The sequence below is a fragment of the Poeciliopsis prolifica genome, unplaced genomic scaffold, assembly GCF_027474105.1.
Source record: "Poeciliopsis prolifica strain line A6 unplaced genomic scaffold, Auburn_PproV2 SCAFFOLD013, whole genome shotgun sequence".
NCBI lineage: Eukaryota > Metazoa > Chordata > Actinopteri > Cyprinodontiformes > Poeciliidae > Poeciliopsis > Poeciliopsis prolifica.
Window position 1 is genome coordinate 9,898,953 of NW_026562388.1, and position 104,061 is coordinate 10,003,013.

Consider the following 104,061-nt stretch of genomic DNA (forward strand, 5'->3'; position numbering starts at 1 on the left):
ATCAACTTAATCAACATAATTTAGGCAATAGTTTGTGGCCAATAGAAATACATGTTTTTATCTAAAGATATTGTGTTTTTGTATTTTGTGGACAATCATGAATTAGTGAAGATAAAATCTTCCGTCAAAGATATAAGCTTCTGAATCCAAATGTCTCCAGTGACATCGTAAGACAATAGATCAACTGTATTCTTTTACTCTCAATTTGCATTATTAAAACAAATTCAGCCATCAGATTCTCTGTAATACCAGCCAGTAATATGATGGTAAGGCTTTGGTGATACCATCAACCAGGAAGACAAAACACAAATGCAGAACAAAAATTAACAGTTTCTATTTCAGTGCATTCTTTATTAAAAAATCTTTATTCTGAAATGTTGCAGTAGTAATCCAACCTTCATTTCCCAGCTGTGTTTTGATTGTTACTCCAAATTTGTTAGAGATGTGTGTATGACTCACACAGATTTTTACTTCATAAGGTAAAATTCTTTGCTTTTATCTTTTAATTGCGATAAAACTTTAAAATTTCAAATTTTCACTTTTATAACTGCTCCACAATCATGGACCACTCTACATTGACCTATCACATAAAGTCCCAATTAAATGTATTGCAATTTGTTGTTTTACTGTGACAAAAAGTAAATACTTTTGCAAGTATTTACATGACAATAAATAAATGCTTCTTCCAAGAGTTGATTGCGTGAATAGTTGTGACCCATTTTCTTCCTTTAGCTACTCAAACAAATCTCACATTAGACTCTTTTGAAACATATGACTGAGTTGACGTCAGATAATTGAGTCATCTGCTTGGTTGAATAGTTTTGAGAGGCATGAGGTCATACGCTGTGCGCTCTGACTCAGATGCAGCTTCCAGCAATAACTGTAACCACAGATAAACTCCTCCATCAAAAGAAGCCATAGGACCCATTGGCTATGCATATTTTAGGACCAAACGCGTAAACAGACACCAGTCAGTCGCTCTTGTAATTATTTCCTGCTGCCTCCTCTGATGAATGAACCTCCTGTTTAGCACACAACCTTGGCTTTGATTCTGCAAATCTGTCACGCTGACACAACAAGGCCTGTCCTCACTGTTTACATCAAAGTGAGGTGGTGACTGCTCAGCAGAAATCAAATGATTTAATTTGGATCGCGGTTTGTGAATAATGGCTGTCACTGACACCACAGAAGGCGAGCCTCTCATCCAAGCGATTCCCTCTTTAAGACAGAGCGGAGTCAAAATAGCAGCAAGCAGCATTGTGTAATGTGCCTCTCTGCTCTGTACTGAGCAACAACAAGAGAACTCAAATCGATACACCTCCCTCACACTGTGCTGAGAGAGCAGAGCAGGTGTTGGTGTTGTTTCCACTTTGTAGCTCATCACGTGTTTTTTTTTTATGAAGTGGAATTGTGGCCCAGTCTGTGGGATGAAAACATGTGAACCCTACTGATCATACAGCTGCGTAAACAGTGTAGAAGAGTCTCCTTAAATTTGATTAAACACTTAATATCACAGGGCTGGCTGTAAGCTGAGGTCCCGGTGCTGGCGTTGCTCTTACTTCTGTTGTACCTACGCCTTCACAAGAAACAACACTCATTGTTATGTTTTACACTGTGAACTGAGTCACTGTTCATTTAAATTCCTCTAGCCAGGTTTGAAAGAATATGGAAGATGTGAAATTAAATAAAACTAATTTGGATTTACTTTAACTTTATTTTTTTAGATTAATTGTTGTCAAACTTTTGTGCACTTTTGTGTACAACCATGCTCTCAAGAGACTCCTCAAACATTAACTTAAATTGATGTTAAATCACACAAGGAAATCAACACATCATTACCCATTTGCATGTTTGTAGTAAAAAAAAAAAAATCAGAGCACCTGATTGAAAAAGAGGCAGAAAATCTTTACTAGAAAACTTGAGGTTTCACATCAACGCTGACTTTCAGATCCAGTAGGGCTGCCATGCATTCAAATTGCTGTGACAACTCCAGAAATACACTTTATTTATTTTTCAGGGTTTCTGCCTTATCAACTCTTCCCAGAAATTAAAAAATGTGGAATTCAAAAAGGAAAAATCAATCTACTTTAAATAAAGAAACACTGCTTTATTTATTTATCAATTTTTTCTGGTAAAAATCAACCCCTTGTCCTTCGCTATTTGCCTCATAAAGACGATCTGGGCTCTCTGCTGTTGTGACACGATTGTTTCTTGGAGATGTGGACTGTGTTGAGATTTTAAATTTTACCCGCTTGCTACTGTTTGCCCTTGATGTTTGAAATGCACCAGTTAGATGCTAAGAAGCTTACAGCAAATCACCTGTACTGTAAAAAACCATGCTCCAATGCTAAGCGAGAAGTGCCGAGCTGAACGAGGCAGCTATCAATGTTAATATATTTGGAAGTGTGACCAACACTGACTGGATGGCATTGTTCACTTCCTGCACTGCCATTGCTAAAGCTATAAGCAGAATAAAATTCAAAAACATCACAGAAAATCAACATCATTATTCACAACTTCTCCTTCTGTTCGCTGATTGACCCAGTTAAAAATCAATTGGAGACAATCCAAGTCAATTGGAGAGAGCCCAGTCTATGCTGTAAGCAATATTTTTTTTAGCAGAATTACACAGGAATACAATGGCCAGGCTAATTTCAACCATTAACCTCTTGTACTTGTGAGGAGGCAAGGGTGGGTGTCCCGAAATTATGTTGGTTAAGAAGGGCTACAGAGCAGAAAATGGCTTTGTTACCCTTAATGAGAAAAACTTTTCAGTTACACTTGGAAGCTGCAAATCCTCAGACAAACATTCAGTATATTTTAGTGCCGCAATAACTACTGCCATTGTAATGTTAAGTAAAGTTTTTTGACATATCTTTGATATATTATTATTCATACCTTTTGTCCCAACAAGCAGAGAAAGATTGCTATACTGTAAGGGTTTGACATACACAGTTATATTTTCGATCAGATTATGCCTTAAGATTTTCTTTTTGACAACTTCTCCAAGTGACCGGAAATACCCACTGGCCCCAACATCTACAGTTCCTGCAAAGGTCTTAGGATTTTCCCAGTACTCTCCTAACTAGTCTAATCATGCAGTGCAAAAAGCGAAAAACAAAAAACAAATGAGCAAATCCTACTGCTTTTCAGACACAGTAAGGTTGGATTTGACATTATTTTCTCATCAAATCTACAATTTGAGAAGAAAATGAAGCGCAGCATGACAGCCAAAGGCACCTCTTCCCAGTTCACCTTCCTCTGTTTCTACAACAGAGCTCTCAAAATACTATCCTATCTTCCATGTTTTATTTTAATATATATTTATTTGTATACATGTATTCAAAAGGGGATAACGTACATCAATAAACATATAAACTTAAATGCAAATGTACCAAAAGGCTAGTTTTCATCAGTATTCCCAGTAGATGATCTAAATAGGCTTCCAGATCAATGTGCTTGAACAGCTTTAGCAATTTGGGCTTATTAGCTCTACATTACAGCTCATTTACATTACATTTACCTTGTAAATATTTGATACCATATGTTCCTCTGAGTACTACTACAGACACAAGTACCACCAGTAGTACCTGTGCCACAGTTCGAGAAACATGCTCTAAATAAACAAAGATATCATCGACGAACAGAATAATGACAGATAATTGATAGAAAACCATTGAAATTAATCATTTCCTACAGATGTTTATTTGTATGGTGGAATATAGTTATGCCTATTGTATATACTGTTACTTTCAATCAAAATCTGCTATATTTCCACGAAAAGTTCAAAGCCAAAATATGTATGCCTGTCTTATATGTACAGAATCAAATACACATAACATTTACATAGTTATATGCACATACTGTACCTGAGCATAACTTAATAATGCAGGCTCTTCTAATGGGATAGAATCCAGAGTTTAATTTATCAAAGAAAGCACAGTTTATAGGCTATATGTAAAAAAAAAATTAAAGTACCCAGCCAAGATGTGTGTAATGGCTCCATATAAATTTTGTTCAGCATGGCTGGATACTAATTTGGTTTAGCCCAACCAAATTATGCAGTACAGTTACAACCCATACGCTTCCCAATTTTTTCCTAATTTTACAATTCATAGACACAGGCTGGTTACTTGTGTGTAGGTACGAAACATAAAATAGTTATGGCTTGAAAAGCACAAAAATGGATAGTATTAATATATTTAAATGATTTTTTTATGACATCTGAAATAGTTTCCAGAATGACCAGTGTGTTCTCAGGCTGTGTACAGTGCAAAAAGAAAATGTGATCCAACTTTAAAAAAATAATAAGAATTTGTTACAAGTAGTCAAATTAGGCTTATCCAAGTAAATATACGTTTATTAAGATGTCATGTTAAACAAATATATATAAAGCAAGTTTGACAGACTTAATTTGATTACATGTAACAGATTAAATTTTATTATTTTTTTTACCTCTGATGGTCCTACCCCAAGTCTTGCAGTGCAGTGCTGATTCAGCTGGCTCAACGATGGCTGCTACATTCTCCCATGGTTACAAGAAAGACAAATTTAACTGTTCAGAATATTTCCAGACGCAATAGACATGGCGGGTCATGGTGTGGAAACTGAACTACAGGCGCACCACTTGTCACTGTTTTAAAATGACACCTAACATCCTATGACCTGAATGTCTGTAAAGCACCTGAGTGCAGGCAGGCTACTCGAGCAGCTGTATCTTGACTAATTAACCAGCTAATACCAGCTTGTTATTTTACAATATAAATGGAAGAACATCAAAAAGCATATATTCATATAAGCTCTTGAAATATACAAATTAAATTAACAAGCGTTCAATATCTATATGTATTAAATTTAAAGTAATAAATTAAATTCAGGATGTACATAGACATCATTCAGACATGAGTGAAATTGTGTGCGCTGATTTGCACATACGGATTTTGCTTTAATTTTTTTATACCTGGCATTCTTGGTCTAAACTTTGACCAAGAATTAAAAATTGGTAGAAAGAAACACCCAGGGAGAAAAAACAAAGAATTTCATCACTGCAATACTGAATTATTCAAGATTATGTCAACTGGACTGATGTAAATGTAAATACAGTAAAACTGTAGCATTTACCAGAATCTAACACCAGCCTATGTCTATGGTGAAATCTTCAGACAATCCCATTTGTGGCCCCTTTTGTAACACAAATGGGTCCCACACAAGTAAATGTTGGCCAAGTAATATTGATTTAAATTGATAAATTACACCTCAGTATGACAGAGTGTCCTACAAAACCGAAAACAAAATGCTGGCCATCGTTCTATATAATTTGGAAACACTTTTACCAGTTTTGTCCACACTTTCGGGCAGGTAATTGGCTTCAAAAGTGGATTTAAGGCATAGAGATGTCTCTAAAATAAAAAGTAAAGCATAGTACAGGGGAAAGTGATCTTTGAGGAAAATAGCGGTCCTCTGTTCTCAGGCATGAAATCAAGGTTACTGGTATGTGCAGTTCAGCATCCATACGGAGGCTCTGCAAAGTGAGCTCTCCAGCAAGAAGACCTTTGTGTTAATCCGACCTGCGGCTTTGAGAATGTAAAACTTTACGTTTTTTAAATAAGAGAGGAGGGTACAGTGGTGGGTTATGAGGGGCGGCCCGGTCAGTCTCCTCTCAGCTCCGGGTCTAAGTCGGAGGGACAGTGGCTCCGTCCGCGGCCGCCTGCTCGGGGCCGCTGTTCTCGGTCGCCGCGTCGCTCTCCTCCTCCGGGGTGAGAGGGACGCTCGTGTGCGTGTCACCGCGGGAAGACGCGTTCAGTTTTTCCGCGTGCGCACTTTCTGCTCCCTCTGCGCCGCGCACGTAGACGAACCCCCTTTCCGCATAAGTGCGCGGGGTCGTGGCCAGCCCGGTTCGGTTCACAGCCATGTCGGTCACCACCACTGTCTGTGTAGAGTTCCACTCTGAGACGCTGCTGTTCGGAGAAACTGCTGAGATGTTCGCGGTGGGGGAGACCCCTTCAGGCACCACAGGCTTCCCAGATGAGGAGGATGCGCTGGTTGGCTTCCAGATCAGACTGTAGTAAATAGCCAGGATAATGGCTGCTAAGGACACCGACAACACATATGCAAAAACAGTGGCAAGTCTCACCCACTTCTTGTTAGTCTTAGCAGCCATTTTAGCCTTTTTGTCCCCCGTGTAAGTGGCAGGTTTGCCTCTCTCCATGTTGGGCATGAAGTCCCGCTCTCTCATGTTGCCCCTGTTTTTCCCTCGATGCTCCACAACCCCCTCCGTCTTGAAGGTTTTCTCCTGATCCCCTCGTCCAAGGAAAAGAGGAACCAGCGGGCCGAGGAGCAGGGTTCTGCGCTGCAGGGAATATCTGGATTGTAGATGAATAGATTTCCCCTTCAATTTGTCTGATCTCGCTTCATTTCAGGTATCCGGTGCGGCGTTGCGTTTCATAACGCACATCGCGCGTCCACGGGGTGACTGCGCGTTTCAGCATCTGGAAAAAGAGATACTCCAAGGGAACATCTGGCTGCATGGGCCCACTGCGAATCCACAGGATGCGAACTGATGTCATGCATTAAAAACGATGAAGCCCATTCCAGTCCACGCTCAGAGATGTGCCTGTCTTATCCAGCAAATGAAGAAGCTGGCTCAGCTAAAAATATAGGCGAGGGGGCGGGCGGTGTCTCTTAAAGAAGTAGCAGCTGTGCGGCACCCCCAAGAGGAAGAGGGGGAAAAAAAAACCCATCATCTAGCATCACCTTTACATCAGGACGATGCATGGAGACCAGGATGTTGCGGAGGAGTCTTTCAAGAGTTTTAGATGCGCGCACCCAAGTGGATAGGATGCCTACAGTGTCAATAATAATAAGAAAAAAACAAAACATAAAAACAATTTATTCAGTTTAGTGAAGGAGTTATGTAATGTAGGTTTAAATATTACACTACAGCCAGAGGGCCCGTGTGTCACACGGTTATTTATTTTAACCTCACGTGAATATGTCCGTCCTTTTCCCCTCACTGCTCAAATATTTAAAGATTTATGCCTTCTGAAATATTTTCAAAAGATTCCTTTTTTCTTTTTTCTACAGCTTTACTGTAATTTGTAGGGGTTGAATGTGTCAGAGCCCACTGGCCCAAAGTTGGGGTCTTAAGCAGAATTTGATTTGAGGCCCTGCGCCTCCTTCTGTGTTCATGAAGATATTTGATGGAATCTGGGAAACAGAGGCCAGGTTTAATCAACCCCCTTTGTCTATCTCAGAATGAGACATAAATTGCTCAGATCCATTTGTAAACAAAGCAAAGTGAAACACGCACAAAGAAAATACTAAATAGCATCAGACAGTATGTCTGTCAGCACATATATCATACAAAGATTATTTGCAGTTTTACGAAGTAAACTTATCAATTTCTTGAGATCTCGACTGCAATTTCTTTAGAATAAATAATTATCTTTATTAATAATACACGAACAAATGTAAAATTTCAGCTCTCTGGTTTGTGTTAGAAAGTAAACATTCATGGTAGACTGTCATGGTTTACATTGACTTCGTTTGCTGTTGCCCTGGTTTGGCTGTAGTGTCAGATAAAGTAGTGCATCTTTGTGAAACAAATGAAATTACCACAGCCATATTGGTCCCTAGCTTTATTCCTGATGTAGATCCTGGTTTTATTTATCTTGTTTACTTTGGCGAACGTCTTTCCCTTTTGCAACAGTTTAGCAGCAAATATATCTTGTTCTCTAGTGCATCCTTTCACAAGACAGAAAATGCAAAGTGATTTCTCTACGTTTCAGCTGTGCAATTATCCACATGAGCCAACATTCAGGTTAAAGATGCAACACTTTGGAAGAGGTGATAGTTCTCACTACCTTGTTTCGTTAATGGTATCAGGAGGGACGAGGGGGCATGTACATTTTGGTCTCGTTAGGATAAACTGACCTTGCGGTGGTCCCTTCTGTGGTCCCTGTTCTGACGCACTGTTTGCACTAGCTATTGCACAGCCAGGAGCTTCATTTGAATGGTATCCAAATACCTGGGGATCCTTTGTCAAAACAGAAACCAGCATCCAACCTGCAGTAATAAATCAGGGAAATGATTCTAAATGGTTGTGGAGGGAAATTTTACAAAAAAAAAAAAAAAAATCTGATAAATGTTATTGAAATTAAGTTTGAAGCAAAACAACAATCAAAGTAGGTGAAGAGTTAAAAAGAATAATGTCACCAATGCAAATCTTCAAAAGATATAAAGTGAATAAAGAAATGTGAAGAAAACATGTTTTCATGTGTAAAAGTGTCTCTTCGGATTATTTATTTAGGGGTCAGTTGTCTCAAACTACATGAAAACCATTTTTCCACTTATTTCAGCTGCTGTCGCAAAAGTTGTTTAGAGTTTCACTCAAATAAAATAGTTTCAAACATGGTCTCTCTCACTGGTGAGGTGGCAGATGACAGCATCAGCACTTTTTCCATAGAGTTGTAGAATGGCAATACATTTTATTAATGTTCATGGACAAATTAGTGTTTTCATTTACATAAAAAAGACATATTGCTCTATAAAATTAAACTAAACTTTATACTTGAACTAAAGATTATTTAAAAGAGAACTATGAACTTAAATTCAGTGGTGATCTATCCATTAATAATTTTAGTCTTGTGTGTAATTCAAATACACACATTTAAATACATCTGTCTGAGGTTAAAGCTGGTCTACAAATTACTGGAAAAAGGAAAAATATTTTTTGGTAAAGAACTAAATGTTCAAAATGGTAATTAAAATAATACAATTTAACATTTGTCAACAGTTTGTCAGTCATAAGAAGCCTACAAAATAAAATGATCAATGTCGGTGTTGTTGCATTAGAAACATATTTTCTGATGAAACAATAAAATATTGTTTCAAAAATATTATGTTCAATCACTTGTTAACCACACCTTTTTGTTGGACTGTAAGTCACTAAATCACAGGATGTTTGGCTTCACCTTTCGCTTTGCTATGTGTCTTCCCTGACTAAATTTGCAATGCATATTGACTTAGGGTGTGTCCCGACTCTAGTCAGGTGGGATGAACTCCAGCAGTGCATCTTTTGGATGCAGATGGAGTGGTAAGATAGTTAGTGGGTATAAGTATGGTGGATATTCAGTTTTTATTTAAGCTTTAGTTTTGGGCTCGAGGGACAGAATGAATAAGAAAAGATACTTCCTTGACCATCCAGAGGTCAAAGACTATCTGGTGAAAGGAGAACGGTTTACCAAGTGGTCGGAGGTGAGTGAACATTTTAGTAAGGAAGGAAACTGGCTTACATCTGAAAATTAGTTCATCGCTTAACTCAAAGTCTGGTACAGGTGAATGTGCACTGCAACAAGTGGATTGTTTAAAATCGATACACATTTAATTTGTGTGAAAGCCAATTCCCCTGTCTCTTCCAAGGACACAACAAAGACTGTTCCCGTCACCATGAAGATGGATCCGAAAGGTTTTTATGTCTACTGGACAAACCAAAGCAAGGTAATCAATTTTTTAGTGACTGAAATGGCAAGCAAGATTCAGTCATTAAGCCTTTGAGATTAGTGTTATAGAAAAGGCTATTAATGCAATCCAAATGGCCGCATCTTAAAAAACCTTTCAGCTTAATTACACAGTATTTATTTACTCTTTTTGTATCCAAGCTTTAAAGTTGGCAAGCTGCGATTGCAAGCAGCTCACAGCTGGATCGCAGTGTTCAGAAAGCTGAGAATTATTTTAAAATGTGACCTTCATGTAGGTGGATTTTGTTGTAGAGCTGATGCATTGAATTGTATTAGACAGAGTATCTGCTCACATTTGAAAGGCAGGTGAGTGCATCCCAGATTCAGACGGTGAGTAAAATGTAAGTGATTCTGATCTGTGAAGGCTGTGAGATAACTCACAGCTCCTTTGGCCTCCTTCCCTCCTAGGCAGCTATTGATTAGTGCTGACGTGTGGCTGGACTGTGATCCCTTTGTTTTTTTTGTTGTTGTTTTTTTTACATCGTCAGTTTTTCTCATTAAGGTCAAAACATTAAGAAAAAAAACATGTGAGGCTTTAATATATGGCTCGACAGAATAACAACATGTTGTTTCATGTTACTTTAAGAAAGCACAAATAGATAATCTTCCCATAGACGAAGTAAATCCCATTGATTTTGTTGTAGTATCTAAATCTGTGTTTGGCCCAGTGCTGATATGAAGAGATCACAGCAAGATATGATTCTGACTCTTGTTTCTAGGAGACAACGTTCCTGGATGTAGCCACAATCAGGGACACAAGGACAGGAAAATATGCAAAACTTCCCAAGGTAAGTATTACTTAATTACTTTATTAAATTATTTAATAATCTGCAGTTTCTTTGGAATTTAGTCAAATAAAAGTTGTTTCTTGTATAGGAATCTCTGCATGCATGCAAATATGGTGTTAAGCCCTTAGTTTGCCCATTAATTTGAGAATCATATTTGCATTGCAAAAAACACCAGGGGACAAGCACACGAGGCTTTCTGCCCAACTCCAGACGAAACACACAGAGGCACCGGTGCACAAAGAGACGGAAGTACAATCTGACTAACTCATGATCTGTGTCCTCTGGGATTGGGCTTGTTTTTTTCTTTTCCTTTTTTTGAGCCGAAAGCTGCCAGTTAGTTGCAGTTCATTTCTAGTTCTCGAAGGCCCCCACTGAGTTGCAACATGCAGCCGTCCATCGTCATGCCTCACTGAGAGGGAAATGTGTTTCCCCTGAGAGCTGAGAGAGCTGCATAATTTCAGTCAGGGTGCAGACGGATGTACATCTTCCTATTTGGCCCCCAAGGAGCATTTGGGAAGCTGCTCCAAGGCTGACGTCATTTCTGCATCAGCAGGGAGAGGAACCAAAATGATTGATTGTGGAGAGGCCTTGGAAGGTCCCACCTAAAACATGGAATAGCTTTTTCCAGTGTGTTGTGACGTGTTGTGTGTGAGCCCCTATTTGAGATTGAGTCTCTGTCTGTGTGTGTGTGCTTGTAAGGATTTCAAAGTGCCTGTACATGTGTTTGCATATTCTGCTTACCACATTTGTTTGCAAAGGTGAGTCTTCCAGATATCCACTGTGTGCTGTTTCAAAATTGTCTTCATTTAAATGGGTAAAAAAAATAAATAAAAAATCTAATTTGAAATTCAAGCTCAACAGCTAACAACTAAATAAATGACATTAAGACCAATCAAATTTCGATGGCACTTTTGTCTTATTACAGCATCCAAAAGTGCGCAATGTCTTCAACCTGGACTTCCCCGACAGCAACCACCTTGCCAAAACACTGACAATCGTCTCAGGCCCAGACATGGTGAATCTGACCTACCATAACTTCTTTGCCTCAAAAGAAAAAGTGACTCAGGTAAAAATAAACCCCAGCATGAGTCTTTCTGTCGCTTGTTCCCTGAAATGACTTAAACACAGACGGAAGCCGTCTGCCATTATGCAATAATCCGCTGCTTTCCCTTTAATAAGGCACTCACAGCTTCCTTTTTAGCTTTATTAGACTTTGTGGCGCCATCATTTATATTTAATCAGCTAAAATAAAATTACAAATGTTCTTCATTCAAATACAACATTTACCATAATGTCCTGAACTGCTGCCATATTCACGCCATCTAGTGGTGAAAGTGTGTATTTTTATAATCCTGCCTACACTAATGGCAAAGCCTTGCTAAAGTACTCACAATTTTGCAAGGCAAAACATTTTCACATGTCACAAACATAAACTTCAATGTATTTCATTGGTTCTGTCTGGCATCCCAACACAAGATTGCAAGTGCTTTACTAGGAAGTAGAAACCAAATGATCCATGGTTTCCATTTAATATTTTTTTCTCTCCAAATGTTTGGTATGCATATTCTCAATGAAATACATGCAAGTTTTTTGTTCTTAGCATGATAAAATGTAAAAAAAAAAAACCAAACATCAATAAGCACTGTAACTCTCCTGTCTCAATTACTTTTAATATTATTCAATACTCTCTGTATTTTTCTGTTCAAAGAACTGGGCAGATGACATTCTTGCAATAGCATACAATGCAGCAAGAACTAATGCATGCAGACAAGTTTTCCTGGAGAAAATGTAAGTGAACTTAACGTGACAATGGTTAGATGTAAATAAAAATAGCTACTGCATAAGACTGAGCTTTATCTTTACTTGCACTGGGCATTCTAATCAAAATTTCATTAAATCAATTTCAGATACATCCGCATTTCTCTTCAGACCAACAAGGATGGCAAAATCCCAGTGAAGAAGTAGGTTATGGTATAACTATCTCACAGTTTGCACTGTGTGTGCATGTCTATAATATTGCCTAATATATTGGTTGTGCTTCCCAAAGCATCTACAAAATGTTCCCTGCTGATAAGAAGAGAGTTGAGAGTGCTTTAGCTTCAGCTCACCTCCCCAAAGGAAAGGTCAGAAATCAAAAAATACCTTGTTTAATCCATCCAAGTTTCAGTCTATGTCCAACTCTTTTTCTTTTTAAACAAAATGTGACATGAAAATCTAATTTGTTTCAGTATGACACCATCAAACCTGATGTATTTACCGAAGCTGCCTTCAAGACCTTCCTGACAAATCTCTGTCCCAGACCAGAAATCTTTGAGATCTTCACTTCATAGTAGGTCATGTCATTGATTTTTGAAGAAAAAAGATAAAATTATTCTGGTCTGGCTTTTGGCTTTTCTCAGTACTGTCCAGCCTAACAACTGGGGGATAGTGGACTGTGAAAAGGTTGAGCACCATGAGGTTCATTGTTTCACTCTGCACTCCAGCTCCACCAAACCTACCATGACAAAGGAAAATTTCACCAAGTTCCTGAATGAAAAGCAGCGGGACTCTCGGTTTAATGAGGAACTGTTTCCACGTCTACGGCAAGACCAGATCAAGGCCTTGATTGACAAGTATGAACCCCTCACCACCAACTCCAACAGAGGTAAAAGCTCACAGAGGATCAACTTCTTGCTTCATCGATACAATTGAATTTTTGCTGTAATTGTTTTTCTATCAATCCGCAGGTCTGATCTCTCCAGAAGGTTTTCTGTTCTTCCTGATGGGCCCAGAGACATCAGTAGTCATGCAGGACAAGCTGGCAAAGTGTCAGGACATGACCCAACCGATACCCCACTACTTCATCAAGTCCTCCCACAACACATACCTAACAGGTAAAACACTGACCTGACTTCAGCCCTAAAATCAATGGAGCAAATCTTTAATTCTACTACTTGGTCCTCACATTTTTTTCATTAATAGATTTCCTTCCCTATGTTCCATTTAAACTCTAAATAAGTGAATGCATTTGCAAACTTTAACATATGATTTTTTTCCCTCTTTCTGCTTAGCTGGTCAGTTCTCTGGCGTATCGTCTCCAGAGATGTACCGTCAGTGTCTGCTGTCTGGATGCAGATGTCTGGAGCTGGACTGCTGGAAAGGAAAGCCTCCTGATGAAGAGCCCATCATCACCCATGGCTTCACCATGTGCACCGAGATCCTTTTCAAGGTAATTTCAGATGTTGCTGGCATCATTTGGGCGATGGACGGTCTTTGCACTAAACGTGAATTCTCAAAAATGTGCAACAAAAACAATATTCTCTTAAAACACATAAGAAATGTGGTCTTTAATTCATGCTGACTCGCTTCTTTAAAATGAGCTAAATGGCAGAAACCCTTTCAGAGTTCACAGTAAAAGACAAACACATAAAGGAAGGCAGGCGATATCCTCTTAACTCAACACTTCCTTTTAAGGACAGCTGCAGAGACTGAGGGGCCCAAGTGTGGCTTGGTTTAGTTTATTTAAGTTTAAGAGTGGTGCTCAGCATTGAAACAACTTCAGCATTCATTGTGTTTTTGAAGACTTTGAGACCGTTGTTCGACAAACCGAGATTCATACTATTTGGAAATAACATGAGGCTTCTAACACTGAATTTATGCTTTTACATAAATCAAGAACAATACATAATACAACCTCTTAAATCAGGTAACTTCCATTTTTCTGAATTAACCCATAAATTCCAAGAAGGTTACATGGAAATTTTGGGTAGAAATGAGAAAAGGCTTACTTTTCCTCATTTCTATAAAATGAGAAAAAAGGAATATAAATTAGACATTCTGGAAATCACCAGAAAGTAGCCAATAAATTCTGTGTAGGTTCGAGGAAAGTAGAGTTATTTCAAGATAATTACAGATGTCGTGTCGAGCAAGAAGACTTCTGATAAATACATACATAGATCAATACTTATTTATACTTTGTGTCATCCACAGGATGTGATAGAGGCCATTGCTGAGAGTGCATTCAAAACCTCAAAATATCCTGTCGTTCTCTCATTTGAGAACCATGTTGACTCGTAAGCTTTCTTTTAAGATCTTTTTTATTGTTAATAATTTGCCTTTCTTATTTTATTTTTTATTTTTTTAAGAAAAAAAGGCAAATTATGGAACATAATAGCAGCATATTTGGACCTTTATATCCAGATTTGTGTGTTTTTCTGGTTTGTTTTTAGGGTTAAACAGCAAGAGAAAATGGCGAACTACTGCAAAACCCTGTTTGGTGATGCTCTGCTGTCAGAGCCTCTGGAAAAATACCCTGTAAGCTTTATGTCAAATAGTAGATTAAGTTGTGATTTATTCTATAAGACATTTTTAAACAAACCCTCTTTGATATATTAGATGCAAAAATGTGTTATCATACAGAAACTCTGTGTAATTAAAAGAAGAAATATCCGTATAATTATGTAATTATCTTGAAAAAGACAAATATTTTAATATTTCAACTTGAAAAGTTTTCTTGAAGTTGTTTGCTCCCTATGTCTTGTATCAAGCTGAAGCCAGGCCAGCAGATCCCCAGCCCATCTGAACTCATGGGCAAGATCCTCATCAAGAACAAGAAGGGCAGCCACGAAAAACCAGCCCAGACCAAGAAAACCAGTGCAGTCGCCGCAGACCAGACTGCTGCTGTCGTCACCGAAGAGACTGCTGCAGCCGAACCCACCCAGGATCCAAACCCCTCCTCCCAGGACGCAAGCAACCCAGCAGCTCCCACCCAGGAAAACCAAGGTCCACTCTAAAAATCCAGTGTAACAAAATACTGAATACAGTCCAGGTTCAGATGTTCACAATGTATTGATATTATAATTGTGTATTTGAAGCTGAAGGAGAGGTTGCTACAGAAGACAACGAGGAGCAAGAAGATACTGAAGAACAGGATGAGGAGAAAATGAAGACATCAGATGAGGTGAAGTACTAAATTTCTCCTTGTAGAATCCAGACATCAGTTAACTTCCTGTCAACTCCCCAACAGGGCACGGCTGGACAGGAAGTGACTGCATATGAGGCGATGTCATCCATAGTCAACTACATCCAGCCCAACAAATTCATCTCTTTTGAAAATGCCAAAAGTATTACATCAGCTCATCATATGACACAAATGCATTTTTGTCGGTTCTTTCAAAGTCAGATTTTTTTTTCTCCTGCTATTTTCTTTTTTCTTCAGAGAAAAACAAGAGCTATGCCATCTCATCTTTTGTGGAAACCAAAGGCGAGGCAATGATTTCCAAGTCTGCTGTTGAATTTGTTGAGTATCCTTTAAAAAGAACTCCTGCACTTAAAAAATAATAATCTGGGAAAAAAAACAGGTTTATTACAAAAAGAACGAATTAAGAAACTTGAACATGTACTTCCTAAACCTTATTTCGTAGATACAACAAGAGACAGATGAGCAGAATTTACCCCAAAGGAACAAGAATGGATTCTTCCAACTACAGCCCTCAGCCTTTTTGGAATGTAGGCTGTCAAATGGTGGCCCTCAACTATCAAACAATGGGTAGATTTACATAGTTTTTTACGTTACCGATAAACTCACAGATTTTCATTTATTCACCACTGGAGGTCAGTGTTGTACCTCTTTTGAGCTATACTGACCTCTGCTGTTATCTGCATCCCCAGTGCGGCTCACTGTTGCTCCTGAAGCTGAAGCGAGGTGGCGTAATTGGGTCTTGCTTCTGTGTATTTTCAGATTTCCCCATGCAGCTGAACATGGCCTTGTTTGAATTCAATGGCAGAACGGGTTACCTCCTCAAACACGATGTAATGCGCCGCAGTGACAAAAAGTTTGACCCTTTCTGTGACAGGATTGACACAGTAGTGGCAAGCACATTAACCATAAAGGCAGGTTCAAAACTTCTTAAATTTCTCTTTATGCCTGGCTTAAAGAGAAAAACAAACAATGGTTGTTTTTGTGTACTCTGATTTGAGCACCAAATTAGCCTCTGTAGTTCTGGGAAGAGTGCTCATGTTTTGTTTGGTTTCAGAGGACAATATCTGCTTCCAGCTGATATTGTTTTCCTGGTATTTTATCAGACCCTGCATGACAGAAAGCCTCACCTGGTTTTATATCCACTCGCTCATCAGCATGCATGGGCACAGCATCAATCATCAATCCCATAATTCAGATTGTACCTGTGTTTTATTGGATCTCATGCACCTGTCCCAACAGATCTATTCAGGACAGTTTCTTTCTGAAAAGAGTGTGAAAACCGGGGTTGAAGTGGAAGTGATTGGGTTGCCAGGAGATCCCAAGAAGAAATATCGCACCAAGTGGTCCACCACGCCCAACGCCATTAACCCGGTGTGGAATGAGGAGCCTTTTGTTTTTGAGAAGGTAGGAACAGCAAGATGGCTCCAAAGAGTAAAACGTGCAGCTCAGCTCTCAGACTGAATGTGTGTTATTTATAGATCTTGCTTCCAGAAATGGCTTCTTTAAGAATCGTTGTTCATGAAGAGAATGGGAAATTTGTGGGACACAGAATAATCCCCATCGATGCCATCCAGTCAGGTCAGTGAACATGAGCTGCTGAGGCTGCTCTTAGTTCAAAAGGGGTTGCTGTGTTTTTTTTTTTAAATCACAATTTTTATTTGTGCCCTGCAGGCTTCCATCACATCTGTCTGCGCAGTGAGAGCAACATGCCTCTCACTCTGCCTGCTCTCTTTGTATACATAGAGGTCAAGGACTACATCCCCGCTGCCTTTGCAGGTACTTGGCTTTTTGTTCTGTTTCCAAATTAGAATGTTAAAATCTGACATCAATGTAACTGCGAACAACGAGAAACACAATAGAGAATACTGCATGTCAATAAACTGTCATATCATGGAAAATGTTTTTATAAAATAATTCATTAGGCCTGTATATTTTTCATATTCAAAGTAATACATCTGAAGCTTACATTTTGTAGTAATTTTGATTATCAGCTTCTAAAAAAATTTAACACGTTTTTCTAAAAAATTATAAGTACAGAATTATGCTGTTATAGGAATGTTGTGGTCCATACAATTATAGGAAATATAACTAGCAGACAATCTCTAAAACTCAGGTCATTGTTAAAGGTGAAAAGAAATTTTGCATTTTATTTGTAAATTAGGATCCTAGAGTCTAGAGGAAGTGCTGAGGTTCAGTGCAAAGTTTGCATCATCAGTGACGACATGGGCAGTCATGTTAGAAACTTGAAAAGCTTTGAAAATGCTGATTTTATTTTCCAGTAGAACTTGGAGCTGGCAAACGCATGCTAAAAATACCAACACCCACTTTAATCACAATAATTCATTGCCATTCCTAGAATCACAGAGAATCAAAAGGGTTAAATGGACAGTGGGATACTTCCTTCGCCCCTCCACAAAGACACAGGCTGATCATTTCCATGGCAGCTTGTGATGATGGAGGAACTTTTGCATAATTATTTCTAACAAAGAATGTAGTGCATATAACAATAAGCTAACAATTCTATATCAAAGCCTCTTTTTTTTATCTGTATAATGTTTCACTTTTTAAACTTTTCGATTATATTCTCATTCACTGGGGCATAGCATATCCCAGTGAATAAGAACATTGGTGTTTCATTCCTTCCTCAGATTTCACAGAAGACTTATTTAACCCAACAAAGGGAGCAGACAAGACCTCAAAGACCCCTAAAACGGTAAGATTATCTTATTTGATTTACTATGAAAACATCCAACAGCAGAGATTCTGTTCCTCTGCTGGTTTGTTCACGTTCTGTTTTCTAACCCCTGCAGTCATCATCTGACTACATCTCCCCCTATGAGTTGCCTCTTGCGGCTCAACCCCCTGCAGAAAAGGCAAAGGAAAATGAGGCCCCTGCTGAAGGTAATAGCCTCTGATTTTGATCATTCTATGACCACTTTCTGATTTATGATTCTTTCACTTTTTCAGAAAAGGCTGCATCCAATGAAAGTACCAGTCAATCTCCTTCTGAAACCGGTGGAGAAGAAACTAAAGCACAGCCTGAGCAGTCTCAAACCCCTGATGCCACTCCTGCTAAAGATGATGAGCCAGATGCAGGAAATCCTGAATCTCAATCTCCTCCTGGAGCTCCTGCAACCACTGAGGAGGTTAAAGCTGAGAAAGAAGTGGACCCAAAGTCAGAGGCAGCATGTGATGCAAACCCTAAGAATGACGATAAAGAAGATTCATCTGCATCGGCTCCTGGAGAAGATGCTCCTGCAGAGGACACATCTGTGTCCCTGTCCAGCTTGCCGTCAGAATCGGCAGGATCAAGTGACTCATCTCAGTCGCCCTCTAGTAGTGAAGGTAACAAAGTTTCATGTGCTGCATCAATCACATGTTCCCTCCTCTTACCACGCTGTTAATAAAGCTTTCGGAAACACAAAACATAAATGTTGAATACATTTTATTATGCTCTGAAAAGATTCCTGCGCCTTTTTGCTCTCTCGTTCTGCTGCAGAGCCTTGCACTGTGACTGTTGAGCAACTCACACAGCACAAGAACTATTTGAAGGTCATCAAGCGTCAGGAAAAAGAGATGAAAGACGCTGAAAAGAAATATCAGAAAAAAGCAGAAGATCTGATCCAGAAATACTCCGACTCATTCAAGGCTATCAAGAAGAAGGGTTCACTGAAGAAGAAAGAGTATGTGGATATTTTATTTTATTTTTTTCAAATGAAAAACAACAGAATGTTTGAGAAAAGCAAATGTTGATGATGCCTATGTGTTCAGGGATCGATTGGTTCACTAATTTGTGTTGTCCAAGCACCAAAACTGTTCCCCTTCCTGAATATTGAATCATATTTGCACTGACCTACTAAGGAAGGTGTTGCTGTTGTTTTTTTGTCAAGGTCATTAGCAAGATTATTTTTGGATGGGTGCATAATGTTCTGCAACTAACATCGCTTCCGAGCTGAATATTAAATGATGCATAATGTCACCAAATGAGTTTTGCCTGCAGTACTTTTTACGCCCAAAGAATCAGCCTTGGCAAGCTGTGCTCTTATTAACTCCTTCTTCACAAATATGCTTTGCTTTGTTGTGTTCCACCAGGGGAGGAGACAACTCTTCTGACAACAGTGTGAAGAAAGAACGAGTTCAGGAGCAGAAGGACAAAATGCAAACTGAGCTACAAGCTCTGTGGACGGAACAATGTGATCAGACGAAGAAAAAGAAAGAGCAGTGTGCTACTGAGGCGAGTCAGAGTTTATACCATCCTCTGCAAAAGCGGTCATGTGTTTTATAATTATTATTTATTTGGAATGGAAAATAACAAAGCAATGTATAATTATGAGGTGGAAAAAGATGCATAGTTTTATAAATCATTTTTCTCAATAAGACACAATTGAAATAAAATACATTGAGATTTGTGATTGTAATGTGAAAAATTCTGAAACACTTCAAGGGTGTGAAAACTTTACTAAGGGACTGCAGTTTGAGAATTACATTTAAAATGAAGCAAACAGTGTCTCAGTCTTAGTGCTTGCAGCCTGCGGCACGTGAAAGCTTTGAAAGATTTTTTTTTATTATCGTTTTTATCTTCTGCTTGTACAAGAGCATGCGCATGCAGCGGAGGGATTTCTGTTAGCCAAGATGGACACCAAGCTTTTTATTTATATGGCATCAGAAAGGCTTTGGAAGTGCTTTTAAGGTGACTCACCCTGTACCAAACCGAGCACTCTGAGACAGTGGTTTTAAAAACAGAAGCACACGTGACAAACATGAGAACTCACGAGATGTAAGTTCAGAGTGGAATAAAAAAGACGTTAGCACGAGAAGAACAAAGAAAATCTCAATTCAGGCTCAACAGTTAGTAGACAAAGATAGCTACTCCACTGTGTACACATCAAAAGTTTCCAAAGTTGTCATGAATAAATAATTTGTAAAAAAAAAAAAAAAAAAAAAAAGGATAATGATATATAAGGAAACTTACGTCAAATTTCCATGTTAGAAAAAAAATATGCTAAAATGGCAGCAGCTGTTAAATTTATTAATAATAATATGTCACTGCCCAACAATTTGATGCCCTCTTTATTGATTTCTTGAAGTACTGGACTCATGAACCATATATTGCTAATATATAGCTTAGTATTTGATTGACAGAACCCAACTTCTAAATACCTCAAGGTTCAGTACCAGCATCACTTCATTTTATTCTATTTTTTAAATTAATACTGTCCAAAGTTTTATCTTTATGCTGATGACACCTAGAAGTATTGCAATCCCCACCCCATGACAGGAACTCACTCAATTATGGTTTTAACACAGTTTATCAAAGTCATGATGTAAAGCTTTAAATAAATACAATCTGTTTTTCAAACTCTATAATGCAATTCTCCATCAATTGTTGTTTAAAAAGATTCTATATAGATTTTGTGTCATACTACAGACACAATATTTTAGCTGATGTTTCTCTCTCTTTTACCTCACATGCTTATCATCTGGTCAAAAGGCCAAAATGAAAGCAAGGTTTTCATTTCAGGGTAAAACTGGTCTTTTATTCAAATTCAAAAAGACTGATTGCTACAACCTTTCGATGAGCCATGGACATTTTGGATCTGGATGCTTCATTTCAGTGCCTGTGTGCTCTTAGCTCTGTATCACGCTCATTTGAGGCTCATTACTAATTTTACCTCATTAACCCTTCCTTGTTCATTACATCAGTGGATGGTGATTGAAAGGAAAAATGAGCAATCTCCTTTTAAAGACGTATTTACATATCAACCTGAAATGAATTATTAAATGGAAGATATTCTAAGCATGATTGCATTTAAACTGAAGACAGCCTGATATAGCCATGCAAAGTAATATTACTTTATTGTTCAACTTTGTGCTTCTTTATTTGTCCCAAAAAGCACAAAGCTGTCCATTAGCCATTTTAGACCATAGACATAAGGGGGTTATTTTTGCTCTATTAGATTATATCAAGACATTTGAACCAATTATTCTGTTATTCAATTATTATAGGGAGGCTCTTAAAATTAGACTCTGAATAAGTTTCTATTAAAGCTCCTCTCATATCTAACAACCTCTCACTCATTTCCTCGCCCTGAACAGCTAATTTTACCTCTCTTTGTTGTTTCTGGGATCATGAGAAAAGGTATTAAAAAGGACTTTTGTTATGTATCAGGCTAAGGTTCTCTTTCCAAATCGTCAGTCTATCTAAGGGCACAGTGGCTCAGTCAGACAATATTATGACTCTGTTAAAGCTCATTTTTCATAAGTAACCAGTTTAAACATCAGAACTTTGTTATTTAAAGCCACTTATGTCTCATTTAGGCCTACATACTGACAAAGACTGTACCACTTCTTTGTTCTGCTGCAACAGAGACTTGCTAAGCTTTTGGAGATGGCCATGGAGAGACACACCGTTGAGCTGAAGACCCTGGAGAGGTACGGTCACACATGCAAAACTGCTGTGACATGATGCACACATCAAGAAGGCTTTGCTGAGTCTCTTTGAGTCTAATCCTTATCCTGAGGCTTCAGTGTGACTGTCTGCGTGTGCATGTGTCATCTGAGGTGAAAAACTTGACATTTGGCAAAGAGAATATGTTGAATGCTGAATGAATCACCTCAGCAGGCGGGTCTTCCAATGTCCTTGGCTGGCTTATGGTGTTAGGTGTGTGTTGTCCAAAGTCCCCAATGGGCAGATGGTTAGTTCAGGACAGTTACAATCCAACAGGTATTTAAACAACAGCAGGGACGCAAAAGCAACTCTGATAAGGTCACACCAGAAACACTCAGACCTGCAACTCTTGTTTAAAGATTGCTTAGAAAGTTACTTTTTCACATTCCTTCTTTTTATTTTTGTCCATAGTGAAGCCAAAGAAAAGAAGAAAGCTCAAAAATGTTCCTCCACAGAAAAGTCAAAGTAAGTTCATGGTCTTAATTGCTTTTTCTTTTTCTTCATAGTGTATTAGTTTTGGCATGTAAAAATGAAAAGAAATGAGAACTTAAGCAATAACAAACAACTCATTCCTAGAAACTGGATTATATAAAGTGCAGTTTCTTTTTGATTGCAGAGGTAATCTCTTTTATTTTATCCTCATTTAGGCTGAAAAGGGCCATGAGCACTGAGATGCTGGATGAGACCAGCCAGTCTGATGCTGCTGTAAGTAATCAGCTATGTAACAGTTTTACTGTAAATGCATTGTAATATGTATACTAATCTGCAAATTTATTAGGTACATCATGCTAGTACTGCATTTGACACCTTTTTACCTTGAGAAATGACCTCATTTTGTTGTGGAATATATTCAACCAGGTGTTAAATATACCATGTTAAATATATACGTATATTGACATGATGATTTTACGTAGTTGATGCAGATTTTCTTGACTGCACATCCATGATGTAAATCCCAAAGATGCTCCGTTCTGAGGCAGTGGCGGCTACAGATGCTTAATCTGCACTAAATGCCCAAAGAGGGCAAAGAAAACAAACCTCACAGCATTACACCACCATCGCTGTACTTTTTCTAATTTGTCCAATTTGGGACAAACCTTTTGGTTTACTAGACCTTCGATAAGGTTGAAGCACTTCAGTCTAAGACCTCATTTGATGTCTGGACTATTAAACATTTAAAATAACTATTTTCTGCTCATCTATATTGGTGCATTGAACAGATTATTATTTTCCAATTTGTGACTATGAAGTGCTTGCATATTTGAATCAAACATGGAAGAAATTTTACCCGAGGCATGTTGAAGCAAACATGTTCACATTCCATACTCCCACATGTTGCTTTCAGGAACACATGCACACATTTCTGCGTAAATACTCCCACGCATGAAAGAATCTGTGTATCTTGTCAATCCACAGTAAGATCTTATTCTCCAGCAGACTCTTTTCACCTTTTGAATAAAGTGCAGCAGACCCCAACCATAGGCCAGGCTTGGCCATTACTCAGAAGCTGCTCACAGGGAATGAGTTAATGCATGTGTGGTCAATGAGTCACACAGCTCTGCTCTTGTTCCTCTATCAGCTCACCAGGATTTAGATCTGATGCATCTAGGTTAATGACCAGGTCCTTTTACTGGGCGCTCCAACAATTGACTCAATTGAAAACCCTCGCTCAACCTCCCACACCTTCTGGTCACATTGCAGTTGAAGCTGATCAACGTAATCAGGATTTATCCGTTAATTACCACGACTATTTACATCACTATCGCTTGTCTAATCAGCAGTGGCACAGTATTGAGTGCTGGAGTGCAAGGGCTGAGCAATCTTACTGAGCAGTACCAAACCGGCGACTTAACTGTATCGATCCTCTCTCTCAGGTTACATCCCGTGGGGATGTGCACATACACTCTCAGGAAGAAACATGAGCAGATAAACTACTTGCAGACAAAACAACTATTCTGTATATCCCTCACACTACATACACAAACATACTCAAACCTGTCCATGCAGTGTGAAAACCACAAATCAATGGAAGACGTTTTGTGCTTTGCTGTTTTACAGTCTCCAGACTTCAGTCCACAACAAGAGGCTCTGATGAAGAAACAAGCTGCTACCCTGGAGGAAGTCAAGGGAATGACTAATCAGGTACACACACTGACATCAAGAGGCTCAGGATTTTCCACAGAACAATGGAACTGAACTAGGGATGACTACTTCCTTTCAGAAAAGTATCCATGCCTTATCAAGTTTTTTTCACATTTTATCATGCTGCAAGCACAAGCTTCTATTTTATTAGAATTTTATGTTCTAGAACAATGCCTATAATATGAATTGGAAAGAAGAGACTAAAGGAAGAAACAGAAGAACAGACTGAAATTTTTGCCCATTATCACTGAGCAAATACTCCAAACATTAGATAGGTGCTGTCAGTGGACATCAATTGACTATTCATGTGACAGATTTCATGTTGCGTTTAGGTTTGGACTGACAGGGTATTATAAATGTACTGTGATATAATCTCTGGTTGTATGTTTTGGGATGCTAACCTGGGAAAGGAACCTTCACTCCAGTCTTAAATCTGTTTAATATAAACACTTAAGTTAGGTACTTTATGAAGTTTTTAATGGTGAACTTATAGTTGTAAATTGTCCTGACTATTTCTAAACTTGTTAGCACGGATTGAACTCAGGTTGTGTCTTGGCATTATTTAGTTTTCATTTCGAACTTGACATGTTTTACAGTGTTGTAGCCTGGGGTTTTAAAAAAACTTGTATTACCTCTGATTTTATGGCAAATACCTCTGATTTTAATTTTATTTTATCTAGACCTCACAATAATTTCGTATTTTGTTTTGATAAAAATCCTCATACAATGGAGTGGTGTCTGTGGTTGCTATGGTAGCACATAGAAATACTCAAGAGATATGAATACTTTTCAATAACTTTAGGTGACTTCTGAAGGAAATTGTCTGCAATTTTTATTTAGGGGTATAGGGACCAACATGGACCACTACTTAGATATCTATTTCTTAAAAAAAAAACAAATAATCCATGTTGCTCACTGTATTTTATTATTTCCTAAAGTTCAGCCACAGTTAAACACCTACCATAAATTGTGTGCTTTTACCTACAGATCCTAATGGTTCCTTAAAAAAATCCATAAAATATGCTATTACTAATCTGTACTTAGTGCTTCTAGTGAATGTGTCAGTTTGACACATCCAGAATAAGTGACAAAATAAAAACAGCTGAGCAAACTCCCACAGCTGCAAATGATGTCAAACCTCTTCTTGTTGCAATGGTTCCCTTTGAATGGGAGGAATTTTGGCAGCCAATGTTGAGAAAAGAGGTGCGAGATTTTAGACATTGACGTATAAAGGCCAGATGGATGGTGGGTCTCAACAATAGTATTAGCCTACAAATGTAAATTCTGATGTTATGAGAAGCGGTGGGTGGAAGTGAAAGTGCAAATAAACAAAGGGAGGATTAGAGTGCGCTCCATGAGAGTTTATCCTTTTATTACAGCTGTGTTATTTTTCATTTTAATGGAGTCAAAATTCTTTTTATAATCAGTTCTTGACACATTTTTATTACCATTATCAATGCAAAAAAAAAATCGAATAGGAAGAGTAAAAACAAAAATCCCTCCCCAAAATTCTGTAAGATGTAATTTTCAGTGCGTATAAAATGACCAAACCTAATTTATTTGTACTCGGAGTGGGCATGAGTCGGCATGTCAAATCAGGTTCACAGGATTACAAAATATTGTCAAAAACTGATCAAGACTCACAGAAAAAAAGGCCTGTAGCAACTTGAGTCCGACATGGGATCTAAAAATGTCTCAGAAGAATTTGAGACATTCCACTGGAGAGAATAGCCCTCATCTCACAACGCAAACAAATAAGATTATGCTACAAGAAGTCTCCAATAACTCTGAAAGGTCATTACGGAACCTACAGCAAACCTTTGCTTGTGTTTATATGGAAATGCATCCTTCTAAAAATAAGTAATGAATGAATCTTAAATTTCATGGGTAATATGCAAAGAGCAAAAACAAGCAGGCAAAAATAAAGTTTGTTAAAGGCAAAGACTTTTTAACTGGACATCATAACATTGACAGAGCATTAGGCCAACTGTGAAGCACAGAGTTGGAAGTGTCATGTATGATTTTCTGCAGCAGGGTCAGGTCAGCTCACCCACATACAATTCCCATGTTTCAGAGGCTGCTTGAAGAAAATGGGATAAAACCTGTCAAAAAAAAGTAAATAAAGCTTATCTGCTAAATAAAGAACAGCCTGGTTGATTTTGTTTCTTAAAATAATTGATTTAAAACATCCACGTTGGTTCCTCTCGGGCTATCTTTAGTGCCCCATTTTAAATTTACACTAACTGAAGATAATTTGTTTCTGCAGAAACTTTTAGCACAACCCCATGTCAAGGTCCTGAACTATTCTTTCAATGCAATTTAATAATCACCGTTTGAATGTGTTTGCAGCTAATCCAGGAGGCTCTGAAAGAGCATGCTCAAAAAACTAGGTCCCTGTCTGCAGAGGTGAGGAATGCTGTCAATGTCTGCATTGGGGCACACTTCCCAGAATACGTTGACGAAGGAGGAGACAAAAAGCCTCCATGTGAGAGCTTCTATGGAAATGTCTTTGTAGGATAGATGTACTTTGTGACTATTCATCTCTCTGCTTTTTGCCACTTCTGTTATCAGTCTGTTATATAACCTAAAACTGGAACATTGCTATAAAGCAGACAATGATTTTTAGCCAAGCTCAGAGTGAATTTAAAATATTAGATGTGATATTTGTAGCAAAAGTATCTTTTTGGAAGTGAAGAGTCAGTAATGTCCTTTTGTCTGTATTTTATGCCAGAGGTGGATGGTTTTGTTATTTTTCTTCTTTCTTGTAACTTTAGAGATTACAGTGAAAGATCTGCTTCAATAAAAAACAAAAGGGCTGCAGTTTCAGTCTCCTTTTGATAAGGAAATGTAGCCTTTAAAGTAGTTTAGAGCTGTCTTCAGGTTGAGTGCCTCCCTTTGTCATTGTTGATTTTACATGTGTGATTTCACTTACTGCTGGAACATTATAGACAGTTTTTAAGAGCTTTGTTATAATGTATGGTTACTAATTAGAAAAAGGTTCTTATCCATTTTAAATGAAAATATTTCAATATTTATGTTGAAAAACTAGGAGTTTTTTCAATTTATTTGTTTGAGGATTTAAGTATTTGAAGAACTTATAAATAAGATGAAATATTTGGCACCTGACTATAAAAAAAAGTAATTTATTGGTTAAACCATCTTCTAATTGATGTACAATGATGTAAATCCCTTTATTTTATTTGATCTAAGGTGGCATGTGCTTACTTGCCAAAGTTTAACAGAAATTAATTCATAATTCTAAAAGTAACATTTGCATCAATGGCAAAAATCAGATCAATTTCAGTTTTCTGAACGTCTTCTGATTTACTTTGCAATGACTCTGGCTGATTGTATAATTGCAATGAATTTTACTTTTTCTGCTCTCTGAATTAATAAACATACATTTTCACTTAATGCAGTTTTTTGTTTTATTTACATATATTAATTTCTGAAAAAATATATACACAGTGTACTAATTATCAAAACTAGCGGGTTCGAATCTGGTTTGAATACAACCGGAATGAAATTTTAGATAGATCAGACGACAGTAATGATGTACTGCCAGACACATCCAGAATACAGATCACTGATAAAATCCTTACATCAGTGTTGCATGCTACATAATAATGTCCAAATCTAGTTCAAAATGGGGGAATATTTTTTTTAACCATACCAGAAAAAACAACCTATTACAACGCAAAATGTTTAGCTTTTCAGATTTCACTTTTTATAGGTTTATCTTTGAGTAAAATGAAATTTTTATCCCTCAGTACTAAGGTATTATGGTTTGTGTATGACAGAATGAAGTGGCATTTTCCTGGAAATCTCAGGTGTCCTTCAGAGTCAGCTTTGTCACTCTGTGCATAAGCATTCACACTTTTTCTTTTTTTTTTTCTTTTCCTTCTCCGAAGAGTTTTTGCGGCGCTAGTGGCTCAGACAGGAAAGAGGGTGAGAAGAGGGGTAAAGGTCGCCGGGAATCGAACCCGCGTCGAGGACTAAGGCCTCCAAACGTGGGGCGTGCTGTGGTGGCGCAGGGGGTTTGCACGCCCCATGCACATGCATACTTAATGCAGATTTCAAACACTCTGTCCACAACCATGTTCCTCACCAACCAACAAACAAAAATCAAGATAAATTCTAAACTATTTCATATATTCAGGAAAAAAAGAAAAAGAAATCACAATAATCAATTAGGTTTATCTACAATAAAGGCCTTTCCGGCTCCTGCATGTCTAACACAGATTGTGACGGCTTGGGAGGAAGACCAATTCATTAATATGTAATTATGAGTCATATTTATACAAATTAGCCTTTTATTTAGACCTCATGGGAAACAACACGCACTTGCAATGATGACTGTTCTGCGTGGTTTGAGTGATTCCCTCTGGTTTGAAAGTTTTATAGATGAGTAAAACTCAGAAAAAGAAAAGCTAAGATTACATTTGGAATTACTTGTTATTGTGCCCTTATGTGGTCCTAAAATGGTAGATGTAGTACGCAATCAGGTGTGCATCTTCCAGTTACACACATTTACACTCTGAACAACAGATAACTGCTGTACTTATGAGGTCGGTTCAATCAGAAGTAGAAATCTGTGGATTGTGGTCCATTAAGTCCGTTCACTTAAGGCTGAAGACTCCAGGTTTTGTGTCTTTTTCCCAGCCCTTCATACCTCTAAGTTTGTAGGCGCATTTGGAACATTATGGCACGACTGAATCGGAGTAACACATAATTATGATGTTTTTTCTCTCCAACAAATGCAAGATGATCAATGAACCAGTGGATCAAGTGCCGCAATAAAAGGCATGAGGATTACAGCGAATGCAGGTAAAAACCTCTCAAACACAGAAACATGTTCCAGTTTAATGTCAGCTCCAGTAAAAGTGCATGTCTCTTAGTGAGAGGCACTTGTTTCCACTCACATGCATGCATTCATTACTGAGCCGAGACTTTTTCAACTATGTACAACAATCTTTCCATTTAATTTCTTTCAGTTTTTTCTATCCTCTGTCTCTCCTTTCTTCTAAATTAAGTGACATGAATGACTTTTTACTTTTTTTTTCTTAAGAGGAGGAATGGGACAAATCACCAGGGAAAACATCTTGTGCTTGAGAGTCCTGCCTCCTCATGCGCTGCACAGATGAACAGTTTGGAGTGTGAATCCAGTCAGCCCTGAATCACTCTGGCTGATCTTATATAAGGCAAACGCACGTCGGGTGACTGTCTCCCTCAAGCTGGAGAGGAACGGCCTGTGATCTTTATCCATCTTGATTGGAAGGAAGTCCAAAGAAAATGAGGAAAACACCTCAACACAAACAGTGTTACTCGGTGGAGTGTTCTACACAGATTCTAGCAGATGTCAAAAATTATAGTTACTTGCATTATTAATTATCCTGTAGCATTACAACTAGAAACATACAAACACATGAACTGAGAAACCTTGTGAAATATGGGGGAGCTGCAGAGAATGTACATTTCTTTTTTTTCATCAAACATGTGGCTTGATTAAATAAAAAGATTACTTTAGCACAACTTCCAATTTAAGTTGTTTGACCTTAAGTAATGTAACAAAAAATGTCAGACTTTTCATGTGAAAAGTCTCATAACAATTTGTAGTTGTATCATTAAATCTCATCAAATCCAGATAAGAAACAGATTGTAGTTTTAACTTGACAAAATGTGGATAATCTTGAAAGGGTATAAATATTTTTGTGCATCACAGAATGAGTGAGAAAAGCAAAAGCTTTAGTTTTTTTGTTCTCATGGTTCAACAGAGATCAAAAATATGCAACCAAAACTTGTGAATAAAAGATTTAGAATACTCAGTTGCTGTGAACATGCAAATTGTAAATCTAAAACAAGGCTTCTATTATAAGCTTTGAGTTGCGAAATAATTTGATGCATGGATAAACTATATATCTCAGACTGATGTTTCCTGTCTGAGGAAGCTGACGCAAAACACAGTCATGATCCAGAATCATGGTTTGAAGTGGATGCCATCCTGAATGAATACTAAGTACCCACACCACCCACATAAACACCACCTGCTGGGGCTTCGCTGTCACAGGCTACATCAATCTGTTGATAATTTTTTGTCCCTCAGAAGACAACAAGAAATGTCAGTCGGACTTTCAGACATGATTGGAATTTCATTTAAGAAGCTTCTTCTTTCTGGGCTGCTCTGTAATCCTGTTAAAAATTATAATCATGCTGTAGACGCGTGCTCCCTGCACTTTCCATCTTTTCTGTGACATGAGAGGCTGTGAGAGGTGCCTTCACCTTCTCATGGATGCAAATCTTCCCATTTATGGTGGTTACACTTAAAAACACAGGCATGGCTCCCACACACTTCACAGTAATGATAGAAAAGCTCAGTAATGACATCAGGATCAATTTTCAAACTTCTTTGGACTTTTTATAAAAGTTGGTGTGTGTGTATGTGTGTGTTGTCTGGTTGTTGTTATAATTAGACTATTTTGTTGCATAATAATGTCTTCATGGTTTTTATCTCTCTTGAGTTAGAAGCATCTGTGTAACCATTAGTTTAAATGACAGAGACACGAGAGAGGCATCAAGAGACTGCCAGCTGCCTTCACAGTTATATAATCGTGAAGATGCTTGATTGAGGTGCAGTTATAGTGCATTCAGTCAATTTCTGCAGTGTCGTTTACAGTTTGTGGTGTAGGTTCCTTAAAGGTGTCAAATGACACAGTCTAAACTTGAATAATTAAGATTATTCAAAATATAAGTACAAAATGTTTGTACTTGTTAAAAATCATTTCTTGGAATCAAACATCGAGGAATACACTGATGATGTATTTTAGAGAGAATACTTACTAACTCATTTGGTATGTAAATTCAACTCATATTAATTTCACATCTGTGTCAACGTAACATGCTTAAGAACCATGAAAACAATACATTTAAAAACGTCTCAATTTCTACAGTCAGTCTATTGAAATAAAGAAAACAAAAACAAAATGTGTAGAAAAACAAATATAAAAATATTTTTGTTTTATCTTCTAATTTTAAATTAAACGTTTGGTGCAGTCTGTTCAAACAATTCCACAAACTTTGGATTTAAGGAGAAAGGTGTTCATTATTTGTGAGGTTTTGGGTTTTCGGTGTGTTTATTTAGGGTTCTGTGTTCAGTTGATTGAGGCCTGCTGTTTCCTTGATTACTCCCTTGTGTATTTAATCCCACCTGTGTGCGTTTCCTACTGTGTTCTGTTGAAAGTTGAGTCATTTGTCTTCTCTGATGCCAGTTGTTAGCAGTGTGATAGTTGTTGACGTTGCTCGCCTGTGCTGCCCAGTTTGTGTATATTTGTATTTCATCATTAAAAACATCATCATCTGCTCAACAAACCTGGGTCCACCGCGTCTCCCTCACCAACAACTACTGCAAACATTGTAAGCAAATTTTGTTGAAATGAAAAACCTGCAAGTTGGTAAATGGTAACTATTAATTTGGTTCTATTTGATAAAATGTCCAGTGTTTCCTTGTAAATCTATATAATTTCTTCTGATAATTACATTGTTTTTAAAGGCTCTGAATTCAAATATCTTTATTCTTAAGATATTTTTTATGGTAATGGTGTCATCATATGATCAGGTGCACTGAAAGGTTGCCACAGAGATTCGAGGATTTCTCATGAAAGCAATGTATTATAATACGATATAAAGATAAAAGCTAAATTCACATAATACCCCACTTTAAGAAACTCTGTGATACATCAGCAAATAGAAATTTGGACTTATACAAGACAGGAATGTAACTTAAAGATAATTTTGCTGCTTTCTTGTCTTTTTATGCTTTATTTTTCTTCAATAGTTACTTATTTATGTGTCATTCTACCTTATTTTGCGGTATTCAAATTATGGATCAATTTGTTATGAATGTTTTGAATGTGTGGAGTATTTTGCTTGCTACAAACATCTGGAATGAATTTGTTGTGAGTGAAATATTCACAGAGAAAAACATAGACATATTTGGTGCTTATTTTCCTTGCTGTAAGTGGAGCAGATGACTCAGTAAGGTCTAGTTGAATCCTGCAACCTCTAAAAGTACAAGGACTCTCTATTTGACAATGAACAATGATAAAAGACAAGCACATGTGCAAAAGCTCTCTGTTCATATTAAAAATGAAATTACTTCAACAGAAATAGACAAACTATTTTTTAAAAAGCCAGCTGCTTTATTCTTATACTGACATGTCACTGATGTCAGTCCACACACGTGCCTCTTGGCAAGGACATGAAAAGGCATGTCTGCAAAAAAAAAGATATTTCTGTTAAAGTGTGAAAAAGCAAAGGTACTTCTAAATAATATTTTGAGATATGTCAGATGTATTGAATTTCGGACAAAATTAATAAAAAGTAAAAATAAAAAACATAATGTAAATAAAACAAACAATTTTCAAGATAATCACAAAATAAAAAGCCTTTGTGGACACAGAAAAACAAACTTTGAAATGACAGTAGCACTGTATGGACACATTCGATGTAAAGTTTTATGCTTCATAGCTCAGCAGCCGGAGTTTTACACCCACCATGTGAAGACGACGCGCATTTCATATGAAGCACTTAAGGCCGCTGAGTCATCAAGTGGCTCCTTAAAAAAAAAAAAAAAGCAGGCATATTGAGAGTTTATTAGAAAAATACACTTTTTTGCTGCTCCTCTGCTCACTGAGCAATGTGAGTGGCTGAGCATGTGGGAGCGAGAACAGAAATGGCCTCGAGGCCGTTAGGTCATCTAAGAAGAAATGAAGTTCCTCCAGGGAGCTGCAGTGGGCTGCCATTTACAAAACATTTGTGTCTTGAAGAGTTTTTGATATTGTCTTACTTCACTGTTCATGTGGCTGTGTAGTTATGTGTTCATAGTCATTATGAGGTGGAAGAAAGTGGAAAAAATGTGAAATCATTACATATGTATCATCTCAAGTTTTTTTGACTTGAGATGATAAAATGATACACTACAATGTTGGTATTTGAGCTTCCATTTTAAATGAAACATGGCATCTAATATCGTCTTAAAGCCTGCATGCACTTGTTCCTCAGTTTATTTTCTCCACTTTGAAATAGCCAAAGCTGTCATTTGCTGTTACCACTGTGACAGTGCAGCACACATTTACTCCAGGTGCGTCTTGAGTGTTGCCCATCTCTGCTCGCTGTTGACATGAAACAAATACATTGGTTGTCCATTTGTTCAATTTATTGAGCTGTCAGACTGCAAGCGGGCCTGCGAGACCACAAATAGCTCCTGTCAGGCGGGAGATGGAGAAGGAGCTCCGCTGCGCTTCATCTCTTCCTCATCACTGCAGGGAAGGAGTTTCCATCAGACCTGAGAGATTAAAGGGAGCTACAAGTGGCTCTTTGGAAAGAGGGCTGAGGAAAAATGTGTAAAAAAAAAAAAAAAAAAAGTGTTGCGGATAAGGATTGACTTTTATTACTTGACACCTTGCCACTGCAGGACCTTAGATCATTAGTCAAGGTAAGATGCAGAAGGTTTTCACGATAGCTTGAAGGTTTCTAGCGGACAGTGGATAATTATTTCTCTCATTGGACCTGGAGTGAACGACATCATTTATCAAAGTCTGGATGCATTTTAGCTGTAAACCTAAAAGAAAAGGGAAAATAACAGAAATGCAACAAGTATATAAACTATTAATATTTCTGATTCAAAACTGGGGAACGGTCTGGGATTCAGATTATTTGTGTTTGATCAGAGTTGGAGTTCCTGACTGCATTTTCCCAATATTTATCCTGCCACTATTATGATTCTCTTATGGATGTTTAGGTCTTTGAGATTTTTAAATGCAAAGTGTATTAAAAACAAAAAAAATATTCTTATTAGGATTAATCAGCAAGATTGCCTTACAACTTCTTACCAGTTGGCGGTATATTTTCTGTTTTAGCACCCCTATCTGTGCTAAAACAGAACAGAAAGGTCTATGTTAGTGTTAATTTACAGTTGTCCACCATGTCTGCTTGGGGGTTGATATTAAAGACCTCTAAGCTGAAAGGCTGAGAGAACAGCCTGCTGTTTACCATCTGGTTGAGGCAGCCAGACAAGCACGATTCAAGGCAATAATTGCTGAGAGCGGAGGCAGCAGAGATAGTCCGGGGTTGGCCTCATAGCCAATAACATATCAGTGGCCTTGCTGATTGTTCCCTGTCACTTGCTTTTTTTATTTGCAGCCCTGTTACATCTCTATAATTGTCTTCCTCCGTCCTTGTCTGTTCGGTTGTTTTTCATCTTGTCGCACAAATAAAAAAAGTCAAACAAATCCCTCGTCGTTATTTATCATTCCATGTAATCTGTAATTACATTTGAAGAGCTTTTATTCAGATTTGAAATTTATTTTGGAGCTTTTGTTTTTATAAAATGTGACAAGTGCGTTTGTGATGTGAAACAGCAGTGACCTCACGTCAACTGTAGAGGTGATGCTCGCACCATGGTTACACAGTGACAGCAGGCCAGCTGCTGCTTCTTTCCAGGAACAGGAAGCGTGTGAAATCTCAATTCTTCCAAGACTGCTGTGTCCTTGTATCAAATCAAAGGGGCATTAGAGGTACTGGGCAGACACACAGACACATTATTTTCCTGGTTGAATGCGAATTCATAATTTCTGTGCTTTTGTCCCTGCGGGAGATTTTATCCTCGACTGATCAAACAACAGAGTTACCTGAGGTACACAACTGTGAGGACACAAAGGTCTGTCTGCATTTTGTTTTGAATTTGAAGTGTTCAATGATAACATATTCTGAGAAGATAACTACGTTTAGCTGAAAAAAAATATCCTCATAGCAAATTGGTTCAGGGAATGGAAACAGAAATGTTGCATCCTGTTTGTGACTGTCCAACCCAGGTGATAGTCTTGCCAACATCATTATAAGTTGGGCTCAATTAGCATGCAGAGGATAAGGATGGCCCTGGAGACTGTGGGCATGTTGAGTCATTGGTAAGAAAACATTTTCAGCAACTAAACTTGATTGTTATTGACTTTGTTTTCAAGTGAACTCAGTTCCCTTCCTTGTGCCCCACATTAATTTAATCCCAAACGCTACTTTCATAGTTGCATCAGCAAATGTAGAGTTTCCATTTCGACATATTTTGTGATTAACTTATTGTTGCTCGCGCAGTTATGAGACAGCAATCTCCCTGGTGGCTTATCAAGACATTTGGAGTTGAGGATAACACCTTAATTGACTCAGACTTTAATTTCAAATCACAGATTCAGAGTGGCTTCGGCGCCGGCTGGCCTGGCAGTGAATGGGAGATCAGGTATTTACCACGATATCTCTGTTTTATTGCATGCATTTGTCCAATTATGAAGTCTCATAGCAGAGACTCATTACCATTTTGAATATTTCATTCACATTTCATTCTTTTCAGTCTTTGTTTTTATTCTTATTTAACACACGGAGTGGTAAAACGTCATATGTGGAGGAGAGAATGACTTGCTTGTTACACCCATAAGGTGAGAGCTAAAATCTGAAAGAAGCTGAACACCATTATATTAGTGTAGCTTAGCTAATAATGTATTTTTAATGGCATCTTTCTGTCCTTTACCTTCTTTCAGCAACACTCTCTGGCTTATTCTTGGAGATCCCCAGGGCTTCCCCGGGTGGAAACGTTATATAACTCAGACAAGTTCAGGGTTCCCCTTTGGGCCATCTCCCAATTTAACATTCAAAGAAAATCTCCAAAGAGAAGCCCCCAGGGGGCTTCCTTCTCAGATGCCCTCAATCAGCCCTTTCTATGGAGCAACAGCTCAACACCTTATATCTAAGCCAGAGCCCAGTCACCCTGTAAACTCTAATTATATTTAAAATATTTTGGCAGCTCAAAGTTTGCTCACAAATGTTTCCCAGGGAAAAACATTAAAAGCTAATTGGTTGGGGTTACAAAGCCACCATAACTTTCTTTTAATATATAATTATATTTCCAGCAATTTCAACTTTTCTCTCACTCCATCTCCATTTCTCACATCGGTGTTGCAGGCACACTCTAAAAAAACCTTCAACAAATTCTGCTTTTAAAGTTACATTAAAAGTAAAAGACATGCATAAATTACGTTCATATGTACAAATATATACGTTTCCTTCGCAATCCACATTTTGCTGGCAGGCTGCACACAATCACATTTGATTTAACAGGGACACTGAACCATGAGGATGATTTTTAACAACTGTCTACAGATTGTGAAGTTCTTTCACTGGAACTACTAGACCCTAACAGAAAATGGCACTTCACACACAGATAATAGGAAGGAGCCAAAACTCTTCCAGCTTGCACAATAACTCAAGCACAGCTTGAAGCCTGCCTGAAGATGCCCTCAGTCAGAGCAGATCACTTCTATTTCTGCCTTTAAAAAAGCTGCCAAATGCTGAGTGTGAACGGCTGATAAGAAGTCTCTGTTTTTCTTCGTCTTGCTCTGGGCATCATTAAATGTAAGCTCAGATTTACACCATGACTCCTGTTTGTAATGGTGATACTGCAGCTTTTGATTTGTAATTCTCCTGGAACAGCCTTGGAGGGCATTAATGGTGCCATCAGAATAATGTGGGGAAATGAGCAACATGTTCCAATGAGACCCCCTCTGTAGGAGGCAGAGAGAAGGTTTTGTCATCATCACCATCTCACTGGAATATAAATTTGCCTGTCTGTTCATATATTGACACATTTGTCAGATGTGATTTCCAGAGTCTTCAACATTTTAACTCTTGGGTTAAGGTGATAATCTGCGACTGGCTGAACTTTAAGAAATCAACAAAAGAAAAAAAGCCTTAAAAATAGTTTACTAACTGGAAAGTCCTTAGTGCATGAAGAGAGACAGTTGAAAAAATAAATGCATATCATTCGTGAGCTTTTTCTGACAGTGATGTCGTGACGCACGCTCATTAATGCAAGTTCACCTCGGGGACTATGAGTTCACTTAAACAAGTTGTCGTTTCTTTACCAGCTTTGCAGATATATTTTTGCTCATTGTTCTTTGCAAAATAACTCTAGTTCAAATTAGATAAAGAGCATCTGTGAACCTCAAGTTTCAAATCTAATGTCAAAAACTTAGAGCAGATGCTTTGACTTGGCCGACCTGACCCTCAATCTAAAGCCTTTGATCTAATCACACAGTTCCTATGGAGAAAGTCTCAGAGTGACCAGTTTTCTCTGACCGTATAAGAGCACGAAGAACTGCAGTGCTGCTTTTCCTCCCCCACCTGTTGCTGTGCACTGCCAAACTTAGCAATAGCTCCTGTAGTGCAATTTGCTGTTAAGACTTTTTGTACATTTTAACCGCTACTGCTTGCGGTTGTGACTGACTCTATACAGAGACATCAAAGATTAAAGAAGCATTAAGACGATTGTTTCAAGATAAACACAAAACTAAAATATTTCACAAATGCTTCCAATGTTTTAGTAGATATCAAAAATCCTCACACAAAGGCGACATTGAAGAGAAAGAACCTTTTTATCCCCATTTTCGATTCTTGCTTGCCTGAAAAGTTTTCATTGCCTTTTTTATTGTTGCTTCATTGCTGCATCTCTGTACCATGACAAAATGAATGGAAAGAAAAAAACATCCTTCAGGCAATGTTTCCATTATGGAACCTTGAAAAACTCAGAGCGCAAGAGAAGAGCATAATTTGATTTGCAGCTGAAGTGAACTACAGACACAAACACAAGGCTGTTTCTTCTTTCTTATCACTTTTAATCTTTGAAATTTATTTATTTTAAATGAACACAAAAAGCAGGTTTTTGGAAGGTTATTTGCTCCAAACAAAAATAAAAAAGATAAACTTTTCATTTTACAAACTTGACATGAAAAACACTGGGCATGTTTTTCTCCTGGAGTAATTATTCTGTTCAAATAGCATATATTTCTCTCCAGGCAGAGAGTGCCCGGGCTGAATGGATGCTGCCACTGCATAATGGTCCTCAGACGTTTGTTGCCAAGGAAACGTTGGGAGGGCATGTGGAGAGGGAGGTATAAAAACACAGGCAGCTCCACTCTGACTCTTACTCTGTGGTGAATGCACGCTGTCATCACAGAGTGGTGTTGGACAAGTCGCCACACTTTCCTTTTCTTCGTTCGTCGACTCATCTCCACAAGTACGTGAAAGATGATGAGGCCAAAAGATCTACGCCAGGGCTCTGGCACCAAAACCTTTCTGGATGCAATGCACAGCGGCAAAATCCACCTCGCACGTTTCATCCTGGACGCCTTGGACGGGCGCATAATTAACTCTAAGACCGAGAACAGTCGCACGCCACTCATGTACGCTGTGTGTCTGCAAGACCCCGGGACCAGAACCAAGTTCACACGGCTGCTGTTGGAGAAAGGGGCAAATGTCAACTGTCAGGATGAGGACGGCCGCACAGCTCTGAGCCACGCCTGTGAGATGGGCCACTTGGACGTTGTCAAACTTCTGGTGCAGTTCAATGCCGACCCGGAGGTCTCTGATGCCTGGGGAAACAGTGCCCTCATGTACGCTGCCTTTTCTGGGCACAGCCAGGTCCTGGACTTCCTGGTGAGAGCTTTTAAAAGACTGGGACTGAGGTTAGACCGAACCAACAATGCTGGTCACTCAGCTAAAGAGATTGCCAATTTTTTTGGGCACAACCAGTGCGCCCAGATTTTAAATTTTCCTTGCAGAAAGAGTGCTTGCAAAGCCGATCCACTTGTTGATGTGATGACGGCTGTTGAAGTAGAACGTCGGCTGCCCAACAAGCTCCCCAGGCATATTCTTGAGAAGTTTTCCAAGCAATCAGCGGATGAAGAGCAACTGCCAGATGTGTTTCAGAGACAGACGAAAATAGGAGAAAGCAGCGGACCATGGAACCGTTTCAGGTGTCCCAGGAGTCAGTCTCAAGAGGACAATCATCAAAGCAGCTGGGCTCTGCCTTCTCAGATGGAGAAAAGCCAGGCTGAGGAGGATCACAGCATTCTCTTCACAGCCAAACAGCTGCAAAACTGCCAGCTTAGAGAGCTGAAGGGGTCAAAAATGAACTCTGTTGGTGAGCCGAGCCAGAAAGACATCAGCCGAGACATTGGATTTCCAGAGCAAAAACAGGACAGTTTTCCGCTCTGGGGAAAGGCAAAGTCATTTAACCTGGACCTTCTGAGTAGCAGAAAGCAGTCCTATCAGGGTGATATGCATGACATGAGGCTGTCAGCCAGCAAATTAAAGAGAGCCTCACTACAGGATGACCGATGCTTAATAGACAAGACCGAATGTCAAGGGAAACCCAGGGCAGTGACAAATGATGGCAGCCAAATCACTTCATTTCCAAAACCTCTTTTTAAAAGCAAGACCCAGTCTGGAAAAGCACTCCAGGAGAAAGTCAAGTCACACACCGAGGAAGCGAGCGACATGGCCCCGTTCAGCCGAAGAGGGCAACAGAAGAGGGGAAGCCTCGGCTCAGTTTCCAGACACAACAAACTCCATTTCCCAAGAGAGGAAATGGAGACGGAGAGGATCCCGGGTCGCACCCCGGGGTTCGTGGGCCTGGGAACCAGACTGCTGCGTCGCTTCACCGCTCCAGAGTTCATGAGGATGGTGATCGACTGTTCGTCCGGCTCCTCGAACGGAAGAGGTCGGATGTCCCGCTCCGAAACCTACCCTCTGTCACACACACACCAGCAGGTCAACAGCCAGCCGAGCGTTGACAGCATTAGTGCTGTAAAGTGTGAGTTTGAAAGCTACTCGTCTCAGTCTACCCTTGATTAGATAGAGGACAATTTCCAACAAACAGAAAAGCCTTGTTGTGCTGTTTTTTTAATTGCACTTTAAATCTGAGTCTCAATTCTTTGATAGCTTGTTTTTTCTTAAGAAAAATATGTGCGTTTTTGTTGCCAGTTGTTTTTGCAAGATTTCTATTGGAGTATAAAGAAGTTTAATGCTGATTACTTATTTCCAACACATTTTATGCTACAAAATATTAAAAGTTAATTATTTATTTATAGATTTTATGCTGTGATTTTTTTTCTTTTTGGATTCATATCACACGGACCTAAATACATAAAAAAATTGCTTTTGTGTTTAAAAAAATTATTTTGCTTTAGATTTTGTGACTGTGAAAATGCTTGAATGGCTAATGCCTAATAAAACTGTAAACTCTTGTACTTTTGTCCCATTCACTTGCATTTTTCTTTTTGTGTACAAAAGAGTAAACCGAGTTGCATTTATGGTTCAGTACGCATCATTTATTGATTTATACAAAATTAAAATGCATTGCTCTCTTTGCCACACTGGAGTAGAAATACATGAAACTAGTGTATCCGTGTGGAATTACAAAGACTATGTGCAAAGTGTTTTCTGGGCAGGAGGGTGTCCTGCAGCACTACATGCCAGGCCTGTGTGCTTTGTCTAGGCAAACAAATGCAAAAACAGTCCCTCATATTCACACACACGTGCGCACAGTCACACACACACGCCAACACGCACACGCACACACTTCGTATTCTGGATCAGCACACATCTTGTGGTTTTTCTTTTTTGTCACATCTGTCACAGTACAAAGAGGGTTGTATCAACAATGACATTGCGTAACACACACCTGCTCTTCACACATACGTACCCTACACTCACATTTTATGAAATAAAAGTAAGATTCAAACTTATCAGTGGTAAGGACCCTAATATTCAGGATTTCTATTTACATTGTTAATGTGTCTGAGTATGTTTTGAGTCCATATTTATTAATTATATAACCACATTTGCAATTTCACATCATACAAACAACAAACACCTTTTTTTTTTTTTTTTAGAAATAAATAAATATGTAAAAGTGGAGTAAAAGAGGAGAGAGGCGCTGGCTTTTTTCCCCCAGTGGTCCAATCATAGCAGCTGGGCTTTTATTTACCCATTTATTATGCTAATGTAGGAGAATTGTCTTTCTCATCCCCAGTACGTATTCAAGCATTCACATCAGGCCAGGTGTGCCTCCATTTGGCCATGCAAAGAGTGCATCGTTGTCCAATTTCCTCAACAGAATGGATGTGCAGAGGTACCTTTATACTGTCACAATGAGCTACTGTGGTTTGAGCCTAATGAGTTTGCACAGCTTGCATTAATACCCACTAAAAACACCACAAAGGGTTTTTAGAGTACCACTTATTTGGAACCTGTGTGAAAGACAGATTTCTGCTGTCAGTGCATCAGGCTGCATATTGTGTCGATCCACACTGAAATTTGCAGGAAGCCAATTGAGTTGAGAGGTGAGGACTTGCATGCTGCCTTTAGCTCACTCCTTCAGTGTTTCTCACATGCCCAAGACCAGGTCGCGTTTGACAAACTATGTAGCCACCATGACGGCGGCAGCAGAATGCTCCCTGGGTCTGCTTCTGGGACAACGTCGGCCCCGTAAGGAGAGCTGGGTCCTGGCGCTAGTCCTCTTCTGGAGGCGTACAGTACAGGGAGGCTGAAGTTGGCCCATTTGGGGACTTTGAGCTGAAATGGGTCAGCAGCGAGACATGCGTTTCCGATACTGTTCCACCAGTGGGACCAGGCACTGAGGTGAACCGCTCTGCAGCAGGAAGGGGTGCTCCAGCAAGTCGGTAGCGCTAGCCCGCTCCAGAGGGTCACGGGTCAGCATGCGATCCAAGAAGTCTTTGAGAACTGGAGAGATCTGGATTGGATAGAAAGATGAAGAATAATAAAGAAAATGACTCTGTCAGAATGCAATAGCTTGCTGTTACTGGAGATATGACATATAAAATATGCAGCACATTAGCCCTGGGAGACTGGAGTTTTATCTCCAGATGCATATTAAGGATTATTGACCTGCTAAATGGGGATCTTTAATCCAAGTCTCAGGTTTTTTACAAGATCTAGCAGGTTTTCTTCCAACAATGCTTTAAATTTAGTCTATTTTATTATTTGTTCAACTCTGAAATATTTGTTTCCTGTCCTTGCTGAGGAAACGCATCCTGCAGCACAATGCTGCCACCACCATGGCTCATTAAAGAATATGTGCAGATCATTGCCCACCAAATATTGTGCTTTGCATTTAGGCCAATGACCAGAGAACATCTCTTCCCCATATTCCCATTGAGGTTTAACATTTTCACAATGAATGAAAGTTCAGAAAGCCTGAAAAAAATCTGATCAAAATTCATTAAAAAGAAGAGAAGAAAAGCATGAAGAAAGTAGGACTGGTTTTAAATGTATCAACTGTACCTGTATATGAAGTATTAATCTTTAAGTAAATAGCAACCTCCATGTAAGTGTTTGTCTCTTCTAATACCTGGCTGACATTTCGAACGGTTGGAGCCGGCTCATCTCTAAGCCTCTTCATTGCTGCTACGGGCGTTTCACTGAAGTATGGGGGCTCTCCGTCAACCATCTCCACTACCATGATACCCATTGACCACACATCAACCTGGTGGACACAAAAATGTATAGTGTAACAGCTCTGACAGCACAGGTTCGTCGTCAGTGGTTTTCTCCTCACCTCTGTGCCATATGGTGATTTGGATATGACCTCAGGAGCCATCCAATAAGGCGTTCCTACAAGAGACTTTCTCTTAGGGATGTCCTTACTGATCTGGGCACAGAAACCGAAGTCTGACAGCTTCACCTGGGGAGAGTCCAACAAAATGACACATTCACAAAACTGAGAAATCAAAAGGAAGGGGACAGGCGGGAGGTGGGGATGAGTATGTGTCATACCCGTCCATCTAATGTGAGTAGGATCGAGTCACTCTTGATGTCTCTGTGAATGACGCCCTGTGAATGGAGATAAGCCAGGGCTTGCAGAACAGCTTCACACACTGTGGCAATCTGCTCCTCATTCAGTCTGCAGGATGACAAGTTTTACACACATCGAGTCTGACTTTACATAGGCATTTCACACGTTCCCATTACCGGCTACAACAACCCGAAAGAGCTAAAAATTTATGAATCACCGTGCGTTAAAAGCAATGATAAAAGGTGCAAGGTTCAGAAAAACAACTCCCACACAAGCAGAGTGACGAATGAACATGCTTCCTCCTCATCGGATATAGTCTGGCTTGGATATTTCACAAGGGCAACTTAAACATGTTCAGAGTCTGCAATAGTAACTGTGCGCCAGGAAGTTTTGCACATTTGATCCAAAAATGTATGTATTTTGCTGGAATTTGGGGTGATTGTTCAACACACATAAAGTCACATAAAGTCAAACAGGAATAAAATATGGCTTTAAATATTTTTTTTTTTAGAAACAAAAGGCCCTATAGTATTTATAATTTTATTTTACTATGTCAGCCCTGAATAAATGGGGCACAGCAAATTCTAATGCACCTTCTGAGGCCTTCCTGTGAAGGCACTGGGGAACAAACAAGTTCATGAAGACTAAGAGACACATCAGACTTGTCAGGGATAAAGTTGTGGCGGAAAATAAAGCAGATTATAAAACAATTTCCCAAGCTTTAAAATTTGCAGAGTTCTGCACAATTGTCTGAAAAATTTAACAGATAAGGGAGGTGAAACACTAATAGTGGAATTCACCCTGAAGATACCAGCTTCTTATCTAACGACAACAAAGTATTATACTTCATTCTACTAATGTGTAGTAACTTTTCTTTTTGATTGCTCTGCCAATACACCTACTCAACCTGGCGTCAGTTTTAATGTCATGTGACCTGAGACAACCACCCCTACCAAAAATAAACAAAAAACGCATATCTTTATTAAACTGAACTAATCTAGGGTTCATCACCTGAAATGAAAAAAAGAAAGACTACTGCTCAAAACACATTTTCACAATTTAATTTCCTGGTGTGTGGGTGTTATAAAATAAAAGGAGTAACAGATGTCTCAAATGTCTTCCTAGAACAGACTGAAGACAGTATTCAAAAATTAAAAAAATACTTTACTATCTTTTTTTTTCTCTGGAGGGAGCAAAGAGCAGACTAAATGCTGTTTGGATGAACACTGGTCACTCTCCAGTTGATACTACACCACCCCCTTGTGGCTGTTCATGTCATTGACTATGGGTTGTGAAGCGGAACCCAAAGGTTTGCTGATATTTTTTTGTACCTAGTTTCAGATACGATGTTGGTGAGGGCTCCTCCTTGCAGGTACTCCATGATGACCCACAGCTCCTCCTCCACGAGGGCAGACTTGAACATCTCCACCACATTCTTGTGCTGATAGTCCCTCATGATCACAACCTGCAGCAAAAATATGTGTACAATTGTCATAAAGCTACAACAACATAATGTCCCCTTATATTTTATTAGCATAAAGACCTTAGTGCCCAGCAATTCTGAGTTAGTCCAATAAATGCTTTGGCGTACTTGAACGAAATAGGTCAATGAAAGTGGTCAACATGAAAAATACTGCAGGTCTCATTTCCCTATCTCTCAAATGAGAAATGTTTTACTATTACTATTATTATTATTATTATTATTATTGTTTCTTGTCCTCCACTTACTGACTTTCCCTATTTGAGTAAATCTACATACTTAACAGAAGTGAAATAACAGGAAGAAGTTCAGAGAAAAACTTTGTGCAGTGGTAAGTCAAAAGAACCATTGATCAAAATAATTTTTAAACATAACAAAAATGATGGTGCTTTAGAGAAATGTGATTTCCTGTCAGTATAAAATAGTGTCATTTGTCTTAGTATTTTGAACTTTGTCACAGTTTGTCAGGTTGCAAATCAAACCTCAGAATATTTTATAATAATTTTATGATAGACCAACACAAAACAGGTCTAAAATAGAAAGCTGAACTACAATGATTCATGCATTTTATATTGTCGAGCTCCTGTTTTCCTAAAACCACCTTTCACTGCCATGTATTGTCTTTTTGAGGTTGTTTCTCCTAAATTTGAACCCTTAGTCTAAATAGAGCTCAGCCAGACTGAATGAAGATGATCAGTGAACATGAATTGATTAAAACCAGTCAGTTGTAGCTCTGGGTGCATGGTTTCTTCTTCTCATAGCTCAAGACATTTGAAACTCCTAATAGATTTTCTTCTGAAATTATCCTGTCTTTAGATCTGTCATCAGTTTATTAACTTTGACAAGCTTCCCAGTTCCTGCTGCAGAAAAATGATTGTGACAACTTGCTGCTGCATGGTGCATGGTTCATGGTGCAGCCTTAGTTTTCCTCCACATATTACACCCTGCATGGCTGTCGGCATAAAAGTTTGATCAAGGTCTCAGTTGACCCTCCAGGGTTCATGTGGCCCTGCTGGCTGCTTTTGCGGTTAATGCTTTCCTTGCTTAGTCCCTAAGATTAGGTAAAAAAACCTTGTCTCATAGGTTTGCACTTATGCCACACTTCTATTTTCAGATTAAGGACAGTGCTCTATTTGATGTTTGGCATGTTATCTATACCCCCTCCTAGAATTTTTCCTAAATTTTATCCCTGACACCCATGGTGTGCTTTGTGATACATACAAATGGACTCTAAGTAGTAATTCTTAAGGTAATTGCTTACATTGGCCTTTATATATGGGTTTTCAGACTAGGTCTATTTTACCAATAGACTTTTACAGGTCAAATATTTTGAAATTCCACCCTTCCCCTTTCTCTTTAAAATTATGCACCAATTTGGGTCTGTCATGTAAGAAAAACTTGTTGGAATTGTTGAAATTTGGTTTGTAACATGACAAAATGTGAAAAGGTTTAAGGTATCAATACCTGCACATGTAGATCCCCTTGTGAGATCTATCTTGATCTCTGTACCTCATTAAAGAGCAGCTCCCTCCTCTGCTGCCGCCGCAGGTCCATCATCTTCACAGCAACTTGTCTTCCAGTGTGCTTTTCTGTAGCAATACACACCACCCCTGTGGAGCCCTCCCCGATCTTCACAAAGTTCTCCAGATAAGTCCGTGGGTCGCCCTTATCCACCACCATCTGCAGGGCTGCTTTGAATTGTTCATGCGTCACCTTAGGAGGGTCAGGGGGCGGTCGAGGTGCAGGATGCTGAGGTGGTCTGAAAGCAGGGGAGCAGGTTCCTGGAGGGCTGGTGGCTAAAGAGCCTGTGGGTGAAGGTCGAGGTTGAGATGGGCTGTCCTGCCGGGGGTAAGGGGAATTCGGGCATCCAGAGTGCCTGAGGAAGGGGTCTGGTACACCAGGCCGCAGTCCCATATTAGGAGACAAGCCTAGTGTGTAGCTTGCAGAGGAGCGCACCATACGCTGAGGTCTAATGCCTCCAACAAGAGGACTGCTGGTGCCGGTCGGCAGGAAACCGGAGTGGTATCTCACCGATGACTCTGCCTGCATGACAAGAGAAGAGAGGCAGCTGAAAGGGTGTTGGCTGCCTGCCGGGGAATCACTGTCCACTTTAAACCTGGATGTAAATCAGGTCCGCCATTTTCACTCTGCATCCACTGCACCGATATTAATCATGTTAAGATGCTACAATATGGCTTTAAGAGTCTCAAGGAAGCATTTACAACCTCACAAGCACTTAAGCCCACATTTAATTTCTTAACACTGGACTCAATAAAATACCCAAAGTCACAATCATATTTAGTAAAAGGGACTAAGTCGCAGGTGTTTTTGACATGGATCTCAACCTCTTCATCTTCTGTATGGAAATGCCAATACATGAAAAAAGCGATAGAGTTTCAAAATTTGTAATTATTCCTGAGTAAGTATCTTTTTAGTTAGGAAATAATGACTTAAGTGACTTTATGAGGCATTTAGAAAAAAAGAAAAACACAAGATATTGTTCTTTTGCTGTTTTTTTTTTTTTAACAACCAATAAAAATATCTTTACAAAATATGAATGTGGTTATTATTTGATATACAGGCTGAATAAGCTAGCTGGTTAAAGTTCTACAAATTAACCAGTAAAATGGCTCTTATTTAATTCAAGAAATATCTCTTAATACATTCAAGCCACATGCATAATATTTTGATATATACTCACTATCTAAAATATGCATAAATTATGTGATCCATGAATAATTTATAGTCTTTGCAAAGATGTGCTTACTTTTAGGTCATAGGAGGAGAATGGCCTCCCAGGGCTGTTCTGTGCGTGCATGTACATGGGTAGATTAGGTCGGAGCTCCGGTCCGATGTTCCCTTGATCTCCGTGGAGCTGCTGGACAGCCACAGCAGGGCTGTAAAAACATGCTACAGGTCTCAGATTTGGTGGCATTCCTCTGGGAAGCTGGAAATCTCTTTTCCATATCAGCCTTTCCTGCGGACTTCCCAGCTCTCCACTCAGATATGGTCCATGACTTGGAGCTGGGATGTTCTGAGGTGGAGGAGGCTGTGAGGGCCCCTCCACTGAGTTGACACCGACCTCATAGGTCGACTTGGCTTTTGGCAAGATTCCATTGGGCTGCAGAGTGATGCTCTTCTTCATCCCTAGGTAGGGGGTGTTGGTTTCACTGTGAATGTTCCTGCCCTTGTCTCTCCAGTGATCCTGACCCTCATCCATGTCGTCCTCGTCGTCCTGGGTCAAGCCCTCATATTGGTAACCATCCCCTTCGTTTACCTCTCCCAGCCTTCCCAGGGACTGGGCCCTCTTCCTGGCTGAGGGGCTGCTTTTCCGCAAAGAGTTGGAGCTGGTCACAGACAGGCGGCTCATGTCGTTGATCATGGCAGAGATGTATTCTCCGTGACCGACCATGCTCCCGCGCACAATGGTCTGGAAGGGAAAAGGTAGTTATCTTCATCACAATCTGCGTGACATGATTGCATTACCAAGAGATTTCAGAGCAAAAGGGATGATAAAAGTGGCATAATAATTGCTCTGAGGCAAGTTAAATTTAGACATGGGAATGTGTAAAGGACATCTCTGTCATTTTTCAAAGACAGTGACTTCAGTTCCTTTCCCTGGTGGTTTATTCTGACAGTCTGCTGACAAATATAACAAGCAGAGAAACAGATTTTACGGCTGCTCCTCCTGTATATTGAAAACACATTCATACCTATTTTACGTTTTCGCATATTGTCTTATTGATAAATACAGACAGAAATTGATTTCAGGAAGAGACCAGTATAAAGTAGTGCATAATTATGAAGTGTAAGAAAAATTATTCACAGTTTTCCATATTTTGAATAAGTAAAAATTAAGTTCCACACTTAAAATCAGCACCCTGAGGCATGCACTTTTCATTTTCAAATCATCGATTTCCCAGAGAGGCGTTCACATCTTTTGATATTGTTACAACCTTCCCTACCTTTAAACTTCTCCACAAGAGCTGGAAAGTGGATTTTCCTGCAATTTAAATACACTGAGAAGTATTTACTGATTAGGAGATTTTGAAAAGAAACCGAAAGCACTGAATTTTATTCAGGGGTATGAGCGTTGTAAAGAAAATATGGGAAACATACGTAATTTTCATCCTCACTCCACAGTTATAAACAGCTATAATAGAGTCCCCCTAAAATACATGGAAGCTTTTGGCCATGTTACAAAATCTGAGCCACTTTAAGATGTAAGAATACATTATGTTCAATACATTCAATAAAGTCAAACTAGAGTCATTGTGAATTGCACTGTGTTTTGATAAATGAGAGATTCCTGCTCTAATTCTTAAAGAGGTATGAATAATTGGTAGGCTTGCAAAAGGGCCAAATTGCCTCCACATAAAATCATCAGGTAAACCTCAGCTGATTTGCCAGAAACATGCATTCAGTGTGCATGGTGGCTTGTCAGCCATAGTAGAGTCATGTTCAGTCTACAGTCAGTCAACAACCTCTTCTGTTTCTCTGGCTAAAAGCTATTATATTCACACAAATGGAGTAGAGGTTAGTCCTCATCTCACCTTTTGTCTCTATCATAGGCTGGGGATAATTGCCTGATGAGATATTATAATTTTTCATATCTATTTACTATTAAAACATGGGGAAAAACATGAACAGTATTATGCAATATTTTGTTTATCACAGTGGATTTGCAGAAAATATTATCACATTTTGTCACATTATTAACCCAAACTTCAAAGTGTTTCATTTTGTTCTAGATCAAAATAAAGTAGCACATAATTGGGATGTTGAAGGGGAACAACGCATAATTACCTTCAGTCATGTTGAATAAATGAGAATATTATCAAAATGTAATTTCTTAATTCACTAGATAAAACATTAACTAGTTTAAGTACACACAAACCGGAGTTTTCAAGCTGTTGTGCTGTTATTTATGATAATTATTTACTTAAATCTAATAAAGACACACCTTTTACAATTAGAAAATCACATATTTAGTGTTTTCATAACAGATATTATTTTTCAAAAGATACTTTTAATCTGAGAACAAAGCTCATCGGAACAAAGATTCTAATTTTATGAACATGGCTGTATCTCCTTATACCAGTAAAAATCAGAAAGTGTGGTTTGCATAATTTCAGTATCCACCTTCCTCTAGTGTTCTACCCCTAAATTAAATCTACTGCAAAAGCTGACTTCATGAGTTACCTAATCAGTAAACAGATTTCACCTGTGCATAGTTGAATATCGGTATAAATCCAGTTGTTCTGTCAGAGGTGAGAACAATAGAGAATAGTTTATGAAATATTGTGCAAAATTATTTAAGAGATTATGATTCTTTACCTTCACCTTCGGTTCTACTGTGTGGTGAACTCAAATGAAGCTACTTTAATTTGTGGTTTGTGTTGTTTACAGGTTTCCTCATTCGAAGGAGTCTTGCACTGATATCGGTGAGGAAGGTATAAAAAAAAAAATCTACGTTTCCGACCCAAATGCTGACACAGTGGCTCTCATGTTGCACAGCACTAATCGTCACCACATCGCAGTGCTTTTTACTTTTTAGGAGGCCCATAAAACTATCAACCCGAACACTTTGTGAAGCACAGAAATCCTGAGAGTTGCAGACTGGATCACTCACAGGCATTTCCTTTGCAGTACCTGCACTTTTTATTCCTTCTTTATTTGATGACGTTTGTGGGAAAGCACCTTATACTGTTATTAATTGCCTGCATGCGGTAATAAATCTTGTGTTCCCCCCTGAGGATTTCAACATTGTGCAGCCAGTGTACGCAGCAGGGTCATTAGCGCAGCCTTGTGATAGATAAGGAAGCAAAAACAAGGGAAGGGGAGCAGTCATTCCACGATGTCATCAGAGTATTATGGGATTGTCTGAGACAGCAGAATACCTCTGCAGCGCAGAAAATACTCCCCTGCAGTGATGCAGCTAGTAACAGAACTCTTCAATGAACATTTGTGTGGATAAAACAGTGAAAAGTAGATTCAAATAAACTTTACTGAAAGTGAAGGTGTGGCATACCTTTTTTGGCCTCAGCTCCACCTCTGTGATCCGAGAGGGGTCCACCATAGGTCTGGGCCTCCGCAGGTTTTCTATCAGGCTTTGCCATTGCGTCGGCAGGCCCACGAAGCAGCCCCGCTTGGCATCAAACGAGGTGTGAACACGGTGCTCGAAGTTTTTCGGCGCTGATATCTCAGGCCTCTTCTTTTTCTTCTTGCGGAACATCCTCAGGTCCAAAAGAGAGGCAGGCTGCCTGCTTCAGTATGTCCCTGAAGAGAAACAAGCAATACGTAGTGAAGAAACTACTCAGCTGTGTGCAGGAAGCACACAATCAAATAACTGTAATCTTGTCCTTTGAATATAAGCAAATCTCTCCAACCTGTATGGTTAAAAACATGTTTCCACTCTCCTTTTTTCTCAGTTTTCTGCTCAGATGTATTCAAATAAAATCTCCAGAGGTAATTCAAATGACTCCCCTGCACCTCTGTTTTGTGAACGTCTTGCGTCTGAGACATGTGAATGTCCTATATTCCCATTGCCTTGAAGGCTGTCACAAGCTTCTTCGAGTGAAAACAGCTTCAGGGAGCGTGGATGGATTTGTGAGCCCATGTTTAATGAAGGATATCTGGTCAATTAGGGCTTATTCATTCTTCCTGCCCTTTTACAGATGAACACGCGGCCAGGCTGGCCGGTGCCCACAGGCTTTCGGTGCATTAAGGAGGCAACACACAAGCTCACACTCATTCACACACACACATGCTCATACAAATACAAACATACTATATAAGGATATCTTTATACTCCTTTTTAAGCCTTTCATATCCTATCCTAATTAGTAGCCCGTGTTGCCCTTGATTGCGGCGAGGTAGCCAGTTAATCTGTGGATGAACATGCTGAGCAGCTAACTCAGGTTTGCTGGGTGTTCAGCTTTATTTTATTTCTAAATGGAGGGAACTAATTGAATTACATTGCAACACACTTCCCAGCCTTTGCAGGCTTCCCTGTTCAGGGAGATAATTACTCATGCTTTAGTCCTATGTAAATATTAATGCAGATCATATTGTAGAGGACGTCCCAGTCAGCGATGCAGGCAGATGTCCTTCGCAGACTATTAGCTGGAAAAATCCCTTCTTTAACAGATTAGTAATACTTATGAAACATGTTTTCTTGATTTCAATTTATGATTTCTCTGAATATTTTAGTTATAAACTTAAAGGGGCTAGTAATACTATCTAGACAATAAAGTTGTGAGCTTCTGTGTCAGAAAAAACAAACCACACAGATGAATAAGATCACTACAATGAGAGATTTTATGTATACAGTTTTTACTTGTCACTGACAAGTGCATCTCAGTCAATTAGAATTAGCCACAAAAGGTTATTACAAAAAAAATAAATAAAAATAAAATCCAACTGCTCAGTGCTGTCTCCAGTTATACTGATGAAGGGAAAAACAACATGGACAACTGCAGCTTTGAGAGGATTTTGAAGCAGAACTCAAATTCCTATAGTATAAGATGTGCATCACAGCTGACATCAGTGCTTCAACAGCCAACACAAACAGATGAATTCATGTCATGGAATACAACTGTTGCATTCCTTAAAGGTCATCAGAAGTATCTTACTTTGAGTCATTTCTGTCTGCAATCACCATTACATCAAACTATGAAATATTTAGAAGTGAACAAGAACAAAAACGATCCCTCCTGTGGAACAGAAACATTCCAGCACAATAACCTTGTGTCAATATGACCTGGAGACAGAAACTTATTCTATGTCCACGTAGAATTTAACCAGCAATAATGAGGCAAAAACAGAGGCCTTCAAGGTGCCCTGAGTTTATCTGATAATCTCCCACCATGCACTGTGAAGTGGTGGGAGCTGAGAAAATGAGTTTTGCAACCTTCTGTGACCCAGCGGGCAATCACGCTGGCCAGCCTTTCCTCCCTGCACCTCCATCCCTGAGACCAGCATGGCTCTAAACGATATCAACGCCGCCTGTTAGGAGATGTGCCGGTGACTAACCCGTGCTGCTCGGCTTGCCGTGTCGCAATGAGGTCAGGTCCACTGGTCACATGAGCGCAGTGCAGAAAGGGGGTTCTTGGAAGTATGTGTCCCTCTCCAAGGATAATTCAATCACTCGACTAATATGCTAAGTGTTGCATAAATGTATCACTCTCTCCTTGTGTATATACCGTGGCGCTGGGAAAGACCCTAATCCTATCTGACAGGGACATTATGGTGTAGGGAGAGAACAGTTGGGACTGAAATTACTGGCAGACCTGAAAGAATTCTGCAGCCACAGACAGTTGTGGCCCTTTTTACAATAACAAGCTGCAAAACTGAAAATTACTTTATCTCATCTCCAAAAATGCATCAGGCCATCTACTTAAAATTTACATCACCATCTGTATATATGTGATGAACATGACAAACATAATTTAATGATTGTGACCAAACAGTTCACTGATTGCCTTTTTGACCATAAAACTTTACTGTTTAGAATCTCCAAATGGACAGCTGCACATTACGAATGACGGGTGGATATAAACATCTGATCAGCACTGCAGATAGCTGTTCAGATTTTGGCACTGACCTAACTGATATTTAGTTATTCATGAATTGCCCTAAAAGCCGATCAATCATGATTTACTTGGAAGCGAAATGCAGCGCAAAGTTTTTCCTTGCCAGCAAAAATGATGACACAGAAGCAAATGGGGGGTGGGGTCTTTATGGTCCCTCACCAAGTAATCATCAGTTCAAACTGGAAGTGAATTGGGCACAATCAAAGTGTCTAATCTCTGAAAAGTGAGTAGAAACCTAACAACCTAGGGAACAGACTCACACATACACACATTTATTGCCAACAGGGCAAAATCACTCCAAAAGGTGATGCACTTATTGATTTACAAGGTTTAATCACATGCAGCTAGCCTTATTATGACCTCAGACTCTGCTGAGCCCATGATGGTCTTGATAAGAGTTTCCTATTGATTTCCAGGATAATATGTATGCGCAGGGGCAAATGTACACAGAGCACGATCAGGTTTTCTGGTCACATCTCCTGTAAAACTGCTGGGATTTGACCCTATGCCTTAGTGGCTTGTCTTGGAGCAATCAAAGTGCAGAGGCAATAGTCAGCTGGCTGCTGTCAGGGATGTGAGGAGGCAGTGAGGATGAGGTCATTTCAAAAATGTTGCTATGTTAGGATTGTTTGAAACAAAAAATGAGAAACAGAGAAATGTCTTGTGGTCTGAGGAAATTACCATCTTGCATTCTTGCTTTCATCCCTGAAAATACCATCCCAAATGTGAAGTTGTGGGATGTTTTGCTCCATGAGAAAAACAGTTGCCAGCACCAGAATAACAGAATGAGGAAACAAAAGAGACAAGATTTCAATAAATCAGACAGGAAGTTTAAGCTTGGCCCAAATGGATGTTTTCAAATGAACAAAGTGCTAAAGCATATCGCCAGATTTGGTTCAAATAGGCTTAATGAAACAAAGCAAAAGTTTTGAAGCCACATTACAAATTTATAATTTCAGTTGCACAGATAATTTTTGGCAGTCCTGGAAAAGTGTGCGCTAGTGAGGCTGTTTACAAATCTGACTCAGGTATAGTAGTTCTGTCAGGAGGAATGGGCCAAAATTCAAGCAACTATTGTGAGAAGTATGTTGAATAATGGTTAAAGACATGACCCATTTCATACAGTTTGAAAGTCAAAAGTAAGAAACTGTATGCAACGGTCTGAATTTGAAGATAATGAAAAAACTGACCTACGAGAGAAAATACAGAGTGAAAAGGGTTAAGTCTTTTTCTTCAAACGTTTGATTCCAACTAATGGAAAAGAGCAAAACTTAATGAAACAAAATGTGTTTGACAAACCATAAACTATTGAAATTATGGGGAAAAACATGCAGCCAGACAATTTTCCTCTCCAGAGAGTCATTACTTAATTCCATCCAAATCTCAGAGCTCAGAGGAGCTGAGGTTGCAGTCACAACCTTACCCGAGACTAGATGGAGCTTCTTCATCCAAAACAGCAGCTCGGCCTTTCATGGTATGCAGAAATTCAGCCATGCAATTCATATGCTTCCTGCTTACATCACGAGAAAAGAGCAGGGGCCACACTTGCTTTCCTCTCATGTTCAAATCACCCCGAGCGGGAGTTGTGGTTGAGTGGGAGGGGATTGAGAGATAAGAGAGATATTGGATTTACTCGACGTTAGTGCTCCCAGCTCAGTTAAATGATTTTTTTCCCCCCCACTCCCTATTTGCCCTGATTTCTGCTTTTTTACTTCATGCTGGCATGCATGTAGAGAAATGTGCAGGTGACTGTGCTTGCGGGCTTGGTATTTTTGGTTTGGTTTTTCAGTGATCTAATTTTAGTACTGATCGCCCCTCTGCCCCCCCCCTCACTCCCTACCCCTCCTCTCCAGCATCAGACACGTGTTTATTTCGTGCAGGATTCATGTCAAATAGTGAGGGTGAGCGACGGTGGGAGATGAGGTAATCCTCTTTTTTGTTTCTCTAAATTCATCTATAAGAATAATCCAGCTGCTATACAGACTCACAGAGGGTTGCAGCTACAGTATTTCACAGGAAAAGTCCTGAACTGCTGTTTCTGGACTGTGTGATGCAGTGTGGAGGGCTCTTCTATCAGCTTCATTACGATGACCGTTTTACCCTTTGAGTGTAATAAGCCTGCCTCTAAAGAAGAGGATTGGGGGGGAGGGAGGACTTCAATGGTCATCTATTTCTTGAGCACACAGATTCATGTGAGGACATAAAAAGGTACAGAATGCAGGACGTGACCGGTCAAAGCAATGGGACTGTTTTATGATTTACGTCTCATATCTCTTTGAAGTCTCCTCTAGAGAGAAATGGGATGACTATTGAAGGACAACAGACTGCTCGTGATGAAAAACACTCCATTCAGCGACATAAAATAACATGATGTTGCCATTTATATTTCACGTTAGTGGGCTGATGTTGCATGTCGTGCACGATGAAGTGTGAGGAACGTGAAATGCCGGAGACTGGCATGCATTCTCTGACTTGCATGGCTCAGGGGAAAGCAGGTCAAGGCATTTCGGTTAGGTGCTGAACTTTGATGTTTGTTGCCTGGCAAATACCCATTGACATCATCCATCATGAAAGCTCTCTGCTAAAGACACTGGCTGTTCACAAAGCTCTGCATCAGAACATTTAGTGAATGGAAAGTTGAGTGGGAGGAAAAAGAATGACAGAAAAAGGTGCGAGCAAGACTTAAGAACTGTCTATACTGCAAATACTACTCATACCTGATTTAAAAACCATCTTGTCCCTTTGGCTAAATGACTAAAATTCTGACCTGACCCAGGTGAGCTGCAGAGGAGAGGAACGCTGTTATTAAAATCACCCAAGTTTCTCCAACTTGGGTGACTTGGTTGATACCCACAGACTGACCATCTCCATGCCACAACACATTAATTCAGAAATGTATGCCAAAGGAGCCCTGGCCAGGTTTTGAGTAGGTATATCTACATATGCATGTTCATTTTTCCTAAGAACAAATTTGGCTAAACCTTTAATGTCTCCACAGCATGTCCATGCTAATCTGAGGTCCCTTTATGTCAGCCAGGGGCTCATTTCTTCTTGAGTAATTCTCATTTTCTTAAACAGAGCAAATTTTGTTTATGGAATTTAAAGGGAAAAGGGAAAACACTACACAACCAAATGCCAAAGAAAAAACAAACAAAAGCAAATCCTCCTGTGTAATTCATGTACAGATATTGCATAAAACACACCAAAGAACCCCTAAAACCTGCCTTTTCATGATTACATCTAAACACACTGCTCAGTTTAAGTGTGGCTCTTGAATGGAAACAAAGTCATGCTTTCCACAGATATAGATTTACTTTTGGTGTTGAAAACAACTTTGGGTCAAGCCCCACTCGCTGCTTATTTGACTCATCCAATTTTATCATTTTAACTAAATGATAGGATTTCATCTCCCACCAACATTTGTGTCCTTTTATAATTTGTCAACAAAGTGAGTTTGATTGTGTTTGCTCATATAAACTATGCAGAAATAGTAAAGATAAAATGAAATGGAAAAGAGGGAAATTCTGACAATATTTGGCTGGAGTTCAGGTTGGCTTTCTAAGTAAGTAGGACAAGTCGGAACCTTTGTAATGGTAGGGAAAACACAATATTACTTGAAGGTGAGAGGGGAGGAGGAGTGTGTGAGGATTCCACATGTGTAAGTTGTGGAATGAGAAGCATTCATACTAAGGTGTGCAGTTGGAGGGGAGTGATTTAGGTGTTTTTCTTCCAGAATATCATTTCACATTTTGTCTATTTTTCTCCTTTGAAAAAAGTTAATTGAAAATAAAAAAACTATCCCAAAAAATTTAGATCACTCAAATTAGACTTGTAAGACGCTTCGAATTAACAAATAACATCCTGGTCATTGGAAAAATTTTGGAGACTCCAACATTTCTTTCCATCTCAAACTGTTTTTGGGCTACTATTGACAAAAGCATAAGGAGTGGCATAATGAGAAAAGATAGTTGTTTGAAATGTTCTTTTTGTATCAGTGCATATCCTCCTTTCGAGGATATAACCATTTTCATCAGCTCCTCTGCAGTAAACAGGCCACAGTGGGGGGAAAAAAGGGGATTTCAGGACAATACAGAGGCATCCGCACAGAGTGCATACATCATTCTGTCATCTGACATAATGGTACTGATTCCCCTAGATGAGGATATGGACAAGAAAACATGTTTGCTCCTCTCTGCAGCGAACATTGTGGACATAAATGGGCCGTGAAAGCAGCAGCTCCCATCTCAGCAACACTTTTAGTGTCACAAGGTGTTTGTAAGATCTTCTTTGGATGCTGATAAATTACAAAACAAAATGCACTGCTAAATCAGTTCTCCATGTAAAGTAATAACATATACACCACAGCACAGACCCACACTCTTTGACTGAAGATGCTCTTGGCTCTTTCTCGTGTTTTGAACGGTTGACACTGTGTTGATAGAGATGTATGATCACTCCGGGCCAATAGCACAAGCTCCACTCTTCTCTCCGGGGTCTAATTTATTGATGCACTGGGACTTGGTGCAAGCTTTACTGTACGTGCAGGAGATTTTGAAAGCTTTGATTTATGTTTTTTTTTTCAGTCATGGCTTCAGCAAGTCTCTTCAAGAGATGAAGCTGGGAGCAGTTTTTAAGCTTTATGGCATTAATCTGCACCAAGGCTGCTGTCCTTCTCTGTTGAACATCATGGGTGCTAATTTAATGGAAAGAGGAAAGTTAAATCATGCAGGACTAATTTGGGCTAACGGCATTCTTTTTTTTAATTATCCCAGTTGTATCATCACCGGTTGTGATGTTAAGCTACTAGTGCTCCCTGTCAAGAAGTTGACAAAAAACATTTTTGAAAAACATCTTAAGTGCTGCAAGTCCACTTCCTATCCCTTCCGGTTATGTCAGTGTCCCGCTTCAAGTGCAGCAGTTTGCTTTTCCTGTCTTTTTTACTGTGGGCCACAAGAAAAATAAAGCAAAAGGAGAAGTGTGACGCAACTCTGCCAAGAAAATCAGAGGATGTTGGAGGGTTCACACCACCCTCAGAGGCAGATGCAAAGTTGTGTGCAGGCATGCAACAGGCCTTCTTTGTCTCCTCCTCTACCCTTTTCCCTTCTCCTTCTTGCATATCAATGAGACACCTGAGACACAACTGCATAGCTTTTTCTTCAAGTTTCATCATCACCAGACATGGCACAATCCAGTCGCTCAATTTGATCTTTGTGTCACAAAGAAAATCCTGCCTTATGTTTCGGGGTTTGTGCATGCAAAGATAACAGCAGGCTTATAAACCTTTACAGCATATATAGGAGCTATGTGCCTTGAACTATTTGACCACAACCTTCATTGTAATGGGATTTCATGAGCTAAACCAACACAAAGAGAACTGTAATAATGAAGTGGAATAAAGGCATGACATTCTTTCCTACATTTTTTTTATTATGTTTTTTTTTTTACATTTTTTATTCTGTTGACCCTCAATCCAGTTCAAGTAAAATGCACCTAGCTCCAGCTCTTTGTGATTTCAGTATAAATCCATCTGTTCTTTTAGAGAACAGTAGTGAACAAAGAGCGTCAAGAAGACTGAAACATAACAGGCAAGCTTGTGGAAAATAGGGCATATAGAGGTTTGAAGTTTGGTAAGAATACAAAACAATATATCAAGCTTGGAACATCTTACTGAACCATAATCATGTGAAAGTGAAAAAAACCATAACATGGCCAACTTCTTGAATTGGGTAGGGACAGCATTAATTAGAGAAGCAGCCAAGAGGCCCATAGTAGCTCTGGAGGAGCTGCAGAGATGATGGCAGGATGGATTTTAGTTGTGCATGCTACAAATCGCATCCTTATGGAAGAGTTAAAAGGAAACAGTGACAAGATTTCCTGTATGCACATCAATTTTGCTTGATGCTGACATATAGCAGTGTCATATTTGATGGAAAGCTGGCAGTAAATTTTGATAATATTAATATTGACTTAGGTTTCCATTTCACTTTCTTTCAATTCTATCAAGTAAAATTGCAATAAACTGAATTTGTGTTTGTGATGAGAGAAAATCTGAAAAGTTTCAGCATCGGTGTGAACTTTTTTGAAGGTCCAACAGTAACTTGAGGCTGTGACTGTCAGGAAGAGTGAGTAGCCTGTGTGGGTCTTGGAGCTCTGAACTGAAACTAAAATCCATACTCTTCCTTAAAACATCTTAGCCTTAGATTGATTTCTGCTCAACACTTAGCATCTAATAAAGACGATGATAGAGAGACTCTGCTACTTTCTACAGCTCTGAAAACTGCTCTTGTTTCTTCTGTCTGCATTCGAACAAAGCACAGTTCAAACATTGCCTCCCACGTTTATGCAAGCTCTTGTACAACAGGTTTTCTAAATGTTCTGAACACATGTAACACGTCCGCTTCCTTTTTGTTCCAGATTTCAGAAAGTGACAACATTTTTTTGGAAAAGCTTTAACTGTAAAGTTCAGGTATGCTCAGAAATCCATCCCACTGTTTTACATCCTAATTCTTTGAGTTAGAGGCTGAGAGCAGAGGGAGAAGGAGAAAGAGGATGTTGGGGTTTTGAGGAGGAGGGGTGAGCAGAAGGTGAAGGCTCCTCTTTTAGATCCATCACTGGATGCATCAAACAACCTCCTCAGTTGTCCTCTTTTTTTTTTGCTCATCGGCACCTGGCTGCGATACATTCTGCTCACAGCCTCTCCATCTCTTTCTCCCTTCCCCACGGCTGATGCTTCAGCGATGCCATCCATGCACAAGCTTGCTCCTTCTCAATGACGTTAACTCTCATTTCCCTTTTTCTCCCTCCCCCTCCTCTCTCTTTACCACCTTTACCCTCCTCTCTCCTTGTTGTGGGGAGACAGGGTAACCAGCTCTCTGGAGGGGATGAATTGTCAGAGGAGAACATAAAGGGAAATCACTAATTTCTTCTTACCTTGCTGTCCAGTGAAGACGAGAGCCTCACTCCTCCAGGAAGGATTGGAAGCACGATTATGCACTTGCTCCCTTACAATCACACTCATATGCACACACACAGCAGATCCATCCTTCTTTCTCCCTCACTCACACACACAGCGACGAGGAAGGACTGGGTCTCAAGCCAGAGCCCGCTGCAGGCTGCCGCTTGCCTGGGAAAGCCTGATGCGTTCCTTCCTCCAGGCAGAAGCACACGTTGCCATCTCAAAGGCTCTTTGTTGGGGCTGATTCATCTCCAGCTCCCTGGCTGAGTGCTGCCCCGTGCGCCGGCGGTTCCTCCCGGGGACGCTGCACAAAGCTGGGACAAAGCCATGGTAGAGAAAAAAGCAGCGTTCGTTAGGAGAGAATATCACGGCCCCATCATGAAGCTCCTTCCATCCATCCTCCCTCCTCCTCCTTTTCTTCTTTTCCTCTCCCTCTCAAGCTTGCTGGCTTTCCACACACCCTCCCACCTCCCTCTCTCTTTATCACTTCCCTCCTTCTTTCCCTCCTCCCACTCCCTCATTGGTCTGCAAAAGAACTGATAGCTCTGTTTGTGTGTGTGTGTGTGTGTGTGTGTGTGTGTGTGTGTGTGTGTGTGTGTGTGTGTGTGTGTGTGTGTGTGTGTGTGTGTGTGTGTGTGTATTTTTGGTTTCCGGTAACAGTGAGGAAAGGAGAGCTCTTCTACACCTCATCACCTGGGATACCTTTCGTCCTCCTCCCCCACCCTTCCATCTCCGTCCCTCTGTCCCCTTCACACGTAACATGAGTGACATGAGAACAAGAGGGTGATGATTTCACCCAGTAAGCTTGGGTGCATTATCCCTAGGATGGCAGGGTCAGGGATGGCAGATGGCATCGGAGTCAAATGTTTCGGATGCATGTTATTGGTCAAACCTCTTTCCATCATTAAAATAACTTGCAGCTTCTTGTATATCCAGTGTTCCCAAGTGGATAAAGACACAACAGACTGTCAAAGTCCTACATACAATCATCTCTGAAGTAAAACATTCTCTCTTGCTCGCATTTTCTCCTCTATTAATTCTTGAATAATTTATACAGGAGCAAGAACAAACCTCAAAGCAGGAAAATGTATTAGGGTCAAGTCATGCAGAAACTGCCTTCAAGACTGATTTGGATTTGGGTCATACGTGTAGTGCGTGGCATTTTGATATTAAGGGGCCCTGTAAAGGAACTAAAATAACGATGGTTCTCCTTAGGAATGGAAAAGTCAACTGAGAAAGCCTATGGTGCAGCAATCTGCATAACAATGACAGATTTGCCTCTGGGGGGTACGAGAGTCTCCGTCACTCTGTCTCTTTTACCCCTAATGTGTCAACTATGCTGCCACAGAGACGTACCTTACAAAATAATTTAACACTCTTGGAATAGTTTGGTGTTAAGCAATGTCAAGACCACAAACATCAATGTATTTTACTGGGTTAAAAAAATTGCACATAAGGAAACCATTGTTGAAAGCAAAACTATATTAGGTCTCATTTGCTGTTTGCCACAAACCTTAAGGAACACAGCAGATATGTAGAAGAAGGTGCACTGATCAAAACTGAACTTTTGGCTTGCATTCAAAACTCTTAGAGATGGAAACTAACACTGTACATCATCATGAACATCCATGGTGCAACATGGTGGTAGCAGCTTTATTAGCTGTGGATGTGTTTCTTCAACAGTGTCAAATGTGTAGTAATGGAGGAGAATGTGTGAAAAGCTGTGGTGGAGGTTCACCTTTTAAACAGGCAAAAATATTAGAGTGAATGACTAGAAAATTCCTTGAATGGTGAAATTCAAGTGCATGAGTAGTAAGGTGGTAGACAAATCAAAATAAGATTTTAAAAGATTGCACAAAGCTACAATAAAATTGTTTAGACCTAATCTTATTTATGTGCTACAATGATGGAGCTAAAGTCCAGACTGAAGCCTAATTGAGACTCTGTGGCAAGACTAGAATGTGTCACTACAGATGCTTTCCATTTGAACTGACTGAACCTGAGAATATTTATTAAGAGAAATGAGCAAAAATGTATGGAAGACTAAGGGAGTCTGAACAAAGATGCATAACACACGTTTGTTTTAAAAAATATATATGTATAAAAAATATAATCTTTCTAACACATCACAATTATGTAAAATCTCGATAGAATATGTAAATCTATAAATACTTATGCAACCAAGTTAATTTTCTTGGTGGATTTATTATTTTTAATTAAAAATAACTTTCCAGCAAAATCTGTATGGGTGTGTATATTTAAAGATGGATTTGACAGAGAAAAATATGGATTCATTAACACATGTTGATAGTGTGTAATCAAATTATTCAGGTCAGATGCAGGACAATAAAAGAAGACATTGTCTCTAAAAATACTCCTGACCATGCAGAGGTATTTAAAAGACTTGCTTTATTAGCTGGATGCTCCAGGAAACAGTGACCTAATTTGGATAAACAGAATGATGCTAGTCTTAAATGTAATGTAATTATCATTAAAAAGAAACCTGAAACTTGAAACTGCCCAAAGGATGTTTTGAATATTTGCATTTAAATCCACTCTATTGTTTAGGAAAAATGTATAAGGATGACCTCAATCCCCGCATTCCTTGTGTCAACCTCATTTTGTCTTTCAATTCTATTTACCTCTTAGGTAAATCCGAAAGGTATTTGTTTCTACCAGATTTTATTAAAGGGAATTAGATTAAAGAGAGGGAAATTTGACTCATCTTTTTCCTTCATAATTATGCCCTTCTTTGTGTTTGTCAGACTATTCCAATAACATACACTGAAGTTTGTAGTTATGAGAACTATGCTGACTTGAAACATGTCAGCAATGAGCTGCTCCTTCATGCCCACTGCAACCCTGAATGAGTACATCAGAAACTCATCAATCAGAGGCATGCAGCGGGCAGGGCTGGCTTCAGCACATGCTTCCTCTCCAAGTTTCTGTGCTCTGGTCCAGTACACCAGGCATGATGCAGAGGGTGCAATGGACTCCCAGAAGATCTGGAACACATTCAGATGGAAATTTGGTGTAGAACCGGATCTGATCATAAGAGGCACAGTAGTAGTAAAAAGTGTGGCAGACAAATCCACTTTTTGAAGTCTGGCCTCCAACTCCATATTATAACCCAGAGCTTCATCAAGTGCACCTTTAAAACCACAAAATAAAATAGCAAAACATACGGTTAGCAATAAGTTTTAATTATATACTTGAAACATTACTTCTGTGAAGATCAATACATGTTGGGAGTCGAAGCATCTATGTATACACTACAGCCATTGACTTAATCTCTCCACAAAATACATAACCACATAATCTCATAATTTCATTATTATGTGATCATAATAATAATGATATTATTATAGCAACAGTTATATTTTACTGAAATTATCTTACATGGAAAATATTGTCGTGCTTTTTGACCTCCGCCGTTAAGGAGGCGTGTCGGCACTTGAAGACACACGACAAAAAACGAAGGGTCTCTTGCAGAAACTTTACTCCTTCCAGCACACGGAGGAATTACAACAAAAACTGAGCTGTTGCCACAATGAACTGTGTGGCTTCTGGCCTCTAGCTCTGGCACGGACAGCGTTCAGCGATGTCCGGGCAGCGAGCGGTGAGTGCCATATCCAACAACAGTAAAAACACAACGGATCAGCTGCTAGAACTGGTTGCCAAGGCAACCCCAGCTGTCAAGAACAGAATAAACAGACTTAAAACAACAAATCTCGCGATGCGACCTTCCTTACACTATCCCCCCTTTAGGAATACTGAGTCCCTTCAGTACAGCTTATACAGCCAAAATTTAGAAAAAAGTAGTAGTTATAAGAACTTAACTACTGAAACATGTGCCATAAGGGCAAGAAAACAGAACTAAGTTATTTAAATTATCTAATTGTAACATTCAATTAACTCTCTAAATTAACTAGTGCCTAAATCTCTGTGGTCTTTTGACTAAACGACCACTAGCTGTTTTAACAGTCTTTTCAGACGCGTGTGAATCCCCCAGTCGTCCATCTGGATGGCATCCTGGGTCCTTGGGATGGAGGTCTTCATCCTGATCATCTGACAGCGGTAGCAGAGGAACCAGGGGGACATCCTCTTCTTTTGGTTGGAATTCTTGGTCTTGGCAATTTTGCAGGAGCTTGCAGACATTCTGGCAATGAAGTCGTAGACTAGCTTCCTTGCAGTTGTTTCAGCACTTTGATCAGGAATAGGAAAAGCTTCAACCCATCTTGTGAACTGGTCAATAATAACAAGAATGTATTTGTTCCCAGTGCTGGACATGGGGAATGGCCAAGGATCAAGATGTAGGCGGTCCAGTGGTGCTCCAACTTGGTAGCTTTGCAGTTTTGCTCTCTTTGCCGGACCTGTGACCTTGCATGCACTACAATGTGGGCATCTCTTGACAAACAGGTGAACATCTCCACCCATGCCAAACCAATGGTAGCTCTGACGCACACGCTCCAGGGTTTTGGCTTCTCCTAGATGGCCAGAGTATGGAGGGTTATGGCATGATTCCAAGACTTCCTTCTGCATGGACGAGGAACTAATAACAGCAAGTTTGGACGCTGATCTCCAATTCTCTCCCAGGAGTAATAGAGCACTCCTTGCCTCAGTGTGACTTGAGGCCAACAGAGCCAGAACTTCCTCACTGCAGGGCTCTCCAGCGCCACTTCATCTTTGGTAGGGAGTGTCCCTGTCTTTCCATTTGTGAAGAACAGCGAGAACAAGATCTGCTTTCTGGAGTGTTGACAGTTGCTCAGGACTAAGGGATTCAAGCCAATTGACTTCCGGCCTCTCTGATAGGGACACAGATGTCTGATCCCCTAATGTGTGCGATTCATTAATGGTGCTGCTTCTGGGCTGGATGCACCTTACGGCTAAAGGCAAACATCATCCACGTCATCTTCAAACTTGGCCCACTGGATGTGAATTTTTTGGCAGTACCTGCACCCTTTACATGGCAGGTCTGACAGGTTAATCCCTGCCTGGTAACAGTCACAATTATCCACCTTTTCTCCTGGCATCCTCGACATGGATCTGCATTACCATGTTTGCCAGCTCGATGTTCAATCTGAAAGTCATACTGGCTTAATTCTTCAAGCCAACGGGCTAGTTGTCCTTCAGGACATTTGAACCTAAAAAGCCAGGTCAGACTGCCATGGTCAGTCCTAAGTAGAAACTTTCTACCTAGTAGGTAATGCCGAAATTGCCGTGTGAAACGAACAACAGCAAGTAATTCACGACGAGTGACACAATACCTCTGCTGGGCCGGTGAAAGGCGGCTACTAGCATAGCTCAGAACTCGTTCCTCTCCCCATTGTACTTGTGACAAAACTGCACCAACACTGTTGTTTGAGGCATCCGTATCCAGAATGAACTTCCCTTCAGCTTGGGATACCCCAACACTGGTGCAGTGGTCAGTCTCTCTTTGAGCCTCATAAATGCAGACTGCTGCTCATCAGTCCATAGAAACACTGTCCCTTTTTTGAGCAGAGTATGGAGGGGGCTTGCCAGCTCTGCAAAATTGGGAACAAACTTCCGGTAATAGTTACACAGTCCAAGAAAGGTTTGTAGCTCCTGTAAGTTATTGGGGGAGTTCCACTGCTGAACATTCTTTATGAGGGCTGGATTTGGACTGATTCCTTTTGCCACTCACAACGTGACCCAAGAAGAGAACTTCTTCTTGCAGCAGGTGACATTTTGATGGTTTTAGTTTTAATCCATAGCTTTGGAACCTCTGAAAAACCTGCTCGAGCCGATCTAAACTTTGATCTACTCCATTTCCGATGACAATGACATCATCCAGGTAGATGAGAAGAGTTTCCCACTGAAGGCCCCCGAGAACGAGCTCCATTGCTCTCTGAAATGTACTTGGAGCGTTACATAGTCCAAATGGCATTCGAGTGTATTCATAAAGGCCCCATTTGGTGATAAATGCTGTCTTTTCTCGATCTTTACTATCCACTGCAATCTGCCAATAGCCAGATTGAAGGTCGAGAGTAGAGAACATGATGGCTCCACCCACAACATCAAGACATTCTTCAATCTGGGGTAATGGATAAGCATCCTTGATTGTTAGGTTGTTCAGACAGCGGTAATCTACGCACCATCTTACTCCTCCATCCTTTTTTCGAACTAGGACCACTGGAGAAGCCCACTCAGATGCTGAGGGTGTGATTATGCCCTCCGCCAGCATTTTTTTTAGATGTGCTTCCTCCTCGTCCTGAAATCCAAGAGGGGTTCTTCTCACAGGTTGACGCACAGGTCTGGCAGACCCAGTGTCAATTTTGTGTGTAACAGCAGACAAGTAGCCATGGTCAGAGTCACTTTTAGCAAAGATGGATTGGTATTTGAGGAGTAGCTGAATGAATCGCTGTTGCTGTTCCTCACTGAGGGTCTCACTTATGGTAGCCACCAAACTTTGAAGGTGCTCAGGAATGTCAGAGATTGTTGCTACTCTCCCAACCACCAGTGATGGTGCAGGCATTGCATCTGGTTTTGGTGCAAATGGGGGCAGAGGATAAACTTCAACTAAGAGTCCAAGACACACTCCTCTCTGTAGAGCCACTCTCTTGGTTGAAAAATTGCACACTCTGATTGGTACCTTTGGCTTCATGGTGACAACAACACTTCCAGAGGCTACATTGTTTGCAATGTTCAAGTGTGTTGGGCCTCAGGTTCACTGTCCCTGATGTCTCTGTGTCTTGGGTCAGGTCCAGGGGTGGTGGTTCGTCTCACTGGGCCTGAGCTTCGTGATCTTTCATTTATAACCTCCAGCTCAGCTGCAAAAGGAGCGTGAATACGTGGTCTAGTTGTCACATCCAAAGGGGCATGTGTTTCACATGTATGCCTTTCTCTTGTAGAATGAATTGGAATTACATCATCACTCCTCTCAGGAACAGTACCTGATGCTTGGGTTTGCTGTACAGCTGATTGTCCAGTTATATGTGAAAGGACAGGAGCCAACATCATTTGAAAGTGTCTTGTTTGTTGATTTTGGTTTCCAGCAAAGCCTGTAACCACTTTGGAGCTGTGTCTGCCTCTCCAGGGCCAGCTGTAGCACCTTGTAAATCCTGTGTCATTTTATTTTATTTATTTTTTCCGTTGGTAAGTTTGCTCATGCTCTTATATTGACAGAATACGACCAAAAACAACCTTCTTCAACGCTGTGCCAACTTTGTTGCTGTTACCGTTATTGTGAAGGGCTGGACCGGAAGTGCCACGCGGTAGCACCGCAGCAGCTCCACCACTGTCTCAGCGCGATTTCTTCTCCTGCTCCAGTCGTAGCTTGTCTCCAAGTTGTAATTAGTTCAGGATGGCTTGGACATTTTCTTTACGATTGGATTCACTCACAAATGTCTTGTAGATGATCCCACTTCTGACACCAGTTGTCATGCTTTTTGACCTCCGCCGTTAAGGAGGCGTGTCGGCACTTGAAGACACACGACAAAAAACGAAGGGTCTCTTGCAGAAACTTTACTCCTTCCAGCACACGGAGGAATTACAACAACAAAAACTGAGCTGTTGCCACAATGAACTGTGTGGCTTCTGGCCTCTAGCTCTGGCACGGACAGCGTTCAGCGATGTCCGGGCAGCGAGCGGTGAGTGCCATATCCAACAACAGTAAAAAAACAACGGATCAGCTGCTAGAACTGGTTGCCAAGGCAACCCCAGCTGTCAAGAACAGAATAAACAGACTTAAAACAACAAATCTCGCGATGCGACCTTCCTTACAATATATACAATGTACTATCTTTATTAAACGTTTACCTGCGGGTGGATGTGCCATGTTGTCATGGTCCGCAGTAGCATCTTCAGCCTGGCTAGCTTTTTGAGAGAGGACAAACTGCCGTTTCTTCGCCTTCTCGAAAGCAGACATTGCCGGTGCAGTGAAGTTATTCCAGGCAAACAGAAAAGGAACAGCTCTACTTTTAAGGCGGCTGGTGGTGGATCCGCCAACAAAATCCTCCGGTGTGAAGTGGGGCTACATACGAAAGTGCTCCCCGTCTTTATGCAAAAGTCCGGACCTTCATCTCTTCGGATCGCCTGGATCCACTGCCTTCGTTGGTCCGGGTCCGTCTGGAACGCATGATAAGGCTGCTTTCTTGCCCCACATGAACAACCAGGGACTGAACAAAAACAACTGCGCCAAGACTGAGCCATTTTCCTAGCCTTTTAATGCTAACGCTATAGCCACCGGAAGTTGTCCAACTCCACATTCGCCCCCGACCCACGCATGCGCACATCCGCCCCGGACCCGCGCATGCGCACATCCGCCCCCGACCCGCGCATGCGCACATCCGCCCCGGACCCGCGCATGCGCACATCCGCCCCGTCTAGGTGGGCGACCTGGGCGGGGGTATTACACAGAGTACATCTGGTTGAGAAGCGCATTCCAATCTTTGGTTGAAATGGCGCATTTGATTTCATTCTGCAGTCATAATACAATTTTAAACAATACAATAAGTTTCAATTAAAGGAGCTGGAATACGTTAAGCTTGGGGGGGAAAGGATAACTGCCATCTGATTTTCTAATAACGAATATGCAGGAAATGCTTTCTTCTACTTTAAGCTGCTCTGATGTTTCAGTCATTCCGTCATATGCATATATTCTACAACAACATAAACACAGCGAAAAATTATGAAATTATACGTAAACGGTTAATTAAACGACCAAACCGAAAACATTAAAAACAGTATTTTTTATGAAAAAAAGAAAAAACCTCACTTCCATGTTGCGATGCAATAAATATAATCTTTGCTCGCGATGTCTCCAGTTCTTAATCCAAAGCTTTGATTTTTGGTTACGTCTTTTTGGGGTTAACATAAGTCCGCAAACTAAAGTTGCCACTTCAACGTCGTTGTCCATGTTGGTTTGTTTACTCTAAATTCAGCTGAGGTAGCGCAGAATTTTAATTTGAAGGGATTTCGTATCTGGAATTGGAATGTGTTCGAGTGAAACCTCACACTCTACGATCGAACCTTTTCCCTGTCCCTCGCTATTTTTGTTCTTAGTTAAAACTTATTTCTCACCTTGATATCTCGTTGTGATGTAGAAAGTTCATAGCAAAATACCGAATCCCTTTTTAGATGAGCTTACGTTTCATTCTGGCAGGAAAATGGGGGCGTGGGTGACGTCATGCTGTGAGGGTTCTATAGTTTAAAATAACATTGGATCTCATTTAAGAATATCGTAATATATATTGTGCATCGTGAAATAGCAAACATATATCAGAATATTAAATTTTCCTCATGTCTCCCAGCCCTAATGTGAAGGATCTTCAGGTCACTCAAAGAAAATAAATTATATCATTAGTTAGCAGCAGTGCATTGAGCACTAATTTTGTCACAATCTAGTCGTGAGATGGTAATTAATAGCAGTAAAACATGCAAATACACATGAGTAGGATTATGTGTCTAACATTTCTCAACTATCTTGATGAACGGACATTTTGTTCATCTGAAAGCATCAGAGATTTAGCTTTAAACTGCAGAAGTCTCTATTTCAGCAACACAAACTTACACATGAGGTTTCAAACAAGGGGTTTTAATCTAAATTTGAGTGTCATAGAAAAGTATTAAAATAAAACTATTAAGAAATACTGAAACAGACAAAAAAAAATGATCTGCACATGTAAAAGTCACTGCTCTAAAGAACATAGAAAAACTGATACGGAGCATTTCCATATTTATAAAGAAGAGCATGAGAAAAAAGCAGAAAAACTAGTATTCAAGAGGCAGGACACCAACGTGTTATGCTCAACAGCTGCATGTCAAACGACTTTTCGTTTTTCGTTTCACCGTAATGTTTAGTCTGCATTTTCTTGAGCAAAATTTTGACAAACCCTACACATCTTAAGTGACATGCTTTGAAATTAGAAGTATTTCAAAAAGCCTCTTCAATAAAAAAAAAACAATATTAACAACAGGAAAGCAAACTATACATGAGCAACTACAACATGATAGTGAAATTTTGCCAAAATTCTGGCGAATTTTTTAAGGTGCGAGTGTCACTTGGCAGGATTGGCAGCAGCTTGACAGCGGTCTTCCTTGGCTTCCTGGGACTTTTGTGCCATCTTTTTGAAGAAGTGTTCAGCTCGCAGTTCCTCGAAGCAGAATTCGGTGGCCCCGCTGAGCAGCAGTTCTTTACAGTACATGCTCCGCTCCTGCAGTTTTCCTGCTTCTGCCTCCTTATGCTGCTGCTGATGCTCTTGCAGTCTTTTCAGGGGAGTTTCTTCTTTACTCGGCTTCCGCGCTGAAAGAACAGAGTTCACCGTCGGGTTTATCTTACACGGCGTCCTAAAGGAGAGGAAAGACATTAATATTTATCTTACAGTGATCTAGAAAAGAAACAAGTCTGAAAACAAGGAATTAACTATTAAAAATGTTTAGTGTGAATAAATAATTAAAGATTTTGATGATCAAATTCTTGTAATTTACATTAAAGATTTAGGAGTGAAATGCTTCAGCAAACACTTCAGCAAACCTTTATGTAGATTCGGGGATGATATCCTAAAAAAATTTCTTTCATCTGAAAGAAGGTTTATGGAATAGTGGTAGCCGATGTCCTAGATAAATCTGAGTGAATCATTGATTCCAACTGCTGTGTCTATTGAAATTTGACCACACTTTTTCCTTCCACTTAACTTTCAGTGTATATGCTTAGATAAAGCATTTTGTAAACATGCAGCCATGACCTTTTGCAGCGAATGTCAGTGACTATATTTAAGATAGTTTTTCCATCAAAATACAACATTTCTGAATCAGAAATCCAGTGGCAGAGTTTTAATTTCCCAAAACTCATCCGTGATTTTGTCTTTCAAACTATTTATATCCTTATTTGGTTGAGATAAAAGACAAATAACCTCTAGACCTCCACATTCATGTATTCCACTCTTTTTTTTCTTTCTTATTTTAAATGTAAATTTGTCTCCAATTACCAATATTACTTCTCATGTTGATCTAGTCTGTTCTTATCCTAAATATGATTCCTGGAGGAACTCACATTGTTGGAGGCTGGTCAGACTCCTCAACAAATGGTTGGAAGGTGGGTTTCGGAGGTGGTGGAGGCATGACTACATGTCCAAATTTTGTTTTCTGGGGCATCTATGACATTTATAAGCAAGAGAAAAAAAATAAGAATTTTCTTTACTGGACATCGATATACAAATTTGCATGAGAAAAAAAAAAAAAAAGACATGTTTTCTCATACCTTTACATCGCACCATTTCTCCGGCTTCTGTTCGTTTTCTTTTGCCCTTGATGTGGGAGGAGCCATCCAGGATTCCAGCAAAGGTTCTGATGGACCCGGAGTTTCAGCTTTGTTCTCATCGAAAATCACCAGCTTACTGTTTAAGACGTTGCCAAGGACCGGGGCACCGCGTGACGGCAGGCCTCCACTAATACCTGCCAAGGGAACGTATCAAGAATAAAGAATGCTATAACGATAAGGTAACATCAGCTAAAAATTTCCCTTACTTCTGATTGCTGACCCAGTCCTGTTGACAGGAGCAATGGCCTTCTTCTTCCCTCTATGTTTGAGGTCGGCTAGTGAAACTCTTTCAGGTTGTTTTGGCTCCTCGTCACTGCTGTCATTTTCCAATTTTAATAACGCCTGCCGGGACGCACGAGCCTGCAGAGCCCTGAGAATGACCATTCAAATGTTGTAATTCTTATAGAACGGTTCAAAGAGGAGGAAGTTAAACTGGGAGGTGTAATCATAATTAAACAGATTTTTACTTGTGAAACTGAAGAAGCTTGTCATGTGGCTCAGCAAACCTCTTGAATGCCTCTTGATAGACAAGATCTGCTTTTCGATAACTGCCCTGATTCTCGTACTCCTCTGACCAAGCGATGTAGAGCGCCGCCTGTGTCACTCCAATTCCTTGTGCTTGCATATACCTGTAGATATCGAGGGGCTCTGAGCAGTTCTCTGCCTGGTGACATACAACACAAACATTTGGCAAATTTTACCACCACAAAACTTATCAGAATAGCTAAATAAATCCAAAATGAAAAGAGTACATACAAATTTGATCCAAAGATCAACATAGCGAGGGTCATTGTGATACATCTTTTCATCTGTAAATCTGGTCACAGCCCGCTCCAACAGTGTTGCAATGTTGCTTTCTTTGCCCCCCTGAGGAAAGGTTTGTTCTGTCCATTTAATATACCTGTTAAACCACACAATTATGTTAACAGAGGTTTTGAGATAGAAAGGCAACATCTACTAAAACCTGTCATTCATGCTGTACAATTTACTTACCTATCCCAAACACTCAGTGGATCCTCTCCTTCATACAGTCGAAGTTCAGACTCAAACATCCTGAAGAAACAGAACAAATTATGAGACCAGAGTTTGATCATTTTCCACTTCAAGTCTAAAGTTAGAAAGATGATCCCTACTGTTTCTGCTGGTTGATTGCAGAAGTGGGTCCTTCCTCTCGTTGGCTAAGGGCTTGATGTAACACTGATATATCTCTGCCACGCCTCAGTGGCTGAATGTTTTCTTTGCTGAGCTCCCAATCCACATCTCCTCCTTCTGCCATTGTTGATCCCTATAGCAGCTTATTAAGATGTTCTTATGATTACTAGAAGTTCCAACTTGCAGTGATGCATGTGTTATTTTCCCATGATACACATCTATGTTTGCTTTTAAAGCCAACATTACATACCCATTATTCTGTACTAACGTCTTCCAATCACCTTCAGTCATGGTGAAATAAAGCACCTCCTTTAGTTTAAAATCACATCCAGTGTTTTTAGGTAATAGTTTCTTGTTTAATCTTGTTTAATGCAGCCTACCAGTGAGTTTCAAACCTGACAACACCATCATACAAAGGCTGGTTCATCCCGAAGACAAAACACCCGAGCGAAAGCTGAGCGGGGCCGAGTATTGCAACAAGGTTTACACTGACATCTGCAACAACTGCATAAACACAATACATACGAGCCAGCAGCTCGGGGCAAGATCCAGCTGTACATTTGAACGTGAAGAAAACCGTACATAGGTGCAACAAAGACAACTATTTAGAACCATGGATAACACTGCAAACCTATACCGGATATAATAATAATTAAATAACAATGTTTCCATTTTGATCGTTATATAGCCTCCCTTGAAAATAAAGAAGGCTATTCTGCAAAGTGAACCACGCAATTAATCTTTGCAATGGTAATTACATTAGCGACTCCGCAACAACTGCATAAACAGTTGTTGCTGCAATCCTTATGAAGATTTCGCCTTCATAAGGCTTGCAGAAAAGGTTAGTTTTTTTTTGTTGTTGTTAAATGCCATATTGCAAAGAGTTGTACCGTGCAAGTTATACTTTGCGAAAGACATTAACTTCTCTGTGAGAAAACATTTCCAACATACAGTGTGACTTCCACGATGCTAAGCTAGCAAGTCGCAATGACATAAGAAGCTCACCTTGGCTTTCGATCAATACATTTTGTTAATGTTCTCATTATTAGATGATTTTTCGAGATAAACATAGAGTTAAACAGAACTTTCAATAGATAATGGACTTGTTAATACCTTTTCGACCCGTTTTAACCTCTCCAGCTAATGTCTTTCGCTGTGACGCCGTTACACCAGCAAGCTCTTCTGTTTTGAACAACGGCTGCAATCCGCGGAGAAAGCTGATTGGACGAATCCCAAACAGGAAACCGCGTGACGCAAAATTACAGTTTCCGGTCTGCTTCCTGTTTTGATAATGACAACGTTAACCACCCCAAAACATAGAGCTAATTTTCCATATTTCTGCCCACTGCAGGGGAATTTCTGTACGTCCTCAATCGCTTGCGAAGGCATTACTCAAGAGGAGACGCAATGGACAGTCGCTGTTACGGCTGTGCATCAAAGTTTAGTCTCTTCAAGAAGGAGGTAAGATACAGCTTTTCAATCTTTGAGGGGCCTTCATTACTTTGCTCCCCCTGGGCTCTTTAGACATAAATTCTCGCTTAAAAATGGCTATACAAATACTGTTTCTCAATGTGTTTTTTTTTAAGAAGGATGCTATTATTATCGACAGCATTTGTGAAACATAGGAAAGTTTGATAAATTTAGAGTGCATGATAAATAAAAAAAGTGCAATTAATGGAAAATATTGAAGCCAGAAATTGTGAAGGTGTTTCAACACTAAAAACGTAATGAAAGGGAGTAAAAATTAATAAAGAAATTTGATGCAAAACAAGTTGCAAGCTGGCTGTAATAAAAATACTTTTTGAATAAAATAATTGAAATATTGTTCTGCTTCGTTTTAAAGGCAAATTGAAAATACCTTTCCGACATTGAAATCTTAATTTTAAAGTTTAAAAGGCATTTTAGAGTTTTAGATTTAACTCCTAAGTTTATCAATAAATAAAATAGAACAAAAACAGATAATTAAAAAATTTAAAAAAAAAGATCCAGGGACCTACAAGAACTAATATGATCCCACCCATGCTTATTAAAGTTTGCTTAGGTAACATGCAAGGTGTATTTTCCACCAAACTTTCTCTTCAGCTGGGCTGTAAGAACTGCGGACGCTCCTTCTGCTCCAGCTGTTTGAGTCTCAGTGCTGTGGTGCCTCGCTGTGGCAACACCCAGCAGAAAGTCTGCAAGCAGTGTCATGGTAATCTCACAAGGTAAACCACCTCCCTTACACACAGAAAACAAACTAAACCAATTTTTTTATAAGCTAATATTTCACATTCTTTCTTATTAGAGGGGAATCTTCAGACAATGCTGGAAGATGGTCCCCTCCAGAAAACTACAAAAAGTTTGTATGACTAGATGTTTGAAAAAAAAAAATCTTGTTAGCAACAGGAATGTCCTAACATTTAAAATTCATGCTTTTTGCAGACGGGTTGCTGCACTTGAGGCCAAACAAAAACAGCAGTCCACACAGCCTGGTGTGCATGGAGGGAGCAGAAATGGCAAATCGGTCCATTTACCAACCAAAGGGCTTAGTAAAGAAGACTATGCTATTGCTGAGAGGCTTCAAAAGCTAAAAGAAGACACCAAACCAAGTAATGCATTGAGTTATTTTAGCATTTATCATCTATATCAAAGCTGATGATTTGAGAAGTTAGCCATTTTTACGATAAGTTATGTAAAAATGGGATGGTATTATTTTTATTTAACCAGGAAGATCCCAATGGAAAACTGGTCAAGATAGACAGCAGCAAGTACCAAACACAGCGACACAAGTTTCACAACCAAATACACAAAATATAATAGAAGCACATTCAAATTTCATAGAAATTACAATTAATATAAATTATAAAACATTTGTCTGTCATTGAATTAGTCTGAAGGACTTATTTTTTATTTAAAATCACTTAAAGAAAGTAACGGTAATTTTCCAGTCATTCCACAACTTGCTCTAATATATGGGTCTGAGTGGCCAAAAAGCTCTTTTACCAAACTCAGGTGATGCAAATGGAACAGAGAACATCATTTTTATTTGAAACTGAAAAACAATAATTTCTCTCTAGTGCTGATTAAATTAACCAAACTTGTTGCAGGAATAATAATGTTACCCATAGCAATTGTTTACTATTACTTGGATGTTTAATGGAGACACAAACAAACAGTAGAAGAAAAACTTGGTAAATTTACATGAATATTTCAAGCACAATGCTTTGTTATAGTTATTGTTTTGTTTTTTTTGCCTTTCTGCTCTTTCAGGAGTAACAGAAACATAATAAACTAATTATAGGGGCTCAGTTAGTCGAGCCATAGGATAGCAGCCCAACAGTAGCTCTTTTCAAAATGAACACAAATGACAAACAGCTAAATTTGTCTTTCTTGTAAGTGAGGTAAAAGTATGGGAGCCTTCCTTTAGTCAGCTGTCAGGCAGTGTCCATAAAACATATGTACATTTTAAAACTTTGATTTATTTTCAGAACCAATATTAGTCCAGGTCTAGCATTAATATGTTTTCTTCTTTTTAAAATGTCCTTTATAACTTTTTAACCTTTTTAGAGTCTATCCCTTCTGAAAAGGAGATTGAGTCACGTCTTGCTGCTCTGAAAACTCCCAGCCAGCCAGTGCCTTCTTCAGACGATATGGAGGATCGCCTGGCAGCTCTGAGGGGTCAGCCACCTCCATCTCAAGCTCCTCGACCAGTGAGTTCCTCTTCCTAATCGTGTGGAAGACTCAAGCATAGGGCTCGGTGAAAAAAGAAAATATTTTGTAAGTTTGTATGTGTTCACACATATAGGTACACCAGTCTCCTGACATCAGGACTCAAACTGAAAAAGCGAATGATTTGATTACTCAGATGGCAGAAGAAGTCGCCATTGATGATCAACAGTCAAGTCCAGAAGATAGTAAGTTAATATTTGTCTCATAAATTGTATATATATAGTACAAGCCAAATGTTGATATGCACTCATCATTAAGGGGACATCATTGGAGAACATAATAATGAAGAAGAAGAACCTTGAACCTTAACTAAATGGTAGAAACCTGGCAGTTAGGTGTACAAAGAGGAGAATGATCCCAAAAATGCATCAAATTTTCTCAAATATCAGTTAATATAAATATTTACTGCTTTAGACTTTATTTATAGCTTTTTAAAAAGCTAAATTTTCAACCAATTTTTCTCTTGAAAACTCACCTGAGTTTAATGTTTCATAAACTTACTATAAAAAAAATACTGTTCAAAATGCAGCATTAAATACATGCTTACTATGTAAGCTTACTATGTAAGCATGTAGGTACACTGTTGACTGACACTATAAGTAATAAAATAATCTTCATTTGGCAGAGTCTGAAGTTACATTCATTGCTTTCTAAGTAAGACAAAACATTTTTTTTATTTTTCACTTCTGACGGTGTAGATATGAACGATCTCAACAAAGGTGAAAGTGCTGCTTCAGACGAGAACCTGGAGGACGACCAGGGAGCAGTGAGACAGCAGGAGGCAGAGAAAGACCGCCTGCTTGAAGAAGCCATGAAGGAACTGAAGAGGGAGAAATATTCCCAGGATGAGATCCTTCACATGGCCAAGAGGCTGGCACAGTTAAAAGGCCAGGATCCAGATAAAGGTGCTCAGAGCCAAGAGCATTACAATCTTATCTTTTGTCCATTGGTTTATGGTAGCATTTCAAGCAGCAAAACAAGAGCGTGCAATGTCTTGTTTTGCAGAAGTGTTTGTTTGCTCATGTCAGACAAATCAATAATTTTTTTTTTTGCTTCATCTTTAGTCACAGCAGAGGATTTCAGACAACCTGACAGTGAAGAAGAGACTGAGGAAGAAGCTGTGAGGAGAGTCCTGAAACAGGTCATTTAACATTGATACTATAGATGGATGCTTAATAATAAATTTGCTGCTTCAAAGCTTTTGTGAAGTATTTAGAATGGCCTTTATGGCCACAAGAGGCTGCTATTTGGCCATTTTAATTATTTGTGATTTCAAATACAGACATGTTTTGAAGTTTTAATCATCCTCTTGACTTTGGCTCCAGCTTTCAGAAGAAGCTGCACTCGATGAAGCCAGTGGCTACAACATACCTATAGAGCACAGCGGACCCCGGAACAGAGAAAAAAAGAAAACCTCTAAAAAACCAGTACTAAAATAAGACCTCACAAGCAAATTCATTGTTTTCATTCCTTCGGGTGCCTAAAATTGAAGCCATTCTCCTTCTGATGTGTTTCAAGACTCCTGCCCCGACAAGCCGAACTTCTCCTGCTGCTGCTGCACATCAACCGTCAGACAGCGACGACGAAGAACTTCCCTGGTGCTGCATCTGTAACCAAAACGCCACCCTGCGTTGCCACACCTGTGACGGAGACCTGTACTGCAGCCGCTGCTTTCGGTAACATGACATGCATTAATCATCATAAAACACTACAGACTCCAGTTAATGACTCAAATTGGGGTCGTGCTTGGAAAAATCTTCATTCTGCCCCAAGAAAAATGATTTGGAATGCAAACCACGACCCACATGAGTCCCGCGCAGCTTGCTACCATACTGTTAAGCAGCATGAATATAAAGTATTTACTGTGATGAATTATCAATCCGTTCTCTATCATCTCCTCAGGGAAGGCCATGATAAATATGACAGGAAGGAGCATCACACCAGTAGCTACACTGCTCCGAAGAAGAGGAGGAAGACATGATACTAAAGATGTTCATCTTATTAAACTCTGACCTTTCATAGCTGTAGGACTTGCTCTTTAGCCTCAGATAGAGTATTGCAGTAATTTAAAACCGCTTTATGAGAATTGAAAACACTACTATAAACCGGAGCTCATCATAACAAATTAACTTGCAGTGCCTAGCTTAAGGATTAGGAAACACCCTCTGGAGAGTTTACAGTTTTTCATGGCACAACCACAAACTTAATTGTATTTTATTGGGATTTATAGCGATACACCACCACAAAGTGGCATGTATTTCAGTAACGTGGAAAAAAGGATACATGGTTTTCAACCTGTGATACGACTATTTGTGTTCGTCTTAATGTTCCACTTGACGGTGAACCTCCATCTCATCCAAGAGTCGAACAGACTGCCTTCTACTTCACTTCCTACTCCACACCATATGGTATGTTACTGCCACCACAACGTTAAGTGTGTTAAGAGTTTTATTTTTCAGCACAGATAATGCTTAAAATATTAACCAAGCAGTTCCGTTTGGTCTCATTTTAGAAGAGCACTTTTTTTTTCTGCATAGCTACTTCTTTTTATCACGTGGATGCTCACAGTTGTCTTGATAATTGATTTTCCCACTTGAGGTATACATTTTCTTTTTGAAGACTTTTGATATCAGCTGGTTGAACTGGAGTTTAATTAGGGGTATTGGTGTAAAACAGGCATGTCAACATTCAGTCCTCGAGGGCCGGTGTCCTGCAACTTTTAGATGTGCCTCTGCTGCACCACACCTGAATAGAATAATAGGTCATTAGCAAGGCTTTGGCAAACAAGGAGGAGGTAATTAAGCCATTTCATTCCAATGTTTGTACCTGTGGCACATCTAAAACCTGCAGGACACCGGCCCTCGAGGACTGCAGTTTGACACCCATGGTGTAAAAGAAGCTGAATCCATATGCTTTCCAGTCCATTTGTGTAAAATAATCTGTAGAATGTTTGTCATTTATATTAAATCCCAATAAAATACATTCAGATTTGGGGTTGTGGTGTGACAAAATCCAAAATAGTTGGAGGGGTTGATTCAACTTGCAAGGCAAAGTGTAGAAAGAAGCTTAAAAGACATTTAAAAATTGTGCAAGACTTCTAGAAGCGGTTAGACTGAAACTAGATAAGCAAGGCGTGTAATATCTGAAACTTATCTTCTTAGAACTTGCTAAAAAAAAAGGTATTAGTTGAAGATTCTAAAAAAAACACAATTTAGAAGTGACAAAGTGAATAAGAAGCATCATGCATTTGTTTGAAGCTCTTACTTTTTTATGACAACTTCCTCCTAAATATACTTTGCACTCATTACTGTGAGTATTTTTAACTTTTTGCAGCACTTCCATCAAGCAGACAGATCATGAGCTCACCCGAGACAATGTGCACTCGCTCTCAGACTATTGTCAGCTAAGTACTGAAAAGTCACAGACGAGTCCATGTGAAAGAATCACTGAGGCCTTTGTTCCCTTTGTGCTGTTGTTCTTGTCTATGTTTGGCTGTGGTTCTGACATTAGCGCTGACTCTCTTGTTATTTGATTCTAAATGAAGAAATTGTTTTGATTATTTTTAACATCAAAGCTCTTTTTTTTAACAAAATGTGTCATTATTTAAGAAAATCGTTTGGCAGGTCCCCTTTGTGCTGTATGTCTGGAATCTTTGTCAGTGAAAGGATGAATGAGTCAAAGTCGTACAAATAACTGTAATGGAGCCCTCAACAAAAAGACCCTGCGTATGACAGTGAGAGGACCAAAGTGCTGTTAACTTATAGGAAACCTTCACACTCTCCTCTGTGTGCTCCCTCCATTAAAGGTGGCCATGTTTGCCTTTTCTGGCCATGTCATGCACCACCCCACCACCACCACACACAGGAAATGGATGGCTGTAATGGGTGCATGCTAAATGGAACATCCTGTGGGTGATTTGAGTGTGTTTACTCCTAGACCTGACATGTTGACGCCTCTATTGTCTCCATCACTCTGTTGAAAAATTAATATCAAAAAACAGAACGCTGAGGTTCTCCTTTCAGCTGTGTCCAGACGAAGTGCTGCAGGGCATAATGAAAAGCGGCTGTGATAGTAGAGTGGTTTTATTAGTGCTGTAAATTTTGTCCCAAGTAATGCAACTGCTTTTCCAATAACTAGGTGGGGTTTTTTTGTGGAAGGTTAATTCAAATTAAAAAGTGAACCTCATATCATATGAACCATTATGCACAGAATGGTATATTTCAAGCATTCACTTCTATTCATTTAGATGATTACTGCTATTTTCCAGATGACGACAGAGTGCTATATGTAAGCATATTGATTAAAAGTTCAGTGGAAGGAAACTGTGTGGTTAAAAAAGGTGCCAAGGCAGAGTAAAAAGGTTGCTTGAGGTCCAGTGAACTACACACAGTCAGGACTTGAAAGTAGTACTGGGTTTGATGACCAAGGCATCATTGTTCTCACCTGCAAACTCTTCTGACCCCAAACCACATAGAAAATCTTTAGGATATTGTGAAGAACAAGGTGAGAAACATCAAACATTAGAAATAAGCTAAAAGCTGCTTTTGATCAACCTGGGTCCTCTGGACATCTTGGCAGAACCGCTGAATGGTGATTCCTTTTAAGGTAGTCTCTGATGCAGAAACAATTTTTTTTGTTGTCATTGGCTTTAGGTCCTAATCATCAAAATTAACAGAAACAAAACTTGAAATATGCCACTGTAATGACTATGTGAAACATTTGTGTTCCCTTTTTTAATTGAATTGCACACCCAAATAAACTTTTCAGTAGTACTCTAATTTATTCAAACTGAACCTGCAGATGCATAATTAATGTTGAATAAAACAAACTGGTTCATCACTTTGTTCTAAATCTGATTATTTGCACAAACAGCCTTGTTTTGAAAAGCTTCCACTTTATTCCAACAACACTTACCTAAACAAATGCTTATGTACATAAATAAGAAACTGAAAATGTACACTCTTTTATACAAAAAAGAGTCCATGTGGGTAATAGCTGTGTTTATCACTTTTACATTTTTGATATTTTGAAGGGAGCTTAAATTTTAGAGTCCATAAATGGAGCAGAAAAAAATCATTCTGACTCAGGAAAGGGGGGAAGAAGTCAGGAAAAGTCCCCGATGTGATATCTGCACTTCCAGCCATACAAACTCTTAACCTGTGGGGAAGAGGCTCCACGTCGTCTTGGTTCTTAATTTGACCTACAGTTACTTCTTCAAAGGGCCTGACATTTTACGTAGACCTTTTATCCTGTAGAGCAGCCCGTTGATAAACTCCTGTGGGGAAGATTCAGAGAGCAAATTATCATTTTCTATGTTTAAATAGACAGAATGAATGTCATAATGAGTCAATTATCAAAATTGGTTGTCTTTAGATGTGGAAGTTGAGCTTTTTTGTCACCTTACCTCTTTTGGCTTTCCACATTCCTGCAATAATTCCTGAAGAAGAAATACAGAAATTAAAAGTTAATCCAAGAAAGCAAAAGCTTTTGTCTATAAGCAGGGCCACCATCAAAGGTGGAGTCATGAGTGGAATGGACACCCAGGTAAACATGCTGAACCAATCAGGCATTATCTTGGCTGGGGAGTCTAATACAAAATTTTATACAGACAGGAATTTAAGATTGGAGAAGATAATTTGCTTGGGACATTTTTTTAAATAAACCAAACAAAAGATTTGATGTTTTTTTTTCTAATTTCATGTTATTCATATTGTATAAACAGAAATAGTTTTTACAAATCTACTCTGAGCGAATATCTTCTAATTCATCTCAACTTTTGGACTCCACTTTATTCAACAAAGTCCATTATGCAACAGGGGAAACGGTGCATTCACTGGCTCTTGTGCAGCAGATCTGCTGTGATACAGCAAGAGATCCAGACCCACTTTACTGTTGCCAAAGCTGCCAAGATGAGACACAATTAAGAAAAGGGGGAAAAAAACTCTGCCTTGGAGCTGCTTCTGTTTATTTTATGACCCCACAAAACACTTATTTGTGTAATGCAGGCCACATAAGCACTTAGAGATCCTGCTAAAAATCAATCAGATGATTTGCTTTTGCAGACTTGGCATTTCTGGGAAACAAGAAAGGAAGCAACAAGAGACATAAGGTGTTTTTATTGAACAGTTTGAAGGAAAATCCCAAACCCTATCCCAATCCGATATATAAACTCTGTTTTCAACTTTTAACACCTGAACAGAGGTGTTTAAACGTTTATAGAACATACCTCAAGTCGATTTCTTTGTCCTTCATCGGGCAGTTCTAGGAGTTCATCTATGTCGATTTCTAACTCTGGAATCTCTTCCTCCTAGGATGGAAATTAAAGTTATTCAGAGTATATTTCTGTCACAGTAGTACCTATATTTGAATTTCTGAGTACAGCATTAGTTTTACACTACAAAACAGGTATGGAATATCAAAACTTTGGTGGGAGCTTTATTGTTTCAACAATTTTTTATTTTTTTTACTTTTCCCCTACAAAGTCCTGAATTAAGCCAACTCACATAATTGGTCTGAACTGACCCAACAGGGTGACGGTACAGGTCAGCTACTTCCTCCACAGCCTTGTACTTGAGGAGGAATGAAAGAACTATAAAAGCACTGAGTCATCATTTTACAGGTAGTGGTTAAAATGTCTACACCGCATAGTTAAATCATTCATAAGCCAATAGCACACACCCTTTTAAGCTTTGTATCACTTCTGTTACTGAGTGTCCCAGGTAAAAGAGAGCTATTCTAACCCTACAAACAAAACTAATAAGGTTTGTTTCTCACAAAATGATTAATGAGCAGTGCTCATGAGCACTGAGGCAGAATTAACTCTAGTTGGCCAGTGTTTACACGTACCAAGAGCAGATTTCATGGATGGGTTACCTTTTACCATGTAGTTCAACCATTACTGAAGGATTATTAACACACATGCTCTGCACCATATTAATTCTCAATTGGTTTGTTGTGCAGTAGCTCACAAAGGCTTTTTGATGGTTTCATGAAAAGAATCACAAACTTTTCCCTCTCCCCTCAGTGCAAATCTGAAAAGTGTGATGTGTTCATCTATGCTGATAGGTCTTAATTAAATCCTGTGTGACATTGTTTTGAGAATTATTTTCATTACCTATGCTAGTGAATCTGGTCACTATTGATTTGAAGGGGAATGGAGAAAAAAAGTTAAAACATTTTGGAGGCTACAAAACAGCTGTGGCAGGATAACACCACACACAGCCGGATCTGCAGTTAAACATTTTGATAAAAGCACACCATGCTAGAGTGACTCTGTTAAAGTCCAGAACTTATTCCTATTAAGAATTTATGGCAAGACTTGGAAACTGATGTTTAGAGACACTCTCCATACTGACTGAACTTGAGATATTTTGCAGTAAGTCGAGAATGAGCAACTATAACTCCATTTCAAAATTTGTTTTGTCAAATTTTAACTACGTCTAAGAGCATTTTAAGTTATGAACTATAATAGCAACTTATTGTTCATAGCAAATTCTTTTCTCATCTAAAGCAAAGCTTGTAATATGCCCATGCTCCACTCTCAAAGAGAATGAGGAGAGCAATCAGCAGAGTTCATGGAGTTATGATATCTGAAGTAAGCACTCACATTTGACAAAGTGTGGCCTTGTTTTTCGAGGGAATATTTTCCGGATGGGGGATTTTCTTGACTGAAAACGACTGGGCTTGCACAGCTCATGAGGAAGGAAGGTAATCAATGTGAAAGTGCTGAGTGGTGAAATAGATGGGGCCTCTTCAGAGTCCCCATGGCCCTTCTAATTGATATGTGTTGCGAGTTTGAACCTCTGTGATTCTGCTGAACTCTGCAGGATAAATCTACAGCCGAACCTTTGCTCCATGCTTTATCTTGCTGTGCTGCGAGGGCCGCAAGCTGAGATTAATTACATTGTCATTTACTTAAATTCTTTTTTTATGTAAAATATGAATTTAAGAATAAATATAAAAGCTAAAGAGAAAACTAATGTTAAATTACTTTATTTCTTTTCACAGCCATCCATGCAGAGCATCGCTAAACATTAAAGGGTGATGCTTTTCACAACTAACCTTCCTCTAACTTATAAGATTATATGTCATATCCAGTCAGTTTCCAACTTGTTGAGAGTTACTGCTTTAGCCTATTGGAATGGTGAATATTAATAAGACCTTCAGATCCAGACATCTGCAGCATTTTCTGAAGTTAAAAGACTGAACTTAGAATAAGCACTGGAACTAATGCTGACATCCATGTTTATTGAAACTTGTCTTGGAGGACAGGATTCAGAAATAAGAATTTGCAAATTAGTCATTTTAGGTAAAAAAAAAATTCCACTGGAAAAATCCTTCTACATAAGCATCCCAATAAAACATAAACATGAAACAATCAGTGACCCCTTACTTACACCATTCCCTGTGTTTATGCTTTTGCAAAGGAAACTGAGCCCTGGAAAATTTGTCTGTTGTGAGATAATGCTGGTGTGTGTTTTGGTTATCAGATCTTTCCCTTTTCCTGTAAGCAGGACCAACTGTGAGCATGTCTAAACATTAAAGATTAGTTAAAAAAGCTTTTAATATTATACAGTTCTGCTTAAAAACAATAGCAGCCCAGATTTCTAGAGAAAATGCCACTTAATTAAATTATTTTTGATTGTTCCAAATTGGTCTCTAAATCACAGCCTGCAGACTTCAATGTATTTCATTGGGATTTTACCAAAGAGAGGAAGGAAAATGTGACATGGTGATCAAGAGTCTTTGCAAATGAGTTGTGTATTCAATTGTCACCTGATAGACAAAATATAAATCAATAAAACAAATTGCCTTCAGAAGTCACTTAAATGATAAGTAGGATCCACCCAATCTTTGAACATCTCAGACTCATCATTGAAAACCAGTAAAATATATAACACAACTACCAAATGAAGGCTGTCCACCTGGGCATGCCGGGCAAGTAGAGTGTTTATCAGAGATTCAGTCAGGAGACAAAGGGTATGGAGAAGCAGCAGAGATTACAAAGGTAATGGCTTAGGTGAGACAGTCTGTATGTCAGAAATCTGTCTTTCTTTTGCAAAGACAGAAGATCTTAACAGTTGATTGCAGGACAGAGGGAACTAAATACCAGCAAACCCTGGAAGAAAACCTGTTAGAGACAGTGAGTTGTGTCGTTAATTATGTGACAAAATATGGTCCAGGTGTCTTATTGCTTCCTGAATGCACTACATCTTATTAGAGTGCATTTTTGTGAACTACAGATTTGATTTCTAATGTTAAGCATAAAAGTACTGTTCAAACTTTTTTTGAAATGCATTTTCAAACTTTTCAGAAGGTGTGAAGTGTGAAACTAAAGGGTGCACTCCTGACTCGGACAGCCCTTCTATGAATTAGAAAGGCAGATAAATAATTTAGGCTATGACACAGGGGACTGATGGTAAATGCTTCCACGCGGAAGACTCTGAGAACCAATAGAGTAACCTTCCCCCAAGGCCCATGCAAAATTCATTACACTACCCGGTGCACACGGACAAGCCACAACCAGTTCTGCACAAGTGACTCATGCAGAACATTGGAAAGTTAAGTGCTAATTTGTCATTGAGCAAAGCATTGCTCTTAGGAAAAATATACTGAAGACAAACATTTTCCACTTGCTGAGGTGGACACTTGCATTTCTGTTGCCATAACTTATTAGCTTCTCTCCATTTATCCTTTACACTCCTGCTATTTACCTTCTCTATCTAAGTTTACGAGCTGTTTCTAACATTTTGATAATTTTGAAACTGTATGAAAGACACCATCTCCCTTTGCAGCAATAGTACATTCCCTTGGCTTATGGGAGGAGGCTGCAACTCTTTGCTTGACTGGTTTGAAAATAAAAGGAGAAAAATTTGTTTCCACCATCTTTGGGTTAAAAGGAGGAAATCTTGTCATCTGAGAGACACTGCTTCCCAGAAGCTCGCAATCCTTAACGAACACCTGTAATTCCAACTGTGCCAAGCAGCCTCATGTAGGCGAAAAGACATCTGTTGCCATGGTTTCCCCTCACAGCATGCCAAGCAAGTCAATATGGAGCCTGTGACATAATTGGATTGTATCCCACAGAACGGGATTGCATTATGAAGCATTATGAAAATCAACTACAAGTTGACTGATGTCTTTTCCTAATTGAACCAATAAATAAAAGGTTTTAAACACAGGAATGTCTCCGTATTGAAAATTATCTCCATGTAGTATGCAATGCATGTGCTCAATACTTGAAGAGGGCTTCTCTGTGATGGAATCAATCATCCTGTAGCTATGCTGATGTATTTAATAGGACTTAATATCAGCTTTTGTATAGTCTGCATTGTTGTTGTTCTGAGGTTTGACTGAAGTGAGCTTGCTGACTAAATATGAACACAACTTGAAGTTGATAAAATCTGGTGGGCCAACAGCAAGCGAACAACGTGGCTCCTCAAATAATTACTGAATATAAATTTTGTTCTGTGCTTCTCCGCTTTTTTCTCCAAACTCTGAAACCTTGCTTTCCAAATTAAAAGCAACATTTTCTTTGATCTGATATAAAAAATGTGGCGCTCAGAGATAGCTAAAAAGAAAGGTGTGCAACAGTTGCAGACCATGTTCTGGATGCATCTGTGTTTGGCATCTCTTCAGGCCCTGACTCCGGCTCACACACCTTTAAGTCTCCCCCAAAACCTTTAATAGGCTTTGCTTCCAATTCTCCAGAGGCTCTCCTTGTTGTCCCTGTTGCTAACACACTCTTCCTTCCACTAAACTTTCTATTCCATCACCCCATGTGCAGTCAGTTCCTTTAGGAATAACCTTGTGTGCCTTAACTCAAATACCAATGGCTGCCTTCCTCATCAATGACACATTGGAGTAATTTATCACAGGGTAAATACGAATGTTTGTCTCAGAACTGCAGAAATCTAAAGTGCAGAATTTCAAAATTTGCAACAAGGTCAAATGTTTGATCAATCTGGTGTCTAAATAAATAGCCTCCTTCGTATAGTTTATGTAGACAACTACATTTTCTTAAATCCGATTCCTCTCAGGCATCTTATGACTAAAATAAAAAACCTGAGAGCATAGAAACAGCTGACGCTGCAATCAGGCTGATGACAAATGAATGCTGCTGAACCAGAAACTGCAGTTTCTGTCCTCCCACCCATTTCATGATCCACACATGATAGATAACCCATGGCAGAAAACTATGAGCTTCCTGCCATGCATAAAAAGACTTGAACCTTCTTTTTATGCATGCAGAGAAGCTGCATGCATACCATGGTCATACCAAGCTGCAGAGTGAGACAGTCCTCTCCTCCTACCTCACAGTCAAACAGCAGGTGTAGCTGCCCGTCGATCCACTCCTCAATATCCAGCCTCCTCTGCAGGTCCTTGCGGTTGTACTTGACTGTCAGCTTACCCAGCTTACGGTGTGCCGAGTCTTCCGTCTTGTCCGGCGCCTGAAACATCACCCTGGACTGGGTGCCTGGCTCTGTCGCCATGGCTGCCACGGCCTCCAGAGAACCGTGGATAACACAGACAGAGCCACAGGCTGTGACGCACTCTACACAAACTGGCTCCCCTCTCCTATATGTTGAAAGCTCTTTTTCTGATGGGCTGCTCTGCCCACACGCTGCTCCTCTTTTCTTCTATCTCTTTAATGCCGGTACAGGTTCCCTGCCTGTCCTGGTCCTCTCTCTCGCTCATTCTCTCTGAAGCTCGCTCTCTTGCTCTCTTTCCCTCTTTCCCTCCACCTCCTCCTATTGCAACACCCACTGGCTGCACTATCAGGAGGATGGTAATGAGATATGACTCCATATGTGTGCGTGTGTGTGGGTGTGTGCGTGCACTTTCCAGGGTGTGTAATTGCTTTTTTGTTCTCTTCTTTTTTTTCTTGTGGCAGGTAGAAGAGCATAGTTCAATTGCAGCAATAAAAAAAGGGAAGAAAAGTTGAAAGGGCAATCATCTAGGGATGATCGGATTGGCTGAATATATGTGTATTCATGTGACATAAAAAGTACAGTAATAATTTGTTTTTTCTCGTTTTCACAGGTAATTGCACATAAAACAAACAACGCATTCCAATACATCCCTTACTGAATTATCAAGTAATTGCTGCCTTAAGAATGAAAAGTAGAAGGTTCATCCACATAAAGTCTTATGTAAGTATTAAGTATTTTCCATCTTGTATATTTCTTCATGTTTTGCTTCTTTGTAACCCTAAAATGTTTCAGCTATCACAGTTAGATTCAAGTCACTACTTAGACTTTTCCATGTCAAAAGTTTTTTGAAACTTTGATTCAGACATGGATTTGCTGATTTTCCAGAACCGTTAGCTTAACATCACAAAGTAATGCCTGGACGTTTACTCTTGGAATTTTCTGCCACAAACCAGAATTCATTGTTTCATCAACAATAGCAAATCTTCCAGGTCCTGAAGAAGCTAAGCAGTCCCAGACCATCGAACTACCACCATAGTTGTCACCTGGTATTCACTTTTAAATTTCCAAAAGAATGATTATTTTTTTGTCTCACCAGCTCACAGAATATTTCCCCAAAAGTCTTTGGGATCATCAAGGTGTGACTTTGGGAACTGGGAGACAGGAGTTTGAGTCCTCTTTTAGTCAAAAGTGGTTTTCGCCCTGAAACTTTGTTTCAGTTGTTTTTAATTGATGTTGTTTATGCCCATTTGCATGGACACCTTCACTGAAGCAAATAAGACCTGCAGTGCTTTAGGTTTATTGAGTCTTCTTGTTGGAGCAGTTGGTAATTTTGGTGGCCCAGCCACTCCTGAGAAAATTCCCTTCCCATTTGTGAACACAAGCCCTGAAAAAGGCTTGCTAGAGTTCCAAATCCTTAGAAATGGCATTATACCTTTTTCCAGACTGGCAAGTGTCAGTAATCTTTTTCAATAATCCCTTTCTTTCAATCATGCCAAGATGTGTTTCCTGACTGTAAAACAGCTTCAGAATATCCAAAAAGCAGCTGCAAGAGTTCTGACTTGAACCAGGAAATATAACTGTTTTAGTACAATCCTCAGGTCTCTTCACTGACTTTCTGAATACACTTTAAAACAACTTTGCTTGTGTATATTTATGGTATAGAACAAAATACATCTCCGAACTTCAGGTAGCTAGAGTCAATCACAGCGAGACTGCGCTTCAATATTATATTCCTAAAATCTGGAACAGTCTTCCTGATGAGGTGAGGCATGGCGAGACTCTGACAATGTTTAAATCCAGACTGAAAAAGGTTATTTTAGCTGTGCATATAAAAACTGGCAGTATTTCATCTACATTTTCTTTCTCTAATTTAAGTGGTCAATGACATTACATTTGTTTTTCATTTGTTTAAATTATGCTTTTTAGTATTTGTTTTTAAACTTTTGATTTTGCTGTAAAGCACTTTCAATTGTCCTGTACACTAAATGTGCTATACAAATGGTTAATTCATTCTTAAACACAGGACACAATTTTTTTTTCTCAGTCAGATTGGAAATCTTTCTTCCCTTTATAAATGAAAACTTTTTCACAGCACTGTTTCTAACAATAGTCAGGTCCCTCCCTGACAGGTGAGCCAGGGTTCCTCTACTACGGAGGTTTCTTTGTCCTGCATATGACAGCCATTATCAGGTGTACGTTTAATAAGGCTTGAAGTCAAATTGGCATCCTCAGTTACCCACTCTTACATAATGCATGGGGAATAGTTAGGTACTCATGGGTGCCAAATTAGAGCCAAATGTCAAAGCCAGTTCCTGAAATCAACATTGTAAAGTCAAAGGAGTGCACAACTGCAGGGTCAAACATCTACCTGCAAAGAGTTAGTGCACAAGAGATAAGGCAGATAAGAGGCACCAGAAAGTCCTTAGATCACATAGCAACATGAATAATGGGTATTTGGGCTTTTTTGAGTATCCATCATTCATAGCTGCTGGTGTTCACTCTCTGATGCACCGTCTGTTACAAACACTGAATTATTAAGTGCTTGTTGCGACTCACCTTTCCAAGCAAACACATCCATTAATCCCTTACTGTTTTTTTTTTTTATCTGCATGGGCAGGCTGATTAAAATAAAACACTAGAAGAGACCCATACTATACCTTCTCCACTCATACCTGGCTGGATGGCTCATTACAGTGAGAAAAAAATCAAAAAGCAGTTAAAGTCAACAAGCTGCCTCACTGTGTGGCTAAAGTGGGTAGACTTTCACCGTCAAAGCCCAGTTAAGTCCATGCATATCACATTTGAGTTTGCTCTGACTTAGTTTAGCTATTACTAGGAATTAAAGTCTTTGAAACAGGAAATCTATATTTCATAAAGTAGGCCAGCCTTTATGGTTACAAATGTTGCAGCGGTAAACAGTTGAAGCTCTGCAACTGCTTACATGTGGCTACATGACTCATCTCATACCATAGATTGGTGACTAATTTCATGAGCAAGCTCAGTATCACCACACTTATCAAAGCAGGGTCAGAAGTAATGGGAATATAAATTATACAACAATAACTGCATTGAATTTCAAACAGGATTAGCAAAAAAAGCAGCTTTTCCAAATAAACAAGTTGTTTACCCTTAAAAATGTCTTTAGCGCTTGATGGAATAACACTGCCACCTGCTGGATAAAGGACGGAAAACCTGAAAGGTCCAATCAGATTAAATGGATAAAGAAAGGGGTTTACATTGTAAAACACACTCAGCCAATTTATTAAAGCTCTGTGACATGGTGAATGAAAACATACATCAGAAGATGGCCACACTGTGGGTGTAGAAGAGATGAATAGAGTTTAAACTTAACAAGTTGTCTTCAATACTTATAGCTGCATTTTACTGTATTGTGATGAGCTGAATACTAGTTTTGTTAACAAGCAACTGAACAGCTATTTCTAAAATAATAAAAGTCATAAAAAGTGAGTTTGTATGGCAATTATAAAGTTTTTAAAGCATATGCATAAAATCCATAAGTTTTTGTTTCTCTGGGGTAAATTTATGGTTAGACACAGAGACATGTTTAGTCACCCTTCAAGATGTCCATATACGTTGTAAGGCTACACATTAAACACACTGCTTTTTTGTTTGACACAATGGGAAAGTCAAAAGAAATAATCCAAGATATCATGAAGAGAATTGTGCCTGTAATTCAGTGACATCACAGTGAAACGTAACCTGTACTTCAAGAGATGTCGTGTGGTCTGATGAAACTGAAGTGAAACTGCTTGGCCATACTGACCATGGTAACATGGAGGGAAAAATGGGGATCCTTGTACCACCGTAACTGTGAATGATGAGGATGGCAGCATTCATACAGTAAATTTCAGACACCTTATGGTGAAAACTTCAACTAAAATAGATGACACATTTAAGGTCTGCTACATATGGGTTCAGAATTCTTTAATAATTGCTTTTACGTTCAGTTTTCAAGAGGTGCAATATAGGTCGATGGAAAAACAATAGGCTTTTATGACATGCAACCTGCCTTTAACAAAGTGTAAGTTGATATACTTTAAAGAGCTCCTCTCTGTTATATACAAACACCAGCTAGGCTTCTTTGTATTTTTGAATGATTCATACAGAGCTGGCCTTTGTGGCTGAATAGAGACTGCTGATTTCCTGTTTTTGCTCAAACTGATGTGGTGGTCGTTAAGCTAAACACATCATTTTCAGTTTCTTAACACCACTGAGCATGTCTTCATCTCAGAGTGCATTTACAAACTGTAATATGGCTTTTTGTGTTGCTTATGGAGTAACAGCTTCTTTCTTTCTGAATGGACTTGGAGTCCAGGACTTTATTCATTGTTCCTCTCTGGGACAAAGAACCTATGTCCTTCCTGAGCAGTGGCAGGAACAGTGATGTTTACACTCGCATATAATTGTTGAAACTGATTAATTAATTGGTTAATTAATACTGTTGGCCATTTTGAAGTTATACCGAAGGACGAACCAGATGTGGTGAAGTTTACAGGTCCTTGTCTGATTTGTTTTCATTTTTCATGATGTCATACAAGAAAGCAGAGTTTAGGTGTTACCTTAAATAGTATATAAACAGGTGTGCCTCCATTCAACTCAAATGTGATTTAACTCAACAGAGGCCATGACATACCCATTCATGAAATAATTTTAGTATGAATTTGAATAAAGTACTAAAAATAACTAATAACTTGTATCAACATTTCACTGGTTCCATTTTTTCCCCGACTGCCTTGTTTACCAAATAATGGGGGTGGAACAGGAAAAACACAGGTGTTGGTCAGTCGCTGTTTCCCTTGCACTCACCTTCTGGTTGTGCCTGCTTCAGTCAGAAGGGAGTGGCATCGGGAGTGGAATTTCACTTCCTGTTGTTTCTCAGGTGAGTCACCTGAGAAATGTTGTCAGTGCTCGGGTTTGTGTCGACATCAGAGTTTCATGAGTGCTTGTTTCGTTTCCTTTTTTCTTTTTTTTCTTTTTTTTTGATTCTGTAGAGGCGCTAAAGACACCTGTATTTGACAACCAGGAAGTAATTCTTTTGTCACTTTCGTGAGGACTGCGTCCCGCTCCTTGTACGGACATAACCCTCCTCTTTTAAATACGACTGACACTCTTTTTTTTTTTTTTTTTTTTTGTTTCTTCTTCTTCTTCTCAATTTGACTTCAGATTTCTTTCGCACAACTTCTGCTGTTCACTGAGTGGGGAATCTCGAGGAGATTAGAATGGATTTACTTTTAGGACGCCACTTCGCAGCGCTCTTGTTTATCGTGGGCTCTTTGCGCCTCACCGCTGGCCAAAGCACCGCCGACACCTGCCTGTCCAAATTCGAGAACGGCAAAGACGACTTCATGCTCAACGCCAATGAGTCGGTGAACGAAGGGGCCACGTTTCTCTCCTCGCCGAGAGTGGGGAGTTACAAGGACTGCGTTGCGTCCTGCTGTAAGGACCCGAGGTGCAACGTCGCTCTGATGGAGAAACAAGGCGACAGCGCCATCAAGTCCTGCTTTTTGTTTGACTGCTTATACAACAAGAAATACGCCTGCCGCTTTGTCAAGAAGTCAGGATATTTCAGTTACATCCTGAACTCTCTCTATAAAGAGTACATCAAGCACGATGCTGCCCCAGGTGAGTGTGACCCTCCGACAAATACAAGCGAAATACTTTGGAACTGGGACGTGTTTTGATGACCGACTTTTGCCATATTAAACCAGTTGTTAGAGTTTAGATGAGTATATACATAATTACATTCTCATGTATAGCCGTAGTGCAAAAAACATCACCTGCAAAGAAAGCTGAAGCAGTTATCAGATGGTTTTTGTGTTAAGCAACCATCTTGTGGAGATGCTGCACTGAACAGGAACACGTAATTATTCACCCAGCCATCGGCCCAGAGCTACGGCAAAAATCTGATTTAATTATTGAGTTATTTTTAATTGAATGGAAGTAGCAAATTTACTGCATTGTGAACAGGAGTGACGTCAGGGGGCGAAGTACGTCATGCAAGGCAAGAGGAGGTGTGGAGGGTTTCTGAATATTCAGAATGTTTGTGCGTTTCAGTTTTATTTTATTATTATAGTAACTACAAAAAATCTTTTTTTTTCGTGAGTGTTGAAAGTCTAATTATCCAGATGTCACATGGCGAAGCATGCATTTTACAAGCAAAAGGTGGACACATTATGTTTTCTTTTATTTTTTAAAAGTTTGTTATTATATGACATATATTTGAATTAATGTTTTTATTTTAAAAAGAAGAAGAAAAGTTTGGTTGTCATTTTTTGGATGTCCCATTATTTTCAGTCTGACATCCTGGTCTGCTAAAATTGCTTTTAAGGGGTGCTACCCAAATTTGCATAACTTATGTCAGATGTGCCCTGAACAAGTTTTCCTTGTATTTATGCATGTGCAGTGATATAGGTTTTCTGTGTGTATTTCATTAGGAAATTTTTATCTATTGTGAGATGACAATGCATAAAAAGGCATTTTTCTTTCACTCATCCAAATTCTACATTGTCCCACTTTAGTATAAATTTGGAGAAAAATCAGGATAGGAAATATTGCTTTCAAAAGACTTGAAGAACTACTGTTTCTGTCTAAGTCAAAATAACACTGAAGAAAATACAAAATATTTCCACTCTCCAAACTAGAATAGCTCCTTTTTCTTCCATCTGTTTGTAATGAGGATGACAGATTTAGATCAGAAAGTCTCAGTTTTTCATGTTCACACATGTCTGGAACTGGAACTGAGAAGTTGCTGAGAATGTCATGCTCTTTTTTTTCCTCTGCTTATTCATAATTGTTTCCTGGTGATCCAGCTGGCATTCTGTGTCATCCTTATCATCTTTAATTATGTATTTCATGTCCAAGCTGAAAAAAAGGACACTCCGCCAGTGGCCATTGCAGGTTATGACATAGTGGCCCAGCCTAAAGAGATTGTGAAACTGAGCGGCTTCCAGAGCAGAGATGAAGATCCACAGTCTTTAACCTTCAAATGGACCATGGTTACCATTTACCCATATGCAATCATTGAGGTGAGAAAAGCAACTTTGCAAAATGTCCCCCATACCTTATTTTAGCAACACCATAATTGAGTAACTCAGTATTGTCCTTTTTATTTTTGCAGAAGTCACATTTTCCTGATGAGATCACTGTGTCCAATCTAACTTCTGGAAAGTACATGTTTAACCTGACAGTCACGGACTCTGCTGGTCAGTCAGACAGCACTACGATCAACGTCCGGGTCCTGACCCCTGACGAGTCCGAGCGTGAGTGTCTCCTCTTTATTCCAAGTCAATAAAACAGGTTGCTGTTTCTTTTTTTCTTTTTTTTTCTCTCCTTTGACAATTTTGTAACTGTAGTTTGCTTGATTTGTATCCAGGTAGGATATGCAACTCTTTAATATAACAAAAGATACATTTTTAGAAAGTACTATCCATTTAACTTATGGGTGACATTTAAATATTTTTATTTATCTTTAATATGTGTGAATGTATTTAATGGCAAAGAAAATACATTAATATACAGAGTTTTAGGTAAGTCATTATGATTTGGAAGTAGTAATGAATAGAAATGTAAGTTGCAGATACAAAATGAGACTATGAATTGACAGAAAGGAACAGAAAGAAAAGGTATTATACACGTTATTGTTTCATGTTATTATTTATATGTAAATTCAGACAGTGTTCTTGCCAGTTTTCACCCTCACCATTTTGTACTTTTGTATTTAAGATCATTTTGTGTGTGATTGCCAAAGGGTGTTTGTCCTGACCTCAGACATTTCAGATATGCCTTGTGGATGTTTCATATCCACATTTAATGTCATGTGGTTCCCTTATGCCTACCGAAGTCTTCACATATAGCTCATTTAACCCACTATATCCTTAAAAACAAGCCGTGTTCAATTAAGATATTGTAAAATGTTTAATTCTTAAATTATGCTTAAATCATTTGTAAATTAAGCATTTTCTGTTGGAAAAAAAGTGTGTCATCAGTGTGTGAAGGTGCACGGGAATGACTGAGAGGTCTTCTGAACTAAATAAATGTGATACAAGTGCAAGCCATTTACCATAAATATGCAGAAAAACACATTAAATAGGCCAATCCAGAGAAAAAATTCAATAGCACAAACGTGCTTAAAAAAAAAGAGGAAATTATGAAATAATTTCAGAATAGTGATAAAATGGGAACAAGAGCTTAGGAAATGTAGTTACTACCGTAATAAGCAAACAGGTGATCATCACTGACGTCTTGGGAGGAGGACACAATTTAGAGTATGTTTAAGGAACTAACCTCCAAGGTTTCGCTTGATGTTAGTTGACTATCAGCCTGTCTTCCCTCACTTTTTATGTTGAAATCTCTGTGGCACATCTAAACTATTATTTCTCAACCTTTTCTACTTGGATTTTTTATGCTTTTTTTTTTAGGCATAACTTTTGTTGTTTGTGCCAAGATAGAAGGATAATTTCCTGTCAGCTTGATTTTTCAGTTTTTCTGGTTCTTCGCATGTTTCTGTGAGCTGACGGATCCCATGTTAGTTGGAACCAAACGAGTTGAGACATGCTCACATACAATAAGGAAGCAGAGATAAGAACTTGACTGGTTAGATAATTACACAGTAAACTGACATTGTACAGGAAATAAAATGCATCAGCTGATGTAGGATCCCACCTTTAGCATGGAATAACTGAATAATCCAGATTATTTCTTTTGAAATGGGTTCCCATGAGAAAATAGAATGCTGTGTTACATTCAGTGGTTTTATTTTTGTTTTTTGTTTTTTTAACTACTCCTCTGATACCATCTCTCCACCCCCAACTCACCAAAACTTGTCTGTCTGGTTTCAGGTCGGTGCACAAGACTTTTATCATTGTTGCTGCGTGAAGTGAATAAAAGTGAACAGGAGTCTTAACTCTCAAAATTCTATTGACTTTATAAGTACTAGAAATATCCCACCCACACTGAAGCTCAGTTACCTATTAATAGTTTTTCAGTCGCTTAGTAAAAAATCTTTATTATTTAAATTAGTTTTTGTGGTGACATTTCTCTGAAATATGTTACAAAGTTGCTCTTCAGATGAATGCTGACGCAGAGAATGTATCATTAACACAATAAGATTACCCAAAATCTGCTTTCCCAACATTCTTTTGTTTTCAGGACACACCACTTCATGATTTTTTTTTTTTTACTTTAGTGCGTGTCTAGCAGTTACATAATACTAAAATGGGAACTTGGTAGAAACTTGGAAGGAAATGACCCCCATGTCTGGTACCTTGTTCTAGAAATATATGGGTTAATCACATTTGCCTAACCACTTGCCTTTTCATTTTCCTTTCCCTGACAATGTGACATTAGGGAACAAAAAACTAAACTCAGGCAAACCTCTACAAATCAGAATAGCCTCTAAAAGTGCAATTATTCTGCCGATTGGATTGATGCACACACAGTCACCTAACCACCCATGTTCCATAGAAAATGAATGGGATATTCTAAGTTAACAAAATTTGTACGTTTATTTTATTATTATTTTAATCTTTTTATCACTATTTGGAGTTGCATCCTGGTTTTTACTGAACTACTTCAGTTCAGTGACAATAATGGCTTTCATCCATTCAATCTTTTATTTATGTCAAAATCAGGTTGAGGTCCTCGTTTTCTGGTTCTGCTGGAAAGGAAATTGATCGCATATGCCTTGTGAATTTCCTCAAAACCTGTGAAATAGGACTTATTCCTGTTGCTTATGCACACTTTTTACAATGCCTTTTCCTTCCACACTTCTTTGCATTGGAATGCTGGGCCATCTTCTTTAACATTGTGACTTAGTCTCCTTTTAGAGGGAGTGGCTGTCTGCTGCACAACTCTCAAGACAATAGTTCTCTCCATAATTAAAAGACATATTAAATTGTCCATTGCATAAATTATATATTAATAATAATTTAAATATTTTCTTAAAGACAGAATTTTGGGTTCTTATTCCTCGTGAGAAACATAATTTACAGAAATATTTTACTGAATGTTAATGTTAGTCAGAGGTTTCACTTTGATATAAATTACAAAATATTCAGTTTTTGCTTTTTATAATATATTTTTTATAATATTCTAGTTTGCTTCATAAACTCAAGAACTTGTTTACAAAGTTCTTGAGTTTATGAGTAAAATTTGATGATTAGATGTTTCATGAAGTTTGTCAACATGTGTGTGTTTTAGTCTTGATCCTAAGTCTTTATATGTTGTCCTTCCAGACCATTGCATGGTTCCAAAGAAAGTTGGTCCGTGCCGTGGTTCATTCAAACGCTGGCATTACAACGCTGCCTCAGAGAAATGTGAGGAGTTCATCTTTGGGGGTTGCCTGGAGAATAAGAACAACTACATTAGGGAGGAGGAATGCCATAAAGCCTGTCATGGCACAGGTAGTTGTTTTTTTTTTCTTTGTAAATCAGCTTTTTCCCTATTAAAAAGCTGATTACTTGGGAATATAATAACTAAGTCATAGGTTTCTTAATTGCAAGTCCTTGTCGGTTGCATTTATGACCATGAATATAGCAATTTTATTTATTTAACAGGTTCAAGGTATTGTGAGAGCTTCGCGAGTTAAAAATGGTAACCAGTCACAAGTAAATATTAATGCTTGAAGTAATCTTTTTGCTCAGATGAAGAGATTTGCAGCTTCATGGGGGCAAACCACTTCCTGATTGAAGGAAGATCAACTGTTTCTTGAGCCAAGAAACAGTTGATCTTTGCTGAATATAAAATTGGATGTCAGAAGATGATTAAATTGTCTAAAATATTATGGAATGCTTTTTTTTTTTTTTTACTCTGATACAAACTAGGGTAACCAATAGCCTTCGTGAGTCATTTAATTATAATAATCTCAGTGCAAATAGCATATTTTAGTGACTTGAACTCACCAGATCTGAACTTTCAATTGTAAGGACTGTTGTTCTTCAAAGGTTCAGTATGTAACTTTTACAAATAAATATTTGTCAAAACTGTCACCATATCACAGTATGTTAGGAGACAGATAAGCTGTGAAAAGATTGATTTCCACCCCCTCCTCCATGACTATCTGGAGAAATTCACTGTTCCCAAGTCATTTTGGCCAAGAACAACCAATCAGAGCCAGGAGGACAGTCTTATTATTGTCAATCAACAAACTGTACTCAAAGCTAAATGTGCTAATCATGGAAAAACAGCATGTCATTTGTGGAAAACTATTATCTGCTGTCATCAGCGGCCAGTTTCAACAAATACGTAAAATAATTTATTTTTAATAGAAGTTGTAAAGTCCAGCTTTAAGGTCTCTTAAAGTGCATTTTGTTTTGACTTTTTAGACTAACCAAAACAACCCATTTCATCTGCAACCTCTTATTTCATGTAGACAGACATTGAATACCCTATGTTTCTCTAAATACCTGCACAAGAATGACTCTCAATGTTTGCTAAGCAGAGTTATTGTTTGCAGGAAGCAATAATTTTCCTTTGGTTTTCTTTGTTTTTGATAAAGGTCGTCAATCTGGGCGAGGTCTGCCTGTTGAAGGTAAAAACTAGCACTTTATTTTAGGAAGATATTTTGATAAAGAAGAAATATAAATGCACAATTAGACATTTTAATATTCATAGAAAGTTTTTATCTGCGTGGTCAACAAATGCCTTTAAGTTAATTAGTTTTTTGCCTTCAATTGTAACAGAGCATGGCCCACCTGATTATTATCTGTGTGTTTGTGCCACAGGAGAAATTTGTGAAGCTCCATGTACCGCTGATCAATTTAAGTGCGATAATGATTGCTGTGTGGATAGAGGACTGAAGTGCGACGAAACGCCACAATGCTCGGATGGATCAGACGAGAAAAACTGCAATGACTGTATGAGCTTGCCATGCAAACCACACCTAGTTCTCATTTGACTAATTTAATTAAATGCTTTGATTACAACATGTTTTAGATGCCATATTAGAATTCTTGTTAACTTTAATTATGTCCTCTCTGTTTATCAGTTAAAAGCAACTTCAAGATTCTGTTGGACCTTAAGTTGGCTGGAAAGAGAGGTGGTTTGAATTTTCCACTCCCTGTTGATTTCTGCCTTCTAATTCACGTCCCTTCCTTCTTCCTGAATATACTCTTCATTTGTCACAGATACATTCTTTAGTTATCTGTTTTGAAATTATAGACTTGATCATTTTTATAATTTTTTTTTAAATTACAGCGTATTGTACTGAAGAGCCAGAGACAGGAACTTGCAGGGAGAGCTATACAAAGTGGTACTATGATCCCCGGACACAGAGTTGCAGCCTCTTCAATTACGGAGGCTGTGAAGGAAACGAGAACAGATTTGAATCTGAAGAACAATGTTTGGCAGAATGTCAAGGTGTGACAGGTGAGTGTGTTTTTATTTGAAGTTGGATTGCACGCCATTTATTCATGACTCAAAGAATCACTCTGCAAAACTATGTTATTTCTGCTTCTTTGGACCTTTGATTTGTTATCATGTGCTTTTATTAATCAACCAATGTGGAATATATTCAAGTTTCGACATTGCTTTGTCTATTTTTAGAATGTGTCATGCATATGTCTTTTCTTTTATTACAGAAAATGATATATTTGACAAAGGGAGCAAAGCTGAGAAACAAGATACTGATTCCAATTCAGGTAAGCAGCCTCTTTTTTTTTCCTTGATGGCATTAAACTAGGTTATCGTATAGAAGACATATTACTGGAATGATTTACCTGGATTTATAATTAATGTGTTGAACCACAAAGTCTTTAGTATTTCTTATGTTTTATATTTCCCCTCTACAAGGGAGATTAAATGCAGGAAGCTTTGCAGTACTTTGACATATTTTGTTTAAAACAAGGAGAATAACAAATGACTTGAAATGACTTTAGTTCAGTTAGTTTATATAGTTTCACACTTAACAAGGTCAGTCATATCCACATATGTAAAATCCCATTTGGTTTGAAATGATTTCAGAATAGTCTGGTTTATTCCAGAACAGACCTAATGACATAGAGTCTTGTTTATTTTGTAATTATTATACCCTGCATTCAGATAATTAATCAATCTTGTCTCAAAATTAGAAAATGTTGCCACATCATATGGCAAAAGTGGAGTGAAAACCCTTTTAGACCTGGAGCAAACCTCCATCAGAACTAGAGAGGCCATCAGCTTCAACTGACTGGAGGGAAAACAAAAACATTATCACTTAGTCTTTCACACAATTTGTGGTAAAGAGTATGGAAGATATGAAAGTAGTAACTCCTTCAGTAGCTTAATCCAGGAAAAGAAATAAACTCACCTTCAGACAGAAATAAAAAAAATGTACAAGAAATCCTAAGGTACACTCACAAGCCACTTTATTAAGTATAATTTGCTTGCAGATTTTGGTCCGTCCTGACATGACCTCATCAAACAGTTGCTACAAATTAGTCCATGGTGAGAATCTTGTTCCACCAAATCCCAAAAGTGCTCATGTAAAAGTGCTTTCTCCAAGTGAGATGAAGAAGTCAGTTTAAAATGATTAATTTTTTACCTGTGATTTGAATTCTCTCTGTCTTAACTATGAAAATGGGTTTCAGTATTTCTGTCAAAGGTCAAAGTTTACTCAGCTCAATTTTCCAGTTCATCAAGTTGCATTGAGTAACCATATGTTGATCTGGTTTAACCAAAATGTTTGTCATTATTGGACAGCTGTCGTTGCCATTGCTATTGTCCTGGGTATCGCCATCGCCATTGTCGTTGCCATCCTGGGGTACTGCTGGCTGAAGAACAGACAGCCCAGACACACCCTGGTGTCTACTAGCAGCAAACCTCTGTGAAACCATCTTACTCTCATCTAAATGCATTATCACAAAGACTGTATTTGGAAGAGCAGGAAGACTTGTTTTTTCTTCTAATTAAGTCTATATGTGAATATGTTTTGAAGAGGATCCAAACAAAAAGCAGAAAGTCTTTGGTGAAATGTGAAGTGTTGCTTTAAGTGCTGCATGCTACTGGAATAAATTGGCATAGGAATCTGTGAGATGAGGTTAAATGGGAAAGATTGATTAGAACATCATGGCAGAGCATCAGAGGAAACCCTCCCTTTAGAATAGAATAGTTTTCCTTCTTTCATTTTGTATCATTTTTAATTGAACAACTTTTACTGTTTATTGTACAGTTGAAAGCAAAACTCCTGTCTTTCAACCAAACCCACGACATCTCGTTTATATGTACACTTTTGACATGAATGTTTTGTTTCCTGCAATTTTCTTACTTTAATCTTATTTTACACATTGTTGTTACATTCCATTGAATTTCACCACCATGCAAACTGTTGTACATAGTCTTGGGTTTCAAAAATGTTTTTCTTAGAAGTACTTTTATCAATTTTTCTTATAGGTTTTAGTTTTTTTTTTAAATAAGATTTATGTTTAACTTTACTATTAAATATTTTAATTGTCTGATAAATTTGTAAATATAATTTGATGCAGACTTCTTTAGCTTTCCTTTTGTCATGATCATTGTCGTAAATAAAAAAAAGTTCTAAACCAAATGAATTACTTTTGAAATGATTTTTAGAAATATGTATCTTTTTCAGTTGCCATTTTTGCTTTAAGGCCTTGACTTTTTATTTTATTTTAATCACTGTTCTGACCTGGGTAATTAAGGTTAGTGACAGCAGATCACTGACACCTCAGGAGTCTATTGTCACTGATGTTTGGGGACCCAAATTTTGCAAAAATATATTATGAAAAACCATTTTATGTAGGAATCTATAAAAAGATGATCATTCACATATATTAAAGACCAAAAAAACCAGTCTAACTGCTCAAGTTATTTTCACAATTGGAACCTCTTCACAAAACGTTTGAAGTAAAATCCCCTTAAGAATTCCAATAAATGTTGGTTTTCTCTTCCAACATTTTCACTGAGCTTTTTTCATTTCAAAGAAATTGGTTATAGATCAATATTATAGCTTTCAGTAAAACAAAAATAAGAGTCATTTACACCAGTGTAGTTTCTGACAGGCAGTTACTCTGACTGAAATTGCTTTTAGTAAGTTTTTAGTACATCTTAGCTGATCGGATCTTTGATAGTGCAGCATTTCTCCCTCTATTTTCTTTTTTTCCTACTTCTGTTAAAAAAAAGTCCCTTATACTAATCTTCCAACAGATGAATGGTTGATTTTTATTATTATTATTATTATTAGAGTTCACATAAACTGGTCTGACATTTTGAGATTGGAATTGAAGTACACGTTCACTGTGGACTTCTGAAACCAACTGACCTGGATTTATACTAAATGTAGACACCAAGTTATCTGCTGCTCATGGGATATATCAAATTTTTTGCAGAACCTCCACTTTAAAATTTGAGCTATCCCTTTAAACGCTTTCTATAAGTCATTCTACGGAATGATAAGCTGTTGCCTTTAATGGAAAACATTTTCAAGTAGTTGTTGGATTGTTTACTTAAGGTAGGCACTTTACTATACACATTGATCAAAAATAGAAACATTATATGCACGAGCAAGAGACTATTTACACTATAATACAAGAATAACATAATTTCCAACACTAATAAGTAATTATGTGATATGAGTGCACTTTGTATAAATTTCAACACATATGTTGGAAATTCAATAATAACACTACTACTGCAGCTACTAATATTGATACTGATCATAATGATTATTATAGTAATTGCAGAGAGTGATCCATACAGTTATGTTTGTTTCTTTTCTAACAGCACGCAGGCGAAACAAAATATTAAAAAAGTCAGTTCAAACAATTCTTCACCTGACTCACCAGGAGATGGCGACACAGCTCTGTTCAACTTCAACGTGTTTCAGTGTCAAATCTTACGAATCAACACTGTTTCGCCAGTAATGTTTCTCCAGTGCCATGGCTTTTTTCTTTTTCTTTTCTTTTTACTAGAATCATTGCAAGCAAAAGACATAATTCAAAGGATCTAAATAAGGTACCTTCAATACCACAGCGATCCCTTTTGCACCCCCATTAAAAAAAAGAGAGGGTCCATAAATATAATTTGCATAGTCATCTTTTTTGGTGTTGTAGAAATGCTTTCATTGTCCAGCATGTATTTTGCAAACTCTTATTAAAATTAGCAAAATGATGATACTGATAACATGTAGAAACAACAAAACAAACTTCGTAGTGAATTAAAGTATAGCAGTTTACTAAAAAAAGTTTGATCCAGTTTACATCCAGAAATTCAGTCCAATTGTATAGACGTTAAATATTGATTACATACATTCCAATTCCACCCGAGTTATAAAACTATACAGTCAGTTTCAGGATTTTTTTATGCCACCAAGAACAAGTTCTGATGTTTAATTGTGTGTTTAATTTAATTGTGCACCCAAGCAGATGTATTCCATCTGCTTGGATTTGAAAACCACATTAAACCCAATTTAAATGTGTTTAGGTTTCAGGTGTGAGCTTTGGACTCATGCTAACTGGTTTTAGCAATATTATCTAAAAGCAACAGCTTGCATACACAGATTACAAGTTCCCAAACAGTAAATAGTTTTTTTGGATAGAATTAATTGAATTAAAAGTCAATAGATTTTCATTTGTCTTTCTCTGTAATTATTATGTATTATTATTTTAAATGTGTAAATAAAAGCATTGCCTTATTTTATATTATTTTTTAAATTATTATTATTATTATTATTATTATTATTAGAGATTACAATAAAAATGCTGTGTTTATTTACTTATTTTTTTGGCTCCTGTTGTTTTTTTTTCCCCTACTGGTTTCCGATGAGAATTACCAGAAATATGCACCTCGCTATAACAATAACAGCTAATTGCAAAATCAGGTCATTTAGACGCAGAGGTGCTCGGAATAGGAATGTAAACGTTATCTTTCGCAGCTGGAGTCACTCTGACTCATTGCC

The 104,061-nt window shown here is 38.9% G+C and overlaps 8 protein-coding genes across 9 annotated transcripts; 4 read left to right on the forward strand and 4 right to left on the reverse strand.

Annotated features, from left to right (window-relative positions):
- Positions 1-330: 330 nt before the first annotated feature.
- Positions 331-6,746, reverse strand: LOC129365571 (putative transmembrane protein INAFM2). The gene has a single exon (XM_055038850.1). The coding sequence runs from the start codon at positions 6,233-6,235 to the stop codon at positions 5,672-5,674; it is 564 nt and encodes a 187-aa protein (XP_054894825.1). The 5' UTR covers positions 6,236-6,746; the 3' UTR covers positions 331-5,671.
- Positions 6,747-9,094: 2,348 nt separating this feature from the next.
- plcb2 (phospholipase C, beta 2) lies at positions 9,095-27,270 on the forward strand. Its single transcript, XM_055038890.1, has 32 exons — positions 9,095-9,255; positions 9,421-9,498; positions 10,238-10,306; positions 11,232-11,372; positions 12,015-12,094; positions 12,214-12,267; positions 12,354-12,429; positions 12,535-12,635; positions 12,790-12,950; positions 13,033-13,179; positions 13,357-13,514; positions 14,276-14,358; positions 14,515-14,599; positions 14,833-15,067; positions 15,160-15,245; positions 15,312-15,408; positions 15,504-15,588; positions 15,709-15,833; positions 16,026-16,177; positions 16,506-16,670; positions 16,745-16,844; positions 16,938-17,042; positions 17,915-17,979; positions 18,077-18,167; positions 18,234-18,611; positions 18,766-18,949; positions 19,359-19,500; positions 21,634-21,698; positions 22,126-22,179; positions 22,362-22,419; positions 23,773-23,856; positions 26,206-27,270. The coding sequence occupies exons 1-32, from the start codon at positions 9,172-9,174 to the stop codon at positions 26,374-26,376; spliced, it is 3,759 nt and encodes a 1,252-aa protein (XP_054894865.1). The 5' UTR covers positions 9,095-9,171; the 3' UTR covers positions 26,377-27,270.
- A 10,624-nt stretch (positions 27,271-37,894) lies between these two features.
- LOC129365380 (ankyrin repeat and SAM domain-containing protein 4B) lies at positions 37,895-39,859 on the forward strand. The gene has a single exon (XM_055038553.1). It carries the CDS (start codon positions 37,981-37,983, stop codon positions 39,586-39,588), a length of 1,608 nt encoding a protein of 535 aa, XP_054894528.1. The 5' UTR covers positions 37,895-37,980; the 3' UTR covers positions 39,589-39,859.
- A 503-nt stretch (positions 39,860-40,362) lies between these two features.
- LOC129365122 (serine/threonine-protein kinase PAK 6) lies at positions 40,363-68,683 on the reverse strand. 2 transcript variants are annotated; one of them, XM_055038068.1, is made up of 10 exons: positions 68,622-68,683; positions 59,555-59,893; positions 50,062-50,309; positions 46,798-47,460; positions 45,540-46,073; positions 43,882-44,015; positions 42,532-42,658; positions 42,314-42,439; positions 42,107-42,241; positions 40,363-41,488 (listed from the first exon to the last, which is right to left on the reverse strand). In XM_055038068.1, exons 3-10 carry the CDS (start codon positions 50,263-50,265, stop codon positions 41,321-41,323), a joined length of 2,091 nt encoding a protein of 696 aa, XP_054894043.1. In that variant the 5' UTR covers positions 50,266-50,309; positions 59,555-59,893; positions 68,622-68,683; the 3' UTR covers positions 40,363-41,320. The 2 variants fall into 2 exon arrangements, with proteins under 2 accessions (XP_054894043.1, XP_054894044.1); XM_055038069.1 differs by lacking the exon at positions 68,622-68,683 and adding an exon at positions 67,359-67,448.
- A 452-nt stretch (positions 68,684-69,135) lies between these two features.
- Positions 69,136-73,210, reverse strand: bub1bb (BUB1 mitotic checkpoint serine/threonine kinase Bb). The gene is made up of 9 exons (XM_055038071.1): positions 73,126-73,210; positions 71,994-72,154; positions 71,854-71,913; positions 71,617-71,761; positions 71,328-71,524; positions 71,067-71,230; positions 70,801-70,994; positions 70,594-70,694; positions 69,136-69,887 (listed from the first exon to the last, which is right to left on the reverse strand). Exons 2-9 carry the CDS (start codon positions 72,134-72,136, stop codon positions 69,599-69,601), a joined length of 1,293 nt encoding a protein of 430 aa, XP_054894046.1. The 5' UTR covers positions 72,137-72,154; positions 73,126-73,210; the 3' UTR covers positions 69,136-69,598.
- An 86-nt stretch (positions 73,211-73,296) lies between these two features.
- Positions 73,297-80,559, forward strand: zfyve19 (zinc finger, FYVE domain containing 19). Its single transcript, XM_055038072.1, has 11 exons — positions 73,297-73,473; positions 74,095-74,216; positions 74,297-74,350; positions 74,434-74,600; positions 75,559-75,701; positions 75,797-75,905; positions 76,419-76,625; positions 76,785-76,861; positions 77,046-77,147; positions 77,239-77,396; positions 77,623-80,559. The coding sequence occupies exons 1-11, from the start codon at positions 73,420-73,422 to the stop codon at positions 77,699-77,701; spliced, it is 1,272 nt and encodes a 423-aa protein (XP_054894047.1). The 5' UTR covers positions 73,297-73,419; the 3' UTR covers positions 77,702-80,559.
- Positions 80,560-80,594: 35 nt separating this feature from the next.
- ppp1r14d (protein phosphatase 1 regulatory inhibitor subunit 14D) lies at positions 80,595-87,471 on the reverse strand. Its single transcript, XM_055038073.1, has 4 exons — positions 87,033-87,471; positions 81,947-82,027; positions 81,125-81,157; positions 80,595-80,995 (listed from the first exon to the last, which is right to left on the reverse strand). The coding sequence occupies exons 1-4, from the start codon at positions 87,210-87,212 to the stop codon at positions 80,927-80,929; spliced, it is 363 nt and encodes a 120-aa protein (XP_054894048.1). The 5' UTR covers positions 87,213-87,471; the 3' UTR covers positions 80,595-80,926.
- A 4,558-nt stretch (positions 87,472-92,029) lies between these two features.
- spint1a (serine peptidase inhibitor, Kunitz type 1 a) lies at positions 92,030-101,698 on the forward strand. The gene is made up of 10 exons (XM_055038070.1): positions 92,030-92,795; positions 94,035-94,198; positions 94,291-94,432; positions 97,406-97,573; positions 98,668-98,700; positions 98,894-99,025; positions 99,157-99,207; positions 99,366-99,536; positions 99,749-99,808; positions 100,848-101,698. The coding sequence occupies exons 1-10, from the start codon at positions 92,393-92,395 to the stop codon at positions 100,973-100,975; spliced, it is 1,452 nt and encodes a 483-aa protein (XP_054894045.1). The 5' UTR covers positions 92,030-92,392; the 3' UTR covers positions 100,976-101,698.
- The last annotated feature ends 2,363 nt before the right edge of the window (positions 101,699-104,061 follow it).

Coding starts and splice junctions, on each gene's coding strand:
- LOC129365571 (XM_055038850.1), bottom strand. CDS start 6,235: ATGAGAGAGCGGGACTTCATGCCCAACATGGAGAGAGGCAAACCTGCC.
- plcb2 (XM_055038890.1), top strand. CDS start 9,172: ATGAATAAGAAAAGATACTTCCTTGACCATCCAGAGGTCAAAGACTAT. Junction 9,499..10,237: donor ACTGGACAAACCAAAGCAAG/GTAATCAATTTT, acceptor TCTTGTTTCTAG/GAGACAACGTTCCTGGATGT. Junction 15,834..16,025: donor CCTCAACTATCAAACAATGG/GTAGATTTACAT, acceptor GTGTATTTTCAG/ATTTCCCCATGCAGCTGAAC.
- LOC129365380 (XM_055038553.1), top strand. CDS start 37,981: ATGATGAGGCCAAAAGATCTACGCCAGGGCTCTGGCACCAAAACCTTT.
- LOC129365122 (XM_055038068.1), bottom strand. CDS start 50,265: ATGTTCCGCAAGAAGAAAAAGAAGAGGCCTGAGATATCAGCGCCGAAA. Junction 42,659..43,881: donor AACATCGTATCTGAAACTAG/GTACAAAAAAAT, acceptor GTCATCCTGCAG/ACTGAATGAGGAGCAGATTG. Junction 42,242..42,313: donor AATCACCATATGGCACAGAG/GTGAGGAGAAAA, acceptor TGTGTCCACCAG/GTTGATGTGTGGTCAATGGG.
- bub1bb (XM_055038071.1), bottom strand. CDS start 72,136: ATGGCAGAAGGAGGAGATGTGGATTGGGAGCTCAGCAAAGAAAACATT. Junction 71,525..71,616: donor TTGATCTTTGGATCAAATTT/GTATGTACTCTT, acceptor GTATGTCACCAG/GCAGAGAACTGCTCAGAGCC. Junction 70,695..70,800: donor AGAAATGGTGCGATGTAAAG/GTATGAGAAAAC, acceptor TAAATGTCATAG/ATGCCCCAGAAAACAAAATT.
- zfyve19 (XM_055038072.1), top strand. CDS start 73,420: ATGGACAGTCGCTGTTACGGCTGTGCATCAAAGTTTAGTCTCTTCAAG. Junction 74,351..74,433: donor CCTCCAGAAAACTACAAAAA/GTTTGTATGACT, acceptor TGCTTTTTGCAG/ACGGGTTGCTGCACTTGAGG. Junction 77,148..77,238: donor AGAAAACCTCTAAAAAACCA/GTACTAAAATAA, acceptor ATGTGTTTCAAG/ACTCCTGCCCCGACAAGCCG.
- ppp1r14d (XM_055038073.1), bottom strand. CDS start 87,212: ATGGCGACAGAGCCAGGCACCCAGTCCAGGGTGATGTTTCAGGCGCCG. Junction 82,028..87,032: donor ACCTGCTGTTTGACTGTGAG/GTAGGAGGAGAG, acceptor TTTCCATCCTAG/GAGGAAGAGATTCCAGAGTT. Junction 80,996..81,124: donor AATGTGGAAAGCCAAAAGAG/GTAAGGTGACAA, acceptor TCTTCCCCACAG/GAGTTTATCAACGGGCTGCT.
- spint1a (XM_055038070.1), top strand. CDS start 92,393: ATGGATTTACTTTTAGGACGCCACTTCGCAGCGCTCTTGTTTATCGTG. Junction 94,199..94,290: donor ACCCATATGCAATCATTGAG/GTGAGAAAAGCA, acceptor TTATTTTTGCAG/AAGTCACATTTTCCTGATGA. Junction 99,208..99,365: donor TAAGTTGGCTGGAAAGAGAG/GTGGTTTGAATT, acceptor TTTAAATTACAG/CGTATTGTACTGAAGAGCCA.